Source organism: Arvicola amphibius, chromosome 6 (assembly GCF_903992535.2).
Source record: "Arvicola amphibius chromosome 6, mArvAmp1.2, whole genome shotgun sequence".
Taxonomy (NCBI): Eukaryota; Metazoa; Chordata; class Mammalia; order Rodentia; family Cricetidae; genus Arvicola; species Arvicola amphibius.
Genome location: NC_052052.2, coordinates 139,047,865 through 139,192,043, shown reverse-complemented (window position 1 = coordinate 139,192,043; position 144,179 = coordinate 139,047,865). Strand labels below are relative to the sequence as shown.

Below are 144,179 nucleotides of genomic sequence, written 5' to 3'. Positions count from 1 at the left end.
AGGTATGAGAATGGGTCACAGTCAAAAGGAAATGCCTGGAATTGTGGATTGAAAGTCTGAGACCAAGAATATGAGACCATGTCTCAAAAGACAGAGAGAGAGAGAGGGAGGAGAGAGACAGAGACACACAGAGAGAGACAAGCAGAAATGGAGAGACAGAGACACAGAAAGATGGAGAGACAGAAAAACAATTAGATACGCATACATAGAAAGACAGACACACAGGGAGACAGAGACACATAGAGATTGAAAGACAGAGGGACAGAAAGACAAAGAGACACACATGGAAAGACAGAGAGACAGAAAGACAGAGACAGAGAAACACACATGGAGAAAAAGACCTTCTTAATCTGTGAGTTGCAAGTTTGACCAGAAACCATCCCTTCGGTCTTCTAACATGACAGTAATGGGACTTAGAGCTCCGGGTGGAAACAAGATCAAAGGTAGTTCACGGATCTCGCTGCCATACTCTCAGGAAGAGGTGCACATTAAACAGACCTGTGAAACGGTGGCCACCGATATCAAATGGTTTTTGTTTTTGACATTTACATCTTTCATCCTAAGGGCTCATGAAAGACACTCTACTTCTGGTTCTTCCTTAGGCCGGTGACAAAGCTTTTCATGTATGTCAACCTAACAATCAGCCATTACACCCTAGGACTTAAAGCCGACCAGCTACAAAACAGCTATTACTGTGTTTGAACTAAAGCTCCGTCCCAGCGCAGCCCCCTCCCCAGCCCATGTGCCTGGGCTTGTCACTGCCACAGGAAGAAAACCCCTGCTCCCAGGGAGGTGTCATGTTTCTCTGCCTGTTTCAGCAGCAATAGGTAGAAGATCTTAGGTCAAACACCAATGCATTACAGCCTCACCCGTGAGGTCTAGTCGCCCCCTTATTGTACAGAAGAGCGAACCAAACCCAATGACTTGTGGTCAAGCCAGCCTGGTGTCTCATGGGGAGACTGGAATGGGGAGGTTCTTATGGAGAGCAGGAAGGAGGTGAAGCTTGCTAGACTGTTTGCAAGAGACTGGTCTTGACCTTGCTTGTTTCCAGCACCCAGTGTTGTGAATTGCCACTGCCCAGAGGCATTTTGGGGGCTCCTTAGTTTTGCAGTTTTTAACATTGCTTGGGAGGGAGATGCAGGCAAATCTCTTCAAGTGTGAGGCCAGCCTGGTCTACAGACCTAGTTCCCAGACAGTCAAGGTTACACAAAGATACCCTATCTTGAAAAACATCTTGAAAAACCAATGAATGAATGAATGAATGAATGAATGAAATAAAGGAAGAAAGAAAGGAAGGAGGGAAGGAAGGAAGGAGAAAGAAAGAAAGAAAGAAAGAAAGAAAGAAAGAAAGAAAGAAAGAGAGAAAGAGAGAGAGAGGAAGAAAGAAAGAGAGAAAGAGAGAGAGAGGAAGAAAGAAAGAAAGAGAAAGAGAGAGAGAGAAAGAAAGAAAGAAAGAAAGAAAGAAAGAAGGAAAGAAAGAAAGGGAATTTCCATATCAGGGGGCACCATAATATTTCAGTTTTTACGAATCTGGTCAGAGAGCTACAGGCAGCTAGAGAAACAATAGGAAACATGTCTTCTTTGTTTCTGCTTCCCTTTGGCTTTCATAGACATGTGCCCGATAAATAATACTGTTGGGATTTTAGCTTCTGTTCTCAGAAAAATTTGGACAATTAAAGTGAGCCCAAGTTGTCTTTCGTCTGTAGCGTACGTCTTCAGCTCCTCTAGTCTCTTCTAGGTACTCAGCCCCAGCTTTGTGGTAGTTCATCTGCGTTGTCAATTTCACTGGATAAGAATCACCTAGGAGACATGCATCTTGGTGTGTGTATGAGGGTGTTTTTAAAGCTGCTTCACTCGGGAGGGAAGCACCCTGAGTATGACTGTCACTTCCCCGTGGGCTAGAGTCCCAGAAGACAACGCTGGACAATAAGTGGTGATCAATTTCCTGACTGTGGACAGTCCTTTCCCTTAAGAAGGACTGTACCCTCAAACTGTGAGCCAAACAGCCCTCCAGCCTGCCTCTTGCTCAATCTCATAAGAACCCTTCATTTACTGCAAGTTCCCAGTGCTCTCTGCTCTGCTCAAAAACAGCTTTTTGATCCATTGTCTGTACTGATGTAGGATATGTTGTTTCGAAGTCAAAGGCCTTCTCTCTCCCAAAGTTAATGTCACATCAACATGGACAAAATTCTTACCTATAGAAGTGGTATATAATGACAGGATTTCAACTGTAAACAAGAGGACCAGAGGCAGGTTATCTCAGTGTGACTGTATTTTATATAGACTTTCACTGTCCAAAAGAGTAGCTATTAATCATACACCATGATTAGGATGTCATGAATTAAAATTACAAAAAAAATAAAACCCAGTTCTTCCATCAGAATGGCCATCATGGACAAAGTTGGTAGCCATATACCTAATGCCTACCAAACTGATAAGCATGCTTATTGAACATTTCTTATGTCAGAGAGAGTTCTGCTAGGCATTGTGTATGGAGATAATGACCTTCCTGGCCTAGGCAGAAACCAGCCATACATCTCAGTTTCGGTATACGGCTTCTTAGCTTCAGTTCTAGCTGAACTAGCTCTTTCTGTGCCATAGAAGGCTACCATGTGCACTGTAGGGCATTCAGAAGCAGGACTGGCATCTATCCCCTTGCAGGTCAGCCATGCACAATCCTCTCAGTTGCAGCAATGGGAAAATATCTCCATATCCCCTGGGGGGCAAAACTGACCCCAGCTGAGAAACTGTGCTAAGCTAGAAGAAGCAATGGAGGCCAGAGGGGGCTTCGCAAACACACTCATGAGCAAGATGAGTTCAGATTTGTGAGCACTGAGGTGGGGACATTGCAGGGGGCAGGTCAGGCACATTGTAAGTGCTCTTAGAATGTGACAGATGAGAGGAATTTAAGAGTGACATTTATGGAACACAGAAAGATAGTTTTGCCTTGACTTCGGGATTTTCTTGATGCCAAATGTCATGTATATCAAAGCCCCAAGAAAATGCAGGGAACATTGTAAATACAAAGAAAGGTAGTGAAGAAACAAAGACTCAAGGGACAGATTGCAGGGTGAGTCAACTTATTCCAGCCAAGGTGAAGGGTCTTGCTCTCTGCGTCGGTCTGAGATTTCCATCCCAGTGTGCTAAGCTCCCATATCCCCAAATGGCCATTTGCACACTAAATGGCCATTACTGCCTCATCGCGACATGAGGGCTATAAATTCTAATCCCAAGCTGCATCTCTCTTTCCAGGAACAGAGTCATAAAAATGTTTGCCCTTGCAGGGGTCTTTGACATGTGCTGGGCCGCGTTTGCGTATTTGTCCCGGGCCCTCTTGAGAGCTCAGTATTCCTCCCTGACCCAGGCAGGATTTTATGTGCTGTGCATTCCTTTCAATCATGATGTCATACGTGGATTTCACCATGGGATTCTGAAGCAAGGCTTTGGGAAGACTTAAAAGTCTTAAACAGGCAAATGGTTTTCATTACTTAAGATTTTAAGGAAATCAGGTTCTGAAATATTTATGGTCAGAGCCCCCTTTGTGGTTCCTTGCTGACCTCCTTTTTCAGAAGTTGTCTTGTAGAGGAGAGCCCTTGACCTGCCTCCCATGAGACCACTAACTCACAGCAGAACTGGGCCAAGCGTGGCGTGGGAAGACTGCAGAAAAGCTTACTTGCCTTATAGTCCAGGCTGAAATGAATGGAAGGGAAGCCAGAATAGGGTCAAGGCTAAAGAAAGCCGAAGGCCCACCCTGGCAGTAGCATGCCTGCATCATGGGTTTAACTCGTGTTCTTCTGCTTTGGGGGATGATGACAATGATCTCACAAGAAAAGAAAGACAATGATTCAGCAGTTGTGGTGACACTGAGATAAAAGAGAAGCCACCCCACAGCATGCTGTGTGGACTTGAGCATGCGGTAGAATGCGTTTCTGGATGACTTCTGTGATGTCGTCGACTTAGTCCCTTTATCGGGAGTGTGAGAACCAACGTGCTCCCATGTTTGATTGGTCCAGCATCGTATGGAATTGTCCAGTCCAATCCAAACCAGGGTAGAATGGCCAAATAGTTCTTTCTATAGAACAATTGAAAGCAATTCTAAAATTTTGCTTTCTCATAGAAGGTGCCTTTGACATTTTGATCAGGATACATCTCCATTATAAGGGTGTCACTGAGCAGAAGTTGCTAAGGGCTGTCCCTGTCACACTACCCCACACATACATTTCCCAACACGCTGGGTGGATAGCACATCACAAAGTTTATTGCCCTAGAAGCTAAGATGTTAACGCAAGTCATGGGGCATTTAGCAATAGGTGTGTCCTTTCCTTTTTCTGCTCTCTGTTTTCTGTTTTTCTCCATCTGTGGAGGTGCCCCTCCAGGCCGCTCATTCCTTGGCCCCCGAATGAGATCATATGGGTGGAAGAGAGGAGGCGAGAATGAGCAATAGCCCAGATAGTTCATTCCTGTTTTCTATTCATACCCTGATATGGATACACCCTAAGAATTTCCCCAGGGGTGGGGCAAGAAGCCTTATGTAGGAGGGAAATTACCCCCAAGGCAAACACCCTCTGCCTCCACAGGCACCTCATCCAGGTGCTTCTGCCTTTCAGGAGCTCGCTGGCTCCCTTTCATTTCCTAGCACCTCTCTATGTCTATATGTCACAGAGGGGGGCGGTGACGCTAGAGTTGTCAGCTGATCAGAGACATTAGAACTGGATCTGGATTAAAAAAAAAAGAAAAGCATCCATTAATGAGGTTTCAACCTCATGCCTCAGAGGTCCGTTTGTCGTAAATAGACTGGGAAGGATCCACAAACTGCCAACACCTTCCAAAGTAGTAGCAGAACTTTTAGATGTACTTTAATAAAAGATACCAGTTATACCAAATGCCAGGTTTTCTGTGTTGGTTTGGTTTAGAGGTAGTATTTTGTTTGTTTGTTTTGTTTTTCTCTGTTTTATAGCTCTGGCTATCATAGAACTCATTGTTTAGACTAGGCTGGCCTCAATCTTACAGAGATCTGCCTGCCTCTGCCTCTGCCTCCTGAGTGTTGGGATTAAAGGTATGTACCACCACAGGCCGGCTTTGGACTGGTTTATTGTACTTAAAATTATATCCGCATTGGGCAGTGCTGGTGATTGCATGGCGGCCAAAGGCTCTGATTAACAGAAATTCTACCTGCTGTGCCACCCAGCTTTAGTTGATGTGATTATTTTGAAATACAGAGACTATGTCAAGACATTAGAATGAGACCCTTGATGAGAAAAAATCTGGGGAAACTTCCGTTTTACTTCAGAAGAAGCTGAGACCCAGCAACACCAACTAGCTTGCTAGAGGTCATGCCAGCTATGCCCTGTGACTGCCATGATCATGCCATGGCCAGGATAGTCCCCATTAGACCCTATTGTCTTGGCATAATTATCAATACTAATCTTTGTCCTTCTAGAAGGAGTTCTAGTTTGGAGGAAATGTGTGATGTCACTCTGTCTAAAATAGACGTCTTCCTAACTATGGATTCGTCCCTTTTCCCATTACACAACTCTGTCTCTTCTCATTTTTTTTGTGGTTCTTGAAATGGTTCCTCCTCTCTGAATCCATCTGTTATGTGTTTGCAGATTAGTCACTCTCAAAGTTTGGGTGGCTGTTAGTGACACTCCAAACCCAGACTTCCCAAACTATGGGTCCTTTTGTTCCTGGGAGGATGAGGAAGCAAGATACCAGAGGAATGGGATCAGCCAGGCACCAGGCAAATCCACAGCTTTGACCACACCTTAGACAACCATCCCTGTGCTGCATAGTTCTCAGTGCCAAGGCTGTGACAAGCAGATGGTAGGGAAGATGGTGGATTCTTACCCTTTTTGTTTGTTGGTTGGTTGGTTTTTTTTAAATGCACACAGAATTGAAAAGAAATGCAATATAAAATCTCACCCATTAGGCTCTGAAAGTCCCCTGTGTCCAGATGACTCAATATGAAACTCAAAGGCTGGTAATACTTTGAGATCCTCTGTGAACAATAAAAGCTAAGCATGAGAAAGGAAGGGCTTCACACGTGTACACACAAGAAAAAGAAAGATAGGAAGGAAGGGGGAAAAGGTCCTTTTCTCATTTTCCTAATGGAGTGGAAGACACCAGGACCCTGAATCTGTCTATTAATACCACCCTCCTGAATTTCCTACGTGTAATGTAAATTGGTTCAGTTCCTGTAATCATGAACCGGGAGGAACCAGCTGTGAGTTGGGAGGACCCACAGCTGTGCACTTGACTCACACCAGGGCTAGAGCGTGTGAAGCAGACCTTTCCATAACAGGGTCCATAGGACTTGGGAGCAACTTGTTACAATGAAAACCCATCCTCTGTAGAATCGGGAGATACAAATGCATCCTTTGTAGCCTAAGGGACTTGGTAATGCTGCTTAATTAAAAGGGTGCTATACAGATGAGTCTCTCCCTAATGAGTGCTCTTCCTGACAGCCTTGGAAATAACTACTCAGCAAACGTTATTTAATCTAGGCTCAACAACACAGCCTCTGCTGCCAGCAAACCTGGGTTTGACTGGGTTCTACTAACAGGGAGGAGGTGAACTCTTGAGTGAACTTCTAAACCTCCTTTTGCTTTGTCGCTCTAATTGAACAATGAAAACACTGGACCCCGGTAGATACTACCAAGTTTTTAGGAAAGGGGAAGGCAAGAGATGGTGCATATAAGATGCTCAACATAGAGCCTAGCTCATGAACCACAGTGATTATTATTTAAATAACCTAACTCTTTTGAGAGCAAATGGCAAGTATTGCACAAGACAATGGGGCCTCCCCGATGAGTGAGGCCAAAGGTCTGTCCGGAGGATCCTACAGCCCAGGAGAGGCAGCTCATAAACATACAGATACTTATATGGGGATTCGAAAGTAGAACAAGGTAGAAAAGAATGATTTATTTAGCGATTTACTTAAAGCACTGCCCATTTGCCAAGCATGATTTCACTTACTACCTACAACAGAATGACCTGGAGAAATAGCTGAAAGAGTGGATCGTTGCTCATACCCTGCTGCCCTTAACCATAGACACGTCTGTAAACTCTCTCTTGCTTGCCCATCCCACCGTGTGTTGTAGACCTATCGAGTGAGAATGCAGGCTGGACCCAAGATGGAAGCCTTTCAGGAGCTGTCCTGGCTCCGTCCACTGGGGACGTCCCCTCTCTTCCACTCTCACTGATGTCACAGCAGTTAATCCAGAAAGATTCCCACAATTCTAGGCAGAAAAGGAAGAGAAAGAGAATTCAGATGACATAGTCTTTTCTTAGCGGTTGCTATTTATGTTGACTTTGAAGCACGGATAAAATCCTCTGCATACAGAGGATAATGGTCCTAAGGTCACTTCTGTTGAGTGACCTTTACCTAGGTGGGTGGAAAAAAATCATCAATGGCTTGACTCTGGGTCAGCTCTTGAGGAACAGATTATGACAATCTCTAAGAGGGAAAATAAAGCTTGCTATTGCTTAGCTTTATCCTCCACTCCTCTACCAAAACCAGCAGAGCCTGGGACATCATGGAATTAGGAAGCATGATTTCCTGAGGTCCAAGCCACCTGATCTGTGTCCACTTGGTCATTGGTGGTCAAAATCTGCCAAGAATATTACCAAAATTATTATCTGCCAAAAGGGCTGCTCAGAAGGGCTGCTCTCCAAACCCCTGTTTATCTGAGTAGGAAGATTATTGTATTGTAAGTTTCCTTACACACTCTAATCCCTGTCCTCTGTGTGTGTGTGTGTGTGTGTGTGTGTGTGTGTGTCTATGTCTGCCTGTTAATCTGTCTCTCAGTTTCTGTTTCTGTCTCTGTCTCTCTCTCTCACTCTTGGGGAGGGGGTTGGTACTAGAAAGTAAACCCTTGAGCATGCTCGGGAAGAGTTCTTCTACTGAGCTATAACTTGGCCCTTTTTGTATTTTACATTTCAAGACAAGGTCTCACTAAGTTAGCCAAGACCGCCTGGAACTTTCTCTGTAGGCGAAGCTGCCCCCTGTTTTGTGATCTGCCTGCCCTGGGCTCTTGAGTAGCTGGAGTGAGAGGTGTACACTAGGCTTTGGTAAAGCCCAGATTTCATGGACGTGTCTCTTCATGTGGAGGTTTCTGCCCCACAGCTTGCTCTTTATTTATACTGACTTCCTATAAGATACGACTCTTGGTTGAAGTGGGTCAGATAACTCCTCAGGACAATGAATTTGTACGGAGCCATCACTCTGGGCACTACACTAGCTGCAGCCAGAGTTCCGGACAGAGACAGGGATTCTGGGGTGGGCGAATCTAGTTGTTTAGGAAACACAAGTGAGGGATGAGGAATTGGGATCAGGCAGGAAGGAAGCTTGTGAAGAAGCACAGCAAGCAGTCAAAGAAGCAGTTTGGGGCCAATTCCACCGGAAACGTGAAGCCAATGCAGGCCACACCCCCATGCAGTCCTGATGAGAGTCACCAGAGCTGGAGTGCCTACGCCTGCCTCCACATCTGTTTCCCATTGGTTGAGCATTTCTCCCAGGGACCATCAGTTCTTAGGCACCTCCCAGGGCCCTAGGCAAGGTGGGCTCTTAGCCTGCCAACAAAGAAACAGGTTCACTCGATGTTTGTCACTAGTAGCTAACCATATCGATGGGACCAACACAAAATGAAAATATGCTGCCTTTTGCCAAGGGTACAAAAATATGACACACGAATAATAAAATTCAGAGAGAGAAATTGGGGTTCAGACTGAAGACTCGAAAAGCAAAACAGCCAGCCACTGGCTCTTACCCCCGCCTCAGTCCGAAATGGCGATCCTGCCTCCAGGAATCTCAGAATGAGACTGTGTGAGAGCTATCTCCTCCTGTTTTATAATTCTCTATAGGGCTGGGGTTAAAGGTGTGCATCACCATGATTAAAGGCATGTACCACCCGGTTTCTATGGCAACTAGTGTGGCTACTGGGATTAAAGGTGTGGGTTACCACTGCCTGGTCTGTAAGACTGATGCGGGGGGGGGGTGCTGTTTTATTCTCAGATCTTCAGACAGGCTTTATTTTTTAAAATACAATTGAAATACCACTACAAAAAAAGTTCCAATTAATATAAAAGTTTCTTCCTTTTGCTCACAGTCTTCTGACTTGCCATGTGTTTTTTTTTTTTTAAATCACTTGTGATTTAATGCCACTGTAAGTAAAAGAAAATTCAAACATTTCAGTTGCTAGCATGAACCTTCCCTTTCATTTCTACAGTACCAGCTCAAAGGCAAACAAAGGAGCATTGAACCCATATGCTAAGTGGCCAAAAGTACATGATTTGCATATTCCTTTCTAACTAGAACAATAGAAACTGCTCAGAACCAAGTCAACTGCTTTTATGTCACTTCTTTTGTTTTTAATTGAAAAGTCATACAATATATTCTGATCACAGTTTCCCCTCCCCCCATCTCCTTGCAGATCCTCCCGCTCACCGACCCTCCCCCTCCCCCATCTAGTTCCATGCCCCCCCCTTCTCAAAGAATAAAAGATTACTTCCTGATTAAACCAGCACCTCCAATATTCTCTGCCGCTGGCTTCTCAGTGAGAGAGGGAAAATTGGCAGCAATGTGGGGTGAGTTCCCCTTTGAGGCTCCACTTGCAACCTCTTGACCAAGGCCGGTAGTAAAGTGAGTGAGAATGAGCTTAGGCTCCTTATCTACCGGGATTCTTAGAAAGCCTCTGGCTTCCATGAAGGGGGCAGGTTTACATCGCATCACTGAAGGGAAAGTGTGGCTTCCCTTTCCCTCCACAGCTAATTGCGGTGTAGACAAAACACACTTTTCTTGAATTCCCCTGAAAGTCCACGAACTCTCACATGTGGTGGACACACAGAGAATGGATATTCATAGTAAATGTTCTCTGTAAATAGGGTAGCAAGGGCGTACAGGCATAAATATTGTGCACACTTTCTGTTCTTTCACATGTGCACTGGCTTTTTTCTAGTTTTTTTATTTACATGTGTGTGTGTGTGTGTGTGTGTGTGTGTGTTGTCCACATGTATGTCTATGTACCATTTACTTGCATGGTGCTCACAGGGGCCAGAGGAGGGTGACCCTGGAACTGGAATTACAGATGGTTATGACCCTGGAACTGGAATTACAGATGGTTATGAATTACCTTGCATGTGCTACGATATCAGACCTAGGTCCTCTGGAAGAGCAACCAGTGCTCTTAACTGCAGTGCCATTTTTTCTAACCCCTCCCCCCAAATCAGACTTTTAATCTGATGGCAGAAAATCCTCAAGCCTACTAAAGCCCACTGTGCAAGAGCACAGGTGGCCTGCCCTGAGGCAGGCTTTGCACACGTGAAGAAAAGATACAGGGAAATGGGAAAGAGATCCCGGGACGTGGAAGGTAGGCTTGTGAGGAACACTAGCAGTCAGACACCTTACACATGGAGGGGTGTGTACAACAGGAGTCGGGGCAGCCAATGGCACTGATTGCCAGAGGAACAGGCCATGCCAGTAGAAAGGACACACAGAGAGGTGGGGAGCACAGTGCATGAAGAGCTGGAGAAGTGCTTTAGTTCGTGCTCGATCCTGGAGATTCCAGGGGAAGGCGATGAAACGGAGATGAGGATCGTGAGGAAGAAAGACACAGGCAGGGGTGGAAATCCTCTTCATCAAAACCACTTGAGAGCCGGGCGGTGGTGGCGTAGGCCTCTGCCTCTGAGTGCTGGGATTAAAGGCCTATGCAAATCTCCTTGCTCTGGGCCCACACAAAGAAAGTTATGTCAGTGTCTAAAATCACTACACGCACACATGTGCGCACACACACACATACACACACGCCCATATGCATGTGTGCACATGTACACACACACATACACACATTTGAAGCCTACAAAGGTTTTGGTCAACATACCATCCCTTTTCTAGTCCTGTATCATTTAATTCTCACAGAGAAAAAAACTAACTCCAATTAAGTGGTCTGTCCATTTTCACAGATGGGAAATGAGATCAGGAATTAATGAGTAACTTGTCAAACACTGCCAAGGTATAAATGGATTTGAACTTGGATTTTTGCTCTTCTCAGTTTTATGTTGTATGTACGGGTATTCTATCTGCATGTATGTCTGTGTACCGCATGTATGTCTGTGTACCGCATGCATGTCTGGTACCCATGGAGGAAGAAGGTGTCAGAGTTCCTGAGCTGGAGTTAGTTGTGACCTGAGGGTTGAACCTGGGTCCTCTGGAAAAGAAGCCAGTAAACTTAATGGTTGAGCCCCCTCTTCAACCTCTTGATCTTGAATTATTTAGCTGCTAATCTAAGACCCTTTTCCTTCTACTGACACTTCTGAAGTTGAGTGCATGTGAGAGTCATTGAAGGTTTCATTTTGTGCACAGTGCACGTTCCCAGGTCTCACCCCCAGATACTGGGGTCAGCAAGTGTAGAACAACCCCTAAGAACCAGGACATCAGCACACCATCCCTTGACTGGTGCAGGTCATCTGTAGAAGTTATAGTAGCAGCCCTGAACTCCATTTCTCTACACAATATGGTGATTCTTGGAGAGCCACTGGCAAACAGGGATGGGGAAAGAGGAGATTGGAAGGGCCACAGACACTCCGGCCATGTGGAGTTGAAGGAGGTGGAAATCCCCTTCTTTCTCCATCCTGGCAGTCTCAGTAAAATGTCTGACAGTGCCGACACCATGTCCAAAATTCTCCTCGCACAGGGATGCCCCTAGATGTCTCCTGCTTTTGTGCAACCAAGCACATACGCTCAGCTGGCTGACTCTCCAGCAGGAACTCGGCTCTCGGACAGTTACTCCCAAGACTCTTTCTTTGGCATCATTTCATTACTGGACACAGCCCCACAGCAATGCATTTATCCAAAGATGCTTTAAGAAATACTTGGCCTTCCATAAAGACTTTCCCTAAAATCTTGACTCCTGTTTGGACTCCAAAAACCCTGGATGAGCCCCAAAGTTGGATGCCTGGTCTGGTTATTTTTGCTTTTAAGCAGAAAGGCAAAGCTAGAGGCATAAGACACCCTACAGCAATGTGCCTTCCAGTGAAGAACATTAGGACTCAATAGCAGTGCTTGGAGCTCATTAAAATTCAATAGATCATCCAGGTAGGGACTCTCTCTCAAGGTTTAGATCTAGCCAAAGGGAAAGAATATCCAAGGTAGGCTAATGTTTCAAAATCCAGCCCTCCCAAATCCCCCAAGAGACATAAAAGAAAACCTACAGATAAAACCCTTTGCTCATTGTACCCACGACTTGTTTGCAAGCAATTGTGTCTGCCCTGCAATGCTCCCCAGGGTCATGGCCCTTTTAAATAGATATCTGTAATGCGACACACCCAGCCATTCACCCACCCAGCTTACTGGGAGTTCAGTGTCTTTGACTGAAGATCTCATCGCTCTTCTTTCTCTAGCCCAGCCACTGCTGCTGGTGAGTCTGCCTCTCATTCCGTGAGGTGCAGCTTCCGGGACAGGTCTGTGGCCACTCCGGTGACCCAGATTTGAGCACAACTGCTGTCCTTAATTGTTCTTCCACAAGTTCACCATTTCCAGAAAACCAAATCTCGTTGACAGCTCTGCCACTCTCCAGGCCGAGCTGCTCAGATGAAAGACTGTTGAGTCACTCAGAGCTGGAGCCCTGGAGCCTGAGGTTCCAAAGAGACAAGCCCATCCTTTGTGGTGTCTGCATGTCTCCTCTGTCCCTGGGAGGCAGGGAGCGGGGAACCAAGGTCTTTGTCATTAAGCCACTGGTTGTTGAGTTATAACCAGAGTCTGCTATGTATGCAGTGTGGACTCCACTCAACTCGAGGGCTCACTTTCCAAGAAGTCCTCGCAGGTTTGAGATTTTCTTCCCTTCTCTTCCTGCTGCCCCTCTTCTTCTCTTCTGCCTTCCTCTCGTGGTGCAGATCAAACCCAGAGCCTCTCATGGGCTAGACAAGCAGTTTTCTTCTTCAACAGAGAGGAAAACCTGAGAAACTGCAGAACCATAACATGCATCTTAAACCTCTGTAGGACAAGCGAAGAGCTAGCTTCTGTGTGGCCTGGCTCACTCTCTTTGACTGGGTCACAGGTCATCTGTATGGGTCCCTTCATAGCCAGAGAGCTGGCTTCATCAGGCCCCTCTGTTCACTTGTCACATGACCATCTTGACAGCCCTCCAGATTCCCTGATGTCTGAGAGGGTCAGCAGGAGGCACGTTCTGCTTATTAGATTTGCTGACTTGGTGGAACACTATCGTTCTGCACTTGTGAGGCATGGGAACAGAAAGACCTGTTGATAAAATCTAGTGAGACAACTGCATATCCCCTGCTAGAAATGCAAGCCATTGTCCAATGATGACGACGTAAACCCAAATAGCATTTGTGTCCTATCTTGGGAGTTGGATACAGTGACTCATACCTACAATACTAGCACTCGGGAGGCTGATGCAGAGGGCTTGCTGAGAAATTGAGACCAGCCTGGGCTATAGTGACACCCATCCCTGGCCAGAGGAGTTTGAACAGCGGAGTTTCATGAATTTCTCAAGTTGAGAGGAGAGCCCCCATGGCTCTTTTATATCAACTAAGCACATGGGCGAGTCTTTGTAACACAGAAGGAAGAAGTCCCAGATGGCAGCTACATAGGTGATGAGGTTGCTTATCTTTGCTACTTTAGCAAGATGACAAGACGAGAATGATAAAAACAGCACAGACACAAACTGCGTCCTAACTTCCCCAAAGCTTGGCGGGGACATTGGTGTTCTGCTGCTGTGAAGCGATACCACGGCAACTCTTAGAAAGGGAAGGATGTCACTGGGGCCACCTTACGGTTTCAGAGGTTCAGTACATCATCATCACGGTGGAGAGCTTGGTGGCATGCAGACAGAATTATCTAAGAGTTCTACATCCAGATCTGCAGGCAGAAGGAAAAGAGACTCTGGGCTTGAAATGGGTTTCTTGAAACCTCAAAGCCCACACCAATGACACACTTCCACCAAGACTACACTTTCTAATCTTTTGAAATAATGCCACTCCCTGGTGACCAAATCTATGAACCAATGGGTCCCATTCTTATTTAAGGCAGTACACTGTTGTTTAAACTGCTCTGGTGATTTCTATTTTATCACGGCAGAAGTTAAGTTAGGTACCCACCGGACAGCTACTTACTTCTGCTGAGGCTTTTAGTTTTTCCAAGGCAGTTCCCTGTTGACCTGGTTTTCTGTCCCACCAGGTCCCACAGCTATTTAATCCCAAATAAACACACAGAGGTCTACTTTAATCATAAACTGGTTGGCCTAGTAGCTCAGGCTTCTTATTAACTCTTATAATTTATTGTCTGTGTTAGCCACATGGCTTGGTACCCTTTCTGGTGAGGCAGTCACATCTTGCTTGCTCTGTGTCTGGCTTCCTTTTCAGCTGGGTGATGACTGCAGACTGAACCTTTCCTTTTCCCAGAATTCTCCTGTTCTCATGGCCTCACCTCTACTTCCTGCCTGGTCACCCCACCTCTACATCCTGCCTGGCTACTGGCCAATCAGTGTTTATTTAAAATACAAGTGACAGGCTACAGACAATTGTCCCACAGCAGTTCCTTATAAACTAAGTCATCAGGAAAGCTCTTTAGTGAAAAACCAAGATTCACTATTTCTGTTTGTGGTTTTTGAGATGTCTCATTTGGCAGCCCAGGCTAGAACTCACTATATAACCCAGGCTTTCCTTAAACTCAACTGAATCCTTCTGCCTAAGTATCCTGATTATTGGGATTACAAGTGTGAACCACAGTAATGGGCAAGAGAATTCTTTTTTTAACATTAAAGAGGTAAAAATCTCTTTTTACAGTATCCAGAAAGCAAATCTCAGGTATGGTCTGGGGTGAGGGGGAGTGCGTATTTCGAAGTGATAGGTAATATCATTTTAGAAAAGTGGACTCTTCCTTTTCCCAACTTAAAGACAACATTGGCAGGGACGCAGCTGCCAAGAGTCTGGGTAATCTTACTAAGGGTTGTTTCTAAGTGTGACCTTATGCTAGCAACTGCCCCTGGGTAACGCGGAAATAAGCCGCACCAGGAACCTCAGCTTCTATAACCCCGAAAGACAATCCTAATTACGTAAGAGGTAAGAGCTGCCCTAGTCATCAGGTCACAAGCAGCTGAACAGCGGCCTGCCTTCTGCCTGCTTCCCAAATCCTGCGAGTGCCAACCTCACCCCACACTCTTCTTGCCATCCCTTCCTTCCCAGCAGCAACTTTTATTTTCTGTCCTATGCTGTGCTTGATGGAAGAAGAATCTATATTTCTCTTTTCTCTCTCACTGTACAACCCAGTGGCATCTGGTGTCTGTCCTCACTATCCCCTTAAAAGGATCCCCACCCCACTCCCCATCCGCCCCACCCCCCGAGTGGTGGTGGTAGTGCAGGCATTTAATCCCAGCACCTGAGGGGCAGAGGCAAGTGGATCTCTGAGTTGGAGGTGAGCCTGGTCTACAGAGCAAGTTCCAGGACAGGCTCCAAAGCTACAGAGAAACCCTGCCTTGAAAAACAAAAAACAAACAAACAAACAAACAAGCAAACAAAAAACTCCACTTAGAACACCCATAATCTAACTGTAAAATTTTCCCTTCTTGCAGTTTATGAGATACCATGCTACTCCGAATTTCCTGCTTCCCTTTCTATATTGTGCCTTCCTGGGACTGATTCAAACTTCTGCTAAATGTATCAGACTTTTAACTCCTTGGGAATCTTTAAGATAGAGAAAATGTTCTGCTGGGTGTTCATCAGCTAAAACGTAGGGGCCAAGGTCAATGTGGATAAAAGGGACACCCAAAGATCAGCCAGGGCCCAGAAAATTCCAGGGCCCCTCTGGACAAGCCCTGCAACTGCTGGCTCCCTTTATTCCTTTACAAGCCACGCTAGCCAGCATCATAAACACCCCTGCTTCCGAATCACTATCCCTAAACCGTACAGCTCCAAAGTCTCCATCTCTGTCAGTCACGTCTTTCCAGAGCCCAGATGTGTGTGCGCAGTGGCCTAGACTCTCCCCAGACGACACCCCCCACATGAAACCCAGAATGTCACATGTCTCATTAAATCGACCACTGTTTCGTAGGGTTGTTTCTTAATTTCCTTTCTCACGATGACACCAGACTTCACCCAGTCTCCTGAGCTTCCTCTTGGGAGCTATTTCCTTTCCTTCTAACACTCAGCCTCTGCTCCTTTCTCTTCTCCTTGTTAATACCTTCCTCCCTTTTCCTTCCATGTTTCTGTCAACTGCTTAATTAAAACCTTTCCTATTTCTCATCTGGATAAAAGCTGTCCCTATGGGGGAACATATCTCAAGACTCTTAGTAGATACCTGATACCACGGATGGTATCCAGCCTTATACATGCTTTGTTTATTTGTATATACACACACTTGCCTGTGATAACACTCAGTTCACAAGCTGGACACAGCAGGCGAGGAACAATAGTAACTAAAAATAAAATGATTATCCTGCGATAGAAGCTGTCTAAGACACATGAATGATCTATTTCTGGAACTTTCCATTTAACATTTTAGTACTTTAACTGACACCATGGGTAAGTAGGGGAGGGAGGAACTGTACTTGTATGGCTTTGTAATGGAGACCTTTCAACCTCCACTCCAGCAAGTTAAGGACTGGACGAGGCACACATCTGGAGCAGCTAGGACTTCAGGAAACCCGACGGTCTCGGCAAAGATGAGTCAGAGGGCTAGTAAAGAATATCTAAAAATTAATAGCAGATGGGACAAGGGAGGTGATAGTCGCCATCCAAGAAGTATCCTGGAGCAGAAGGTGCCATCATGCCTTCTCTTCTGCAAGGCTCCTAAGAAGGCCAGAAGAAAGCAGGTCTGGGACCCAACAGGACACCACCTCAATGACCTGCAACCTTCACCCTCCTGTAGTTAATGATCTTCATGAGATTCCTCTTACCCTGGCTTGGCTCCAGTTTGGAATGGCCTGCTATTTGCAGAGAATGTTAAAATGTGAAGTGTTGTGTGGCTGTGCCTCCAGGGTGCACACTCAGATGCCCAAGCGGAGCTCACTTCATTTTGCTTTCTTTCTTAAGTCTTCCCCCATGAAAACAAAGGAAACCCTTGTTTTGTGGACATTTAAAACATACCTGAGGATTTCCAATTCACTGAAAAGCCAAGCATCTCCAAGGACCCATCTGTAAGAGCTGAGATCATTTGAAGAGCTGGATACCAACAAAATCTCAGTTAAGTTGAGCCAAACCACCCATTTTGATGGCTTAGCCAAGTTCAAGTATGTCCAATGCATTAGAATTCCAAATCCTCAGCAAATGCTCCTTTGGCGTGACCCGACGAGATCACTGGTATTTATTTATTATTTTTATACAAATGGAAAAAATTACACTAGAACGAGGAAACTTTCACAGGTAACTTGGTTAGAGAGCTGAATGGGACCCAAGAGAACGCTAAACAAATCTTCCCTGCCAAAGAGCAGCAAAAGCTTTGACTTTCTGCTCTGCACGCAGGTGGCTGATGGACTGTTTTATGACAGGGATAATTATCTCTGTCTTTCTCTCTTAGTTACCTACCAAAATAAACTGTGCAAATCCCAACATATTAGAAGGACTCCATCATCAGCTGGCAGGCCAAACCTTAGCAGGGCTCCATAGCCCCGGGGAATGAAGTTGCTAAGGAAGATGAGTTGGTCAGTCCGTGGCTCCAAAGGCCCTGTGTGTGCTACAGTCAGGGGCTCAGGAAGTGTCCTTGTCCCGCTCTCCTAGGGAAACACAGCCGAGTCCTGGATGATGATCTTTTCTGACATCTTTGATATAAATCTGGCACAGGACAATCTTCATTCCCTCACAGTACCAATTCTTTAACGGCAGGTCAAGCTGAGAGCTGCACTCGATTTATGATGTTCAAATGGGTATGCCCCATGATACAAGAGGGTTGAAGAGAAAAAGGAGACAACACTCTTGGCTAAGGATGCTTTTCCTAGTGGTTCAGAAATTCTATTTCCAGATGCAGAATTGAGAATGAAGTTTTATCAGACTCCTTCATTTTACATATGACAAGACGGAGGCCCAGAAATGGTTGCGTTGCCCAAGTCCCATACTGGGACTTGATCCAGGGCCTCCCAACGTGCTGTGAGCAACCCCACACACTGCCATCTGCTTGTGGCAGAAAAGGGATCACGAAGGGTGGAGGACATGACCTACCTAGCAGCTACCTTTGATCCATCCCATCAAGGGCCTTCTATGTAAGGATCAGACATCAGGTGGATTAGACACGCAGGGAGAGATGGGGAAAATGTATCCTTGGTGTCTGAGAACAATGGAATAGGAAATATAAGCTACAGGAACCCAGGAGCTTAGACAGTCTGTGCTGAGGACAGCCAGGAGAGCCACCTTCTTCAGTCTTGCTATTCCAACCTATACAAGCTAACATCAGTCTTACTATCTTGCTTTGATAGTCCCAGCAAACTTTGTCAGCCAGGTATTATGGTCCATGTATTACCTGTTCCTTTATTTAATTTTCTCAAAGCTCCATTGTAGTTAGACTTTCCTTTCTACTGCCAGCCCCAAATAACTCAACTTATTATTAATTATGAAACTTATTATTAATTATGAAAGTTTGGCCTTGTTTGACTAGCTCTTATAACTTAACCCATTTATTTTAATCAACGTTCTGTCTCATGGCCCGTTACCTCATTTCTCTGTACACTTCATGCTATTGTCTCCTAGTCTGGCTGGCAACCTCGCCTTTCTTCTTCCCTAGTTCTCTCTATCTCCAAAAGTCCCACCTAACCTCTTCTTGCCTAGCTATTGGCCATTCAGCTCTTTATTAAACCAATCACAGTGACACATCCTCACACAGTGTGGTGTAAAGGAATATTCTGCAACACCCCACAAGGCAAATGTTTCTCTAAGCCCTTTTATGTATGAAGAGATTAAGGGTCTGAGTGGTCAATGAAGCCACCTGTGAGGGATGGCAGCTAATAAATGGAAAAGGTCACTGAGTAAAACACTAGCCCTTCCTAGGGAGGGTTTCCTAGCATGAAGAGAAACTGGGGGTGGGGCGTAACCCACAAAAATTCATCATCTCCCTCTTCTGGAGGCTGGAAGTTGGAGATCAAAGTCTGCCAGGGTTGGTTTCCTTCGAGGGCTGGGAGGGAAGGTGTTTTCCAGGCGTCCACGCTGGGCATTCAGGCAGACAGTCCTCTCCTCTCCTACCGAGTGTCCGTTCGTCTCCACTTCCTCTGTGAGTACGCACTGACACTCTCCTTTAGAACAGTGTGATCTCTTCATAACTAGTGAATCTGCAAGGATACTCTTTCCAAAAAACCAAATCCAAAAGTGCTATCCCTAGGGGTTAGGACATCAATATATGAATGGACCAGGTGCAGAAGTCAGGCCTCAGACTGCCTCCTTCCCTTTGCACAGAGAGGCCATGTGAGAAGGACCAGACAGCCCAGCGATCCCCGGCTGTGCTGTGAGCACAGTGAGATCAAGTCAGGAGAGAGAGAGAGGAAACAAATTGTAGAGATGTCCTGGAGAAGATGAGAGAGAGCGGCACTGGGTAACAGGTGGACGAGTAGTTTGTCGTGGAGCGGAGGGGCCGCTCCTTCATTACAAGGAGGTCTGGGAGGAATGGGTTCCTTTGTAGAGTGAATCCATGCGGAGGAGGGAAGTTGAGGAACTTTGCTTCCCATGACGCCTGCTGTTTTCTTTGTCTTTCCATTTATATATAATACTGGGTTACATGAGACTATTTTTGTGCAAGCATATAAATGTACTTTGATCATATCCTCCCCCATATTCCCTCTCCTTCCCTTTCTCATTTCCCCAATTATCTTGATCCCCTAAACAGTTTTCTTCTTCTTTTATGACATATGAATATACACGTTTTTTTTTATGTATCTATATGAAATCTAAGACCCACAAATAGTAGATGTGGGAGAGCCCAGTCCACTGGAGGGATGTCACCCCTGGGCCCTTGATCCTGGGTTGTATCGGAAATCATGGAGAGCCATGCATTCTTCCGTGGTTCCTGCCTCCAGGTTCCTGCCTTGAGTTCTTGCCCTGACTCCCCTCAGTGACACACTGTGACAAGGATGTCTAAACCAAATGGACCCTTTCCCCCTCAAGCTGCTTTAGGTCGTGGTGTTTTGTCACAGCAATAGGCACCTCCTTACTGATTTCCGAGGTGGCTACACTAGTGTATGTTCCTTTGTCTTTCTCCTTCCCGGTCCAGTGCAATCACAGTTATCAGAGGATGCTCTGGGATGCACACACTTCTACAGGGTACACCAGTCAGGTTCATGCTCCTCAGTGAAATGTGTGAGGCAGGCTACTTATGATGACAAGACAGTTTATTTAGCTCACAGTTTTTGAGAATTGGATCTAAGATAAAAAAAAAAATCCCCAATGACTCGGTGAGAGTCGCACATCACGGCAAGAATTGGGTTGGAGTAAGTGCTAACATCTCTGACCAGAAAGTAGCAAGGAAGGGTACCAAGTCCCTCTTGACAGCACCTCCAATAACTTAAGGACTTCCCACAACGCCCCCCCACCTCCCTAATGCTCCGCTCTTTCCCAGTAGCATAGCTCTGGGGAGCAAATCCTTTGACTTTCTTTCTCTCTCTCTCTCACTCTTCCTTTCTCTCTCTCTCTCTTTCTTTCTTTCTTTCTTTCTTTCTTTCTTTCTTTCTTCCTTCCTTCCTTCCTTCCTTCCTTTCTTTCTTTTTTCTTTCTTTCTTTCATTTAACCTCTCTCCCCCTACTTTTCTTTTCTCTCTCTCTCTCTCTCTCTCTCTCTTCTCCTCCTCCTCCTCCTCCTCCTCCTCCTCCTCCTCCTCCTCCTCCTCTTCCTCCTTTTCCTCGTAGAACTCGCTCTATAGACCAGGCTTGCCTTGAACTCACAAAGATCTGCCTGCCTCTGCCTCCTAAATCCTGGGATTAAAGGCATGCACCACCACTGCCCATTGGGACCAAGGCCTTTTATGCGGACCTTTGGGGAACATTTAACATCCAAGATGGCATCAATCACGTGCATAACTACATGGTGGTTTACCCCTTAGATCCGTGTGCCATGTATGCTCTGTAGCAACTTAAAAACACAGCCCCTCCTGAGTTCACTTAGAGATTAGACTTCATCACCTTGACCTTCTGACACTACAGATCTTGCCTTAGCTGCCACATTTCAAAGAACCATGGCCGCTAGCGTAAATATTCCCATTACTATTTCATATCACACTATATTAAAAGCAGTAACGTCATGTCTCCTAGTTACTCTAATCATCGTTGATCTCCTCATGTCCAGAGTGTGTCTGGAAATGGGGGGGCCCGGAAACTTTTCAGAAGAGTGATGGCATGCTAAAGTTATTCCTGGTACAAAATGCTTAAAACTAAAAGAAATATATGCATATCAATACTCTACCTTGCTTGTGGAGACATACGCTGCTCTGGAAAACCATAGGAAAGTCCCCATTAAAGTTAAACCATGCACACATATCACAATGCACCCATGCCTCAATTTATGTCAACAGAGATAGGGAACGGCCTTCATAGCAGTGCTATTCAAAAATGGCCTGGCACTAGAGAAAACTTCACTGTGCATTGGCAATAAAGCGGTGGGCGTGGCTGCTGTGACCACACACTAGAAGACCCACACAGGGCAGCTCCAAGCTCTAGGCAGCAGAAAGAGCATCAGTGAATCTCATCAATGCACTCGGTGTGGTGCCTGATCTGCTTCTGCCAATTTACACGTAAAGAAAACCAGGAAGAGAGACTGTAAGCTGTGATGTCACCTCTCAGCAGCCCACTGCTGAGAAGAAATTTAAACAGAAAATTGCTATGATCACTAAGTGGGGACCCAACAAAATATTTCTAATACTGTTTTGCTTTGCTTATGTAAAGATTAAAAAAATGGTGACAGGTATTACATGTAATTAATTTTCCTTTTACTTTCAGGGTGTGTGGTGTGTGTGTGTGTGTGTGTTTGTTTCTAACATTGTTGGGAGCTGTAAAATAAAAGGTTTACATTATGTCAGATAGTATATTTTTCCAATAATAAATTTGAAACATCCCCCCACCCCAATATGGGGTGTCGAAGGTAAGAGTGTACACTATAGTCCTACATACTTAAGAACTATAGCTTACACCAAAATCCTGGCAAGCAAAACTTCTATCTGGCTTTAGGACCATTGAGACATTCACGATTTCACACTGGAACATGTGACACCAGTAGAATTGGTCCCCAGGCCCAGCCTCCATACCATGTTTCAAGGGTCTTGATCCCCTGGGCATACACCTCTCAGCCTTCAAGTCTACGTTCATCCTATACCTACTGCTCAGGAAGGTGAGGCAGAGGGAAAGGAAGTGTCTAGAATCACTGGACTGGATTACTAATGTCCTCTAAGTTGCCACATAGTCTTGAAAATCAAGCATGGTCTCCATGTTCACACTAACTCTTGGCCCGAGATTCATTTAGAAGGCACATGGCTGGCTGGCAGGAATTCAGAATCCTAAGCCCATGGATCTACACAGAATCTTCCTTGCCTGGAGCTAAGGGCAGCACTGCTTTCTGTAGAGAAAGGGTGGTAGAGACCCCGGCGGCACAGGTCTACAGTCCCAGCTGCGGAGGAGTCTGGGGAGGCAGACCCCCAGCTCCAGGCCAGCCCGAGGAACTGAAGCCTGGCTCAGTAAGAAGAAGTCTGGAAATGCAGCTTATTAGTAAAGCATTCCCCTAGCAAGCATGAGCCCCAAGGTTTAATCCGCAGTACTGGACAGAAAATTTAAAAAGCATGTGTCGGGAGATTTCACTGAAACTTCCCAGGCTCCCAACACTGCTGCATGCCTTTTTCTGGGTGTCAAGTACATTACTCGCAACTCATTAAGGTCTACCTACCTTTGCTGTGTATCATCTTCTATATGTACGTTTTACACACACACACACACACACTTACACATACAAATATAATTATGTAATTCCTGATGCTGTACTCTCTGACTTCCACAAACAGAACTCAGTCCTAAGTGATTGCCTTGTAAACACAGACAGTTTGGCCGTTAGAATGTGTGCAGGTGTGAGGACCTTCAGGGACACGAACAGGATGCCGGGAATGGACCTGTAGCTCCCCGCTGGCTCTCTGCTCCGTTGGAGGTGGAGAAGCTTGGGTAACCATGCATGGGTTCAGCAGAGCAAATGAGTCATAGGCGCTCGTCCCCTTGCCATGCCACTGCAAATGTCTTAGAGGAAAATTCCTTGCCCCCCTGCTTGCCAAGAGGAGAAAACACTGTGTTTACGAAGCTAAAATTGCAGGAGGCTGTTACCATCCTTGTAGAAGGAGTGGAGACCAGCTACCATTGCCCTCTGCTCAGAATGCAGCCCTAGAAATGCTTGTCCTCCTCATGAGGACAGCTGAGAAGGTTCAGGAGAGAGTTAGCTTCGCAGTTACTGTGTGCCAGATCCATTCCTCAGGTTTGGGCTTCAACACCTACCTCATTTTGTTCTTGACAGGGGAACTCTTTACTCTTGCAATGATTCAGATTGCCAATTCTCAAACAGATTTCTACATAGTGTGTCTGGTTTAACTATCAGGGTTTTCCTAAAACTGTCTATTTTAATATGAGTCTGTACACACACACACACACACACACACACACACACACACACACACACACCACTTCAAAACTGACTCTCACAGCTGTGAGGAGCTGAAAATGAAGTAAAATATTGGCTGGCCAGCACTAGACTCTGAAAGCCAAGTTGGTTTTTCTTCCAAATTAAAAAAAATCAGAATCCAAGCTTTGTATCCAAACTGCTTAAAATTCATATTTCCAAATGTCCCTTTTCTCTCCTTGGGGGGAAATTTGAAAAACACATGGCTTGGGTGATCCTTACAAGCTACTGGTAACAGGTAAAGCAGGCCCTGGAGGTCACTTCAAACAGATTAATTAGGAACATGGTGAACTGGTTTAAATGGGGATTTGAAGTGAGGCAAAAGGTGCGGGAGAGCAGAAAGCAAGCCAAAGCCATGACTAAAGCTGTGGATTTTAGACAGTGAAGAACCCTTTGACCCCCATTCCTGTCACATCGCCCACCACTCCAGATGCGCCTAATGTTCATTTTCTCCCATCTTTGAGTTCTCTCTTGACGCACAAGGTGCTCGTCACTACATTTGTCCAGAGTGTGAGCTGCTTAAGGGTGGGACCATGTTTTAAGTGTCTTTGACATTTAAGTAGACGTAGCAGGAACTTTCTATGCTGACATGCATCCACGAACAAATGAATGGTGGATTCCATTCATGACACTGTAGAGGTGACTTTCCCAGCTACCATGATGTGACCCTGAAGTGACAGAAACGGCTTGACACTTTCCCAAGTTTTAAACACCTTTCCACTTCCAACTTGTGTCTTCAAGGTTGGTGAACTGTGAATCTCTGAGGGGAGACACTGGCAGAGAGGCACCCCAACATTCTTCAAGGGGAGCTATGACAAGGAGGAGACAGGCCGGCAGACTGCAGCCCTGGGACTATCCTGCAGCTCCAGCGCTCCAACACTCCTTAAGAGAAAATGTGGGCGAGGGTGAGTACTGGCAGAAAACATGTTTCGTGAGATTCTCTTTTCTCCAGTGTCAGGAGGACCTGATCCTCGCAAACAATGGGATGGTTGATGTTCCAAGCCTAGAACTGATATCTGAAGAGAAAACACTCATTATGGGCCTTCAAGTTTGGCTCTGTTTGGTGGGTTTTCACATGGATATGCCAATGTGCACAGGAAATCGACTTCCCACCTGAAGGCTCAGTTGTCATCACCTGGATACAGTGAGAGACTTAGAAGAGCAGGTGCCTGGGCAAACCGAGAAGAGTCACCAGGACTATGCAGAGTGAATGGCCTAGCAAGGAAGTAGCCTCTGTGTGTATGTGTGTGTGTGTGTGTGTGTGTGTGTGGTATCTTTTCTGTGTTGATCATGTTGAATTACTCCATTCATATTAAAGCACTCTATAAGAAAATTGACTTGTCCTTGGGTAGCAGTTCAGATTAAACTGTCCAGCTGTTTCTAATGGTTCAGACCAATGATACCAGCTCCTTGGGAGGCTGAGGCAGGAGGAGCAGAAGTTCAAGACCTACCCAGGTCATAGAATGAGCTCAAGGCCAGCTAAAGAAACTTAGCAAGACTGCTTCAAAGTAAAAAGAGGGCGGGGGGAGAGTTTGGTGGCAGAGTGCTTGCTGAGCCTGAGGGAAGCCGTGGATTCAGTCCCAAGCAGCACACACACACACACACACACACACACACACACACACACACACACAGAGAGAGAGAGAGAGAGAGAGAGGAAAATCAATGCATCTATCTAAATAGAGATTCCTAAAGGCTCTTAAAAATAAATAGATAAACTTGTATGCAATTATACCCATTGACTGACTCCTAAAAGTGGCAGGGATCATGGCATGGTATATTGTCCCTGCAGGTCATAAAGAGCTATATTTTGGACCTCACTCTCCTATTTAATAGTGTCAGCTGAGAGCCAGCTGCTCAGCTTCTTTAGATCCCTGCCCCAAAACTTATAAAATGGTGATGGGGTGGGGGCTATTTAGAGGCTGAGAAGAAAATTCTTAAAGTGATGTGCTCCAAAGGAAAAGCTAGTTCTTCTGACTGGACACCAGACAGCTGCTTTCTGTGTTACACAGAACAGCACCAACTGCAGACAAATAGAAAACCACCAAGCAGCCACAGCACTCAGAGAGATCTAAATTAACTATTAAAGTAAATAAAAAGTTTGCCCCGGAAGTCATTAAAAACCACTTGAATTTTCACAGTACCATGGTGTATTAAGATAAAGTAATGACTTCTTTAAAATCCCCATAGTTCTGCATAAGCCAACCTGGGGTACCTAGTGAGCCCCTGTCTTAAAAACAAACAAAATCCTTCCATAGTGATAGGATGTTAGGGCAAAAGTCTGTCAGAGAACCAAATACTTTAGAGGTTTTCATTCAGCTGAAACACTAATCCAAATAGGAATAATTTACTAAAAATTGGAATATTTGCTAAAAACTTCCAAATTAATATAATATCAACTTCTTTATTGATAGGGCACCAAACATTAGCTTGTCTGGCTTTTTAACAGCTACTCGGCCAGATCTACTAAAACAAAAACAGAGACCGAAAGTAGAAGAGACGGAAGCACTGTCTGCTGCAGCCAGTGCTTGGTTCCATTTGAGCCCTGGGATAAACATCAGCACTGGGCTGTTTCAAATGCATGTTGATCTTCAGCTTTGGCATGTGAGACCCCAAATCCAGACAAGTGCACTGCTGGGAATCTTCAGTGCGCTTTAGTCAAGTTGTCTTTTGAGAATCTATTCCAAGGCTTCTGGTAGATCTTTTTTCCTTACCATTGAATTTACTTCAACACCCCAAAACATATATATAAATAAACACACACACACACAACATTCACACACACAATATACACATTCACACACACAACATACACATTCACACACAACACACACATAGACACAACGCACACAGACACACACACAAACACACACACGTACACATGCACACCACTCCATACTTAGCAAAAGCAGAATATAATACTCAGGCTTTACTTCAAATTACGTAAACTTTCACCTTTCAGTCATCAGAATTTAAATATTTGGAATGGTTATCATTACCTGAAGAGGGCATGTGTTCATTGCTATGTCTACTTCTAAAGCAAATGTTTCTGTCACTTATGGGGAAGAAGGAGCATGCATCTCTCAGATCTGCCAGGCTGCTCTCGAATCCCAGCCCTGCTACTAGGAAGCAGCGGGGCTTCAGGAAGGTATTTAGCTGCTCTGGGCTTAACTGACTTCACTCACTAAAGGAGGATGAGAAGGGTACCCTCCCGGAAGAGCGGTTGTGATGATCAAGCAGGTAAAGTACTTCTAATACGATCACCATATTCTAGGCCCCAGATCCTCTTAAGACACAGAAGGCGCACACACCCAGGAGAGAGAGGAGAGGCGGGGTGTGAGGAAGCCACTACTGAGAGCTGGGCCTTGGGACCCTGTTTTAGACACATCTTGGTAGCCCTCCTGAGTTTCCCGGTTTCTGCTTCCAGCAGCCAGCAGCCAGCAGCCAGCAGCCAGCAGCCACAGTGAAGATTCCCAGACACTGCATAGTTTCAGTTTTAAGGCTTCATGCTGAAACTGAGAATCAACATGGGTTGAAAATCACTCAGGTGCTGGTTTGGCTAGGACCATCCTTTGGGAAAACCTGTGTGGATGTTATAAACATTCTCAAAACTAAGCCTCACTGGAAAAAAAAATCGGCAAAGAAAAACAGAGCCAGAGGCCACTGTTCAAATATGACGTCAGCAGGCAGTGGAGCGGTCACATCACACCTGCAGGGTCATCTGAGGGCTGTAGAAGGGCTAGGCACCCTTCGCAGAGTTGTTTGAATTTGACTTGTTTTCACAGAGCTGGGAGTTAAACATTTACCCAGGCGCACCTGGGGAGGACGAGGAGGCCGGCTCAGGGCACTGTCAACGTCTAAGTTCTCCCATTGGCATTCGGGCTCTGGCCCCACACAGGAAGGCAGGAAGCTGACCACTGGAGTGAAGAATAGTGGTTAAGTCTGAGGACAAAAAGCCAGCTCGTACTTCACAGAGACTGAAATAGTCCGTACACATTGCCCTTTCTTCCCAGTAATACAAGTTCAGTGCAGGGCCAAGGTCGACATTTATTTATTCTGTGTGCTTAAGTCTGCTTAAGAGGCAAAGGAGATGTTTGTCAGACCCAAAGGAAACTCAAGTTCCCCAGACTCCAAAGGGCAGTCCGTATACCCAGAAATGAGCTCAAGAGGGACTGTAAGATTTCTGGCATTAGAGAAATGCCAGTATTCCTCAGGAACTTGTGAAACCAGTCCCCATTTACCAAGAAGAGTCATTTCACTGCCCTCTGGCAGAAGGGACATAGGGCTACTTGTGGCAACTATAAGTATGTGCCGGGGCCAGACCCCCTCCGTATCACAAGTGCCCGTTATACATTTCAAAGTCCATGATTCTGGCCTCCTCCTTTACCCTAAAATTCCTCCAGCTATGGCAAACACTCTTCCTTATAACCCAGCTATTCTCTCTATACTTTCTATCTCTATCTATCTATCTGTCTGTCTGCTCTCTCTCTCTCTCTCTCTCTCTCTCTCTCTCTCTCTCTCTCTCACCTCCACTCTATTTTATATTTTTCCACCTCACGAGCCCTACTATCCTGACTGGTCACATGTTCTTCAATCATTCTTTAAACTATAACCCTACATCCTTTGAGGGATGTAGAAATTCTGTCTGGTGAGAACTGCCATCCTTGCTTCCTCTAGCCTTCCAGTTTCTCCTGTGCAAACTGAGGATCACCTTAATTCTATTGGACCCCTATAAGCTTAAATAAAAAAGTAGATGACACAAAAAGGCACCCAAGAAACATTCACGCATGCTCTTCCCTCTGTGTCAGATAGCTCTCTGGCTGCACTTGACTGCAGTTGAGGTAGAAATGGAGGCTTCATCTGACTTGAGGAAGAATGTTTAACAAAGTTTAGGTGCTCAGAATCACTGGTAAGGACAGCTGAGGCACAGACCCTACCCATTCTTGGTGACTTTCATTCATAGGTGGGGCCCTGGAAGGAACCATTTTATTAGCAGTTCAGGGCCACAAATCTGAAGGCTTCTGACTGAGACCATGGGTACTAATCTTGAGCACAACACTAAGCTCTACGCTCTGTTAGTTCCATGCTGACATGACACCTGCAGATGGTTCTGCTGCCCTTGATGTCCTGGATTCTATGCGTGCAGTAGATGTGCATCACGGCACATCTGGAAGACCTCTTCCTCTTGCACAAACGTCAAATCTTCCAAAACTAAAGCATGCACAGACCATGTTAGTTAAAGAAGGAAATCAATTCTCCATTTGGTCCTCTAGTCTTTCTGAGGTGTAAATCAGGCCCCCAAAACAATTTAGTACAAACAGGCATTTTATTTAAGGGTGTGGATCCCCTGGGCTTGTATGGGGAATAAGAGGAATTTTCGAGCATGGAGTGACTTGCAGGGGTGAATGTATCCAGCTGCTAAGCGCATCTGGACCATGGCTTCACCTTCTCCTCAGTTGGCATTGCTGAAAGGTTTCTGTATCTCGTTATAACTCACGAAGCCCAGGTCTACGATTTGCCCATCTGGAAGACGAACTAAGGTCTTGGGATGGCAGCAAGGTCCATGGTGCAACAAGCGACCCCAAAGTGTCAATGAACTTTTTTTTTCTCCTGAGCACCTCCCCTGATTGATCACCAGCTCACAAGGGGTTTACAGTGCCATCTGTGGCTTCCTTCCCCCACAAATAAGCCTCAGTTATTCTAAAATATGATGCTTTAGGGATTTTCCAAAGATGGTAGTTCTACTCAGTCAAAATAAGGGAAGATGGAAATTGGGTGAGAATCCATTAAAGGAAGAACAAACTTAAGGTGACGACTTTCCCCAACCTATCAGTTAGTCAGTCAGGCCTAAGTCACTTTCCACGTGATGAGAAATATCCTAAAGGGGCTCAGTAGTTGGGAACACCTTCTGCTCTTCCAGAGAACCAGGGTTCAGTTCTTAGCACCCATGTGATAATGCACAATGATCTTGAAACTACTGATTCAGTGGCTCTGATGCCCTCTTCTGGCCTCTGAGGGCACTGCACACCATACAGTGTACATACAGATATGCAGATAAAACACACACTTAAAACAGTAAGGAATAAACCTTAAAATAAAAATCCTAGAGGCAGCACAGTAAAAAATGGCATACTCACCGAGAATTCTACCATGGCCCAGTGTGCACCATCTCTAATGTCAGCCCCAGAAACTGGGGGAGAGTGACCCCTCTTTTCCTTAGATCCATATTTACGATAACGAGATTGGCTCTGAATCTCTCCTCATTGGTAACTAAAGTTTCCAGTATCATTTCCTCATATTTTGTCTTTACTGTCTTTTAAAACTGTCTTCCCATTTATCTCGTGTGTTGTAACACACATTGAGCCATCATCACATTGAAAAGGAGTGTGTACATCTCCCCATTTTGCCCGCAGACTGCTCGGGCTTTCACTGGCTGATTCAGAGAAGCATCTTTCCGTACACAGTTGACATATAGTGTTATCCACCCCCTTTCATATCTCTTTCTGTCTCTGCCCTCTGCGGTGCCATTCTTGAATTAAACAGAACTGGAAGGCACATTAGTCAGGATAGTGCCATAGTTAGCTGCGGTAACAAGCAGGCCCTACGAATCCTAGTGTCTCTGCACAATACCACTAAGCTCTTCCTGTGGAACAGCCTGCGACTCTCTCAGTCAGCTATCCCCAGAAAACTGGGCTTCTTCCACCATGTGGCTTTGGCCTCTCTGGGTCCCTAACTTCCTGCCATGTTGATGACATAGTGAGAAGATGAGGAGTAAGGTGGAACATGGAGAAAACAGCTCCCAGCAGCTTCCTGTTACAAGATAGAGCTAAACTCAACTCCGAGAAGGTGGAGAAATGGGCAGGCACACAGGTGACATGACTCAGCTCTGAATATTCCAGAGGGCTTCTCACCTGCCTGTAGCAGTCTTATCAAAATCTGTAAGTGCTCACAACTGCCAAATGCGTTGGCCCTTCGTTCCAGATCTTCGTCTCCAGAGCTCCCGTTGAGGAAGTCTAGGACCGCTCTACCCTGAAGCCGCAGTTCCCAGGCAGGGCCTGTGGGACCGAGAGCTGGTCAGAAGAAAGCTTTACAGCACAAATGCCAGCGGCAAACTGTAATTACAGGAAATGCATCCCGGTTCCTAAGGGAGGTACAATTGGCGCAGGGAGAGCTGAGAAAAATTGAAACAGAAGAGGCGCAATGCTGCTCTCTCAGAGGCCCTGCCCCCGAAGGCTTATGTTCTGGACCTGAATCTTTTGAGAGAGGCTTAAAGGGTGGAGATGGGGCTTAAAGGGAGTTTGGCTTGCAGCCACCAACTGGTTTGGGGGAAAATGAGTTTGGAAGGGCTGTCCTCCGGTCGAATAAACTGTGACAAGAAACAGGGGCTTCCGAAAAACACTGGATAAAAATGAGGAAATGGATTGTGGGCGACCTGGGTCTCGCTGACAAGTCTGGGAACGGCCTGGGGAGAGTGACATCTTGTCAGCAGAGAGCCTTCATTTGTGGTGAAGATTTACATGTCCACCCCTAGCCCTTGGCACCCTTGAGAGCCAGCAGTCAGCTGCACGCCTGCGCTTAAGGATATGTACACATCCTCACTTGACCATCAGAGTCTGTGTGTCTAGAGGATTGTTTTTGGTTTTGTTCTTGTGCTTATTTTGTTATTAGGCAGAATGGCTGCTAAAAAAAAAAAACCAGGAACCTTATTTCCCCAGATGACAGGGACAAAGAGTGCTTTGGAAACAAGGAACTTGGAGAGTTAATCTCATAAAATATTTGTACACTATGTAGAGGATCACCACTGATACAGTTATCCAGTTATGGAAGTAAGCCAAGAAGCGACCCATCTCTATGTAAAGGGGAAGTGTGTGGAGCCAGGCTTGGTGGCAGGAGGCAGACATCTGTAACTCTTGTGCTCAGGAGGCTGAGGCAGGAGGATCCTGACTTCAAGGCTATGCTTAAGCTGCATACTGAGGCCCTGTCAAGAAAGAGAGATGTAGGTACTTCACATTGTCATTATGGAAAAGAGTGAGGAGGACACGCATGTGGTTACAGTTAATGAGCAGAGAGTCAATTGACTGGATGAACAGGAGTTGATTAGCCGAGAAAACACTGTGAGCATCGGAGGATGGAGGTCCTCTGGATGCGGAGCCTGTGTACATGGAAATGCCTAGGGAGACGTGGTCCTGGCACTGTTGTTCCTTGATAACGCTGTCATATCTAGACTGCCTTCCATCACCGGCAGTCAGTTTTGAAGAACTAACTCTCTTCTGACTGCAGATATCCTAAGAGACCTGCACCAGAGCTGCAAAGCATGCTGGTCTACTTACCCACTCTATTTATCACCTTAAATGAATATCATCCTACTAATGCTAGGCGCTGCCTCCTTTATAAGCACGTTGACAGAAATCACTTTTACGAGCCTAACAAATTTCGGGCCATTGTGTACTCTTCAATATAACAGCTCAGTGAAGGATGGATCCACCTGAGCAGGAGCACTGTTGCTTAGCAACACCTCAGCTCTTCCTCTAAATGAGACATCGGCCATTGTGACAGCATCACATTCAAAGGTTGTTCTAATGCTTCAACTGACTTCAGTGGCCCTGACAAGACAATTGCTGTTTTGCAAGCCAGAAACAAACTATGGGCTAAAGGGATGGAAAAAGCCAAGATCATTTTAATAGGCCATTGCATCTGTGACTCTACCACAGACAGCTTCTTCCACAGCAGCAAAACCCTTGACAAAGTCATGCCTTCCAGGTTTTCCCATACCTTTTTCTCATGCAATAGTCGTTAGTTGGGTTACAGCTCATTACAAAATCCAACTTCCAAGGTAGGTTACATGGCCCTGTCCACCTGTCGGTTTGTAGGTGTGGCAAGTCTTACCCATGTGACTTCTCCACTCTGTCACCAACCCCAACTACCTCTGGAATCTTGGGCATGAAATCTCGGATTTTTACCTGAAACCTGTTAACCTGTTAAAGCAATAGAGATTACTATAGAGTCTCAGATAGGAATACATAAGACAGTACACAAAGATCAGGAGATGAGGGGGATGGAGAATACTATGTCTTGACTCGCAGAATGGAACCCTACCCTGCCACAGAAATGAATAAAATACCGTAATTTGCAGCCGTATGAATAGAACAAGATTGGGTGTGGAGGGAAACAAGCCAGGCTTGGGGTGGAAAGAGGCAGGCTGGAGACCCAGGCTACAGCTTTCACACTCATAAGGGAGTCAAGAACTCACAGATGTAGATGTAGAACACTGGCCACTAGACGCCTGGAAGAGCAAGGGTCTAAAAAGGAGAGATGGAACAGGGATGGTTGGGGGTGGGGGGCGGAAGAGGCAGTTGAAAGGAAGAGTAACTCGAGAGTCTACAGCACAGAAGGGAATTGTATCTCACAACTAATTTAGAAAAACTGGTAGAGATGATTTGAACATCCCTGGCACAATGATAAGTGTTTGAGGTAGGCAATCCCATTATGCTGAGCTGATTGTAACCTATTCACCTAAATCTCACACTACCCCCATAAATATGAACAAGTATATGTCAATTAAAATATCCCATAAGTCACATGAATTTGAGACAGGATATAGTAGGTAAATGGGAGGAATTGGAGTAGTGGAGGTGGGAATGGTGTAAATGCATTATACTCACCTACAAAATTCTCAAAAATACTTGATTACAAAGGAAACCTCAATAGATACAAAAATTAGAATAACCCCATGTATCTTATTGGATCACCATGCCTTAAAGTTAGAATTCAATAGCAACACTTATTCCAGAAAGCACACAAACAAATGGAAATTGAACAATGCTCACCTGAGTCACCAATGGGTCAAGGAAGAACTAAAGAAAGAAAATTAAAGACTTCCTAAAATTCAACAAAAATGGCCACACAACATACCCAAATTTATGGAGCACAATGGAAGCCATGTTAAGAGGAAAGTTCATAAGCACTAAACGCCTACAGAAAGAAGCTGAAAAATCCCACACTAGTGAGTTAACAGAACACCTACAAGCTCTAGAACAAAAAGAAGCAAATTCACCCACAAATTCACTAGACAACTGGAAATAATCAAATTGAGAGCTGAAATCAATAAAATAGAAACAAAGAAAAAATACAAAGAATCAGTGAAACAAAGAGTTGGTTCTTTGAGGAAATCAACAAAATAGACAAAACTTTATCCAAACTAACCAAAAGACAGAGAGAATATCCAAATTAACAAAATCATAAATGTAAAGGGGGACAAAGCAACAGACATGGAGGAAATCCAGAAAATCATCAGGTCATACTTCAAAAACCTGTACTCCACAAAACTGGAAAACTTAAAGAAAATGGACAATTTGAGGAAAATAGACAATTTTCTGGATAAATATCACTTACCAAAATTAAATCAAAACCAGATAAGAAAATTAAATAGACCTATAACCACTAAGGAAATAGAAGCAGTCATCAAAAGTCTCCCAACCAAAAAAAGCCCAGGACCAGATGGTTTCAGCACAGAATTCTACAAGATTTTCAAAGAAGAACCAACACCAGTACTCCTCAAATTGTACCACACAATAGAAACAGAAGAAACATTGCCAAACTCTTTTTACAAGGCTACAGTTACCCTGATACCCAAAACCACACAAAGACACTGCTAAGAAAGAGAATTACAGACCAATCTCACTCCTGAACACTGAGGCAAATATACTCAATAAAGTACTGGCAAACGGAATCCAAGAACACACCAGAAAAAGTCATCCACCATGACCAAGTAGACTTCATCCCAGAGATGCAGGGATAATTCAACATATGAAAATCTGTCAATGTAATTCACCATATAAACAAACTGGAAAAAAATCCACATGATCATTTAATTAGATGCCAAAAAAGCCTTTGACAAAATTTAACACCCCTTCATAATAAAAGTCTTGGAGAGAGCAGGGACACAAGGAACATACCTAAATGTAATAAAAACAATATACAGCAAGCCAACAGCCAACATCAAACTAAATGGACAGTGCCTGAATTTTTATGTGCATTCTTAGGGATTCATACTCAGGTGTCCAGGTGTGCACAGCAGACTTTATACTGACTAAGCCGTTTCCTCAACCCTGCTGACTTCTTTTCCTCAACATAATTGATTGGATTTTTATATCCATGTTTTTGCATATATCAGCAGTTCATTCTTTCTTATTGTTGCTAAGTAGTCATCCTTGTATGAGTGTACTGCTGTTTACCTGCTTATAATTGAAAGACACTTGGGTTGTTCCCATTTTAGGGCAGTTAGAAATTAAGTTTTCCAAACTTTTATGTTAAAATATTTGTAAGGAAATGCACCTTGCATGCATCTGATCCACTCCTGATTTTCTCAGAAACTGTCAAACTGCATCCTCATCAGCTATATGAGAATGCCCTGATTCCTCCACACCCTTGTCAACACTTGGTGTCGTCAGATTTTTCTTTTAATTTTAGCCATTCCCATAAAGAGGCGGAGTGATGTTTTCTGGATTTCACTTGTGACTAGTGAGTGATGTTAAAACATCTTTTTATGTGGTTCTTGGTCACCCCGTGTCCTCTTGTGTTGTCTCTGTATGTGTGTGTTTGTGTGCGTGTGTGTGCACGCACACATACACGCACATGACCGTGGAGGCCAGAGGCCAACACTGTGTGTCTTCCTCAATGATTCTCCATCTTCGTTTCTGAGACAGTGTCTCTCACTGACCTGGGGCTCACTGACCCAGCAGGTCAAGCTGATGAGACAGCATCCCCAAGTCTCTGCCTTCTCAGGTCTAGGATTACAGGCCCATGTCACTGTGCCCTGTATTTGAAGGGCTACTGGGGTGGGGTCTGAGCTCAGGTTCCCATGTTTGTAGAACAAGCACTTTACTATCTTTCTAAATTCCACCCCTTGCGTTCTCTCATAAAGTGTCTATTCAACTATTTTACCCACTGTAAGCAGATTGCTTTCTTATTATTGAGACTGAGTTTCTCATCTATTCGTGCTTGGTCAAACTGATATATGTGGTTCTTTTCTCCCATTGTCTGCCTTGTTGTTCATTTTGTTAGCAATGTCTTTAGAGCATTGGTTCTCAACCTTCCTAATGCTGTGACCCTTTAATACAGTTCCTCATGTTGTACTGACCCCAACCATAAGATTATTTTCATTGCTACTTCATAACTCTCATTTTGCTACTGTTATGAATCATAATGTAAACATTTGTGTCCTTCAGTCATGATGAGCGTGGTTTTGAGTCCTGACTCTGAGTCATTGTGTTCCTCTGAGCTTTTCTGTAGAGTGTCTTGCATTTAGCTTGTGGTTGTTTGGGTCATACACGTTTGCACATGAAGTAAAAACTAGTCTTTCAATTTCTGCCAAAAGACTGCATTTGGATTTTGCTTAGGAGGAGGACTGCCATTTTTACTGGTACTGAGTCTTCTGGTTCTTGAATACATGTCCTCATTTCTTTCTCTCTTGCATTTTTCTCACTGACATTTTCTGGTTTTTCAGTGTATAGAGAACTCAGAGAGTCCTCAGCCTGGGAATTGAGAGAAAATGATCAGTTTCTTCTTTCAGATGAGCTGAAGGCCCAGACCCTTGGGCTTCCTTCAGCAGCATACTATGGGGACAGAAGAGGGGGGCAGGTGTGCCCATGACCCAGAACTCTGAGTGCTAAGGAAAAGACAAGGCTGTGCAATCAGACACCTGGGTTAAAATCCCATCTCTTACACTTAGAGCTCATACCTGGAAGATTTAGTCTCTCTGAAACTCAAGTTTTCTAGTCAGAAAACTGCAGAGAATCCCAGCACCGCCCCCCTCCAGAAGGCCTCTATGAAGATAAAACTCAAGTGATTCTCAGATCTATTCCTGCCACCTCATAATCAACTAGTAAATATTAGCAATAGCAGTTGATTTTCTTATCAATAATAGTACTTCAGAGCAAGAAAGTAGATATTGTTGACTTACAAAAAAGACGGGGCCACTCAGTTAACAGCTTCAGGGAAGCCTCTCACCTGAGTTGACCATTACCAGTTGGCCAGAATTTTCCAGATGGAAATGTTCTGTGGACTATGTGGCTTAATCACCATGATGGGCAAGCCCCCATGTTTAGCTTTATTACTAAGTTTTTGGGTTTTTTTTGTTTGTTTATTCACTGCCCATCTTGGGGTCTGGGGGGTTTGGAGGAGGCTCCACTAATTATATCCCCTTATGACTCCTGAATCTAAAAGCCTGACTTCCCTAAAGGACGACTCAACCCCAGAGACTGTTTCCAGAGCCCCCACTTCCCACATCAAGCAGGAAGAAGCAGAGGCTACTTCTGGTGGCTGAGACCTTTGCTCGAATGACCTGGTCCCAGATATTCACAGACAATGTTAGAAACCAGCCTTAGCTGGACTGTCACTCAGAACCTTCCAGAAACCCTCCCCTAAGCTCCCTGGCACACCCAACTACTGTCTGTGTTCTCTGAGAGCTGATGCATTTTGGTATCAGCATTTGCTCCTTTGGTGTCCAACCAGGGAGTCGGCAGGAGTAAAGGAGCTTGCAGGGTTGGTTCTTCAAGGTGAAGGGGATGAGAGAGCATATTTGTTGGTCATGCACGGCTCAGGCATGATGACTGAAAAGAAAAGTTTCAGTTGGGGACCCCCCAAGACCAAGTTCTGAGCACAAAGGAGATGTACTTGCCCCAGAGAGACAGAGGGCAGAGAATAAGAGACAAAAAGAGGAGATAGAGGACAAGGGAGAAGGGGAAGGGAAAAAAAGAAAAGGGACAGGGTATTCATCCCGGAGGGACAAAGGACTGCCTCTGAGGAGAAAGGACATAGACTCGGCACATAGGAAAATGGCAGTTTATAAAGGTACAAGGGGAAACTCTGCGTTAGGATAGGGCGTTTAACTGGGCATGTTAAATAGGTGAGCCAAAAGGAGATTTTGATTACTGGACTTCAGTACTTCAATAGCTGGACCTTGGTAGTCAGGCTCAGGAGGAGGAAGTGGACAAATAAGGAACTAGACCTTGGGAGCGAGCTTTAGAAATATAACTTAATGGTTTTCAGCAAGGTAAGGGGAACCCAGGAGAAGGGCGAGAGCCATGCTTGCCATACTCTAGCTGGCCAGAGTCCCTTCAATGACTGTTGAATGTTCTGCCGCATGGCACCCTGTCTTCTGAGCTCACGGTAGAGGGAGTGGTAATCCAACCATCGGTGGCAGCTTGTCAGCCATTGTCACATCCCACCATCAGCTTGCTCAGCAAGCAGATATAAACAAGAGGCCTGGCCCAGAGAGAAACAAGAGAAAAAGAACGGTTGTTTGGTCTGCTGTCTGGAGCATACTGATGGAGCGGTCCAGCCTAGTCCAAAAGGAAGACCCCAGGATGGGAGTACCCATCCCACACTCACACGCATGATGCCTTCCTTCATTGGTGCTGTGGACTGCTTCCAAGACAGCAGGATGCTGGCTCATATTCTCCCAGTGCCACAACCTAGGAAGCTCACATCTGTCCAGAAAGCAGGCGAGGTCAACTGTGTCCGTGAATCAAAGGCAAAGAAACTTTAGTTCTGCTGAAGGACGATGGATACAATTGGTTTACAAACATCTGCAGTCATCTGGAACGCCATCATTTTATTTGGTACCCAGAAAACAGAGGTAGGAGGAATGGGCGTTCAAGGCCAGCCTGGGTTCCACAGCAAGACACTGTTTTTAAAAGGGCGGGTGTGGGGGATAACACAAATGATGTAACCTTCCAGGAAGAGCAAACTTTCTAAGGGGCATTCATTTCCTTTGCTTCAGTAAAACATATGGACCAGCCTTCTATTTATTTAGGTGACTCAGTAAATGGCTCTGATGTAATAATAAGTGGCAACACGTCCACAGACAAGTTTGCCCAAGCATTAGGCGATCGCTGATCAGGGCTGCTTTGTTTTGTGTGATTTTCAGATCTTGCATCCATTCGTCAAGCTCCTCTTTATTTTCCCCATGTACGGCCAGGATTCTGCTTACAGCCCCAGTCCTCTCCGTCTGTCATCTCTGCCGTCTAGCAATTGCCACTGTGGCGAGGGCAGTGGTTCTCAACCACTGCAGTAAACTGGAGTTCCCTAAGGGTCATATGTGCCTAGGTCACTTCCCCAGAGCTGTAGCTCTATCAGTCTGGGGTATTGCCCGAGCACGGAGAGGCCATAAACCTCCTCGGTTGTTTCTTTCGACCCCTGGAAATATGATAATAACCTGTTAGAAATGTGTAGAAAGTAGGTTAATACGATCTGAGACTCTCCTACAAATACGCTTAGAGTGTGAACCTCCCGGGCGTGTGCTTGGAGCTCTTGGGTCTTGCATTCTTCTCTCTGCTGCTCCAGCAACACGAGCAGAATGAGCCAGTAGTTAGAGGCTTCTGGGTGCAGAGCTCGGCCTAGCTTCAAACCTCAACTGTGCCACTTTCCGTGTGACTTTGGATGAGTGTCTTAACCTTTCTGTGCCCGAGCTTCATCAAGAAAGTGTGAAGTGCGAGAAGGCTGAGACGGGCCTGTGCAGGGCAGCATGAGACAAACGGTTAGTACTCAGGACCCTGCAGGGAACTGGATTTGCTCTGGGTGGTTAAGGTGGACAGACGGGTGTTGGAGTTTCAGGGTGTTATGGCTGTGGGGAGCCGTCTAATCTAGACAAGAAGGGGAAGAAAGAGGGTTGTCAGCACTCAGGGCAGGTGGAGGTTGTGCCGTTCACACGGGTGAAGCACAACCAGGCACAAACCTGTCATCACGGCCCTTGGGAGGCAGAAGTGAGAGGATGGTAATTTTGAGTCCGGCCTGGAGGACTGTATAATGAGACACTTTCAAAAAGGGGATATGTGGCCCAGGGTGTGCAAGGGGCTGAGTTCAATCTCCAACCAGCATCATACACGCACACACACACACGCACATGCACACACACACACTCACACTGCAAATGGAAAGACAGAAAGAGTACAAAGATCAGGAAAGGAATCCCCAGCCTCACTCTCCCAGTCTCTCTCTCTCTCTCTCTCTCTCTCTCTCTCTCTCTCTCTCTCTCTCTCTCTCTCTCTCTCTCTCTCTCTCTCTCTCTCTCTGGAAGCTGGCACTGGCTGGCCACCCACAGAAGCCAAAGAGAACAGAGAACCCACAAACAGAGGACAGAGGTGGATGGAGACACCGGTGCAATCAACAGTACAGTGAGCGACAGTCACGGTCCCTGGACCTGGGAAGTCATCAGGAGCCAGCAAGCTTACATAGCGTGAGTGGTGGCACCTGAGACAGACTGGCCGTCCGTCATCTGTACTCATTCTCAAAACTAAGATGGGCTGGCACCATGATGGCGGGAGTTCAATTGTTTTCCTAAATCACAAGTTCTTTGGGTATGGAAGACCCCAAGCATGTCCCGCCATCTCCATGGGCTAGTCCCTGTCCGTCCCATGCCTTCTTCACTTACTCCTCTCCCACCCTTGCACCTGCAGATCTAAACACAGACCCCTTCCTGCCCACAGCCTCACTAATGCATCCTGGAACCTGGCTGGCAATGTCCTCTGTCATTTCTTTCCTCATTACTTCCCTGTCCCCGAATGCCCCCTCTTTCCCCTCACTCATGAATGCTGAGTTTTAGTACAATGGAGACGCTAGTGGTCCACCCTCTCACTTTCTATGCGACTAACCATTCTGGGCTCTTCTCACACTGGCTCCACAAAACCTTCAGGTGTTTCCGCACCTGCCTAGGGCTGCGTGGTGTCAGGAGAGCAGAGGCTCTTCTGGGGGCAATGGAAGCTCATTGTGAGTGTCAGGGCGAGAGGTGGCTCTTGCAGTAGCGATCCCTGCTATCAGCTAGCTTCCTCTAGGCTTTGCCACGGTGCTAGTCTGCACACTAAAATAATTAACATTAAGTTCCTGCCAGGGTCTCAGGACTTCCTGTTCTGTGTGACGTGTGTGCTTGCTTAAGTCAGAGACCCCACAATGAGCCTGTCTTCATTTCCGACATTAGGTTTTTTCCAGATCCTACAATCACGTATTCCCTTACCAGATTTAATTAAACTATTCATCTTTGCTTCTTCCTGAGTTCCTCTCTAATCCCTCTGGCCCCTGCTTTCCGGCATATGCTCACTGTGCTTTGCCACTGGCAGCTAACCTGACCTGTTCTCCCTCAAAAGTTCAGCGACCATTGTAAGGACGCTTTCCCGGGGAAAGGATCGGAACCCATTCTTGATGCCTCCCAGGACCCCATGCTCAGTGCCTGAGCAGCATAATGAAAGACCTCCAGACAAAGCACAGTCGTGATGCTCAGTGAGGCTTGGTGAGCTTGTGTTTGGCAGGATTTTAACTAGAGATTGGGCTCTGGTTAGGTCCAAATCTTCAGTAGCTGTACCGGCAGTACCAACTAAGCAATCACACCCTGTGGTTCTTTATCCAAGCCTCAGGACTCAATGCATCCTTGTTCTCAAAGGTTTGTTTAGATTAGGAGAAGGTGACAGGGCAGGAGAGTGAAAGGGAGGGTCTATATTCAATATTACATTCTATATATTAATATAGAATCTATTCTACATTATACTACATGCTGTAAAATACATCAATGTATAATAATATGTACATGAATTATACATGAATAATATATACATTAATAACACATACATGAATTGTACATAAATGTATAATAATAATAATGTATAAATACACGAATGCTGTAAAAGGAACCTGCATGTGGAGGTTACCAATACCTTAGCACACCACCGTCAATGGTTTGACCCTTCCGAGTTAACTCTCCACCTGCAGAGTAGAGAGTGGTTCCAAGAAGTGCCCAAGCCCAGATACCCTGAGGGAATGGAAGAGCACAAGGGATGATGGGAGATGAACCGACATCACATATCTTGGGACTGGTTGGCCATCTAGCCAGTGGGGCAAGACCGAGGTCCAGAATGACTGACCTTCTTCATTTACCCATCCCTGTCTAATCAGCTATTTGGAGAGCTGGAGATGAGATGGGATGGGGTTTGTAGAGGGTGTTAGTTAATCCACTGCCTTCTCAGATAAAGCTCTCTGAATAACGCACACCTTAAAGACTCTATTCTACACTGGCATGTGTGGCAATAGACAGCTTAAGTGTCTGCATCCTAGTGACAAGAAGACACAGTGTGTTGTTGGGAGCAGTGAGACCCCAGATCCTGAATTTCTTGTAATCCCCTGATCTGACTGCCTACAGCTGCTCTGAGCACGAGACCTTCAGGAGTTCCTGATGGCAGGAGAGTGGTTTCTGGTGGGTTTGGCTGAGGCGTGGCTATCTCTATATAATCTGCCCCTGAACACAAGAAAGGGGGCATTCTTGGGGAATTCAAGGATGACCCGTGTTGTTGTCTCTCTGTCTGTATGTGTTTGTGTATTTTAACCTCCTGCCCCTTGTCCGAATCTCGCAAACTGGGTAAAAGTGCACCGAACGCAGACATGGGGGTGAGGTGCACGGCAGTGTGTGATAATTTCGGCCAGCACAGGATGAATGCTGCATAAGTGGAACATCAATAATGACATTAACTGCATAGTGTTTTTTAAAAAAAAGTCTGTGACATTAGCATTTTCATAAATGAAGACCCATTTCTTGCTCAAGTATGATGGAGTTCTTGCTGGATTTCATCATCTCTCTTTCATGTGCTTAATTTAGGTGGCTGAGAGATGTCTCCCACTTTCAGATCTCATGTGTTGATTGACAGTTTGAATTCATGACAGTATTGCATGTGTACAGAACTACCCTATCAGTAGCTAAAGATGGATTCAAGATGGCTTCTTAGGGCTAAAACATTGGAAATTGTGTGACCTTCGCTTCCTGTTGACGTAGGCGGAAGTGGAGTTTGCACTTCCTGTGTCAGTTCTCACTTTGTTCGGTGTGGTGTTATTCCAGCAGAACCAGTACTTTCCTCACTGGTCACCTGTGTCCCTAGACAAGGAAAAACAAGGCTTAATTCTGAGCAGCCTCTCAGCTCCCAGTTCATACAGATGAACTCAACTACAATAAACTCTTAGCTTGTCATAATAACACCTGTCATATTTACATCTGACTGCTGAGTTTGCCACCAATGTTCACATCCATCTTCCCAGTAAGAAAGAAATATAAAATGTATATTCATGGTATAATGTATGATGCTTTGAAATACATTGAAGAATGCTTCAATCAAGTTAATTAATATATCTACTGCCTTGAGTTAGCATACTGATCATTTTTTTGTTTTGTTTTAGGACTCATAACATCTACTATCTCAGCAGTTTCTAGTAAAAGTCCTTCAAAAGAGATCCCTTGAGCTCATTCGCCTTGTCTACAGTTTTGTGTCCTTTGAGACACAGCCCCTCCTCACTTATAAGGCCCGTCTACTCAGCTTCTTTATGTGCTACATATAAATGACATTGTGGGGCTATTTGTCTTATTGTCATTGGCTTAGATGACTTAGTGTAAGGTTCTCCAGTTTTGTCTATGTTGTCCCAGATGACTGAGGAACTATTACAGGTTGAGTAACAGCCTGTGCGAGCATGTATTAAGTGCAAATGTGTATGTGTATATTCATATCTTCTTTATCAGCTCATATATCAACAGATGTATAGGCTGTTTCCATATCTTATCTATTGCGTGCAGTGCTGTGATGATGATGAACATTCAAGTACTCTATAATATATCCAACTTCATTTTCCTTGGACAAACATCTAGTAGTAGCATTATTATATCATATGCTAGCTCTATTTATATTTTTTGAGGCATTTGCGTACAATTTTTCATGATGGCTACACCAGTTTCATTCCCTCTAACTGTGCACAAAGATCCCTTTGTCTTCATATTCTCGCCTGCATTTGGGGAGTTGGGGTTTAGCCATCTGCACAGATGTGCTGTGGTTCTCCCCCTGCTGCAGCGGGTCTTGCTCAGCTCAATACTACCTCGTTGGAGCATGGTTTCTTCTACCCAGTGGGCCCAAGGGGGCAGGTAGACTGAGGCATGGGTCAAGGAACTGATTGGTGAGAAATGCAAACTCAATTTGTTCTTCGGAGAGCAAGAAGCACCCGTGGAAGGGATCACAATACAGTGATAGAGCGAGGTTTATCTACAGTGCCACACCCTTGCCTGGTGGAAGGATCCAGAGTGCGTGACCTCTGCTGTAGTATCCTTGTGCCAAGAGCGGATGACTGACACATGACTGGGGCATCATTTCCACGACTGAGCAAGACTCTCAGGGCATGGTCTGAGTGACCCTTCAGAACAGATGCCAGGGACACTTCCTGTCCGTGGGGTTAGATGGAATGGAACCAGAACACTAGTCTTAAATCATGCCTGCAGTAATAAACCACGTTTATTAGTCCTGTAAAACTTATAGACAAGGATGCCCGTAAAGTTGAGCTGGTCAAGAGAAGCTGATCACGAACAGTAACTTCTGGTCTAACCTGGTCTCGCACTTGATTCAGAGTGGAATCTTGCAGCTTATTCTCAATAGAACAGTTTGGTTTTGCTCTAAAACAATTTTAGAAAAACAAGCAGGGAAAAAAGGCTCACGGTTGTTTTCTCTCTAGAGCCTTTGGCTGAGCTCCATCGCTAGAAAGAGGTAAGCAAATGTGGATTGGGAAGAGTTGTTCATGTGGGCGGCTTGGAAAGTTCTAGTGAGGAAAGACCCAGTCACACAGAAAAGCATAGAGCACTTCAGATTCCTAGCCACCCCCATGGGAGTGTTTGCTCATACCGGCACCTGTGGAGGGGGCGCTGCCTGGGTGTGTAGAGGTGTTTCCCAAAGGGCAAGCCCAGACCAGGTAATGCTCTAAGAATACGGGTCCCCAGCGAGTCACCCGGTATTCATTTCTGCCTTTGGTCATGCAAACAATGCCTTGGGCAATGTGTGCCCTGATAACATTGACTTAAAACCTTGAAATAAATGAAGTCATACTGAATCACTAGCAGGATGAGCTCTGCCAGCTGGACGGGGCGCACAGGGTTCATCCCAGGGTGGGGCAGTGTAAAGGGCACCATGAAGGAGTTGACACAGATACGTCACAAGGCTCAGCCTTCACGGCCACTGTGTGTGGTATTTGTCACGATCCAGGCTGCTCGCACTGTAAGCAAACTCAGCTCCTTTGTGTGCACTTGTTTCTGGAGAGGCGTTAGTCATCTGCAACTTGGTGTTTCAAGAACCCAGTCTTTCTAAGCTTGTTACTACAGTGTTTGATGTCTTCATTGTCGCTTGGGGAATTTTGAAACAAAGTTTTACTATGTAGTCCAGGCTGGGTTGGAGCTTACTATGTAGATCAAGGCAATGATCCTCCTGTCTCTGCCTCCTGGGATTACAGGTATGTGCCAAAAATACATATGTATATTATATATATGTACACACACACACACACATATAAATTTCACCTTAATCAAACATGTTCAAGAATGTATCTATTAGGGCTGGGCATAGTGGCTTTCACTTATCCCAGCATCATAAGTTCAAGGTCACCCTCAGCTACCTAACAAGTTTGAGGGTTGCCTAGGCCTACATAAGACTGTCTCGAAAATAATCCAAAATAAAAAAATTTAAACAAACAAAAATATATCTGTTAGGTTTAATTACACACCAAAATGGAGGTAGATAATCATATGCCTATATGATTCTCAATATCGTAAGCCTGTCAGCCTATCTCCACCTTATCTTACCTGTCCACCTTCAAGAAACCCAGTTACATTAGGCAACAGTTAAACAACAGATTCTTCTTCTTCCCATAGGCTGGCACAAAGCCCTTGTTCCTTTGAATATCCGCTATTAATCAATCTGCACAAGCAAATAGAGCATGTGACTGCCGCTCCCCAGACCCTGCTGCTGTGGGAGGCAGGGTCAGGCATGGGCAGGCCAACCGTCTCGGGGTCCAGAGTGGAGCAGTTAATGGGACGAGGAGAAACAGGAGAAGCAAGCAGGCACTTACACAGGACTCAAAGGGGTTAAAACAATCCGATATGGGTAGGGGATGAATAGTGCCCTCCTTTGCACAGTTGAGGGAGTGTGCAGTGAAGTCTAACTAGAATAAAGCTTGTGACAGGAAGGGGACCTCCCAGGGCAGCTCCCAGCTATTCTCTCTTGAACACAGAGATGCCTCTGTGGTCTCACTTGTTTGGCTCTGAACCTTGATTGTCTGTTTCTAGGGGCTGCGTAAGCCAAGGACAGTAGAAAGGGCAGCAAGAAACCAGTCGACCTGATGTTAGGGAGAAAAGAAAGAAATGCCAGCTGCTATTCATGAAAGATGGGACTTCCTCGTTTCCTAGTTAATGACTTTGAAGTAAATTCATCAGGCACAATTTGCTTAGTCTAATGAGAGAGAGAGAGAGAGAGAGAGAGAGAGAGAGAGAGAGAGAGAGAGAGAGAGAGAGAGAGGCTCACTGCAAATCTGAACCAACGCAACTATGCACACAGCAAGAAACCATAAAAGGAGGAGGCAATTGTTCTGTTATAGCTGAAGGTTTTGAAAACAGCATCTGTGCTATTGCGTCGTCTGCTCAGCCTCTCTTTTCCTGGAAGAAGCATTGGCATTGGCAGGTGAAGGAAGCTTGAAACTGAAGAGCAAGCAACCTGTGGGCGGGTAAATCAGGCTTGGTGGCACAGACCTCTAACCCTGTAAAGACTGGGAAGTGAAGGCTAGAGGGTCACGGTATACATAGTGTGTTTGAGGTCACCCTGGCTTGTATGAAACCCCATCTTTTAACAAGTAAAAAGACTTGTCAGTGGAGGAGAATAGGAAGATCAGTTTGTCTTCGTCACATAACAGGTGTTCTCCATTGAGGTACGGAAATCCAAGTTTTCAACTTAGAAAGGAATGGGTAAGGCAAGCCCCTGGGCTCAGGATCCAAGGGAGAAAGCAGAGGGAAAGGAGTTCCTGGCTTGGCAGACTAGCTCTGTGCTGGCCTGGCCTATGAAAGGACAGCTGCCTCCTGTGGTGGGCCTGCCTAAGGAGTGCATAGGAAAGTGTATCAATATTTAAGAACCAGGTGGAATATCAAGGGCAGAGATATGTCCTGTGTCTCATGGTAGTTTCTCAATACTCCAGCCCCATCTACATAGCACTGAACTGCGATTCGGTCATCCTTCAACTATGCTTGTGTTATTCCCCCCCCCCCCCAGACAGCTGGGGGGATGGCTGGGCGACATGGGGGAGAGAGCCGAGGAAACCAGGGAATCCAGACTCTAGGATAAAGGCTTACAACGTCCTTGAGGACCTGGGCTTCAGTCCAGCCACCTGGGACCGTCGTGACAGGACCATGACTCTGCTTGACAGAGAAAGGAGGGCTGGAATGAAAATGAACCAGAAGAGCCCAAGATCTCACTGTGAGGCCAGGCTGTCCTGACTTCAAGCACAGCACGGTGATTACAACCATTAACCTCCATGCCGAGGAAGGCTAAGGACTTTCTACTTTTATATTGTCAAGTCCTCCATGAAATTTAGTCCCTCTCAGGATGCCCCTGTTTCTGTGGATTCAGCTGTGAAATTCAGCTCAGAAGGAACCTTCTTCCCTTCTCTGGAAGTGAAAGGGCTCCGTCTAAACCCGTTCACTGCCGAGACCATCCCCAGGCACGGTAGGCCCCAAAGCCCTCTGGGACAGAGACCAGCCCACACCACGCAAGTGGGTTTCTCTGTCCCTTCTGAACCAGGGAAAGAACAAAAGTAAATGAGTCTGAGTTCTTAGGATTGGGCCAATGAAAGGCAATGCTCCTTGCCGTCCTTCATCCACCACTAGCCTTTGTGTTGCCCCTCCCCGGCCTGAGTTTGGAATGCTCTGCCTCCTTAGTGTGATGCCACTCGTTCCTTTCTCTGGTCTTCCAGTCCCTCTGCTTCTGAGCTAAGGCACTGCCCTCCTCCTTCGGGTTCTGAAGCATCTCTAGGGCTGTAAATGACAAATGAGGGCAACAACCTGAATGGGTGAATGGCCTCCATCCCAGTGCCGTGTTGATCAGGTGATTGTCCCTCATTGAAATGAATGACAACCCTGAAGACCTGTTCCCTGGAGTCCTGCCAGTTCCTGCGTGCAGAGTGACACTCAGGAAAAACTGTTCCTCATGGTCTTCTCCCACAGAAGTTAACTACTCCACAGTCTCCCTGCTTCAGAGCTCTGGAGGCCGATAAGACATTGAGTTTCCTCAAGGTCTCAGCTCTTCTGATGTATCTCCTTATTTGTTTTATGTAGTAAGGAGGAGGCTGCTTAGCCCCGAAATAACCACACAGATACTGTATTAATTAAATCACTATTGGCCCATTAGCTCTAGCTTCTTATTGGCTAACTCTTACATCTGAATTTAACCCATTTCTAGTAATCTCTGTATCGCCATATGGCTGTAGCTTATTGGGTAAAGTTCTGTCCGGCTCTAGCAGGGCTACATGGCTTCTCTCTGACCCCGCCTCCTTTCTCCCAGCATTCACTTTAGTTTTCCCCGCCTAGCTCTGTTTTTTTGCCCTATCACAGGCCAAGACAGTTTTTTTTATTATTCATTAACCAATAAAAGCAACACCTAGACAGAAGAACCTCTCACACCAGTTTTAGGTAGGTAGGTGTTGCTATCCTATCTGGGAAGGGAGGAAACACTGGGAGCTGGCGATCAGAGCTTTTTTTTAAAGCTGCTCTTTAAAAATTTAGAACAGTGCTGTACCTGGGAATTGAAGAGGGGATGGGAACTTGAAGATGATGGGATGCTGGCTTTCCTCTCAGTTACAGTCAGCTACTCCTTTCTATCTTGTAATCAAAGAGTAAAGAACGCTGCAGTCAGCTTGGCTTCCAGTTAAAGCTGGCAAGTTGCTAGAGACAGCTCCAGGCGAGCCTTTTTTCTTTTCGGTCAGGCACTGTTTCTGCTTTTGTTTATCAATAAAGGATGTTTATTTCTTAAGCCTTTTTCTAGATTAAACTCAGAGGAAGTCAAGTGATTATTCTTAGAAAGTCCCTGGGGGGAAAGACCAGTCACTGTGAGTGAGCCCTGTCTCAGAACATAAACTGGCAGAAGCCAGCTAGAAAGGATGCCATGCCACCATGACAGACTGGGCTTCTCTCAAAGGAAGGATATGAACGGAACAGACTAAGTGGGACAGCTCTGATTCTCTCGCTCCTCTCCCCAAAATTCCCAGCAGCTCTCTGGAGAGCCAGTGGCATCCAAAGTTAGAATGGAGTTGTTTACTTAGCTGCTAACATTAAGAAGGACCTGTTGCCTGCCTGACCGGAATCCAGAACAAAGCTGTGATAATACAAGCCCCATAGAAGGGCCATTTCAGAGATCAAGGGACAATCCTGTAACACTGCCACTGACATTCCAGCCCCAAACTTGCGTGTGTCTGTGTATGTGTGCATTCATATTTACATGTGTGTAGACGTATGTGTGCAGAGGCCAGAGCTCAACATTGAATGTTTTTCTTAATTACTCTCCAGCATGGTGTTTAAGTAGGGTCTCTCACTGGACCTGAAGCTCACTGATTCAGCTAGGCTTGCTGTCCAGCAAGCCCCAGGGATTCTCCTGTCCCTGTTGCCCCAGCATTGGTATTAGGGGTGTATACAGGCACACCCAGATTTTGTGTGGGTGCTTTGTGTCACACTGAAGAGCTCATGGCTATGTGGCAAGCTGTCTCCCTCAATCCCACCTTGAACACGTTGTCCTCACATTCACTGGTTAGAACTGAGGTGTCTGTCACTACGTATTTCAAAGCTAGACACAATAACCACTTTTGTACGGGAGCTGCATTCAGGAACTTCAGCCTGCTTTCTCAATCCAAATATCCCAATTTTTCAATCTTCAACTTGATGGAAATTTCTTAAAAACAAGTAAAAATTCCAAGATTAGGTTTGCTCTGGAACCACATTAAAAGCCCAAGACAAGATATAATGCTCCCTTTTCAGTCAGCTGAAATAAATATAATTTTAGCCCTTTTATTCAAACACTGGAAAATTCCCTATTGTCTTTAAGAGCCAATAACATGAACTCAGTATTATTTGAGCTTTTATTATTAATTGACTTTTTATAAGTATAGTGATTCTGTCTGGGAAGATGACTTGGAGGTTAAAGTGTTTACAGGACCAGAACTTGGATCCCGGAACCCATGTTAAATATAAACTGCAGGGTGGCAGCCTGCCTGTGATCTCAGCCTTAGAAAGCACAGAGGACCTGCAGACAAGCTGACTAGAGAGACTAGCTCGCTCTGAGTTTGACAGAGACACCCTATGCCAATAAGAAAGCTGGAAAAGCAATGGAAAACTATACTGCACATCAACCTGGGGCCTCCACATACATGTATAACTGTACATGTATGCCCACACACATGCACATCATACACACATGCTGAAAGGGAACAGGGGGAAAGTATATTGATCATATTGTTCATTTTGATTTTCATATTTACAATGTTATAATGGCTGCCAAATATTTTTTTAAAAATCAGGGAATTCTTCATTATAAATTAGCTGTGTTTGGTGGTTTGAAAAAGAATTATCTCCCATAGGCTTATATATTTGAATGTTAGGTCCCTAACTAAGAAAGCTTAGGAGGTACTGCTTTGTTAGAGGAAGTGTGTCATTGAGAGTGGGCTTTGAGGCTCCAAAACCCAATTTTATTTCTCTCTGCCTTGTGCTTGTTGGTCAGATGTGAGCTCTCAGCTAATGCTTTAGCAATATGTCTGCTGCCTTGCTGCCAATGCTCCCTACCATGATGATCGTGGGCTAACCCTCTGAAGCTTCAAGCCCCCATTAAATGCTTTCTTTTATAAGTTGTTTTGGCCATAGTATTTGGTCATGATAATAGAAAAGTGACCAAGACACTGTGATATAAATCATATTTCATATTAGGAAAAATAGCAACCACTTCTATTGCTGTCCACATTACAGATAATATATTTCACTTTTTTTCTATTTGTCACATGCTTAATTATAATCAAAGAAATAGAGAGGCCTTTTATTCCCAGGTTTAGTCATGAAATTTCAGGATATATCCCCAGAACTTCCCCCAATACCAAAAAAAAGAAAGAAATGAAATGAGATGAAATGAATGTTAACCTTTTCCCTAGAACTGACTCAGCCCAATCAAATCCATAAAAGATTTCTGGATAAGCCATAGAAACCAAATGAGAGAGATGGCCAGGAACTCGTGTAGAAGCTGGAACGCTTCTCCTTGAAGGCAGTTACATTCTAGAAACTACTGCTTTGCTTTGAAATCTCAGAAACATGGTCTTACCTGTGTCTTGGGAGGTTTCACCACCTTCTTATGAAAACATTTCTCACTACATAATAGCTAAGGCTAGCCTCAAATTCCTGATCCTCCTCTGTTAGCCTCCCAAGTGCTAAAATTACTGAAATGCCACAGCCAGCCAGAAAGGCTCTTTATGATGGGTGAGGTGTCTTTTCTCCAGGTGCATGGGGAAGCCTTAGGATGCTTTGACAACCTGTTCTGAGGGCAGATACTTTGCCTGATGACAAACACCAGGGCTGAGGGAGGCAACGCAGGGATCATTGTCCCTTCCCTCCTTGATGTCCTATAATACAAGGATCAGATCACAAGGAGGGATTTTGCATGACACTCCTTGCCAACAATAGAATGGTATTCAAGAGTGATATAATAAATGATAGCTGAGGTCATTGTTAATATTATAAAATAACCTGCTTCAAATATTATCAACATTTTGCATCCTCTGTATTAAGCTAATATTTCTGCTCATACTGAACAGTCCACGAGAATTTGGTAAAGGAATCCAAATTTGTGAAAATATGGAAAAGGGTTATCTTGCTAGAGTAACTGGTGGAAATCCACACCAGGTAGATGGATTCATTCATGTTCCAGTACATTTACCTTTGAGGGTCATAAATTGGTGCTAAGGAGACTTGGGGATCACCTGGGTTCCATCAATATTATTCTCAACTTTTTTTTTGTTTTGTTGTTGTTGTTTTTCAAGATAGGGTTTCTCTGTGGCTTCGGAGCCTGTCCTGGAACTAGCTCTTGTAGACCAGGCTGGTCTCGAACTCACAGAGATCCGCCTGCCTCTGCCTCCTGAGTGCTGGGATTAAAGGCGTGCGCCACCATCGCCCGGCTCAACTTTTTACAGTAATGGTCAACCCTCCATATTCATGAGGGTTTGGTTCCAGGGCCCAAGAGTACACCAACTCTGCATTGTCCAGAGTCCTGACCACCTTGCTGCTAACGCTCTCCCGCTAAGCTTATTCTCGTGCCAGATGTCCCTGTTGTCAGCCCTTTGGAGATGATGCTTACAAGTTTGTCTTTCTGATCCACACAAGCCCAAGGTGAACTAATATTGTATAAAGCTGAGCCCAATTTGGAATGGTCTGAGCTTTCTGTAGGGTGAAGCCTGGGAGGTCTTTGATTACCTTCTTAAATTGAATATACGCTTATGCAATATTCTTAGAATCGATTTTACTATAAGACTTACATGTATATATTTAAATACACTTATTTATGAAGAAGCAGAAGGAGGCCATTATTTGGTCCTCCCAGAGAAGACCCAGATGTGGACATTGATAATAGTGCCACAGTTTCCCTTTTCTTTATAGCTGATTAGCAACACATCTGCGGGATTACACATGCTCACCTCCTTGCTCCCATGGATCTTGGCTGCAAATTGGCAATATATACTACAATCAGCAAACTTAGTTGGAAAGCAAGGTTGTGCACACTCCTAGAACTCAACTTTCCCCTTCACTACTCAAGTATTCTGTATTACTCTACCATTCTTAAGTAATACAAATTATCTAAGATGTATTCAATAAGCCAGAGTATGATTCCTAAGGCATTATGGGATTGTATCTGAGAATTTCATTTATGTGCTCAAGGAAGTGATCACCCCTTAGATTTGCAAAGATTTGACCTTGTCAGGGAGTCAGACCAAGAATTCAGTTCATCTGCTCTTTAATATGCACAAGAGACACTTGTTCTTTACAGCACAGGAATGGGTGGTATGTCACAAACCATTTCCAGGGTTAGTTCTCTCTAAAAGACATGTTTGCAGGGAGATGGAACAGACAGGCTGTAGCTGAAATACATCCATAGCCATTTAGGGATGCTGATTATTTCAGAAAGAGCAACTGAAGGCGGCAGCAAGAAGTGCTGGCGTTTTCATATGGAGTCTGTTTGAAGTCATAAACCAGACAAGGAACGCCGCTATGTACAGGTTCTCACGGAGCAGAGGCTATAAAATGTGTTGGGCTGACAGCAAAATCTCTTCTTGCCTGCAGCCATTCTCCTTTTATATCTGGGCTTTCACTACTGAGTCGAAAGGGCTGTGTGGTCCCTAAAGTGAATGAAGATAAGAGCATCCCTGTGTATACTCTGAGCAGATCCAGTCTTGCTGCATTAACTTACTGACTAATGTAACTCTCAGTTTCCCAGGAACTTCTAATGGCATGGCTAGACATCCTTGGCCATCTGGAATTGAGATCAGAGACCTCTCAGCCAAGGTCACCCAAGTTACCACTGGAAACAACAGCTGCCCTTAGTTAGATTTGCACAGCTGGATACACTTTCCATTCTCCATCCTTACCTGAAACCCTGAGTTGATGAACAGGTTAGAGCCTATTTAGAGGCCAATATAGAACTTGTTTTTAATTTTCTCAATAAATATATTTGGGTAGGCACTCAAAAGGCTCTGAAGTTAGGGGGATTGCTGCAAATTTGAACCCAGCCCGGGTTACAAAGTAAGTTCAAGAACAGCCTGGTATACACAGCAAAGCCCTGTCTATATACAACCAAGCAACCACACATCTCCCTAATGGCCCAAATGCAAAACAAAACAAAACAAAACAAACTCTGAAAGAGCTTTCATATCCAAAATGGGATCTTCTCCTTTAGGCTCAAACTTATGAATAGAGTAATCCTTTATATAATGGCTTCTTCTTTAAGACTCTAGGGTGGAATGCTTTAACCTCACATGATTAACATTCAGTCCCTTGTCTCAAGCTAACCTGAAACTGAAGAAGGACTGATCTCTCTGCACAGCTCAGGACATGAGCATTTAAGTGGTCCCTCTACTAGATGCTTTTCTTACTCCTGTGATAGAACAACAGAAGGCAGGTAAGATGTATGTGGCTCATGGTTTCGGGGCTTTCATCTGTCCTAGAAGGGAGGATGTGTCAGAGCAGAGCGGCTCCATGACAGCCAGGAAGCAGAGAGAATGCCTGTATACAGGGGCCTCACTCAGAGCCCGTCTTCCAAATGCTGAAATAGAATATTCTCTTTGGCACACAAAGAAACACAAACAAAGGGAAAGCAACCTGGCAAGACACTTTCTTTTTAAGAAAAGGAATCGCCACTACCTGAACTAGGCTAGCAAGCAGCACACCTAGTCAAGATGGCCTCTGTCTTTTCTCTCTAACTCAAGATGGAGCTTGGCTGCTGCTCATTGGCTGGGGAGTCAACCTCACAGTTTATTTACTTCTGATTGGATAATTTGGAAAGAGCTAAAGAAAGGGGAGAAGGAGTTGGCTGCTCTGGGCTGTTAAGTTCAGAGAAGGCAGCCAGGTCTTTGCAAAAACAAAAGTGGTACCAGGTGGGAAAGATTAAAAGATTAAATAACTTTGTATAAAAGCTTTATAAAGCTGGGAAGATTTATGGAATATTGGTCCTCGGGCTAGTCACTTTTGATAGAAAAAAAAGAACATTCATCATTAATACTCATTAGAAACTCTTTGACAGACATACCCAGAGATGTACTAAAAAAAAATCCTTCCTAGTCTAACCCGTTGACAATATTAACTGTTCATATCCCTCCCCCCAAAGAGAAAATATTTATGCAAAACATAAAGTACTAAAGTTGTTGTTATTATTATTGATATTATTAATTTTACCTTTGGAACAGGGTCTTCCTCTATAGCCCAAGCTTGCCTCAAGCATGGGATCCTTATTCCAACCCAGTGCTGGGACCACAAGTACGTGTCACCAGTTCTTTAAGGTTTTTGTTTGTTTTGTTGTTGCTGTTGTTTTTGATTCAGTTTTATAAACTAAGATCTCACACTGTAGCTCAGACTGGCCCAGAACTCACTACAGGTCCTGGAAGAGATTACATTCATAGAAATCCTCCTGCCTCCACCTCTTGAGTAGTAGGATTATCGATCGGCATGAACCACCAAGCCTGGCCAGTTGTAACTTTTACATTGTAGTTTTTCAGTGTTTGTCTTAGCCATATTTTCTATTACTATGATAAGACACCATGACCTAGGCAACTTATATGAGAAAGAACCTAATTTGGGGCTCATGGTTCCAGAGGGCACTAAAGACCACAACCATTTTGGTGAAGAGCATAACATGGAAGAAGGCATGTAGGCATGGCTCTGGGACAGTAGCTGAGACCTTACATCTAATCCACAAGCATGAGGCAGAGAGAGAGAGAGAGAGGAGAGAAGAGAGAGAAGACTGAGATGACGAGGAGAGAGAGAGGAGACGAGAGAGGGAGAGAGAGAGAGAGAGAGAGGAGAGAGAGAGAGAGAGAGAGAGAGAGAGAACACTAATTGGGATTGGCATGAGCTTTGAAAATCACAAAGCCTACCTACCACCCACCCCCCTACCCACCCACCCCCCCAGTGATACACTTCCATCAACAGGCCACATCTCCTAATCCTTTCCAATTTGGGACCGAGTATTCAAATATATGGGGGGTCATTCTCATTCAAACTACCACAGTGTTAGAACTCTATTGGTGCCTTGATAGGAAGAATGAAGTCTTGTCACTGATGGGATTATATGCCTTCTGGTAGAGATATTAGCTCTCTTCCTTCCCAGTCTACCTACTGGAAACTGAAGATACCATGTTCAAAAATGTACCGACTGCTCCTTACCTATAGGTCATCAGAGCTGAGGTGCACATTGCACACAGGATGTCAGTCATTTCCTTTCCTCTTCTTGGTTGGTGTATTTTTTTAAAGACAGGATATCTCTATGCAAGCTGTCCTACCACTCACTATGTAGACCAGGCTGGTTTCAAACTCCTGAGTAGGGATTAAGGACCCAGCTTTGGTGGGTCCTTTTAAAAGATCTGCCTCTGCCTCTGGTGAGAATCACAAGAGAGGACAGGCCATCCAGGGGGAAAAACTTCGAAGTCAAGATTGGAAATACAGTTTTCTAGTGAATGTGTATCGATTTCATAGGACTGAAACTCAAGTCATCCTGCTTTGGCATCTGTCTATATTTACATGTGACCTTGCACTTTCTATTTAGCTGCATTTCCCACCTTTGTTTGGTGTCAATTCTATTTTAAAGTGAATTCTTCATTTTGACTCTTTGTTTTCAATCCACTTTAATTGGTTTTCAAGACACAGCATTGGCAATAAGACACACAGACACTGTTTCCTAAGCGGTTGAACTTCAACAATAACTGCCTATGCTTTCCTAACAACTCAGCAGGAGATCAAATTCCTGGTGACCATCTCTGTTTTGGGGCCTTATACACCAGTTCGGCTGTAGTCCTGAGTCCCTCCAGGTGACCTCAGAGTCTCAGTAGATGCTGGGCATTATGGCTCCTCACACTTCCCTGAGGTGACAGGATATATCTCTGGACCAGAGACTAGGCTATGCCACAGTCACCTCTCTGTCTCTATGAACAGTGGCAGAGAAGATCCTTTTCTTCCATGCCCAGGGGACTCTGCAGCCCTTCGTGCCCTTCCTCCCACTCTCTTTCCATCAGGAGGAGAAGACAAAGTACCCTCAATTCCTGCCTTTGCCCTGGGAAGCCACCATCTCCCCATTCCTATGTCCTTCCTGCCTTAGCGCTCTTCAGTTTCTCTCTTTTCTTTTTTTTTTTTTTTTTTTTTTTTTGGTTTTTCGAAACAGGGTTTCCCTGTAGTTTCTAGAGCCTGTCCTAGAACTAGCTCTTGTAGACCAGGCTGGCCTCGAACTCAGAGATCCACCTGCCTCTGCCTCCCGAGTGCTGGGATTAAAGGCGTGCGCCCCACCGCCGCCCGGCTAGTTTCTCTCTATTCTTGAGAGATCCCAAGGACCCTAATAGATACCAGAGAATTCTTTCTTTGTACTCTTAATATTCTCACTCATCCTGAAGATGCACTTGTGAAATAACTAGGATTTCATCGTCTCATGATTGGCTTGAACTCTGTGCTAGGGTTAGAGCACTTCCTGGGCACCGCCCTATTTACTCTCCCACGCTCTCATCTCCCTAAAGGTTGGATGAATTCTTAGTCAGCTTTGTGTGCAGCAGCACATGAGGAGGCCACCCTGCGTAGCAGCTGCCATCTTGTAGATTACGGCAAAAGAAAAGGCGCCTTACAGTAACCCCCTCTACGAGGAGGCATTCTATAATATTTAAATAAAGGGCATGGATCAAGAACTCTATTAATAAATTTCATGTCTCAAAGAGAAAATCTATAAAGAAACACCAAAAATAAGTGAAAGGAGAAGGTATATAAACTCTAACAGCAGTCATGGGGCATAGTGTAGGGGGGAGACATTCTAAGAAATACATCCCTGGGCAATCTCACCACCAGAGAACAGTGCAGAGGACACACGCACAAAGAACGTGTCTTTCGGATCACTAGTCCATATAATCCCACTCTCTTGGCCCATGTGAATGGCACTGGTTTTTAATAAATGGCTTTGTTCAATCACATGATGACCCTAGGAAGGTGGTACTATCTTGTGTCTGTTTTGAGGACACTGAGGCATCAATGGAGTTAAGGAATTTGCCCACAATCTTACCCCTAATGAGTGGGTACAGTTACAGTTTACATTGGACTCCAAGCCCAGAAGTTCCTCTGAGGGGAACATGGGACATCTCTAGGACACAGACTACATAAAATGAACCTCTCTATCTTGAGGGAGGTTTGAAGAGACACAAGCCTATGGAAGCATAATTTTAAACTGTGGGTTAGGAATAAGAACTGAGCTTGCTGCTTGCAAGGTATACGGTTGTATCCATCAAGAGAGGTTACAAGTTCCCTGGGTCAATGTCCCAGACAAAAATGGCAGCTATTGGAACAGACTTCCAGTCCAACCAAACCATGATCTCATGATGTCAAAGGCCAGGAATGTGAATTGGTGTGGGGAAAATAACAGCTTGCTTTCACTTTCCGAACCCAAGCCAGCCAGCCCAAGGCCAGCTCTCTGAGCTCAAAGGGACATGCGTGTGCCAGACGGATTATAACACTAAGGGAATCTGATACACACACTCCGCGGAGGGGTTTTTTCCACTACTCTCTAATCCAATGAAGCCTGGCCTGGCAAAGACACTTGGATTGAAGGGGGGACTAAGTATGGCAGAGTCCTTGGAGGGCAGAACACAGGACTGTCTACAAGGCAAAGGCATTTCGCCTTCAGTCTGTCTGGATTCCTAATATCTCCTGCAGACTATTAATCATGCGAGCCAGACTCTGGAACCCCTTTGAATCATTTTACATTCAAATCCTCCTTCCCAAAGCAAAGCTACAAAACCCAGCCAGTTTGTCTGAGTTAAATGACTTCAAATGATGGTTTGCAGGGAATGTGTAACCCTCACTAAATATCTACTTTAATAGCCTTCAAATGGATTTACAAAAAAAAACAAAACAAAACAGAACAAAATAAAAGAAAAGCCCACATTCACAATCATATCATGAAATCAGAATTAAGAATTAGCCAAGGACTTATTGTTCATTTCCTTTCAATTACCTATGAAAGCATCAGTCACTCCAAGCTTTTGCCATCAGGAATACTAATGGGAACAAAAGAATTGCTTTTCTAGAAGACAATTTCTATCAAATTTTATTAAGTGAGAATTTGACCCGGAGTTTACACTTGACTGTTACCATTTTGCATTTTAAGTGTTGTCTGATTTTATTTGTGACCCTCACCTGAAGCAGGTGTCAAGACTAAAAAGCCACAACCTGCCTGAAGCCCTAGTGGCCACGGCTCTTTGTTCATCTCTATGCTTCTTCTTGTGGACAGTAATCCCCAGCTTTCTCTAATTTCATTCTTTTAACGAATCTGTGCTATGCTGAACCCAAGTGTTCTCGCTTTGCTTCCTGAGATGTGTGGACGGAAATGTTGTCCTCCGAGAACTTTACCCCGGGCTGACAACTGACGCCAGACAGGCTGTGGGGCCCTGCTGGTATCTAGATTCCAGAACAGTTGTAATCCCCCACTCCAGCCGCATGTAAATTCCTAGGTTTGCTTCCAACAGAAAATTGGGAAGTGAACGAAGGTGGAGTTTTCCCCAGAAAGGGCAAGCTGTGTGTTTATACTCAGGGCAGGGAGGGACTTGAGAGCCATCAATGCTGGATTGCCCAAGCTGGAAGGCTGGGGCTGGTGTGAGAGATCAAATATTTAGCCAGGCAGGTGGAATGTGACCACCAGTCTGTCACCGTGGTAGCTGCCAACATTTCCAAGATGCTAAGGAAGTAAGATTGAAAGCAAACTTTTTTTTATTTTGCTGTTTGGTTGTATTGTTTTATTTCGTTGTGTTGTGACTTCTTAATTTTCCCCTGAGACTCCCAGGCAACCTGAGAGCTGGCGTTTACACATTCCAGGCTCATAGCAAATGGAATATGGACCAGCAACACAAAGGGCTTCACTACTATAGATATTTCCAGATCTGATCTGACACATAGTCTAACAGCCTACACTGGAGAATGTTCCGCAACATTTAGAGCTTTTATCTTGCCTGTTTCTTTAAGAAAAAAAAAGTTTGGAAGTTAGATGACGTTAGGGAATATGAGAGATGCTAAGGTAGAAATTTTCAGAAGGAACAATTCTTCAAAAATGAGTTTCAAATTTGAACACCTCAAGGTGACACGAACACCTTAACAACGCAGCAATAATGACTGCATGGTCCTCTGTGAACTCTGGCACTGGGCCAGGGTGATCTTTCCCTGCATGGATTGACAGGTCTGAAGATATCATAGACATTGAGGTAAAAATGAGGTGAGTGTTCCCAACGATGAGCACAGAGCCTGGCTCTCTAGAACTCAAACTCTTAGCATCTCTGCCTGTTGCCTTGGCCGTCAGACTGGCCAGGCTATGTGTCTCAACTCTAATTAGGGAAAACTAAACTTATAAAATAGGTATACTTTTCAAAAACAAGGTTCAAGTTTAATGTCCCTTGGCAACAATGTTTACCTTTGTATTTCTGATGCTTATGTGACGCATGGCAAATTAAAACGACCTCAGCATACGTGACCGTGGATAAACTGAGAAATGAGTCAGCTGATGTAAACCAAGCGCTAGGGGGGAGGTGACTATATATTGTATGGGGGTGTTATTATTTTACGTCTAGCATTGGATTTTATCATAACTAAACTGCAAAAGCCTGGGTTCAAGCCCACAGTCTTTAATCCCAGCACGTGGGTGGCAGAGGCGTGAGTCTCTGTGAACTGGAGGTGAGACGAGTCTACACAGTGGAGATCCAGTCTCAAGAAAATCAAAACAAAGTGAAAACAAACACCTGGGTGTGCATCCTAGCCATGCAGGGTCGTTGACAAAGCTCTTAAACCTCCCAAAGGCTTAGTTTTGCCGTCTGAAGAAATGGGGATAATAACTCCCCTGGCTTTGCTAATGCTGTGAGCTTTTTACATAAATCAAAGACAACAATGAGTCTGACAGTAGAGGGGGTAAACTGAGGAACCCCTGAAAATGTGACATTTCATTAGTGTCATAATCGTTAGTATTGCTAATCAGACGCCTAAGACTCTGGGAGCTCAGCCACCCGAATCTTGCCAACATGAAAACTATCACAAGCCACCACAAGTCGCATGCCACATCTGCACTTACTCTTCCAAGTGGCTTAGATTTTATAGTAATTATAAAATAATTCATAACATTTTGCATTTTGTCACCACAGTGAGCCAGCAAAGGCATGATCACAATTTGGAAATTAGAGAGCGCTAATCTCAGGGGAATGTTTTTTTTTTTTTTTTTTTTTTTGGTTTTTTCGAGACAGGGTTTCCCTGTAGTTTCTAGAGCCTGTCCTGGAACTAGCTCTTGTAGACAGGCTGGCCTCGAACCTCAGAGATCCGCCTGCCTCTGCCTCCCGAGTGCTGGGATTAAAGGCGTGCGCCACCACCGCCCGGCTCAGGGGAATTCTTTTACGAAGCATACATCCATGTGTGCACAGATACACACACACTCGTGCACACATGCACAACACCAGACACCCTTTTAGCAGTGAAAATGATTCTGGTAGGTGTGAAAACACCCTTAAAAACAAAAATGGTTTTTCTTCTGCAATTAGCAAGCTTTCTGTGTCTTCTCTACATCCTCCTCCTCCTCCTCCTCCTCGTCCTCCTTCTCCTCCTCTTCCTCCTCCTTCTCCTCCTCCTCCTCCTCGTCCTGCTTCTCCTCCTCTCCTTCTGCTTCAATATTGTTCTCAGCTAGAGTTGCCATTACCTGTCATCCATGACCTCCAAACGACTATCACTTCTGTTCAGGAAGTCAACCCCATTCGCCAAATTCTGGAACTGGGCTGACAATGGATTAAGCGAGAGAACTTCATTTTCTTTAGCATCACCTTTCCCCACCTCGTCTGGCAGTGTTTATTTACTATATCTTTATATTCATTGTCTCTTTCAGCCATGACAACACCCTACTAAATAAAGATCAACCCCAATTGACATAGGAGCACATTGAGAATTAGAACAATTAAGCCGTTTTCCCCAAGGCGCAAAGTTTCCTAGGTCAGTGTCTGGATTCAAAACCAAACCCCCCTGAATCTAAAATCTATGCTTTAAGCATTTTACTGTACTGCCTGCCCAGGTGATTTTATTACAGGAATTTTGGGAGCACTGGAGTAGAAACTACCCAGGGAGCAGAGGAGCGAATGAGAACTCCTCAACCCACATTTGGTACTCTGAATTACTGCCAATCTACTAACATATTTTTGAACCGATTTCTATACATGCCCCATTATACTAGACATCTTGGAATATAAAAATCTATATAGAGAATGTAAGTGATTAATGGTGATTTAGTTACCTTTTCTGGGATTGTCTGTATTTCAAAAGAAAAGTCGCACGCTATGAGCCAAATGAATGAAAGCCTAGTGGTATAACTTCAGCAGTGGGGCAGGCAGATGGAGAGCTGCTTACAGTGGGGTCTGTGTTAAGGTGGCATACATGTTAGGGTGTCAGTACTCTGCTGCCTACCCCAGTCCATTCCGGCACCATCCGAGCTAAGCTCTCCCCAGAGCTTTAACCTCATTACTGCTCCTCGTTTCTCCCTCACTCAGATGTAACTATTTATAACCATAGGTGGTTAGCATGAGAGGTGCACCTCCAGCCATAGCTACTCTGTTATGAAGGGAATCAAGGGTTATTCCTAAAAGGATGACTAGTTTTTCTGGTTCTAAGTAGGGTAAAGGGATATTTTTAAAACTACACATGGATCTCTCTCTCTCTCTCTCTCTCTCTCTCTCTCTCTCTGTGTGTGTGTGTGTGTGTGTGTGTGTGTATGTCCCTCTGTCTCTCACTGTGTCTGTGTGTGTTAAACTGCTGAGTTTTAGGGTATTTTGGCTCTTTGAAGTATGTGTATGCAAACAAAATTCCATTGTATATGCAGTCAGTTTTGTTAAATAATTATATGTGTCTGAAGATCTGAGACTAAATTACTATATCAATAAAATTATGATATCAATAAAATTATGCTCAACTCTTTTATAAGACTGATGGTAGGGGACCAAGCTCACCTTTGAAGTCCCCACTGTCACATCACATGTTCAAGCCCTATGTGATAACAAATGTCTATAATCCCAGCATCTGGCAGGCTGTGGCAGGTGGATGACCATGAGTTCAAGGGCAGTCTAGAATCTTTTTTTTTTTTTTTTTTTTTTTTTTTTTTTTTTTTTTTTTGGTTTTTCGAGACAGGGTTTCTCTGTGGCTTTAGAGCCTGTCCTGGAACTAGCTCTTGTAGACCAGGCTGGTCTCGAACTCACAGAAATCCGCCTGCCTCTGCCTCCTGAGTGCTGGGATTAAAGGCGTGCGCCACCACCGCCCGGCGGCAGTCTAGAATCTTAAGTGAGTTCCAGGCCAGCCAGGGTTATAGTAAGCCCTGTCTCAAACACACATACATGCACATACATATGTGTTTATGCATGCGCTCATGCACTGTTGTGTATGGCCCCATTGCTTTTACAGGCAGTATAAAGGATTCTGAAAAGACTTGCTTAAAGACTCTTGGGAGTAGCCATTTCTGCCAGTCGCCTCTGTGGGTATTGAGAGTGCAGGGTCTTCCAGAAATGGTGAGCTGCAGAGAGTGTCTGACTAAACCAACTTCAGGGGTCTTGCTCTTGCCAAACAACTCTTCCTTCCAGACTTTGAGATAAGAGACAGCAAAAGCAGACCTGCTGCTACCAGAGGCTCCTATTTCACAAGGCTTCTCAGCCTGCCTGGGGTCACTGGAGGGAGAAGAAGAACGGGGGCAATCTCGCTTGATAAGGATTCGGGCTGTGCCTCACCTTGAAGTTAACACCGCTCCTTAACAGCAATGACTCAGAATTGTTCACATGGCCTGCTAGGACCCTTCAGTTCAGCCCACAGCCATTCTACTCAACCTCAAAGAAAACCACAGGCAGCTTCTAAGAGTCACAGGAAAGCAATGAGATGTGCAGCTTTCTCCAGCTCCTTACTACAACATGAATAGCATGGGCCATATCTGAGACTTGCAAAATATAGCTTAACCGTCCCAGCCACTGATGAGCTTTGCCTCTGAGGAATTATGCTCTATGGCCTGCAACCTAATGGCCTGTGGGGGACAGTCACTGGGCTTACTCATCTCCCCCCGACCCCTTCACTGCCAAAAATACCCCTGCACAGCCACCATGTGTCGTGACCTACGTGACTGCTGGTCCTTCGGATCCTGCAGCCTTTAGTCCTGCTGACAAGAGAACGTGGCTGGGGAAATGCCCTCTGAATCAGGTCAAAGAAGGGAAAAAATTGTATGTAAAACCTTTTACGTGACGTGAAATTTCATGAAAAAAAAAAAGAAAGAAAAGAAAGAACCGCAAAAGCCACTTCCCTTCCAATTCTAGATACAGAACATGAGCACGGCAAGTGCAACTTATTCTAGGCAAAAGTTCAGAGAAGAGAATTCACACCTTCTCCAGAGGAGCCAGCTGAGGCACCAGGGCTCGGTTCTCACAATGCTCTTAAAAAAATGCTGACATTCAAGACATGTGGCCTGTGTAGCTCTGAACTTCCCTTCCTGGTAGATGCCACCTTCAGACATCGCATAGTCTGGTGCTCCAAAGCCTGTGAAGCTTTAGAAACTTCAAGACATCGGCTATGGTGTGTACAAAAAATGCTGGCATGGTATCTATCTGCCTTGACTGCTGTGTTGGGGTTTGTGTGGCTCGTTTAGGAAGGGGCCAAAGTGGTTTGCACATGCAGAGCTGTCACGGGGCCTCTGCCTTCTGTGCTTTTTCTCTTGTCCCGATAGCCTAGCTCCACAGATGGTTACTGTGTGGAACTGTGAGCTGCTTTGCATGGCTTGCTGTCAGTGAGGCGGTTGCTTATCAGACATCAGGTGCTGGTGTCAGATGGACACAAGGACACAAGTCGATGGCCAGGGGACAATAACTTAGAGGTAAGGTTTTTAGTCAAGATGACTTTTGATGTTCCACAAGCACAGAGCCAGAGAAAGTACAAAGCGGGTCCCTTGCTGTGGATTTATGCTGTCCACTCGGGGCTTTCTCTGAGTTTTGCACAAAAGATAGAATGTCACCCAAACAGATTCCTGTTTCCTGATACCAGAAGTCCAAGGCAAAGGCTCTGTTGCATCCTTGATCATAGTTAAGTCGCGATACATGATCTAAGACTTACTACCCAAAATACTCTGGAAGACGAGCTGAGGGATAGCTCAGTTGACCAAGTTTTGCTGAGCAGGGGGCATAGTCAACCTGAGTCCCAATACTCCAATCCACATTTTAAAAAGCCAGCAACAGCAGTGTGTGCATGTGCCTTGCGGTGCTGGGGAGGTGGAGACAGTGGATCCCTGGGGCTCACTAGGAAATTGGCAAGTTCCAGACCACTAATAGAGCCTGTCTCCAAAACTAAGATGGTTAGATAAAATAAGGTTCAACACCCAAGGTTGACTTCTGATGCCTACACCCATGAGCACACAGGTAAATGGGCAATCTCCTCACAAGCACCCGCCCCCAACACACACCAGAATGTAGACTTCTAAGCAATCCTTTTGTGAGTGTAGCCAGCCAGGGCAGAGGAGCCTCTGTGGAGTTAGCATGGGCAGGAGACTTGCTACAATTATGCCAAGAGTTATGAGCTGTGCTGCCCACCTGCTGGCAGAAAAGGGGCCAGCAGAGATCTCAACAGGAGCACTGCAGAGCCATCTGCTGAGCTGTTCTCTCAGGCTCTATCTCAGGGGCTTGGACTGTCCTGAAGAATGCAGGGCAACTAGCTTGTGAGTCAGCCTGCCTTCATCCCTTGGTCCTCTGAGACTGACATGGCCCTGTGGCTGTTGTGAGCTCAGGCTGCCTTATGCTCTGTGCCTTACTGCACTCCAGCCCAAACCCACAGAGTAGCTTGTGAAATCCTGCTGGATTCTGCTGAGCCAGTACCAAAGGTTCTTGATGGCCTGGTGAAGAGATGCAGGACAGCAGATTGTCTTACCAGGTAACTGCAGGTACTGTAACTCCCTACCTATTCTTCTCATGGACATCTGGCTTCTTGATCACAATGGGGATGCTGGTGGTTGTGTAAGATCAATAGGCTCATTCCTTGGCATGGACAAAGAACTGAACATCCAGAAAAGACAACAGAATTGAAAGTCTGGGAATGACAAAAGACTAAGCTGCAGAGAAAGGGAAAGTAACAGTTTTATCCCTTCTCAGGGATAGGGGCCCCAAGTCTGGAAGCTGGTTTGGATATTTTATAGGGCCCCTGGGTCCTCCCACTTCCCTTATTGTTCCTGTTAAATGTCCCCCGTGCCTTCCTGCCATGTCTCCTAACAATGTCTCCTGTCTACAAGAAGTCATCATCATGTCAGGGAGCTCTCCTCTTTCCTTGTCTATCTATGTCCCTCTAACCCTCTTACATTACAATCTCCCCTATCCACAGAGGATATTGTACCTCACCATTTAAACACAAAAGATAGCTCCATAGTGCCCTGAAAATTAAGATGAAGTCCTCAGCAGAGTTGAAAGGTTTCACAGCTCTCACAGCTCCCATGGCCACCCTCTGACCATGATCCCTGTTGCCAAGCACAACTGGTCTTGGCTGGTTCCTGGTTCCTGTCGGCACCAAGGTCTTCCCACATGAGGTTCATCTGCTCTATATTCTCATCCCATAAGGCCCTCACCACTTCCTCACCATCTGATTAATTCTGTTCTCCATCTACTGTATGACTTAATCATTGGTTTTCTCCACCCCCACTGCATCCCTCATACACTTTCATAGTACCATGAATCTCTTATTCATGGCTGTCTACACATTCACAAGTTTTAATTTATGCTCCAAAATTCAATATGTATCTCCTGAATACACAAATGAATGGATGATTCATTCCCTCCGATGCTGTAACGAAAATATTCTTGGACCACATATTCCTATTTCTGTCCCCTTCATGGTTCTGACTGTTCAACGTGAGAAGCTGTGGGCTAATATCTTTGTCCATAAGAACTTTTCTCATTAATCCATACTTGACACTCCCTCTGCTTCCTCTTTGCTTAGCTCCCAGCCCTCACAGAATCCTATAACATTTTGTTCTGTCCACTTGTGTTTCTGTAAGTTGTCGCCAGTTGAAGATACACAAGACTTCCCTGAACTCTGAACATTTTGCAAGCAGAGACTCAACCCACCATATTCTTTCATAGAGCAGCATGTGCTTAGTATCAGTTAAACCAGTTAAAGCTAATGGGATCTAACCTTGGGAGACAACTCGAAGGCCGTACCAGCATCCTGACATTCCACCAATTGAACGTCCTAGATGAAGTGGAATACTGATGGAGAGAAGCCAGACATACTGGGAAATTTTTATAAGTAAGTTCTTGCCATCTCTGGGAACGAATGGTACTTCTCTTGTTCGGCTAGTTATGGGGGTCACTATTAACATATAAAGTGGCTGTATTTAGCTAATAAAAAATAAGACTCCAGTTAAACCCAAATTTCAGAAAAAGAAAGAATGATTTTCTGCATAAATAAGTCCCAAATCTTTTTTGGAATATAATTACACTGAAAGTCACTTGTACTTTAATCTGAAATCCAAATGTAACAAGCTCTCCTGTGTTCTTACCTACACTTTAACTACCTGCTTTATGCCGTGTGTTTGATGTTAACTACTGGTGGTAAGTGGCAGATCTCAAAACCTACATATCATTGATCAGGATGTGGTGGTACATACCTATAATCTGAACACTCAAGAATCTGAGTCACTGTGGGTGTTCTGCGCCATAGCTTTGTCACCTACATCAACCTCCCACATTGAGAGCTCAGCAGAAGAAGGGACAAAGAGACTACAGCACATGGAGGAGCGCTGTGTAATGCCATCTTTTAGACATGGTATGGCATGTCCACAGCAACTCACAGCAGTTGGGGTTGCCTGCCCAAGACCAAGCCAGCCCACATTCCAGCATGGCTAGAAACCCTGTTTCTACCAAAGAAGGAATAAGTGACAATGGATGCTGAGGGAGAGCCATTTTTCTTTGAGAATATGGCTGCTGGTAAGTTTCCCTTGCTTGTTGTTGGGGTTTCTGTCTTCCCAGTTCCCCAGCCATTTAGTTCCAGAGAAAACCACACAGAGAGTCTACATCAGATATAAACTGGCCCATTAGCTCAACTTCTTATTAACTCTTATAACTTATATTAACCCATTTTTCTTATCTATGTTAGCCACATGACTCGGTACTGTTTTTGGCAGGGCAGGTCACATCTTCCTTCTTCTGTGTCTGGGCAGGACTGGGGAGGAATGGGCTTCCTCCTTCCCAGAATTCTCCTGTTCTCATTGACCCACCTCTACTTCCTGTCTGGTAGTCCTGCCTATACTTTCTGCCTAGCTACTGGCCAATCAGCATTTATTTAAAACATAATTGACAGAATACCGAATCGTCCTACACCACTTTCCCCTCTTTCTTTTTTTTAAACAAAGAAAAATATCCATAGTCCATTTTGGGGAATGTGGGCGTAGTATTCCAGGCTACTTCCTGCTATTTGGGGGTGCTGATAATCTTTGGGAAACATAAAGAAAATTTGGAATTATGATCAAGTCCTGACTGGAGTATTCTGTGAGTCTTGATCATCTCAGACAGCAGTGTTGAATCTGTTCTGGATGTAGAACTCTGACATCTGGGCTATCTGTTCCTATCAGAGATTTCTCAGGTGGTCTTCCTTGATCAAACCTGATGATTCTTAAATCAGAATGAATCCACAGCCTTTTATTTCCTATGAAAACAAAAGCAAAATCTCTTTTCCAAAGTAACATACCTTTAACTTCAATTTGAAGTCAAAGTATTTTCAAAATACCTATCTTTGATTAATTCAGTAGCATTTATAAGCAAATATCTCTTAGCAGCTGTTGCTCCTTTCTCAGCATTCAAACAATTCAAAGAGAGCATAATAGCATACAGTATCAAGATTCTCTGTGTATTTTTCATCTTTACGTGGCTTTTTTTTTAACCTCTATTTCTTTTATTTTTACTTTAACTTTTTGAGACAGGTTCTCTGTATATTGCCTGGAACTCACTCTGTAGCTCAGGCTGTCCTTGAACTCACAGAGATCTGCCTGTCTCTGCTTCCCAAGTGCTGGGATTAATGGTGTATGCCACCACACCTTGAACTTGCAGAGGTCTGTCTGCCTCTGTCTCCCAAGTGTTGGTATTAAAGGTATGTACCACCATACCCAACTACTCTCTCTCTCTTTTTCATTTTGAGGACTTTAACCTCTTTTGTTACTCTCCCAAGTAAATATAAAAATTTTTAATCACAGAAAAACCATTTAGAGGTTTTTTTTGTCTTTGAATCTATCTTTACTGTATCTCTCTCTCTTTTTCTGACCATATGAGTCTTTAATTTACTAAGCAATATGGGTAGGATTAAAGCCATGGCTTTGACGGTTGGATCCAGCCCATTCCTTGGCTTTCTGTGATTCCAGCCACATGGCAGAGGTACCAGCTGTAGCCATGTTTATTGACACAACTCTATGGCATTTCAAGGTCCATGCCAGCAAGCAACCTGCAGCAGTATGCTCACAAACCACATTCAAATGTTCTGTAGTCAGGACTGCCTGCCTGAAAGAGTCAGAGTTTGCCCTGGCAGGACAACCCAGACAGACAACATTTTAAAACAGAGCAACTTTTTTTCCTGCTATCGCTGAAAAACAACAAGCATGCAGTCAGCTTTTATCGACACCATTTAAGTGTTTCATGGCAGGAACTCTTTAAAGAGCTGCAGAGTTTGCAGCTAAAACTGAGTCAGGAAGCCTCTCTTAAGTGAGAGTGTTTGCCTCTAACAAGCAGAGCAGATCCAAGAAATTGCTGCTACCAAGAAGCCATGCTTTATTCTTTTCTGTCTAGAATTACTTACCAAGCTCTTTCAGGTTTTATGTGGATGCAGTTGTCCTTATGGGTGCCATTCTATAACATGAGGGCCTGCTTGTTGGGGTTTCAGTCCTGCCCAGTTCCCACAGTCATTTAGCCCCAAAGAAATCACACAGAGGCCTATACTAATGATAAACTGATTGGCTCATTAGCTCAGGCTTCATATTAGCTCTTATAACTTATATTTAACTTATATTAACCCATTATTCTTATATATATATGTTAGCCACATAACTTGGTACCTTTTTCAGCGGGGCAGGTCACATCCTGCTTCTTTGGTGTCTGGACAAGACTGCAGAGGAAGCTTCCTTCTTCCCAGAATACTCCTGTTCTCATTGCCCGATCTCTACTTCCTGTCTGGTTGTCCCGCCTATACTTCCTGCCTGGCTACTAGCCAATCAGCATTTATTTAAAACATAATTGACAGAATACAATTGTCCCACACCACATGCTCTATTGGATGAACCCACACTCATGCACATATGGGTAACAGTAACTGGGCTGGGCCATGATGGTTATAAGTGCCCGTGCCTACTTACCAGGCTCAAGTTACCTGATATGGCCTGTCAGTGAATTAAACCAGGCTCAGGTTGAAGGGATCACAGCAAGACTGAGGCTGCCACTTTTACAGAGAGCAATAAGACTTTTTATAACCTTATCAAAAATAGAATATGGTGATGATAGTCAGGATCAATACAGTTGTCATTGCCAGGATATAATGTTTGCAAGCTACACATGGTACACAGGATTAATGTCTAAGACCAATTGTCCTGTCGAGTTTGCATGTTTCCTTGACTTCTAAGGGAACATACAGAGAAACACAAAGCAGCCTGAATGCTTCATGGCCCAAGGGAATGCATCGGTTTCTCAGGAACTGAAAGGCACACAGTGTCCCAGGAGCCATGGACTCTAACCCGAAAAACCTATGATTCATGCTCTCAAGGCCACTAGACCAGGCCAACTCCATGACTTCCTACAGATGATGATGGTAAGACATCATGATGATGATGATAGCAGACTATGAAGCCAGGAAGGAAACATGTTAGGAGATCATGGGGGGACTCGGGGCAGGTAGTGCAGGTAGGTATAATCAAAATACATTGTCTATATACACAAATTTTCAGCCAGTAAATAAAAATGTTATTAATAAGTTGAAAGCCAGTTTGGGCTCCATAAGGAGACCCCATCTGAAAAACTAAAACACTAATTACCCCCACCCTGTATCACATGAATATACATGTGATATTACCCTTGGACAGTATTTACTCTTTTGTCTATATATTCCTCCTATCAGCACCTGAGTCATTATTGTCTTAGAGGGTGGTGCTGGATCTATTTTAGCCTTTTTCTAGATTCTGTGGAAGACTGGACTTAAAGCATATGCATGTCCTTGATTGGGCCCTCCAGGAAGGAGGAATAGACTTTGGTGGGGGCTTTTAGCATGCCCCCATGGAAGAATCACATTTCAAAACCATACCCTGGTTTCCCACACTTAAAATTTTGTATATTTAGTCAATAGCAAAAGTATTTTTTTAAAAAGCAGGAAATGGTCTTGAACCTCTAAAATCCTTTATTGAGGAAATTTGGAAATTTGGGCTTGGGTTCAGACCTAAAAGAAAAGGCATTACCCCCTACACACACACACACACACACACACACACACACACACACATATACATACATACATACATATATATATGTATATATATATGTATATATATGTATATATACGTATATATACGTATATATATGTATATATATATGTATATATACGTATATATACGTATATATGTATATATATATATACATATATATATATATATAGAGAGAGAGAGAGAGAGAGAGAGAGATTCAAAAAGAAGGAAGTAAGAATGAAAACGTGTCCCCTGGTAGGGTTTGGCTTTCAGAAAAAGCAGCCACTACAAGACACATCCTCTGTCTCACCTCCTGGGGGAGGCTGAATTCCTGAGAGTGGGAAGGCTTGTTGGACAGCCTTAAACATCTTCTTTCTCACTACCCTGCAAGGAGACACTCCCCCGACCCCTTTTTAGCTGAGAAGCATGAAAGTTTGGCTTGATTTGAAAGATTTGTGTAAGCTCAGGGGTTATGCACTTTCGTGAGTGAGCAAATGAGATGAGAACACATCACACTGATTTTTGCATATTTCCCATAACCTGGCATGGTCTGGAGGTTCTGTAAAGAACACACCCTGCTTCCCATGATGCAGACATTTACAAGACTCAGGTCATTACAATGAGCTTAAACATTCTCTTGTCCCTGCAGCTTCTCTAGATAATGTTTGGTTCCTAGGCGACCATAAGCAAAGAACTAAGAACACCTGGCACAGGCTCATTTTATTTTTCCAAAGGAAGGCTTTCTTGGTGAAGATGTAGGAGAAAAGAAAAGAGGGAGAAAGAGATATGTTCCTGACAGTTTTGTCTGTGCCCACTTTTTAAGGAGGGCAGACATTTACACCCATGGGCATGTGGTCCATAGTAATTACACTACGGGATGATGATGATGACAATAATTAATAATAATAATAATAATAATAATAATAATAATAATAATAATAATATAATAAATACAAGAAGTTAGGAAGGGAGACCGATTGGGAGGTTTCAGAGAAGTTGGACAATGCATGCTATTTCTTAGAATAGTTTGACTTTCGAATCAATTCACTCATAAAACAGACTTTATATTTAAAATGTGGTGTAGGACAATTAATAAAAACCCAGAGACAGAAATTGGAGTTCAACCTGAAGGCCAGAAAAACAAACAACCATCCACTGTCTCTTATTTCTACCGCAGATCCTGCCTCCAGTAGTCCTCAGAATGAGATTGAGCCTGAGAGCTGTCTCCCCCCATTTTATATTCCTCTCTAGTGCTGGGATTAAAGGCGAGCATCACTGCAACCTGATTTCTATGGCAAACCAGTGTGGCTACTGGGATTAAAGGTGTGTGTCACCACGAGGCTGACCAGGGCAGCTGTTTTACTCTCTGATCTTCAGGCAAGCTTTATTTACTAAAATACAAATAAAATATCACTACAATGTGGGCCACCTTTGTTCTTTTTTTTTTTTTTGAGAGAGAGAGAGAGAGGAGAGAGAGAGAGAGAGAGAGAGAGAGGAGAGAGAGAGAGAGAGAGATTGGTTTCACCACTTTGTCATTTTCAAGCTCACATATTAAGATAACAGCTCTTTGCTCAAGCCAGTAGCGGCAGGAACAAGCCCAGCTGCCTCCTGATAGCTTCCTTCTGATCTCCACAGTGCTTCTTTGACCATAGAATAGGGGCAAATCCAGAAGGCATGGGAAAAGGTCAACTAGAATGTCCAGGGTCTTTAACGCCCATTTGCAGTAATTCATGTTTTAGTTCCTATCTGTGAAGCGGGGGGTGGGGGGGGTGCTGCTGTGTGTGCTGTCAGTTTGCATGCCTCTTTAAAGGCAAGGAAGCAACCAGCCCGAGCCGCTGAGGGTTGTGGATGCAGGCCGTGGAAAGGCACTTAACGTAAGGAGAAATCAGAAATGTGTTGTTATGAAATGGGAACACAAACGCTGGCTCACATAGTACCAAGAATAGACGCTCTCCTTTGCTTGACTGGCACCCCCTTTGGGGCTGCCCAAAGCCCTGTTGGATTTTTGTGTTTTTCTGTATTCTTGGTGACCAGTGAACTGGAAAGTGTCTGAAATGCTCAGCAAGGGAGAAAGTGAGAATGTCTGTCATCTCCAGCCTAACCTCCCAGACCCTAGGCAGAGCCCTGGGACTCGTGAGAAGGCTCAGTGGGTAAAGGTGCTTTACCATCAAGTGTGAGGACCTAAGTTCGATCCCCAGGACCCACATAGAGGGAAGAGAGAACTACCACCTGTAAGCTAGTCCTGGCCTCCGTTTAGGAACAGTGGGCGAGATCTGAAGCCGTAAGATCTGTGAGATCTTCTGAGCTGGAAGAAGTGAGCTCCACACTTTTTGTTTGAGAGAACAAAATACAATCTGTGTTTGACAGGAGGCGAGTAACACTCAGCTTTAGACCCCGGGGCGGACACAGAAGCACACAGCTACATGTCTGTATTTAATGTGAAGAGCAAGCAGGGCCAGAGGGGATCACAAAGTCAAGCCAAGGTGTAAATCAGCACAAAATCCCCAGTGCCAAGCCATTGAGGGCAGTTAGAATACACAGGATCTATTTCTTCTAGACACCGAGGGGAAAGGTCGGCATTCATCAACTCAGCTTCGCCTGTGCTCCAGTTTGCCTGTCAGACTGTGTCTGTGCCCCCAGAGTAACCGTGCTTCAGTGCTTGGAGTCAGCAGACAGGAGCCTAGTGAATGGGAGGGGGTGGAATTTGATTGAGGAATCTATGTGAACTGACTCCTCTGTCTTTTGCTGTCCAAATAGAGTTCTGCCATGGGCCTTGCCCTCCTTCAAAGGAAAAGTAGGGGAAAAGAAAATAAATGTTTGAATCATCTAAAACAAAGGTGCTTCAGGACAGAATGGTTGCTTAGGGAGACTATGACTTTCCCTGAAATGTGATTGGCTATGTAGGCACTACTGACCCAACTTCCCCTGGATTCTAAAATCCCTTCTCTTTTAAAGCTCAGCACTTGGACTCCAACCTAGACATTCTATTAGCTAAGGCAAAAAGACAAAAGAAAGGGGAGTTAATGAATAGTAAGGACCACCACCACAGACTCATGTTTATGGTCCCTAAAACTACTGTCTTTCCTGAAATGTCAATGTGGAACCAACTCAATTATTCAGATTTAAATCAGTCTGTCCTGTTGACGAGAATGGCAATCAAGAGCACGTAATGAAAGCCACTACTTTTCGTGTGACTTTGTTTCTAAAGGATTGGACTAACTCTTTCCATCATAGGTTATATTTCTTTAAAATCCCAGATTAAATAACTGTGTGCCCCGTACCCCTTTGAGTCCTTAGTAGCCCCTCTAGCAAGGTGGCTAGTTTCTTTTACAACCTGGCGGTACAACCTGCCCCCTTTCTGTCTTTCATGAACAATTTGGCATCTCAGACTTCTAGAACATGAGAAGAGAATACCCATCGTCTTGCTTTTAAACCCAAGTCTTCTATAATTTTCCTGCCATCCAAGTCAAACCTAAATCTGCAGGACTCAGTAAGTGTTTGTTTTATTGAAGCCTTCAACTGTATGGATGAAGCCCACTATGACTATGGGAAGCAATCTGTGTGTTTAAAGTCTGCAGACTTGTAAAATTTCGAGAAGCAAACATTCAGATTAATATTTGATCAAATGTCTGGGGAACATGGCCCAGTCACACTGACATATAAATTAGCTCCAGGGCATGGTCACTGCTGTGTGGACAGTGAACTGTGGAAGCATCCTGGACTGGAGGAAAGAGCTTGAGGGGGGAACTGAGGATGGGGTAACTCGGGGGAGCATCAAAGCTTAAAGATCAACTAGAAGAGAGACAGGGAACTGGCTCAAGAGACTGGGCAAGTGCCCAGAGACCAGCATGCCAGGGAGATCCAGGTCCAGAAAAATGGGCCTCCCAGGACCACAATGGAACCTCAGAATCCCATCAAGGCATAAGAGAAGGTAAATCCAAGGGGTTCTGGCATCCAGAGAGGCTCAGTGTTCACTGTAGCCTGGCCATCAGCTCCTGGATAAGCCTGGACTGAGGGCTATGGCACGTCAAGGGCTTCTGTAGCTTCCATGGTGAAGAACAACAGACTGCCAAGACCATGAGTGGGCTAGCTGATCAGAACCTCCCACCACCAAAAGCATAAGTCAGTGCAAAGTCCTCAGTTCCAAGCCATTGAGGTCAGTTAGAATATACAGTGTCTTTTTCTTCTAGACACCAAATACTGTCCTGCACAATGCCTGTTGCTATTTTGCTGGTAACTGTCTATAGAATAGAAATTTCCTTACTGTACTTTTTTTCTTAACCAGTTTGAAGATGTATGGAAAAGCTAGAAATGTAGCTGATGGTAGAAGACTTCTGTAGTATGCATGAGGCCCTGGCTTCAAACCCCAACACTACACACACGCACACACACACACGCACGCACACACACACACACGCACACACAAAACATGCATGCAAGCACACACACATGCACGCACACACACAATCTGTTTGATCATCCAAAGTTCAAGGACAATGCCAAATTATTAAGCATGGAACTTCATGCCGGGCTAGCTTCATTGAAGTCCTTGCTACGTGGTCTCGGTCTAGGCCATCACTTCCTTCAGCGTTTGTGATGTAGTATAATTAACTCCTCTCTGATCAGTCCTAATGTAAGTTGGGGAACCACTTAGCCGCTTGTGGCACAGGGGCATCTCCTTGGTGAATTAGGAGGAGTCATCACCTTGTCTCTGCTGAACCTCTTTCCTCTTTTCTTTCTGAAAGCCTTTTAAAGCCCTACCCACACTGCCCACAAAGTTTGCTTTCCTCCTCTGTGTTGCACTGGCATGGTTGAGCTGTTTCACTTCATGTTCTTTATCAGGTGTTAGATGGCTACATGTGCCCATGCATCTGAAGTACAATTCTAAATATACAGAGAAAAATTAATAGCCAGTCTCACGATTGTGTTCGGCTTTGAAACTGGGCTGAATGCAAAATTGCAGCTGCTTCTAAACAGAAATTAGATGAGTTGCCAAGGGCTCGGGGGCATGGATGGGGAGGGGCTCAGCCGAGCAAGCACTCTCTTTCTACAGTAAAGGAAGTATGTATTCTGAAATTCTTTGATCCACCTCTGTGGATCATACCATAGAATGGCAGAGTTAATGCACGGGGATCATAGCTCATAAAAACAGTTTGCTATTGCCTGCAAACTGATTGTGTGTGCGTGTGCATGTGTGTGTGCGTGCAGGCATGTTGCGTGTGTGTGTAGTGTAGTGTTGGGGTTTGAAGCCAGGGCCTCATGCATACTACAGAAGTCTTCTACCATCAGCTACATTTCTAGCTTTTCCATACATCTTCAAGGGAATTTCCATACAATTCAAGGGAATTGACTGCTCTTTTGGTCAACTATTGTACAAAGAAGACCACACTGGCAGAGAGGCACAGATGGAGTTTACAATGGGACACTGTGGCTGTGCCCAAGTAGCATAGTAGGTGGGACTGAGGGTGAGCAGGGCACTCGTCAACAGAGGCTGTGACGTTTCCAGGGTGGAATTGGAACTGAGGGGTCAGGGAGGGCAGATGGACCTGAACAGCTGGTACAAAAGACAAGCATTCCAAAGAAGAATCCAGAAGGAAAAAGAGGTCATGGCTGCTCTTTTTCCATGGTTTTAAATTTTCATGTCTTATTACACTGTTTCCAGGGAAAGACAAAAAGAGTGATATCTTAAGCTGTTCTATATTGCCACAGCTGAATATCGGAGACCAAAGAATATATGTTTTAAAAGTAATAGGTTGAGTTGGGTTCATGGTTCTTAAAGTCCAAGAAAGAGTGGCTTTGCCCTCTCAGCTTCTGGCAGAAAACCAGAGGGGAGGCGGGCGTGAGCAGGGTGGAAAGGTGGTGGAAGTCCGACAAAGGCTAACCCAGTCCATTGAGGGCAAATGGGGGCAGACCTTGTGACGCCCCTTCCGGGGCCCCACCCCATCTGTCACTGACACACTGGGCCTGAGTTCTGATGGGACCAGACACATTCCAGCTGGAGAACAGGGCTGCATGGCAGGCACTCACAAGGCCTCCCTGCCGAGGTGGCGAAGCATCTACGGCCCGACTCCCAGCACAAGAGGCAGAGAGACTCCTGGAAAGACAACATCTTGACTTGCTGTGCCTTTGGGAACCTGGCATTGCCAAGAGCTGTCTGACATCTGCTTGAGAGAAATGAAACTCTTTGTTTGAAAGAGCCAGGTGGAGGGGGAGTTTCCTGGGCAGCCATATTGTTTTATGTGGGTGTGAAGTGAAAACCCACACTTCCTGCAGAGAACAGAAACAAAAGGAGCCCAGGGAGCACACTGGGCTTAAACGAGAGAATGGCTTCCTCAGCTGGACCACTGCAGGCCTGGGAGGCTTGTGCCAACGTGTTCCTCAAAGTTCTTGATTGTTCTGTACAGTGTCTCAAGGAGGTGAAGAGATGACCATGCTGAGTGCTGTGGCTGAACTTGAGACTAGAAGAACTCATAAAAATGGCCATTACTGCTGCAGACAGAGCTCAAGGGAAGAGTTCTGCCCAGCCTGTGCAAGGCCCTGGGTTCAAATCACCTGAAAAAGAATACATATTACATATGTGTGTATGTGTATGTACATGTATTTGTTATATGTATATATTATATGTGTGTGTTACAAGTGCAAATGAATGTATATTACATGTGTATATCATGTGTGTATATATTGAATGTTATGTGTGTATATCATATGTATATATGTGTGTTTGCATTTGTGTGTGGATGTAATTTCTTTATGGAAGGGCTAAGGATGTGACTCAGTGGTATAACTGTCTAACATATAGAAGGCCAGGGACTCAATCCCTACCATCACAAAATAAATAAGGGCATTTTATTCCTGGAGCCTGAGTGGGTCTGCCTTTGCCTCCCCCTGGAACACGTTAGATTACTGTGATGTATGACATGGAGGATAGGGATGTGTAAATTGCCTTGAGACCCCGTGAGCCTGAGTGATGCTCTGTGCTGACCTCTCCCTACCACGCGAGTGGTCCTAAGTCACAGACATCAACAGGACCCCTGAGATCTTCTGACGTTCATTCTGTTTATCTGGGATGTTCTTCAAGCTCCCTCTGTGGTGTAGAAGTCTGGATTGGTGCATGTCTAAAGCCATATGTGATGGCACTATTATTTGGTCAACAGTGTAGTCAGTTGTGGTGGCACACGCCAGTAGGATTTGCTGAAGGAGGCAGAGGCAGGAGGATCACGAGTTCAAAGCCAGCCTGGGCTACACATTTAAAAAGCCGGGCAGTGGTGGCACATGCCTTTAATCCCAACACTAGGGAGGTAGAGGCAGGTGGATCTCCATAAATTCGAGGCCAGCCTGGTCTCTTGTAGAGTTCCAGGACAGGCACCAAAGGAACACAGGAATCTCAAAAGACAAAAAAGGAAAGGTCAGTAGTGTAGCTTGGTGTGACCCTTATCTAAACATTCACCCTTGCTCTACACTCTCGCCCACCTCCCCCCCCCCCCCAAATACTGTCCTTCCATGAAAAGAATTGGTTTGGCGTAGTGAAAGTTTTCAAACATCCATTTTCCAGATAGATCGCTTTGTTAAATAATAAAAAAAAAAAAAAGTAAAATAAAGTTAAACCATGTGGAATGGGCCCTGAATAGTCCTGCTTGCTAGACTTTTTTTTTTATTCCATCTTATGGAATTTTATGATAAAATAGCAGCAAGCTCATAAAGAAGGCTGTTTTAAAGTCCATAATCCTCCTAACCATAACAAAAGGGTGGTAAATATATTGTACAAGAGTGCGATGGAAAAATGTGCTAAAGTATTTCCATAAATCAAACGTAGCACTCTGGCATCAGCTCGAAAGCATTAACTTTAGCAAATCAGAACCAGATGATTTTAAAATAGAAACTTACATAACTTGATGTGTGACTTTTCTTCCCCCAGCACAAGTTTATCTTCATGAAGTTACGTTGGCTGCAACTGTAATAGGTATTTAAGAAGTAAGGGCAGTGTCTGGCTATTACTCATCTCTGTGGCTCCCACAGTGCCTAGTGTGATGTCAAGCAATTAGCATTGGTGGTAGGGAGCATGAAATCTCCGCAGCTATTAACAAGGACAAAGCGATCAGCAAGGAAATGTGATACTGACATCTAAATGGATCGTTTACAGGTGCACAGACCCTGGTCCTCAGAACCTACCAGAAACGGATGCCTTGCTTTCCCTTTCATTGTTAAAGCTGTGTCCCGGTCAACCAATGAATCTGTGTCACCATGCTCTGAAGTGCTGCCACCCAGCAATTTCCTAATACCTGGCTCTCCTTTCTGTTTCTGTCATCTTAGTGGTCGCCTCTTCCTCTCCCATTGGACAATATTAGGATGTATCTGGTACCTCAAAGCCAAGCCAGGAGTTCAGTGCAACACACTGAGTGTCTTTGAACTTAGGACTTCTATGTAAAGGATATACAGAGTGCACATGAATGGGGAGATGCCCTTGCTCGCTGATAGAGGATTAACAAAGACACTTTAGTGTGATGGAAAGAAGCCAGGTTCAAATTAGGTTAGGGGACAATATTTTCATTACCTGCCTTAGGTTTCTGTTCCTGTGGTAAAATACCATGACCAAAGGCAGCTTGGGAGGGAAGTGTTTGTTTTAGCTTACAGCTCCACAGTCCACCATGGAAGGAAGTCGAAGCAAGAACTCAAGGCAGGAACCCAGAGGCAGGACCCGAAGCAGAAGTCACAGAAGAATGATGTTTACTGACTTGCTCTTCCTGACTTGTTGGCTTGCTTTCTAACACTCAGGACACCCTGCCCCAAGGTAGCACCTTCCCACACCAATCACTGATCAAGAAAATGCCTCACAGATGTGCCTACAGGTGAGTCTTATGGAGGCATTTCTCAATTAAGATTCCCTCATCCCAGATATACCTAGGTTTGTATCACATCGACAAAAGCCAACCAGCTTGTCATTTTATGGATTAGATTGTCTTAGCTCAGACTTCAGGCATGGCTGACTGGGGAGATGCAAACAGAGTCAGCATTCTCTCCATTCTTCTGCCCTTAATGTCTCTTTCACTTTGCTTGTGAGCTCATCATTTCTCCCTGTAGACACGTTACAAGGAGGAAAAGGCTTGTACTGCTAAGCATAGTTTAAGGTATATGATCCAAAGATGGAGAGGCCTTCCTTTCCTGGTGCACACACAACATCTTGAAGACCTCAGGCTGATTTCCTCTGAGTCATGGCCTAGTTCTTAGCTAAAACATTGTGGAGCCTCTGGCTGGCAGGCCTGTGTGATGATTGGGAAGGTCTACTAGTGGCTGGATGAGAGGAGGCAGTTCACACTCTTAACTGTTGGGGCTAGAGAATGGCGTGACTTGGACACTGACTGCACACAGGAAGTACAATCAGGGTGAGGGTTTGGCTGACAGTGACTGAGACAATGATAGTGTTTAAAGCACTACAGTAACAAAGACTAGCTTCAAGTAAACAATGTTCATTTGAAAGAGCTTCATATTTGTATTACTCTGAGAAACAGAACCTGTTGCTGCTGGCAGTGGTGGCAGTGGTGGTGGTGGCAGTGGCGATGGTGGTGGTGGCAGTAGTGGTGGTGGTGGTGGTGGTGGTGGCAGTGGCGATGGTGGTGGTGGCAGTAGTGGTGGTGGTGGTGGTGGTGGCAGTGGCGATGGTGGTGGTGGGAGCATGTGGCCTAGGAAATTACTCACCTCAGGGCTGGGTACCAAACAGAGAAAGACGAGACTGGTATCCCACAATTCCTTTCCAATGATTCAACTCCTTCCTGCTGTGGTCCACTTCCAAAAGATTCCTCTACCTCCCACTAGAGCAGTGGTTCTCAACCTTCCTAATGCTGAGACCCTTTTAATACAGTTCCTCATGCTGTGCTGACCCCACCACCACCACCACTGCCACCACAGGCTAAGAACTATTGCAACAGACATACGACCATAACACACAGGCGGCATTGGGAAGTACTTGTCTAAAGAAAATCTGTGTGGAGGAGAAGATGGCTAGAAACAGACAGATGACAGACATACATACAGACAGACAGACCGACAGAGACAAATGGGCAATTATGATGACTGTGCTTTAAGGAATGGCTCACACTTCAAAATGTGCAGGGTAGACTGATGAACTGAAGACTCAAGAACGATCTCTCAAGCTGATGAAGTAGCTGAGCCTGGGGTCAATGTAGACAGAATTTTATTTTCCTTGGAAGACCCTGACCTGTTTTCTATTAAGGTCTTCACCTGCTTGGATGAGGCCCACCTCTGTGATGAAGGGTCATCACTTTTATTCCTTTATTTATTAATGTTAATCTTATCTATAAAATTATCTTCATATTGGCCTCTAGTATGCAACTCTGGAGACCATGGCCTAGTCAGGTTGACACATAGAACTAATCACAACATGGAGGTCTTACGAGATGTCACTGTAATAGTTGGGCATAGTAGGAAATAAGTTCATGACTCAGAACCTACACCATGAGATGTGATCGTTTTGGGCGTAGAAGCAAGAGTCAAAGTCACAGGAAAGGATGTTCTGGAGAAACAGGGGGAGGCAGAGGGCAAAAGTGCTGAGGACGGAGCCTTGGGGAATGCCTGCCTGAAAAGAAAACACGAAACAATCGGGCGGAGGTGGGAGAGAATTAAAGGGCCCGCAGTCCATTTGGAAACCACTAGGTGCATCTAGCTTAAGCAAGAGGTGGGTGGGCATCGGGTCCAGGGAGAGGTAAAGGTTTTAGCAAACAGAGAAAGCCTCCAGCTTCAGCAGTGAATGTAACTCTCAGTGGAGCATGGCCCCTCAAACATGCCATGCAGGACTCACATTGGGCCGCATGCTAGACAGACCCACAGGAGGCAGGGGCAGAAATTAAGAATGCACTCATTCTTCTTTTTTTTTTTTTTTTTTTTTTTTTTTTTTTTTTTTTTTTTTGGTTTTTCGAGACAGGGTTTCTCTGCAGCTTTAGAGCCTGTCCTGGAGCTAGCTCTTGTAGACCAGGCTGGTCTCGAACTCACAGAGATCCGCCTGCCTCTGCCTCCCGAGTGCTGGGATTAAAGGCGTGCGCCACCACCGCCCGGCGAATGCACTCATTCTTAACTCGCTGTAGCACTGACAGCAATGCTACAAGGGCCACTTTTTATCGACGGAAGTAATTCATCGTCACTGTTGCGGTCAAAAGCTTTATATCGACGGAAGTAATTCATTGTCACTGTTGCGGTCAAAAGCTTGTGTTTCTTGAACCATTCTCATCTCCTTGTTCTAGTCATGTAAACACTAGCACCACACTAAATGTTGTTGCTTAGGACAGGTGTTGACGGTTGAGGCCGAGGCAGAGGCTTAGGGATACAGTTACAAGGCCAGCGTGTAAGGCCAGCGTGTAAGGCTACAGAGATTGGTTGGCACTGTGGAAGGTGGCTTGCAAATCTCTGGAGATCTGAGAAGGTATCCAGACTGCCACAAATAAAATATACAGGATTCTAGGACTTTTTACAAAGCTCACTTGGATGCAAAGCCCCCAATTGGATTGACCCAAGGTAGTGTCTTCTTTATTTCCTCTACAAATCCTCTGAAGGGTGAATGAATCTTCTCATGGGATTGGTCTCTGACCGCCAAGGGAGCCTGTCTAATCTGGGATGACAAGGAGCTGTGAATCTGTAAACATGGGAGGAGACCTGGCTTTATTCATAATAATATTATTATTCATAAATTCATAAATAATAATAATATTTATTTATTTAGGCTAGGGAACTGAGAACAAATAGGATGGCTGGCAGGTCCCTAGGTGGATTTAAGTGGGAAGAATTAAAGAGCTGTCTGGAGAGGGACTTTTATTCTGACAACAGGAAGTATATAGGTGATAGCTTTTGATTCATCTCTCCATATGGCGGGTTCCACATTCTCCATCCAGTTAACTGTGGATTAAAAATGCTTGGAAAAAATTTGCATGTCTGTTAAATGTGCAAAGATGTTTTTACTTGTTACTATTCCCTATATCACCTATTTATATAGCATTTACATTGCATTGGGTATAATTCAGTATAGTGTGAACTGTCTAGAGAAGATTTAAAGCATACAGGAAGATATGCACAGGTTCTTTGTAAACGATGGAGCGCTTTTATACAAGAGCATCCATAGATTCTGGTACCCATATGAAATCCTATAACCAATCACCCCCCACTCCCCCCAACACACACATATACTGAAAGAGGGATGTCTATTTAGGGTGATTTGGGGATGGCAAGTTGAGTGTTGTAGCTTTTGCCACCAAAGGTCAGCAGAAGCCCAGGTCTTGCTTCTAGTCACTACTTTCTGCCCTTCCTAAGACCAGAAGCTCGAGTTTAGAACATGAGTCACGGAACCGCCGGGCATCAACATTTGAGAAAACCCTTGTAACACCCACTGGTCTACCCATCAAGGATGAAACCACAGAGTGCCAAGACTGCAGCAAATTGAGGGATTTCATACTCCGTAAACCTCAGCTTTTGCAGCGTGCACATGAGTAAGACTGAAAAGCCTGTGCCCGCTCATTAGCGCAGTCTCCCTTCAGCTTTTCATATAAGGAAAGGAACTGCCCTTCTTTTCTCCGCTTCTGTGGGCAGAAAGGAATGTGCCATCCATGTTCCACTGGGCGAGCTGACGATGAACACTGGTGCCTCTGCCACCACCTAAGCCTTGGGCCCATGTTGCACAGGCATTTAAAATAAAAGGTTGCTGGTAGCTAGAATACTTAAAAAAAAATTAAACTCTTCTAAAGCTAGGCTGGACCTGGGCACAGTCTGCTGTGTCTCCATCCCACATTCTTCTCCTCCTCCCCCTCCACCAGGCCCTGCATGGCTGGGATTCCTTCTCCTGGCTCATCAGCACCAGCTGGCAATGCATTGGACTGGACAAACAGGCCTGAGGCCCTTAGGTCCGTGGATGTTTGCTGCTGATGTGGGGACACGGGACAGGCTTTCTCTGAGAATTGAAACAGCTGGGCTTCTTTAGGACTGCTGGGGGGAGGGTGTGCATCTCTAACCCATCAAGGAATAGCTGACTCCAGCAAAGTGGAGTACACTGAAAACAGAATACCCAAGCCTGCCCAGGAGCCAGGAGCCAGAGTTTAAAGTTTCTTCAGCTTAATCCACCAACACAGGTATTAGGCATGTAAAACAGGAGGGCTCCTGGGACTCTGTGGCCAGCCAGCATAGACTAAAACAGCAAGACTCACGTCCTATCAAGGGAATCTGTCTCAAATATTAAGTTGAACAGGGGCTGGAGAGAGAGCACAACATTTAAGAATGCATATTGATCTTTAAGAGAAGAGTTCCCAGTACCATTTTGAGGACTCACATCACCTATAACTCCAGGATCCAGCTGTAGGGGGCTGGGAATGATCCAGAGGGCTCTTCTATGCTCTGTGAACACCCGCACATGTAGCATATACATACATACACACATACATACTTATTGTCCTCTGACCTCTGCATACATCCATGCCCACACTCACACGAACATACACATACAAAGCACAAATACCCACACACATGCACAAATAAGTAAATTCAATTAAAAATAGGAAGAGTATTTAAAGCAAGTACTTTGCAGGTGGACATTGTAGGATGAGGATTAGCAAGGGGTAGAAACAAATGCCTTTGTCTTTTTCATTTAAAAAGATGTTCTGTAGCACTGTTGTTAGGTTGGGCAGTGCCTATAAAAAAAAACTCTGCTCTATCCAGTCATGGGCTTCCTGTTTGGTTGGTATTGACAGATCACCTTGACCTTTGTAAAAATCCACAATCTAAAGTTTCTACTTACCAGCAGAGGGGTCTCCATGGAAGTTTTGCATCACAAGTTGGACAAAGTAAAGCATGCAAGACCAGAACAACTCGAAGCAAGAGAAAACAGGCATGCATCCATGCCAGGCAGCCTGCACATTTTTGCCTTTAAGCCCCTTTTGTTCTGGTGAACACTTTGGTCTAACTGGGTACATATAAAGAATTGAAATGTGAACCTTCACATATTTGTAGAACCTAATAAATGTAAATCTTTATTGTTTGGTTCTATATTGTCCTTACAACTTCATGCCTTAGTTAATTCTTTAGCTGTTTCAAAGAAAGAAAAGGGTGCTGAGTGGAGGCCCACAATGCTTGTCATATTTCACTAGAGTTGAGTGAATTCACCTAATGTGTAATTTAAGCTGTCAAATGTTCCTTAGTTCTTTAGGAAGAGAAAGGGTGGTAATTAAGTACTCCCAAGTTAACAGCATTAAAAAATCAAAACTTCACAGTTGCACAGGTTTTCAATGCAAGTGCAGACACTGTCCAAGATCACTTACAACAGTGTACCAGGTTTACAGATGATTGGCAGGAACTAAGACACTTAAGTCTACCTCTGCATTCTCAGGACTGAAGCTAGAAAAGGGAGAAATGGTAGTTTTTTTTAGAAGACTGTACCACCTTTTATGTGGTGAAAGGTTGACTGAGGGTAAGACCCCATGAAGTCATTCCATTGTGGGACCCACCAGGCTATGTAATAAGAGGGATCATTTCCAGTTTATGTAATTTAGAGCTTCACCTGGCTCCAGGTGACCTGTCATGAGTTAAGGAGAAACCAAATCTAAAGTAACCCAGGGATCATTGATGTGGGATTTCCCTCTGTATGCTGTGAAAGCCATTGGTGAATAAAGAAACTGCCTTGGCCTGATGATAGGGCAGAACTTAGGTAGGGAAAAACTAAACTGAATGCTGGAAGAAAGGAGGCAGAGACAGAGAGAAGCCATGTGGCCCTACCAGAGACAGACGCTGGAACTTTACCCTGTAAGCCACAGCCACATGGAGATACACAGATTACTAGACATGGATTAAATTAATATGTAAGAGTTAGGCAATAAGAAGATAGAGCAGTGTTTTAATAATATAGTTTCTGTGTGATTATTTCGAGGCTGAGCTGCTGGGTGGCAGGGAAACAAACAAGCGGCTTCCTTACAACAGATCATAAACCAACAAGCCTTTTAAATATATGCTATCCTCACCTTCAAAGTCAAATTTTAAAGAAAAACCTCCTTACCAACTACTTTAGGAAATATAATTTATTCCTAGTTCATTATTGGTAATAGAGTGTTGTGGGGGAGTGGTTGAGTAGCCCATGCCCCTTGGCTAATGTTCTAGACTGCGATACATTAAAGGTGTTGTCAAGGGTAGGAGGGGGCTGTTGAATCTAACATGTACAGAGAAGAAGTCATGACTGTTTTTTAGGAGAAGTAGGATTTGGAAAGCTATGACCTTGACCTTAGATGATAGGAGGGTAGGACCCTGGGATGTGAGAGAAGATATAGAGAATTTTCTGGGGAAAGTTTCCTGTCAGAGATGGGCTGCAAGCTGGGACAAGATGAGATTTACGTAAGCCAAGGATGAAGAGGACAATGAATAATGAGAAGAATTGTTTGTGTGTGTGTGTGTGTGTGTGTGTGTGTGTGTGTGTATGTGTGTATGTGTGTATGTGTGTGTGTTTACACTATTTGACAGTACTGCCATCCGCTTCTCAGCTAGTTCTCCACTAAGCTGCAGACTTACCCTTAAAGAAACAATCAACTGGATTTAGATCATGGTACTGAGAGGAAGCCTGGTGGTCAGTGCAGCCTGTGGTTGAGGCCACACTGACTCAGGGAGGAGAAGTTCCTAATGCAAACGTGTCACTCATCTGCCCTGTAACTTTGTGTGAACTGTAAAACCTCCCAAAGTTTCCATGTTATAATATATGAACTAAGAGCTCTGCCTCCTAGATTTCATACCCAAGACAAATGCTAAGTGAAATGATATCTGTAAACTGATGTGGGATTCCGCTCTGTATGCTGTGAATACCATTGGTTAATAAAGAAACTGGCTTATCCTGATAAGGTAGAACAGAGCTAGGAGAGGAAAAGTAAGCTGAATGCTGGGAGAAGAAAGACGGAGTCAAGAGAGAAGCCATGTAGCCCCGCCAGAGACAGATGCCAGACCTTTATCTGCTAAGCCACAGCCATGTGGCAATACACAGATTACTAGAAATGGGTTAAATTAATATGTAAGAGCTAGCCAATAAGAAGTTAGAGCTAATAGGCCAAGCAGTGATTTAATTAATACGGTTTCTGTGTGGTTATTTTAGGAGACTGGGAAGCCAGGAAACAAACAAGCAGCCACATACAATGGTAAACATCTACCTTAGAGCCCAGCACCTGAGGGATCTCAGTCAAAGGTCACTCATTGGACTGAAAGAGAACACTCAATGGTGTAGTAATAGCAGCGAGCTGCATCCCGCCGCCCGGCTCCTGCACAGCTAGCTTTGTTGGGCGCCAAATGTAGAAGGAGCGGTGGGCCTGCTTTTCGTCCCATCCAGCTCCCACATGGCTAGCTTAGCCCCAGAAATAACAACACACAAATTGTATTCATTTAAACACTGTCTGGCCCATTAGTTTCAGCCTCTTATTGGCTAATTCTCACATCTTGATTAACCCATTTCTATTAATCTGTGTAGCACCACAATGTGGTGGCTTACCGGCAAAGATCTTAACCTGCTTCCATCTCCGAGAGGAGAGCTATGTGACTGCCTATCTCAGCTTTCTCTCTCCCACAATTCTGTTCTGTCTTCCCCGCCTACCTATGTTCTGACCTAGCAAAGGGCCAAGGCAGTTTCTTTATTAACCAATGAAATTAACACATAGACAGAAGACCCACCTACATACATCACAATGACTTGTCTTTAGCAGGTTTTATAGACTTAACATAGAACAGGAAAGCAGCATGGGCACTATTTTGGGGGCTGATTTAATATGTATAGAGAAAAAAACCTGATACCAAACTAAAAATAGTAACACATAGTCCTAGCATGCCTCTTAGCTTAGCCTGCTTCCTCTGGTCTGATCTTAATGCAGCTTCTGGGTTGCTTCCCATGTAGAAGAATCTGAACTCAAAGCCAAAAAGATCTTTATTTTCTTTTAGAATGTAAATAACATGTTTTCTGTGAAGGTCCAGATTGTACTATTTTATTTGTCTATTTTATCTTTGTGTGTTTTGATGTGGGGCAGCCAATTCTCATCTCACACATGCTGAAGTCACCAAGTGCTCTTCAGTGCTGAGATTATAGATACATACTAGCATTTTATTTATTATTTTATAATAATATTTTGTTATTATTTTATTATTTTATACTAGTTATTTTGGCTCTGTGGGATTTACTAGCTTAGGCACACCACTCAGCCCTACCTTTGTAGCTCAGCAGACAGTATGTAAATGAGCAGGGATGGCTGTGTGCCAATAAAACTTTACATATAGACACAGAAATTTGAATTACACGCAATTTTCACATCTCTCAAAATGTTATTCTTTAGCCTCCTCCCAAGTCACTTAGGAATTGTAAGTGCTATTTTTAGCTCACACAGACGGAACTGACAGCAGTCTGCCATTGGTTCCATGTTTATTCTAATAAATGTAAATTGCAGGATGTTCTCAGATATAAGTTTTCTCCTGTTCCCTTCCCGGGCACTACATCGAACTTGGAGGTAAACATGCGGTCTCTGAATTACTTCCTTATTCATATGGCAATGACTTGAATACCTATAAGGTATAAAGAGACAGAAAGGTCAGCCAGCTATTACCCTGTTCTTCCAAAACCCACCCCGAAGCTGGGGAAACAGACGTCAACACACCATCACCATGCAAACACGGAAAAGTATTTCAAGAGATCTGTGTTCTGAGTACAATGGAGGCACAGTCAGGAGAAGGAGGGATTTGTTCTGAAAAAGCGAGGTAGGCAGGGTGGGGGCTGTGGACAAGCACACACAAAGGCATTAGTGTGTTGAGCCAGCGCTGACAGCAGGCAACTAGTTAGTGTGTTCTTTGCAGAGGGACCTGTCTGCAAAGTTGGGAAGGAACAGGCATGGCCTGTGGAGGAGGAAACGGATAGGGGGAGGGATGAAGTCCTCATGATAGTGCACACCAAAGTGTCCCGATTCTGCTCCCTCAGGCATTAACCTATCACTAAGAGACTGTCAAACACAATCTCAATGTCATTTGCTCTGTCCTGTGGGAATTAAATAGGGGGTATACTCAGGAGAGAGACACACAGAGATATTTCACGTAAGGAAACTAAAAAGAAATCGGTCTAGTGAAGACTTAGGAAAGTGACTTAAGGCACATGTGACCGCAGGTCACTCTCTGGGTGTCCTCCTGGTTCTCTCTATGAGGCTTTTCCCCAGGCAGCTCACAGGCCCTAGTTCCAAGATTTTGCCCTTCGCTCTTACAGAACAGCACCAGGGTTCTGCCTGAGCTATGGGCAGTCCCAACATTTGCTTGATTTCCATCTATGTCCCTGCCGATGTCCAATGACTACTAATGAAATCTCTCAGATGGCATCGGGTGCTCTTTCCCTGACTCATGAATGCACCAGGGTCTAAGGAAGCATCATTTTAGCCGAAATGGCAGCTACTAAAATGAATGCTGGTGGGTGCAGGGTGGAGCTGAGCCCCAGGGTCCCAATCCATTCTGGGAGCAACCCAAAGGTTTCCTACGTAATTCAATTACATACTCCAGGTTTAACATTCTATTCACATCCAGCATCTCAGGCAATAGATACAGAAAGGGCTGTTTATTTATTCACTGAGAGAATTTGTGTTTCCTCAAAGGATTTAAAGGGAACATAACCAATAAAGCACCATTACCTGTGATACTCAAGCGGCACTGAGATCACAGCTTGATATTTTAAGGGTGAAAATTGGGGGGAAAATAGATATTTCTCTTCAGAACCCTCCAGTGTTTTCCTGACACACTCAGGGAAAACTCCTAGCTCCCTTCCACGCCCTCTGCGCCTATGTTCTGCCTCTGTCCTGTGTACTCTGTGCTAGCCACTGATTGCAGCCGCTAACACACGGAGCGCATGCCTCCTGCATTCTTGTCCATGTGTCGCTGCTGTCTGCAATGTCCCTCTCTCTCCGATCCGGGAGTGGGTTGCATCCCACATGTTATTCAGATTTTGTTTAAATATCACCTCCTTCAGGAGCTTCCCTGATGGCTCTATTGAAAGTAAGACTCCCACTCACCCTCCACACAGACGCTGGCCTGTTTTACTCTAGAAATTTCCACTGCTTAGTATGCTTTTCATAGAATTTGCCGCTGCAATTCATATATATTCCCTCAGTTATTTTCCTCCATGGGGGACAGGAACTTTGTCTAAGCTATTTTCATCTTCTCCTCCCGCCTAGAGAGGTACCTGGCCCATGAGAGACACTCAAGTGAGACTTGTAAATAGAAAGATGCTACTGCGTGTGAGAAGAGAAGACATAGAGGGAGGGGAGGCTGGAGAGACGGCTCAGTAGTGAAGAGCACTGGCTGCTCCTCCAGAGGACCTGAGTTCTATTCCTAACAACTACATGGCAGCTCAGCTAGTGGTTCCAATGCCCTGTCTGGGCTTCCATGGGCACCAGGCATGTCTACAGTACACAGACTCCAGACAGGCAAAATACTTATTCACATAAAATAAAAACATAAAATAAGACCCAAATGGAGGGATTTCTCCACCTATTTATGAGGGCCTACGGCTCTTATTATCAAGAGCAATGTAACAACAGTGGTAGTTGTCATTAACATACCAAACTACTTAATTCAAAACACTAATGACATGTAATAAAAATCAATAAAAGCAAAATGATATATAATAAAACTTACATGATGTTAAAATAATAATGCAGGAACAAGCAACCATATTTATAGACATTATTTCATTTAATCGTCACTGTAACCCCAGCAGGAGTGTATAATTATATTCTCTAGGTTATACTTAAGGAGACTAAAATTGCAAAGTTAAGAAATTTGTAGCGATTCCTAAACAAGAAGGTCACATGATAGGTATCAAGCCCTCTAGCTGGAGAATGCAATTTCACAAATACCTGAGGGCACAGGCTTCAGCAAACCCTTTTGCAACCCAGATGCAATGTTTTGCCTTGCTCACATTTATTAACGGAAAACTCAGCCTGGCTGCTGAAGAAGCCAATGGTAAAGCCATCTTCACCTCCTGGGGTCCAGAACACTTCACCAGAGAGAAAGACCTATGACTCATGGTCCTCCCATGGCTATGTAGTCCCAAGATAGGCTTCCTGTAATCTGATCTCACTGCTGTGCCTGCAGAGCTATCAGGATGACCCTTCTACTACTCTGTTTCATGCCTAATCTGGGTCCAAAAGACCTTGCAAATCACCCCAGGTCAATTCTGCTTTGAGGCCAAGGAGCAAAAGCCATGACTTGAAAGAGGCCTGATCAGCCGATACCAACTTCATCAAGGCTGCTGGAGCACAGTGACGAGGGCACCAGAACCACAGCCAACCATGGACTTCAAATGTAAAACCCTACACCCAGAAACCACTTTGTGGGGCACCTGCTCTCCTGTGCTTTTTGCTTCAATCGTTTTGTGTTCAAAAGTTTTAATCCATTGGGAATTTAGAGAGGGAGGTGGGAGGCAAAACGAATTCTGGTCCAGCTTAGTCAGGAAAAAAGTTAAGAGCTGAATTTTCCACCCGAATCGAGCAGTCTGGCTGGACTGCATCCCAACTAGGGGATAGTCATTGAATGCTCCAAGTCCTGAGGCCCAAGGAAAAGGAACTTCTGTCCTCTCCTGAGTGATTCTCTTTCTCTAGACAAATCTCAAAATGGAACAGCTACACAAATCATATTCCATGATTTGCCAGGGAGAATCTGTTCTCTTTTAACCAGGCTTATCAAACAGTGGGGTTCTTCTTTCTGGGTAGTAAGTGTGAGTGGGTTAATGGGTCATTCTGGGGAGAGAGGTCAGCAGGAAAAAGCCTCAGTGTTCAAAGCCCGACCTGGCAATGACAGCAAAGAGCAGAGTGCTGGACGAAGAGAGGTGATCTATAGCACGTGTTCTATAGGACCCTCATGGGTTCCCATCCAACCTTTATCCTCATCAAAGACTGCCGTGGTCTCTTAATGTGTCTGACACTCCTCTCTCTGAGGTCCTAGTGAGATAGTCCTGGAAAACCTTGTGCTTGTGAGTTCCTTTTCACCGAAGAGAAATGATTTCCAGTTCCTAGCAGGCTGACTTTGCAACACAAAAAGAAGAAAGAAAGAAAGAAAGAAAGAAAGAAAGAAAGAAAGAAAGAAAGAAAGAAAGAAAGAAAGAAGGAAGGAAGGAAGGAAGGAAGGAAGGAAGGAAAGAAAGAAAGAAAGAAAGAAAGAAAGAAAGAAAGAAAGAAAGAGCTAGCAAACGGCCACAGAAAAGGGAAGGGAAAAAGAAAGGGACATAGAGTTATCAGCAGGGGTGGTTAGTAAAAAAAAAAGGGGGGGGGGGTCTGGAGACAGAAAACCTTTTGTTTCCCCCGCTCGTTTCATGTAGAGATTGTGAGGTGAATGGCTTTGAAATGAAATGGGTGTATGAACTAGTTGCTAGGTCACAGGAAGCGAGATCGTCAAAACTGCTTTGTGAATTCGGACTCTTTAAATTTTCGGTTAATCTCAAAAGGAACGTATCTCCTTTGTCTGGTTTCTATTTCTTTCCTCTTTAAATTTTTATTTCTTTCGCGGGGTGGTTTGGGCCGCCTCCTCGCTTTCTGTTTTCTCCTCCGCCCTTTTGATAACGTGAAAAGAAATGATCATATTACCACGCTCTTTGTCGGAGCCTTTTAGAAGTTAGAGGTAGGCGGGGTGGAGGCAGTACCTTCCCCCGCACCAGCCAATGGTGGCGAAGTATGTAAATGAGGGCCGTGATCTGCAGGTCTTGGTCGAGCTGTGAGCTCAGAGGCTCCGCAGTGCGCGGGAGGCGAAGGTTCTCCTTTCCATCCAGCCCTGTGCTCAATGGAGGGGCGGGCACTGCAGTGCTTCACTGAGTGACTAGGATAGGACCAGGGCTCATCCGACCAGACCACCGCCGCGATGAAGTATAAGGTAAGAGCGCCTTTTGTACACGTCTCCTGGGAAGCTGGGGACAGCCGTGCCTGCGGGTTTCCCACCGTGACAATCGTGCGGGGATCCCTCGTGTGTCTGGTCTGGCTGAGCTGCGTCTGATCTCGTTTCCATGGTGCTCTGGGGTTCACCCGCAAGCAGACTTGCGCTTTTAGATCTGCTAGTTCGCGGTACAGGGCTCTGAAAGCTGCCCTCAGTAGGCTGCCCTGAGTAGGCTGCCCTGAGTAGGCTGTGGAGAAAAGTTAGCATAGAGGCGGGCAGAGGCGGCCTCTGGAGATTAGAGGTGTCTAACTCGCATCCCAGCAGGCAAGTCGCAGGTCTCTGCCTGACCAGAGCCGACCGGGGGAGCCTTAATAAGAGGAATGAGAACTACTGAGTCTTTAATGGACACTAAAAGCACGTTTTCAGAGTTTGCCTTAAATACTTGATCTGGGAAACTGTCTGCTCTAGGCACTTTCTTCGGTAGAAGCAAATTAAGAATCCAGGAACTCTGATAGGGCTGATGATGGAGAATTCCCGCATCCTTATATAGTTTGGCTCTATGAATAAATGAGTGTTAGTCATTTCTGGGTAACACTGTATTGGGCTTTAAAAGGGTCTGAAAGTAGGAAGGCTCCGGCTGGCTTCTTTTCCCTGACGCTTACAGAATGTCGTGCTCATATCTTGGCAGCATTAATTTCCACTGCGTTTTGCACCACGGTTTCTGGGGTTACTCTTGGCAAAATGATTATGACTTGCTCAGCACATCCCGTCTAAGGAGGCGGTTTCCAAGGGACTTGGCCCAGTAGCAGATCGCAATGACGTAGCCATGCCTCTTTTTTTTTGTTGTTTTTTTTAAATGATGAATAGGCCTCTGCTTTCAAAGGACAGTGCTATTATAAAAGTTCATTTTGGTAAAGTGGCTTAACAGATCCTGTTAACTGACTTAGAAGGGGCTAACTTTGCTTCCTTCTGAGGCATGTAGCTTCTGACCCTTCCTTTTGGATAGAAGGCTGTAAACACTCGCTGTAGCTAAAAAGCCACAGGTTAACATCAAGATCTTTTGTCCAGTGTCTGTAAATCTTGTTTGAAAACTGTGAACCAAAATGCCCAGTCTTTATTGTAAAGCATGGATAATGGCTCTTGGGAAAATTCCAGCAGTCTGGAGACAACACAGGTATCCGTTATCGCTCTACTATCAGCTTTCCGTTTTGGGCATCGGTGGGGAGGAGCAGAAGAAAGGATGGCTCCTTTCTACCTGGCAGGAACAGAATCTTTTTTGGAAATGTTTCTCCCCATTGCTGTCTCCTTGTTCACAGAACTTAGTGGGGCTCCATAATATTTCGCCTGGAATTTTTTTTCTCTCCTTTTCTCCCTGCTGTTGAAATCAGGACTGTATTGTAGAGAAAAGGGAAAGGATTTCCTCGGGCTGTTCCTGGAACATGAAATGGTTGATGTGAGCTGTGAGCGCTGCAGTCAAGAAAGTGACAGAGTCTAAAGTCACTTTGATTCAGTGACCTCATCATGTTTAGCTTTGCTCTTTATGGAAAGAAATGTCATGGGGATGGGTAATCTGCCCACTGCGGGTGAGAAGCTGCAACTGGGGAAAGCCTCCCACTTGGACGGGTCTACCCAGAGTTGAACACACTGCCAAGCAATAGAAATAACATGGCGGTGGTTGTTAGTGCTATTATTATTATCATCATAGGAAACTCCACCAGCAAAAAGGCTGAGCTCCCCAAGTACACAAATGACACATAGGCACCCTGTGTTGGCCAGAGCAGAAATGAGCCGCTTTCCTCCTGTCATGAAGCCTATTAGCTAATAAAAGGCAACTTTCTTTCAGGAGAGAATTAGTCATGGTGTGGAGGAGATGCTAAAGTAGGGGCATGCTGAATAGAGAGGAAAGGCAGCCATATTGAACTCTCCCTAAAGTGCTAGGGCACACACACTTGTTTCCAGAGGTAGTAATTGTGGCCCACAGAGGCCAAGTGATTTTTTCCAGTACCACCAGCTCATGAGCACGGGATTAGAAAGGACCTCAATTTAATACTGATGATTATTAGGGAAAAAAGGCAACGAAAACAGAAATCATCTGCAGCTCCCTGAAACAGCCATCCCTCTGACTGGTATGTTCTGGTTCCAGAAAGTTCAGAACTCTTTCATCCCAAGTGTTCCCTCGGGATAGTCGTCTTTTCCTTTTTTTCCAGTGGTAACTCTACAAAGTAAAATACAAAGTTGGCATTTATTTGTTGAATTTGAGCTACTTAAGTAGTAAAACCAGATAATTATTAGATTGTAAAACCAGGAGTCTGGAATTATCTCTTAAACACTATGTTGCGCCATCAACTATAAATCCAGCATGGACTTAAAAATGGATCATTGTAAGATGCATGTCAGAGTCAAAAGCTTTCTTTTTCCTTTCAAAAGGTTTCTTTTTTTTTCGTTTTCTTTCCTTTTTACCTCCTGTTGTTAACTGGATGGTCTTGTTTGGCTCCTTTAGAGTCCCTAACCAGGGACCAATCAAGTTCCACTTATTTTGTCCTTAAAATACACAGCTCCAGGCAGCCAGCAATTATGTACAATTATGAGGGCTACAGAATGCAAGCTGTTGCTCTAGGCAAATCTGCCTGCTTAGTATACATCGAGCTTGCTTTTATTTCACTTATGTTTTTATTTGTTCATGTGAAGACTGTCGTAGGTGTTTAATGTTCCATTTCTCTTAAAAGAGTTTGCCTGGGTGAGAGGTAGCTGTGGGGGTTTCCTCTGTTAAGATTCTACTTAAAGAAGCTAGGCATGATAGAGCACCCCTTTAATCCTGGGACTTCAGGAGGCAGAGGCAGGTGGATCCCTACGAGTTCCAGGTTACCTAGGGGTACATAGTGAGACACATTGTCTCAAAGACAATGACAATAACAAAAGGTTCTATATAGAAATCCCTTTAATGTATATCATATGTTTCTCGTGGCCTTGGCTTGCTTGTTCAAGGGTCTGGAGGTGGCTGGTAGGTGTTGCCCTTTATCCTGAAGCTCAGGGACCAGTTCCAGTCCCTGTTTTTTAACAGAAGCCCTGAGGGCCCTGCCCACGTAGTGGGGGCCAGGAATGAGGTCCTATCCATTTCATGCCCAGGCCTGGAAGATGTTCAGCAAGTCCAGCCTGTGAGGGAGTTCCCGTGGCTGAGCAGCTTTTGTGGCTTCGTCAAATTTCAGAACTCTTAAGTGTCTACTTTAGTCAAAATCTAATCTATTTTCTAGTCATTATAGAAGAAAAGGTCACTCTTAAGTGTTTTGACTTAAAAAAATAAAGTACGGTGAAGTATGGCAATACAGTTAAAAAAAATCTACAGTCTTGAATTCAGATTACTGTGGTCCAGCTGAATGGGGGCAAAGTAGTTCAAGGAAAAGAGAAGCATGCAACGAAAAGCTTCTGTGGTGGAACTTTGAAAATATTTTTATTTTCCAAAGTTGTTTTAAGGGAGAAGTTAGAGAAATTGATTTAGCTAACATGGCTATTTGTAACATACAGAAATATCAATTCTCTTTTTGCTTTGATGTTTCAGCTGTAAAATCTTTCTTGATAAATTGTTGTGTTCAATTCCAGTTTAGGATCGCGTCCATACCCACCTGCTTTTAAAATGCTGCATATTGTCTGTGGATTTAAAAGACCCAAAGGTGTTTCAAAAAAAAAAACGTAGCTTCATTATTTATTGTCTTATATTTATTTAGCAAACCCATTTCAGAACTAAAGGTCTTCCATACACAGAGACGAGGCTTTGTCAAAATGCAGGTGTCCTGATAATAGCAAGTTTAACACGTTGAGCAACACACTGTGATCCCTCCAGCATCCTCTCTGTTGGACCACATGCTACTCTTGTGCTCAGAACCTAGCAAGTGCCTTCCCATGTCTTCTGCCCTCAGTCTCTGACAAAATAAAACAAAGCTAGACAAAATCCTGCCTCGATGCCTTTCAAAGCCTTGGCAGATTCTCTCTCCCCTTTGTGCCTTTACAGCAATACCTATCTTGCCTTTTCAAATGAGCACTCCTTATGTGTCTCTAGTATCAGATCCTTGTGGGGCTCGCTCCCACCCAGCTACCTACATGGTCATAACAGTCTAGTGTGCAGCCTCTGCCCCCATGTTGGCTGCTCCTTGGACTCCCTGTCGGGGTTCTTACTCCTTTCATGGGCATGTGACACCAAGCCTATATGACTTGAGTAGCCAATCACTTCCCACTAGTAAAGTCTCCTCATCTATCCACTCCATAAAAGCAATCAAAGTCTAAACCTTTGTCTCCTCTAATCTCTTACGTTTTTCACCTCTGCCCTACGCTGTTAACACTGCCTTACTTATTAACCCCATTTAATCAAACCACTATCTAAACGATACCTGTGGTGGACTCCAGTTTTAAGGAAGCCTCATTGAACACAAGAGGCCCATCTTTTCCTGCTGTGTAAGGGCAGACTGACAGAAAAACCCTTGTTGAAAGTGTAATGTAGGCCCCATCAGTCTTGAGCAGGCAGGGACTTGGCTTTGTCTACTCTTGTAAGAGGAACAAGATGGCTTGTGGAGGAAGACATTTCCATTCCTCTGGGCTTAAGGCCCTATGATCTTGGGCAAATTAAACTCGCAGAGCTTTCAGGTTAGCTGCAAATTTGAGATGGTATTAACTGCTTTGTACTATTAGTTTAACGTCTAAGCCAATGTATAAAAAGTTCTTATCCTAGATCCTGGCATATAAAAAGTAGACAATGAATGCTAGCTGGCCCCAGCTCTCCTTGTAGTGTATGTACTCGCTAGATAGTAAAAGGTTGGAGTGGGTTTCGTGGCAAGATCATGTCCAAATCCCAAATACTAACTTAAGATGATTTAGTGTCACTGACAATTTTACAGCAAGAGTGGACAGGGTTGGAATGCAGACCCCAGGTCCAGGGACCCCGCAGCATGCCTACAGCACACAGCCCCCATGTGCCAATGACTCCTAGGTTTGGTTTCTTCATTGTTATTGACAAACTTGGAATTCCTGAAATTACAGGACTTTCTCCTAGTGGGTGCTTGGCAAATATTGTAGTCTAATGCTGGATTACAGAAAACACCAATGCCAACAGTCTTTTTCTGTATGACATAGAAGTATACATGTTTCAAATCTGACTTTTGCTTCTTTCTGACTATGTTTTTTTGGCAGCTACTTTAAACCTTTGTCTTACTAGGTAGCTGCAAGAATATAATATATGAAAGTCATTGGTTCCTAGAACATAGTAGGCATTTGATAACTAATAGCTATTTATGTCATTTTTGATATATGATTTTATATAGGTAGATAAAGAGATAGATAGATAGATAGACAGATAGATAGATAGACAGACAGACAGACAGACAGACAGACAGACAGACAGATAGATGATAGATAGATAGATAGATAGATAGACAGACAGACAGACAGACAGACAGATAGATAGATAGACACACAAATCTATGAGTAGCGACGGAATATGATGATGATAACTTCATCATGGATGAGGTACCATCGGGGCCCATGACCATGGAGAGAGATGTATACCTAAACAGACACAGATACATAGAGATATTAACCTTATACAGTAAAAGGTTTAAGAAGAAGTCTTCTCTACATTTGTTTCCTCTTGGAACAGGAGATGGCTCAGTAAAAAAAAACTACTCACTGTACAAGCATGAAGACCCAAGTTCAAATCCCCAGCATGGATAAAAAAACCTGTTGCTGCTGCTCATGCCTATAACCCTGGCGCTATGGGGGGGAGGGGGAGGCGGCACATGACCACAGAAGGATGGCTTGGACTTGCTGCCAAGTAGCCTAGTTTTATAATGGTGAGCACCAAGTTCACCGAGAAACCCTTTCTCAGGGAATGAGACAGAGAATGACAGAGCAGGATAGCCAGTGTCTTCTGTCAGCCACAGTACATACATTTATATCCTGCATGCACAGACATTTACCACATATACTTATATACATACCACACCGGGGGTAGGAGAGACTATTTACCCTTAACAAAGGCTGTGAGGAAAACAGAAAGCCATCCATTTAAATAGATGCAATCCATGGAAAGTCAGTTGGGGGTTATGTGGGACATTCATGATTAACTCATTCACGACCAGCTGCAGACCCAGTGACGTCAGTGTAACATCGTAAGAGGTATCTATTTTTAAATCATCTTAGGGTTAGAAAGGAGTGGACAAATTCTTTTGGAATGCTAGCCCCCAGGACCGTGACACTATCCTCAGAAACGTATAGACTTCATTACCAAGCCTCTCTGCCAAGACAAACGCAGCAGGGCCCTTGGGAACAAATACAATATTTCCAACTTAAAATGCCAGAACTGCTGGTTTCCTAGGCAATAACTGATTGCAAAAAGCCTGGGCATGGAAAGAAGACAAAAATCCCCAAAGCCCTGTTTAGACTTCGTCAACAGCACCCCCTCCATCTTATTTACTTTGAACATTCCAGTCATCTCCCTGCGGTAGTTCTTACTGGCTAATGAAGACTCTGCATGCCAGGGAGCTGCAGTCGACTGCCAGGACTCTTCCTGAAGGATCTCCATTGTAACATAAGTGGTCTTGTTGGAGACCTTTTTCACCCCTAACTGGAAAGGCTGAATCTTTGAGAGGGTGCTTTTAATAGACTGTGTGATCTGGGTAACTTGAGGGAGGCATATCATCTAGGGACCATGGAATATGGGTACTCCGGAGAGTATTGGTACTGATGGTGTGTGGCATCAGTTTGCCGTGGCTGAGGCGGGGCTTTGGGACAGCCGATTATGAATATAAGATTGTCAGTGGAAGGGCTGGGGAGATGGCTCAGTCGGTAAAGGGCTTGCTGTGCTGAGTTTGATACCTGTCAAAAACCTATGATCCCTGTGCTAGAGAAGCAGACACAAGAAGACCCCTGTAGTTTCGTTGGCCAGGCGAGCTAGATGAATAGGTGAGCTCCAGGGTCAGTGAGAGACCCTGTCCCAAAACCAATGTGGGGAGCAATTGAGGAAGACGGCTGCTGTTGCTCTCTGTGCACACATGCACTGGCACACACATGTGCATACACCCAATGAACAACTACATGCATACACACAGAATTGCTACTGGAATGTTTTCCTCATTTGCTTGGACTTTACCATATCCACTAAATTCTATGTATGCTACAAAGCTGGGGCCAGTTTGGAAGGTATCATATTTCTTGGCAGATCTTAGTGTTGCAAATTTGAATTCTTCCTGATATTCCGGTATGTCACAGTAAAGGTGCAAGATGTTACCCCCCCCCCAAAAAAAAGTTCCTGTATGAAATGCTGACGTGTGTGCTCACCAGAAATAAGGATGGAACAACCATGAATGTGTAAACATACAAGCCTGTCAACCACAAAAATGCTTGATGGCCCCCTTTGAAATCAAATCAATTTTAATTCTTTATGTATTCTCATGGGGAGCAATGAAGGGACGAGGTTCATCTGCGAGACTCAGTGGAAAGTTGCAGTAGTCAAAACACACGGTGTGCTCAGATTGGAGCCATGTCTTCTCCCCTCATGTTGAGGTTCTGTGTGTTTCAACAGTGTGATATGCCCTGTGTGTTTGTCCTCATCTCTTTCTGTTAGGCAGAAGTCTTTTGGTGGCTCCTGTACTTTAACGGTAAGCTCATTGGTAGTAGTTGGTGGTGTATTGTGCTTGATTTAACTTAGCATCCCATAGGCAATTCGGCTGGAACTCACTGAGGCTTCTTTGTCCTCCTAACTCTGCTCCCTTCTGATAAAGATAGATCTGGGCTTCTCTACCCTCCGAGGACCACCACCTCTTAGAATTAGCAGCAATATACAAAACCTTCACACTGGAAAGGCCAGGCACACAGATTTGTGCACACTCGACCTTTTTCGAGATCGCTGCCTTTAATGTTGGCCATCTGTCAATTCTGTTCCTGTTCCTGGTCACTTGTAACACAGCTCAGAGCTTGACAGGAAAGTGACCCCGGTGACTAACACAGACAGCAGAATCCTGAGGCCCCAGCTTTCTGGGCTAGAACTTCAATATTGGGCTATGATTCTCAGTCCCACTCCTCACCAAGTTCAAGGTGATATGAAAATGGGACCTGGGGACAGAAACAACAGAAAGACCAAGAGCCTTTTCCTCCTGGCTCCATCCACTGTGAAGTAGACTCCTAGACAATATCCCAGAGATGCAGAGGCCCCAGGGACATACCCCACTCCTTTATTCAGTGTCATCATGTCTATAAAAGGACATTCATTTTTCTCAATCACAGATTCTTACCAGTACACATTTTTCTCTTGAATTCTTAATTTAACCAAGATAGAGATCCCTTAGCAAGAAATATAGCTTCAAGGCTAAATATAGTTTCAAGTGTGTGTGTGTGTGTGTGTGTGTGTGTGTGTGTGTGTGTGTGTGTGTGTGTGGTGTGGTCTGTGGTTTTCATGGATGTATCCACATTTCACAAACCAAAGACTGGGACATATGGTCTGACAATGGGAAGGATATTTGAAACTGAGGCCTGCCACGGAAAGTTCAGGAACACGTGGGCACTCTACAGATGGCCAACACGAGCTGCCCCAGAGATCAATCAGTTGTTCCATTCCTGTCATGGCAGCGTTTTGCAGGAAGGTATATAAAAGCATATTTAAAGGGGATTTGGCTGGGTTCTTCATAGACAGTCATAGTCACATTTAGTCATAAATAATAAGGTTCTCTTTTATATCTTCGTACAGGGATCGGCATCTTTGGAAATGAAAGCAAGCTCAGTTTGAAATGTGGGCTTGTTTGGCACACCTGAGTAGGGGATTGTATTTCAATTGTTCCTGCTTTCAACCTGGTCAGGTAGCTCCTTGCCTCGTAGCCTGCAGCATCTGTAACCATCCTCCCACCCTCCTTATTAAGATCTTAATTACAGATGCAACTTAGTTCATGGCTGAAGGGGAGGAATTTCCTTCGGTGAGCTGTGCCTGCCTTTGGTGTGGCAGGTATAATCACGATGAGATCATTTCTGGTCTGGGCTCCTTTCCTGGAGGAGTTTTTCTTTTGGGGCGAGGACAAATACGGTTAAGACACGATTCCCTGCGCTCAGCACAGTATGATGGTAACTGCTCCCACCTCCTAGAGTCTCTTTCCCCTGGAGGAATTGGGGCGTTTGGCATATGCAATTCCATGGGCTCTCATAATACTTCCAAGAAGAACTTGTTTCTTTTCGTGACTTCGCAGATGGGGAAACAGAGGTGGTTGCCATTATTTTAAGTACAAGAATAGAGACTAGACTTTCCCAGGGAAGTTTAGCAGCTATTTCTCTAGCCAGTGGAGGGCTGGTCTGTGCACCCAGCAACACTCCAGGACTAGATTCCAGTAATGCAGACACGTATACACACACTGTTACAACCAAAACTGTCCTCAAACATCAAAGGTCCACTGGCTGGACAAGGTCTCTTCAACCCTAAGCTGCCATCCTCTTTTATTTGCTTCCTTCTGCTTAAAAATCACGGCCTCATTGGTTTTGTGAGACGGAAGTACAGAATTCCACTCCTGGAAGTGTTGGCCACAATTTAGTGATGACTTAATGTAACAGACCTTAACCCCAAACTAACATCCTCCTCTAGGATTAGCTCCTATTGGTTCATGGGAAGACTACAAAATACTTAGAAGCATAAGATCTCCCTCAGGCCAAGTGTGAAACCTCCACACCATCTCTAAGACAACCATCTTTCCCAAGTCTTTCCGAATCCCTCCCGAGTATGCCCGGAATCTTGCCCTATGCGTCTAGACTTCAGCAGTAGAGAATGCTATTTGTTCTCTGTAACGTAACAAGCTAAGATGTCATAGCTTCCAAAACAGCTTTGTGACCACTGCTAGGTGGCAATGCTCATGGTGTATGAGTGTACACACCTCTTAGCCAAGGGTGTGGATCCAAACTTTAAAACTCTTTGAAAAGCTCACAGGATAGGTAGATAAAAGCAGCAAGGCAACAAACAAAGATCTAGTGACTTTGGGGGGAAGGGTTTCGTAGTCACGTGGGTGTGTATGTGCCTGCAGAAGCTAGAGGGTCACATCAGGTGTCCTGTTCCTTTATGTATCATCAACCCTGCTTTTTTGAGTCAGGGTCTCTCATACCCTAGAGCTCACTAGTTAGGCTAGACTGACTAGCCAGCAAGCTCCAGGGACCTACCTGTCTTCACTTTTTCAGTACCGGGATTACAAGTAGCTACCACCATGTCTGGTGTTTCTTCACATGGGTTCTGGGGATTGAATTCAGGTCCTCATGCTTGCAAGGCAAGCAATATACAAACCGAGGTATTCCCCAACCCCCTTTCAAGTAACTTCTACAAGAGTCCCAGCAAAGGGCGACGTCACAGTTCATCGAATGGTTTCTGACAGGGATGATGGTATATTTGAGTTAATGTATTTCATTATAACCTCGCATTCAGACTTTGGTCTAGGAAGATAAAGACATGAGAATGTAAAAACAGAACCTTTTCATACTTTCATACACTTTATAGATGTTACAGCTGTGCATTCTGGTTTTGGAGAAATGATATCATATTTTGGAAATACATTATAATCGAATGGGTTGGACTCTTGTACTCCTGTTTAACTTCATTCTTATTTCTCTTCCCCTGAATGTTAGGGGATTTGTCTAGACAGGCAGTCAGATATGATCCAGTGCCAACATTGTAATGCTGGCTGGAATCCAAAAGGTTGTTTTATTGTTAATAAAACCTATCTTTTGGGTGAGTGGGTGTCAAGACTTCATCATTATATGGCGCCTGTAAGATTTATCTAGGGACAGAAACCTACAAAGAGTTCACGCTTGCCCCATGTTTTTGATCCTTTGCCAATACGCTATATTGAAAACTATCAAAACCAGGCAACTTGGGACAAATGTATAGAAATCCCATGGCTTACCAGCAGCATCACTAAATTCCTAGGTGGAGCAGAGTCTCAGGAGGGACATCCTCGTGGTGGGGGGGGGGGGTAAGAACGCTAGATGGAGAGATAACCAGTTGTGATCTCAGGCTCTGCCGTTAAGCTAATCTATGACCTTCTGGGCTGTGAAACAAAGGCAATGTTGAAAATGTAGAGGAAGCCCAGCGGTGGTGGCGCACGCCTTTAATCCCAGCACTTGGGAGGCAGAGGCGGGCGGATCTCTGTGAGTTCGAGGCCAGCCTGGTCTACAAGAGCTAGTTCCAGGACAGGCTCCAAAGCTACAGAGAAACCCTGTCTCGAAAAAACCAAAAAGAAAAAAAAAGAAAAAAGAAAATGTAGAGGAACCTATGTGTGCTCATCTTCGTTAAGATCCTTGGTACCACTTAAGCATAGCTCATAGGCTGTGGGCAAGTAGAAAATTGAACTCTTAAAGATGACTGATTGGTAGATTGCTATGATATGATATAATATGATAGACACAGAGGTAACAATATTAGCATCCTTATGAAAAAAATCTAATTTCTTTTTCCTGCAGTCAGATTCATCTTCCATCATGAGTTTAGACATTCTGAAGTCACACACATACTAGTGTATCTACCTACCTGCCCTTCTGGGATGTTTCTTATACAGAGCAAAGGTTTCTGCTCTGCTCATGGTTTGCATGGGAACAGGTCTCAGCCTATGTCCTCGGTTTTCTAAAATTAGTTCTTTAAAATTCTAGCTTTCTTTAGTGTGTGCATGTGTATAGAACATGCATGTGGAGATCAGAGGACAACTGTCAGGAGTGGGCTCTCTGCTTCCACTGTGGCTTCTAGGGACGAAGCTCAAGTTGCCGGTCTTGCTTGGCCCAGTGCGTTTACACTCTATGCTATCTTGCCATCCCTCCACCAATCTCATATAATAGGAGAATTATAATAGGAGAGTCATTCAGATACATGGAAGAAGTAGACCCAGCATCATAAGAAACACTCCAATATCCTAGGTATGCTGCCCAAATCATGTAGCACAAATCCTGGGAGGCTGAAATTTCTTTCTGGGACCCTTTTATTGAACGATGAAGTGTTAGATGTCCTCACCTCTTTCAAGCAGAGCCATCACTTTGGACTATAAATCATCAAAAGAACATTGGTTACAAACCACTCATCAAATAGGACTAGACCAGTGTACAGATTCATATGCCTGGGAGCCTTGTGGGCACACACACACACACACACACACACACACACACACACACACTGCTATGCTATACACAGGGAATATTAATGTTATCCTCTGCCTTGTCAAAGAATGCCTGTTGGAGCCTAGTATCTAATATCATGTACTAAAGCTTCTCTCAGTAAGAAATGCTTAAAACAGAATCGAATTATCACTCTGGATCACAATGCTGGGGACGAAGTGGCTGGTGAGACTATTCACAGAGGGTCTGAGTTATTTGCAGAAGTCTTAGGGCTTAATAAAAGCAGTTTCCAGAAACTGAAGCTCACTGGTGGAAATGTGGTCCACTGGCGAAGAATAGTCCTCACTGGGGAATGTCCGACAGGCTGGACCAGTGCTCAGGAGCTTGACCAGCGTTCCAAGGACCTAGCTGGAGCCTGCTGCTGCCTTCCTGGGGGCTGTTTCCAGTCACCGGTGGAGGTGAGCGGAAGGCAATGAACAGTTACTCAGAAAACATCCCTATCACAGGATACTGGATCTTCTAGCTCCTGTGCCCAGAGGTGTCCTGTCTCCTACTTAACAACATCTAGAAATTTCAAATTTCAAATTTGTTAGTGTTCCAGATCTTTACGTACAAGAACGGAAGTGTGAGCCAAGCTCCCAAGAATCAGATTCTTGATACTTGTAAGTAGCTATGCTTTTAGACTATTACTGCTTTCATCAGAGAAGGGCTGAGTACCCTCCCAACACACACACACACACACACACACACACACACACACACACACACACGCACGCACGCACGCACGCACGCACGCACGCACACCACATCAAAGGTGCCCGTGAGAGCCAGGAGGGTAAATGTATCCAAAATGGCAGAACTAGTCTCTGACCAGAGCTGATTTTTGTCAGTAGAAAAAAAGCACTTGAGCGAGCCTTTCTCTTCACCAGTGTGCCCTGAGGCTGACCTTGGCCGTGTTCTTCTCTAGGCAGCTTCCTTTAAGAACTGATTTCCTTGATGATGGCCATTTCCTCTAGTGGTCTGTTTCTCAGGATCTGGTCTCTGGGTACCTCTGCATGCATGCATGCGTGCATGTGCTGGAGTCCTCTAGAGACCTGGGCTAACGTTGGGAGCAGGGGGTTGGGCACAGGAAAGTCTTGTCATCAAGAATGAGGCGGCCCTGAGTCTTTGGCAGGTTCTCCTGCATAAATATAGAATGAAGTAAAAATAATAAAAGGACGCCAAGCCATTGATGATGCTATCAGTCACAGTGAGTGACACACCAGCCATTGTGTCTCTTCAAAGGATAGCGTGAGCGGCCGTGGAAATTCCACATCACGCCTCTCTATATTGGGAGAAGCAAATAATGGCCCTGGCAGTCGAAGTAATAAGCTTTCTTGACATTTTGATAGCACTGGGGAAAACAGGGCGGGGGAGGGAAGCGGGCAGAAGTTGTCATGTGACTGTGGCTCGCCCATACAGCCAGGTTTGTTTTGTTTTCTTACTTTCCCACTCCTCAGCCATGGTCTGGGGACCCAGAATAACAGAAGCAAGCTTTCTGGTGAAGTATGTGAATGGCTCTCTGTCACCTACCAGACTCAGACGGGAGGGAGGGCTCTTTAAAGGGACCATTGTATTCTCTGCTGCTGGGATGGTCAGTTCCTCTTGGCCTTCCTGTTTGCTCAGTAGTTGCGAACACACCAGCTTGGGGGGGGGGGGGAGCAGGCTCCAATCTGCGTCATTGTCCTGTTTAAATAGGGAGGGGCTGGCACTTTCCTGCTGCCTGTCTCCCTTATTCTCAGGCCCTAGGCTCCAGTGACCTGGACACACTGTTTATGCTTCTTCCTTCTTCACCTGCATCTGTTTTGTTTTGGGTTTTTTTTTTTTTAACTTAACATCTTTTTCTCGAGAAAAACAATTCCTCTCTCCAAGTAGAGAACCAGGGATACAGCGGTCAGAACCCACTTCAATTTGGTAGAGAATGGGTATGGACTCTGTTTCACACACTGCGCTCACATTCTGGATATGGAAATGGAGCCAGGCAGTGTCTCTGAGCTTATGTTCACAGCCTGGAATGGGGAGATGCAAAGCCTGCTGTGGAGAAACATGGAGAGGTGGCTCAGCGGGTCCCCAAAACCTAACAATGTCTGTCTGATCCCACATGGTAGAAGGAAAGAAACAACTCCTGGAAGCTATCCTCTGGCCTCTGCATACATGTGCACACATGTACTGGGGGACAGCATGTAATCTCTGCATGCATGTGCACACATGTACTGGACAGCATGTAACCTCTGCATGCATGTGCACACATGTACTGGACATCACCTGGCCTCTGCATGCATGTGCACACGTGTACTGGACAACACAGTAACAAAGAAACAGAATGATAGAAAACTAGATGGGAAATGATCAGATGGATTTTGGGAAGACCGTTATTCTATTTATATGGAAGATGGGTTCTAAGCTGGGAAGAGGTTTAATGAAGTAGAACCAGTTGGGAAATGTCACTTCAGGAAAATAAAAATAAAACAGCTAAAACAAACAAACTAAACTAAGCTAAAACAAAACAACCTAGTTATTGCTAAGATTCACACCTGGGGGGCCTGCGAGACAGGATATGGCATCTGACAACTGGGGCCAGGAAGTGAAGAGTGTGCCAACCTCAGGCTCCCAGCTTGGGCAGGCCACGGCTAAAGCAGCAGGAAAGGGGTTTCCTCATTCATTGGTCTTGAGAGAGAGAGAGGTGTCCCGTCAGTCAGAGAAGTGGGTAAGAACAGGAGTACGCAAGTGTATCCGTCTGTACTGTAGGCCTGGGTCGTACCTACGTGCCTATGTCATCACCTGGGTGGCAGATCATTTCGAAAGCAAAGAGATAGAGAAGGGGACAAGCGCAAAAGAGAGGTCCCCTGGGAACATGACTACTTAAGAGATGAAGGGGAAACGGTCTATTGATGGAGACAGAGAGGGTGTGGCCCAGAGAAGAGGAAGAACCAGGAAGCAAGGTCCTGGAAGAATAGAAACCAAGCTAAGTGAACTTCTAGAGACCGTGAGGTGGATTGACAGGCAAGGTCCCTTCAGATGGGATTTATAGACACTGATAGCCAATCTCCATTAAAGTAATTATTACTGGAATTTTAGGGTATAAGCCTGTGCCCTGGCAGCCTTAACAAGCTAGATTTCACCGCCTGTATCCCCTCCATCAATTAAAGAGCTAGATAATGGCTCTCAAGGAAACCCATTCTGCTCTCCCAGCAGAGAACCAGGAACTCAGAGCTCAGAACTCATCTCAATTTTATAGAGAGTGGGTGTGGATTTTATTTCCGACACCGGGCTCACATTCTGGAAATGGAAAAGGAGACAGGCAGAATAGTGAAAAGGGGAGAAAGGGGATTTATTCAACATGGCCACACTGGAGAAAAGAACAAATGAAAGGGTCCAGCAAGCCCCCAGCCCATGTTCTAGGACATTGGTATGGATTTAAATTGCAGCGGAGGGCAAGAGGTGCACGTAACTACGTAGTCTTGGTCCAAGCGCAGACCTGTCCCTCACAGTTCCATCGCTGTCTGCCTCCAGTCTCTTCTACAAGAGGGTCTGACTGTGTGGCAGAACCGTGTGAGATCTCTACCCAGGAGACAAGTTCCTCCCCTGACTGGCACCAGGCTCTTGCCTTTCCCTTCCCCCCAGCATGAGATTCCTGGGGAGATTTCAATTGCTTAGGGTCCACTATCTCAACAGTCTGCTAGACAAAAGGAGGGGACACAAGCATCACCTTAGCCTATCTCCCCTCCTCCCAGAAGCCAGGAAACAGGAGGTCTGGCTTCGTACCCAAGTCCTAAGGTCTTCTAGCCAGGTGACCTTACAAATCATTAACTTCCTGAACCTTCTTTTTTTTCTTAGCTGTCAAGTGGAAGAGCTGGACTCTTAACTCCTTGAAGAGCACTCTGTCTTCCAAGTTCTACTCCCTGCCCCAACAGTACTCTCTGCCTTTGGAATTGCCAATCTCTGGAAACTTGGCATCCAGCTGGGTATAGAATTACCCAGCTCTTATCTCTCCTTGATTTGTTTCTGTGTTGACATTCTCCCCCACACACACACCAGCCCTCAGTCCCCTCCCCCTCCCCCAGAGATAAATATCCAAGGGGCTGGGGGTTAAGAAAGAGTAGATCTCAACTAGAGGACTTCTGCCCTCTCTGGTGTTTTCTTAAGATGTTCAGATAAGAGCTTCTGACTTTGGGGCCTCCAGAATCACACCTTTCCTATAAAGAAGAGCACCCTCGCACTTCTAAAACAGGAATGAACTCTTTCTTGGCCCTCTCATGAGTCAGTATCCTCTGGAGTGAGGACCCCAGGTCCTAACTTTTATCATCGTCCTCTCACCAAGCAAACACACAGCAGCCATGCCTCTTACCCAAAACTTTCTAAATCACTTGTGTTTTCTCTGTGTAATGGGTATGTTGTCTGCAGGCTTCTCTGTGCATGGCTTGCACGCCTCGAGCCTTTGGAAGCCAGAAGAGGTCATTGGATGTTCTGGAACGGGAGTTACAGGGGGTTGTGAGCTGTCATGTGGGAGCTGGGAATTGAGCCCAGGTCTTCTGGGAGAGCAGCCTTAACCACTGAGGCATTCCCTCTAGCCCTAGGATGGTTTCTCGATTGAAAACTGAGAAGAGGGAAGTGACCAGGAAGCCTGAAGTGAAAGGAAAGGAAAGGAAAGCAAAGGAAATCAAAATCCACAGTGGCCTGCGAGTCTCCGGCAGTGCTGAAATGTTCATTTGAATTCACTTATTTCATTCTCGTGGCAAACTTGCAAGAGTACCCAGCCTCAGTCTAGGGATGAGAAGGATAGAGCACGCAAGCAGAAAGCCCTAGTAACACATTTAGGACCGAGAACCCCCAAAACTTCATTTATTCCATAAAATGGGGTGAAAGGGGGTTACCTTCAGAACCTTCTTGTCTAATGGAACAGAACCCAGCCAGGGCACTGAGAGGAAAGCTAATGCAGCTTCATAGAGAAGAGGGTCAACCTAGAAAACCCCAGTCCTATGTCCAGCTCTGCTACCCAAGTGTGGCCCTTGGGGAAACACCAAACCTGGGTCCTCATCTTTAAAACAGAGCAGCAGGCTCACAAACTCTCTACAGGGGTGTATAACTATAATGACCCATTTAGGAAAGTGACTAGCTATACACATTATCTTTAGGCTGCCGAGAGGTTGAAGAACTCGGTCTTGTTTTAACCAAGGCTGATATTTATGAGTTCCTTATGAATCCCATTATGTTGTGAGAAGACTGGAGAGATGTTGTGGGCAAATGGGGCAGGAGAATTCACCAGTAGTGCCCGCTTTTGCATGGCGGAGTGTGCTCTGGGATTCTCCTAGGAACATCCCTACATCCCATGTGCAGGCCTAAGTACGCAAGCTGCTTGCCAGGCAGTGGGAAGGTCACGGGGACAAGACAAAGCAATGGAGCAGACTCACAAGGGGATTTCTATCTGCCTCTAATCAAGTGTGGCCCAGCGCTGCACTCAGCACCTCGTGGTGCTCCAGGACCTGGAAGTGGCCCAACTGTGAATACCTCCAGCTGATTGTGGTTGACTGCGCTGCAGCCCTTTGCCTGCCTACTGTTTTCTCTCCCTTCTTTGAAGTCAGTATGACTGCACAGCTATCAGTGTTCAGCTCCCACATGGCTGCCCCAACTCTATTGCTTCTGATTTCATCTAGGGTCTTCCTCCCCAACCATTCCCAGTTTTTGAACAGGCCCAGGAGAACAAGACAGATCAGAGCCACCGGTTCCCTCCATGCTCTAAAATTATAATCCTGGTGTGGTTTTTTTCCCTGAGATATGAGACAAAGGACTAGAATCTTGTCCTCTGTAAACCTATGACTCTTCTTTGTAGGGACAGAACACTCACAAGATGGGAGAAGAGAAACACAGAGATCTTAGCATCCTAGCACATTCTTTAATGACTCTAAAAACTAGACAAGGTCACGGCCAGATATTATTATTTTATATATGAGCTTTTCACTGTTAGAAGGAACCCAGTGCTTCCTACAATACATCTGCTCAGGTGCCGCCACTGCTTCCCTGTGGAGGTCAGTGAATTCACATCTCGTAGTGATGATATTTGTGGCTCCATCTCTCCTCCTTAAATTGTGTGTTCACACTAAAAAGAAGATTGGTTAGCCACCTGCACTAATAGGAACCTGTGGTCCCAGCACTTGGGAGGTTGAGGCTGAGGCAGTATAGCAAGACGCCATGTTTAATGGAAAAGAAGGTTCAGAAGTAGTTGACCAACACAAAATGAAAACATACTCCATTTTTTTTTGGTCTGTGCTTTTTGTTGGTGTTATGGTTTAGTGGGTTTTGTCCTTCTGTTTTTGTTTGGTTTGGTTTTTGTGGGGGGAGAGAAAGAATCTGAAGTTAATTGGGTAGGGATATGGGAAGAATCTGAGAGACCTTGGGGGAAGGCAAAGTTATGACCAACGTACTTTGTATGAAAAACTTTAAAAATAATTAAAAATGTAGTGAAAGTAAAACAAACTTTATATCACATCAAAGATGGAAAGCAGTGGGAGTGGGCGTCTTCCATGCTCCTGAGCAGACGCAGACCCCTCCCATACACAGCCACTCCACCAAAGAGACCTACACACAGTGCGAGTCCTGTGGTTTCAGACAGAGTCCAGGAGAAGATGATTAATGCATGCCCAGCTGAAAGAAATGAAAAGCATGGGACTGGGAGATCAAGTCCACATTTCTGGAGAGGAAAACAGGGGCAAGAGTCCAAAGAAAAGCAGTCCCAAAGTCCACAGATACATTATGGTGTGAAATTAAGTCATAAGCATGCTTTAGCCAACCAGAATGAGCCCCACCACAGCGACACTAAGTGCATCCAAACGCTTAAATGACATATGAGAGGGGTCACGTTTAGTTTTTCCGATGCCCACGATGGGTTCCCTATGTCTCCCCCACTTCTCAGCACTCTGGGAAGGGGCAGGCATATGGGACTGGCTGCCAGTGTGCTGGGAATCTTCAGAGCCTTTGAAAGCCTTCCAGGAATGTCAGCACAGACTGCCTGCCCGCTCTCTGCTCAATGCCTACTTTAGCTGTCTGCTGAGGACTGGATGTGCCAGACAGGCCTTCATACAAAGACAGAGAGTGTTCTGAGCCCATGAAAAGAAGGCACAGCCTTTCAGATGTGAATGGCGAGATTTAAGAAGTAGGTGACTACGTGGCAGGGGAAAGAAGGGCTCTCAGAGAGGTAGGAGAGAGACCAAACCAATGTATGAATGCATTCCTGGGACCTCTCCACCTCCAGGTCTGGAAAGACAGACTGTGTCCCTGCTTGATTACCAGAGTACATCCCTATGCTTGCTTGTAGATTCCTCCTGCATCCAAGGGCCTCCTTAATCATGAAAGATATGGTGAGCCCTGCCAAGGCACAGTTATGTGTACCTCTATTTACATTTCAATGCCGAATAAAATTTCTGTTTGTAGTATATGTCATTTAGGATTTTCCTTGACTTATTTTTTGCTTGAAATATATGAAAACATCGAGAGCAGTCCGCTGCGGTGCACGAACAGCTTGGAACGTTCTTCCCTTTCATTTCGCTTTGAAACAGTTAAGAAGGATGCTTTGCCTGGTGACCTCTTCCTAACACTTTCAGCGATGCTAGCCCAACTCCTTGGCAAAGCACCCACCACTGGAGGGAAGATCTCTTCTGGGGCTTTGAGCTTTTCTGAAGAGTCTGTCTGATGTCACTGGTGGCAGACACAGTGTAGCTGTGTCTGTCTTTTGTCTGAACCATCTGCTTCCTTTCTTGCAGGCTATTGTTCATATTTCTTCTCTTTTTCCAGGAAGTGCGTCGGTCCCAAAACACGTAGGCTCTAGAAGTGCTAAGGAGACAGCCCTAACGTTCTAACACAACTTTTCTTGTTTTCCCTTCCTAGAATCTGATGGCAAGAGCCTTATATGACAATGTCCCCGAGTGCGCTGAGGAGCTGGCCTTCCGAAAGGGAGACATCTTAACTGTCATAGAGCAGAACACAGGAGGACTAGAGGGATGGTGGCTGTGTTCCCTACATGGTCGCCAAGGCATCGTCCCAGGCAACCGGGTGAAACTTCTGATTGGTCCAGTGCAGGAGACCTCCAGTCATGAGCAGCCTACTCCTGGACCCATGGCCTTTGGCCAACAGAAACTCTATCAAGTGCCGAATTCACAGGCGGCATCTCGTGATACCGTCTATCAAGTGCCACCCTCCTACCAGAATCAGGGAATTTACCAAGTCCCTACTGGCCATGGTACCCCAGAACAAGATGTGTATCAAGTGCCACCATCAGTTCAGAGAAACCCTGGAGGCACTAATGGGCCCCATCTAGGCAAAAAGGTAAGTGATTAACTAGAATCTTGTTCTTTCTTTTATGCCATTTAGAATAATGGAAGCAATCCACAAATAATAGTTGGAAATTGCCCCAAAGCAAACATACTAAATGGCTTACCCCAGATATCATTATTGCATCAAATTTCCATTGATGAGTCGAGACGATAAAAAAAAATTTTCCCCCAAGACAGAGTCTCACTATGTTCATCCCAGGTTGTCCTTGAACTTGAGATCCTCTTGCTTTAGACACCTGCATGCTGGGTTTGCAGGTATGTGATATCACATCCAGCAACAATACTTTGTTGAACTACTATGTGCCAAGTACTATTGACAGGCAGCCAGTTTAAATGGTATTTCATTCTGGACCAGACCTAAGCATACAATTGTATCTCTTCAGTTGTGGGATGGGTCTGTTAGACCTGGATTCTGTGTCTAAGTGGTTTGGAGTCTCTTCTACCCCTTCCTTGAGTAGTGTGGGTCCAGTTGTCACTCAAGCATACTGACACAGTGTGGATCCTTTGTCCTGGACCATGAGCTAAATCGTGAATTAGTCCGTCTGGACAAAAAAAAAAATCAATCAATCAAAAGTAGAAGTAAAAGAAGGCTGAAAGTACACCCTGTCTACCAACTCATTCTTTTGATTTTGGGTTTAAAGATTGATTTATTCAAAACTCATAGGTATTAGTGGACTTAGAATAAATTCATCCTTGTTTTCTTGAAATAATTCTTGTAACGATGTCCAAGGTAGAAGGCAAATGCTTGGATGTTTAGGAGATGTCATTTTAAAAAAATTACAAGAAAATGTGATGTACTCCTCAGATTCTCATCCCTATAACCAAATACTCGAGGCAGCTAACTTCATAAAGAGGGAACCTTTATGAACTAATCTCAGAGTTTTGCCTGTTCTAGGACCTGCCTTGGACATTAGCTCAGTTGTGGCAAAGCCTCTTCCAGCTGTCATCACGCCTCCCCTGGGGGCCACTCCCCCAGTGACCTCAGACCCTACCCAAGTCACGTGGCTAGGGAGCCCCACCTGTTGGAGTCTCAACCCAGAGCCACTAGGGATGAATAGAAATGCATTATTAGATCATGGATATTGGCCATGTTTTGTACTTTTGATACTTGCGATAAAGTGGTGAATTAAAGACTAAACAGAGCCTTCACAAAGCGTACAGTGCGCTGAGGGAAGCAATAAATACAAGGTCAGATGGGTGTGTGTGCTGGGAAGAAAATAATGGCACTGGGCTTGCAGGCCAACAGCCAAACCCACAATGATGTTTTTGTACCCATTAAAAGGGAGGGATTTCCTCTTTCCTTTGTCCGAAACTTCCAGTGGTTCCTTCAAGGTTTGCTATTAAAAGTAGACTAATTTCATACAATAAGAAAATATCTCCAGACTCCAAGAGGAAGGGTGAAGTTAGATACCAGAAGAAGCTTGTCACTGCGGACACAAAATGTAGATGAATTTACAAATCTGTGTAAGCGAGGTAATATTTGCTTACATGATGCTAGCATCTTTTCTCTAGGCAAACCTGTTTTTTAAAGATTGTTTTTATTTTATGGATATGAGTGGTTTGCTTGCATATGCCTGCACCACACGCATGCCTGAAGCATACCCAAGGAAGCCAGAAGAGGGAGTTGGAGTCCCTGGAAATGGAGTTAATAACAGTTGTAAGCCACCGTGTGAGTGCTTGGACCCAGACCTCCAGTCTTCTGCAAGAATGAGTGCACTTAACCAATAAGCCATCTCTCTAGTTACTGCAACTCCTCTTTTTTTTTTTTTAAAGGGGCCAGGGGAACAAAGATTTACTTTTGGATTCCTTACCAATGAATGCATTTCCTAATCACCTATTATACAAAATGTATGTTTAAAACAAAACACATCTCAAGGGCACCTGATCCGAGTTCTGTCTACTAGAAGGAATTCTCTGAGACGAGGTAGACTATGTAAAGTCCTCAGGACAGAGATCCTGGCTAGAGGCCATAGACAGCCACGTGACTTTCCGAAGTCCTTCTCACCCCAGTGATTTCAGCTCCAAAGGGAAGGAACGCCAAGCCTGGCCTCTGTCCCCAGAGGGGGAAAGAACAGTTGAAAGGTGTAACTATAAATAAGTCATTCTCTCATGCCTTGCCTCGGTGGCTTGCACCTTAAAAATAGCCCTCCCTCCTCTGAGCTGGTTCGAGGCAGACGGAGGAGGCCAGAACAGGAAATGCTTGGCTGAAAGGCAGAGAGACCCAACTTTCATCACAGTTTATTTTGGCAGCAAGGTGACATGTTTTCCTTTTCGGTTCTCAACCTTTTCGGTCCCATGTCTGGGAAGTCGGGAGCCTCAGCCCTCTTCCCATTGCCTGTGTTGTGGATGACGGGGGCAGCCTTCTCCTTGGCTCCTCTCCGGGTCTCCACTGATGTCAGGGGCTGAGGCCCTCAGGTGGCTCCGGGTCATTCCACGTTTTCTTTTGCTCTGTGACTTTTACACCCCAGAACCTTCTGTGTTCAGCAAAGGGCAGGCAAGCCCTGCGGCAGCGAACCAGCTCCTAAGAAACCCTGCAAACCCTCATGCAGTGGACACTAAGCAAGGTGCTCCTGGCACCTGCAGTGGGAGCTGGCGCAGTGCGGATCTGCCTGGTGTGGGCTAGGATGGAATGGTCAGGGGAGGTGATCCTAGACTTCCCTGCCACGTACCAGGGTCCTCCATAGGATACCCTGTGTACCTGGCTACCTAAGACTACAGGCTCCCTGCTTCAGTTCCCCTGAACCTCTGGCTCACACCTGCGGGGGAGTAATTTTGCCTCTTCTTTCCTTTTCTTTCCATCCCTCATTCTCTGCTGCTTCTCTTCCTCCTCCTTTGTCCTCTTTTCCCCTCCCTCCTCCTTTTCTCTCCCCTTCCTTTCATCCCTTCCCCCTTTCCCACTGTCCTCTCCCTCTAGCCCACTCTCTTCCTTCCCTTCCTTTCCCACTCTCGTTCCTGACTTCCCCCTTTCCTTTTCTCTTCCTTCCCCTCCACTCCACCTTCCTTTTTCTTATCCTTCCCCCACCTTCTTCACCCCTCCTTTCTTTCTTCTTACATTTTCTTTCCTAATGGAGATGGCTTAGCTGCTAGGAGGTAATTGCAACCTTCCAGGCAATAGTAACTGCTTTAAGACTCTGGGCTCCATCTCCCTTGCCGTGTAACTCCCAGTGGATGCAAATCCTAGTGACTTAAGTCAGACCCCGATCTCAGCATACGGTAGAGCAGATGTGGGTTTGCTTGTTAATTATTATTTTTCATTTTAGAAGTTTGACTGGGTAGCTAAACAACTCACTCATTTTCTCTTCTAATTTTCTGTCTGTAAATGGTGACAAACTAAGACCAAGGTGTTCCCAGTAGTTCTAGCTGTGGTGTTTAAAAGCCATTTAAGGAAAATGAGGAAGCAGTAGGAACTTGCTCTGAGCTTGTAGATTTAATGAGCAAGACTGACACCCAGAAAGGGAGGGACATCGAGTCAGATGCAGATTCCTAGGCCTGCCTCATGGCCCTTCTTTCAGGAAATCTTGGAGGGGAGGCCCAGAAACCTACATTTTCTCAAACTCTTTGCCTAGTCTAGCGGGAGTTGGCTAAGGACTGCACTTAGAAATGACTCTGAGGAGTGCCAATGACTGGCTTGGATGTGTTCCAGTCTGACTGTGATCGGGGCTTTCCACAGTTCAGAACCCTCCCGCGTTGGTACAGTGTGGGCTTTAGAAGGTTCATCTGCCACTGTGCCCTGATGAATCACTCCAAACAAAGGACACCGTGAATTCTGCCTTCTGCCTTGCTTCCCCCCAGCCTTCCTGCACACCATCCACGTAAACCCACAGCCAGAGTTTGCTACCTACTGAGTGCTAATGAGAACCACACACACCTTCTGTGAACCAGGGAGACCAGGAGCTCTATGGATCTCAGTCTGGCTCCTGCCAGCATTCCCGGGCTTTGTGTGTTCAGCAAATTACAGGTGTTCTCTCAGACACTGCTCCTCCATTTGTGAAGTGGGAATAAACCTGCTCACCACATGCTGGGAAAGTTAATGGCAACAGTAGGCGCAAAGCTGCGTGATGCTTACCATCGTGGGAGCTTCAGGTCCTGTCTCCTGCCTTTCTTTCTCCTTTCTCAGACTTCTGTTTGGGTTTGGGCTTTGTTTGTTTTAGACGAAGTCCCCAAGTGACCCCAGGCTGGCCTCAAACTCGATAAGTGACTAAGCATGACTTTGAACTTCTGATCCCCCCCAGTTCTGGGATAACAGGTGTCTGAGCCCACACCCAGTTTTCAGCATTCATGTTGAATGTATGGAACATGTGTGTTTCTCAGTATGTCCCAAGTATGTCCACACTCTATTCCTAGCAAATGTGCTGAACCCTTTGAGCATGCAGGTCTCTCCTGGTTTCTGGAGAGGGTGGTAAGGGATCAAAGTCATCTGGAACCCTCATACGCTGACACTTTGCTTGGCTGCATGGCTCTTCTCTCTGGGTTTTATGTGCGGGGCTGCTTTATTCATCAGGCATCATGGGCAGAGTGCCCAGGGCCTGTGCAAAAGTTTGAAAGCTGAATAGAAAAAGAGAAAACTCCAAGCTGTAGAGTGTGGAGCTTAATAAGTGCAAAACAGAAATTAATCAACCCCAAGACAAGCGCTTAGGAAAGATCATCACGCAAGCCTCATTAATTCTATGTGGGACTCGTGACACTTCCATTACATTTGGAAAACAATTTGTAAGTTAGGGCTTTCTCACTCTGCAAAGACTTCTAAACATGTGTTGACGGTGCCAAGAACTCACAGACAATTCTAAATTAAATGAGTTACTCATAGTCAAATAATTTGAAAAGTTGAATTTTCTATAAAAAATTTCAGCCTTTAGAAAGGGAAAATTCTACTCAAAATATGGGAGTTGGATTCAGGTTGGAGAACCCAAATGCCCTCAAGTCAAAGGCCACCAAAGGTGGGAAAACCAGCTCACTTCTCTGCTTCGGAGAGCAAGTGCCACGGGGCACACCCGGTTCACACTCAAGCTGCGTGAGGAACGATGTCAGTTATTCTTTTCTTGAAGCAACTCTTTACGTAGCTAAGTTTTCATAAGCATATATATCTTCATTTTCCATGGATGTGTGTGGGTGCAACATACATGTGGAAGTCGGTGAACAGCTCATGGCAGTTGGTTCTCTCCTTCCACCGTGTGGGTTTCTGGGATTGAAATAAGGCCGTCAGGCTTAACCGCAGGTGCCTTTACCCACAGAGCCATCCCCCCAGCTCTCGACGGTAGCTCTGTAAGACTTGGTATTTTAACTCTAACTAGCAGAATTATTTACGTTCTGCCCTCTTTGGAAGACTGGTTCGGAGCTACCTTCTGACTCGCGGAGGCCGAGACATGCGGCGGCCAAATAGCAGCACACAGATCAACATGACAAATGGATGAGCCAAGTGGGAGCAAGGAACGCGATTACTAAAGTTCTGCTAACCTCAAAACTAACTAACCCCCGAAAGGTGATTCCGAGCATCTCACTCACACAGTCTCCCCCTTTCACACCTTCCCCAACAGCTCACAGCCACATGATGTGGCAGAGAGCACAGAGTTTCCCACCAGAGGGTCCTTACAGGATACACAACTCATCTTCCATAATCATAGCTGTCCTTAAATAAGAAATGTAATACCAAAGCAAAAACTAATGACATAAATTTGGGCTTTAGGGATGGAGATTTAGCTCCGTAAAAGAGCACTTGTCCAGCATGTGTGAGGCTCCAGACATCATTTAAGCCAGGTGTGGTGGAACATGCTTGTCATCTCAGCACTCCGGAGGCAGAGGCAATCATATCAGGGGTTCAAGGCCATCTTTGGCCACATTTTGAGTTAAAGATCAGTCTGGACTCCATGAGACCCTGTCTCAAAAAAAATCAAATCAAATAGGAAAAAAAAAATTACGTTGGGCTTGTCTGAGGCCTAGCTTTTTTCCTAGTGTTGTCAACAAGCCTAGTAAACTCTTTCATAGTCTACCGGAGGGAAAACTTAGACTTTGTATACTGTCAGAGCAGTGGGTACCACGATGTCTAGGATACCTTCCCTCCTATATTGTATTTTCAAACTGCTCACACCTTAAAACTCATCTGTAGCCTAAAACTTTCCCTTGGAAACCCTGTATACTCTTCCCATTTTCTGACCCCACAATATGTGCACACCTCACGGATACTGTGGAGCTCATGGGAAATGGGATGGGCTGCCACCATTGTCGAGGCTGGGTCAAGCACTAGTTTGTGGTGGCTTCTTAGAAAACTCAAGTACTGTCAAGATTTACCAAGCCCAATGACATCATCTCTAAGATGGCCAATTCCAAAATAGGGCACAACAAGTGCTGTCAGGAAATGACTCAAAGACTTTAGGCAGGTCTTCCAGACTGGTTCCTGAAAGGTAATACAGGATCCTGAAATGCATTAGTTATGGTGTCTGTGCCTTCTTAGACACTGAATCATCACAACACACACACACATATGCAGACAGACAGACACCCATGAGTGTTGGCTTAGGAACCAAAGACTTCCCTTGTTGGCATTTAGGAATTTTGAAATCAGTCAGCTAACTGCTATGTATATTAAGCAATATTATTTGAATACTAACAAGTAAAAAAAATAGATTTAGAGAAAACTTAAGTTTCTGGAGAGGACAACCTCTGACTTTTTTACCTCCCTTTCTTTTGTTCCCTGTTGTCTGTCATCTGTCTATTCGTCTGTCTCTGCCTCTCTGCCTCCTACTCTCCCTCTCTCTCTCTCTCTCTCTCTCACACACACACACACACACACACACACACACACAGAGAGAGAGAGAGAGAGAGAGAGAGAGAGAGAGAGAGCTACAAAAGTTCATCCTAGAGCATAAGATACTCCCAGATTTTCTCTTATATAAAGTCAGTAAAGTGCAATTATGTCCCGGAATTGTACATTTTTATATAAAGATAAACCTAATAAATATTCCTAGGGGTCTAGCTTGTGAAACTGCCCAGAGTACTGGACTGTTACCTACCATGTCTCCCCTGAGCGAGGAAGGTGCATTTTACATCTCACAGAGCCTTGGAGGTCCTCAACGGTGTGGGGTGGGGCTGGTTGAGCTCACCCTGAACTGAAAGGCTGTGTTCCCAGACGGTCACCCACGCCAAGGGAATGAGCAAACCCTAACACCTCCTTCACTGAACAAAGGTCCTTTTTGTTTGGTCAAGGCCAAAGTCTTCAGATTCAGCAACAGTCTGTCACAAAGCTCACAGATAATACATATTTCTGAGGGCACATTAGTAACTTTGCACACACCCACACCGAGACAACAGAGGCTAACCTTCCCTGTCCACCGATGGCTTGTTAAGTGACTGCTTATCTGAGTAAGATGTCGCCTGTCACAGGAGGTCTCACTGCATGGATAATGAATGCTCTCTGAGGGAGGGAGGGCAGGCAGAAAACTGCTTATTTTATTATTGAATGATAAAATCTAGATGATCTTGTTGGAATGCTTCTTTAAGAAACAAACAAAAAGAAGAAATCAGTTCACCAGAATTTATTGCACAAAATGCGGGGCTAGAAAATGTCATGATCTAAACACTCTGTTCTAAGTAGTCATACCTGAACCATTGTGTCGGGTAGCAGCCAGCAGGTTCGCCCAACTCCTTTGACACTGTGCCATCTACAAATGTCTTGGGTGACACTCGTAGCTATCCTGGGATACATACAACTCACGGATTGCAGGGTGCGCATGGTCACTATGAGAGGTCTGCCCACCGGTGCCAGAGGTACAGGTGATTCACTCACAGGACAGTGTGTGTGAACACTCAGCAGGTGCTGTTAGTTTCTGGAGAGACCCGAGAGGTCCACTCTTTGAAAGAACCTTGTGGAACATCAGAGTCTGAAATATGGTGGTGCCTGGTCTTATCCTGCAATGTGGCTTCAAATCTGAAGTACAGAAATGACCTTAAAATGCCTCCCAGCCTCTGCTCCATTGCGAGGACATTTTATCTTCTGCGTCATCTAACCCTCCTGGCAGCTTCCAACGTGCATAGTGTAGCTTTCCTTCCCTCCATCCTGCAAAGGAAACAGCTGAGGTCTGAGAAGTCAATCTGCCGGAGTTAACTCACGGCCTCTCTCAAGAGGCCGACCCGGTTTGAGCTCATGTCTGTCTGCCTCCAGCGTTAATGGTTTCTACATCCCAGCTCACAGGTGGCATTGCCAGGCCTAAAGCAGGAGGGCACATTTGCTTCATTCGCAATCCCAGCTCACCAGAACCCTGGGTGCTAAGAGACGTTGTGTTGGCCAGGAATTAATGTTGCCTGCAGAGGGCTCGCACCGCACAGCCACACAGTAGCCAAAGAGCCAAGAGAGCCGGGCCATAGAGATTCCAGCCACCCAGCTTTATGTCCAAAGCGCCCATCTGGGAGAAGTCAGATCTGCAGTACCACTGAGCATATGGCCATGTGGACATCTTCTCACATGACATCACTGCTCCGAATGGATACAGTCCTATAATCAAATGGAGTTGTCTGCCAGACTGAATTAGCTGTAGACGGGGAACTCCCAAAGTAATACAACCGTTGTCAAGTTGTATCTCTCGTATATGGAAGTCACTTCCTTGAGAACACTTCCTTCTATGTTTCTAGAAAATCTGTGGTGTGTGTCACTAATATAGGCAATAGGACACTGAGAAAGGATTGGAGGCACCAGCTGAAGTTCCACTTTCTTCCGACTTAATCCTCTGCTGATTAGCCGAGTGACCTCCCACACTTTAGTTCCCTCGACCGCCAAGTGGCCACTGCAGCTGGGTTCTCTCTAACGGCCTTTGACAAAATGCTCTGATCCAGATAGCCTTATCACATTCTTTCCCAGAACCACTTGCAAGATTTCATTAAATAACCTACCCTCAAAAATCACTTTTTAAAAAATTCAGCTCGACCCCTAAACTTTGGCAGTTTGTTCCTTCCCTTCCTTAGGGCAGGTCCCACCTTCCCATCCACAGCCACTGTGCCCATTAGATGAACTCCTCCTTTTAGAAGCTTGCAAGGGCAGATGGAGGCACGGGGGACAAGAGTTGTGCTGTCTTAGACAGCAGAAACTCAGCTTTTAACGGACACAGGTCTTGTACACACACAAAAAAAAAGTTCCTCATTTGGAGAGCTGTTTTCTATGCTTTATTATGAGACAGGGAAGCACTTCCTCTTTGTTCTTGCTATTTTCTACCATTTTTCCCTATATAGTCTTGGCAAAGAAAGAGACCTGGTACCTCTCAGCATGGCAGCCGTCTACAGAACTGGCACCAAATTCTGCCATATGTGCCATTTGTCCCATCAGCCGTCACATCCTTCCTCCCACTGAGCTGTGAGAGGCTCCTACTCAAGGAGAAATAATAGCCACAGTGGTGCCATACATGTAACCCCAGCACTCTGGAGACAGAGGCAGATGGATCTCTGTGTGTTAAGGCCACCCTGGGCTACACGAGATTGACTCAGTCTAAAAGAGAAACAGAGCCAGGTTATGGTGGGCCACACCTTTAATCCCAGCACTAGGGAGGTGGAGACAGGAAGTAATATGGCTGGGTAGAGAGAGGAATAGAAAGCGGGAGGAGACAGGAGCTCAGGATTCAGTCTGAGGATTCCTAAAGACAGGGTCTTGTCCGTGCAGTCTGAGGATTCAGAGAGGTAAGAACTAGTGTCTGGCTGCTCTGCTTCTCTGATCTTCCAGCTTTCACCCCCTACTATCTGACTCCGGGTTTTTATTTAATAAGACTAATTAGGACTGAGTTACACCCACTGGCATCTGGGTCACAAAGTTCTCTTCCATTGCCTCCTACCCCTGGTCCAACAGGGCAGTCTATGGCATCTTTCTAAATCCTGATGTAATAATGCATATTGTTCTGCTGAATTTATTCAGATAACAAAAGAGTCCAAATGCCTGTCCTTTGGGGTTTCATTCAAAAGAACATTTCAGCCAACTAAAAGGGATATAAAAATTGGCTTCCAATGCCTAATTGTCACCAACTCTATTCAGCTTTGTCCCATAAAAGACCTTGGTCACTTGGGAACCCAGATGTCACTTCCCACCACGGTTTTGATGTTCAATGCTTCTCGCTGCTCTCTGCTGCTTGGTCAGCCCATAACTAAATATTGCTTTAGTGTTCGCTATACACAGGACTTCCTGGCAGCACCAGGGGAGACATGTTAGGGGCTTAACAATCAGGGTACTGTTTCCCGTGAGTGCTTTGACATACAAGGCTGTGGCAAACGCAAGTGACCCAAGAGCGCCGTTTCACTGCTGAGCCTTCCTTCTCTTTGCCTTTTCCTCAAGTGGAGAGGGAGGCTGGCTGTGACTTAGATGGCTTACAGAATGTTTAGTCCCAGCATAAAATCAAATCTCAAATGTCCTTAAAGGAAAGTAAGTCATGTCCCCAAAATAGAGAGAAAAAGGACTCCAAGAAAGCAAGAGAAGCCAGCAGTTGGGTGGGTTAGGCCTGGCTGTGGCCCTGGGAGGGCGTGTTTGTAAGGTCAGACTGAGTTTTCATTATGTTGTTGCTATGCAAGTAAACAAATGAGCTCACTGCTGCAGCCAAGCTGGGCAGAGAGAATTTATAGAGAATTAATAAATCCAGCATAGACAACGTGTGGCTTTTCCTCTCCCCGCAGAAGTTTAAGACGTAATCTTGGACTTCAAACAGGCAGCTCACTATGGCTCTCAGTTGCTGAAAACTGAGCCCTGGTCCTAGTGGGAAGGCAATGGCGGTGGTGACATTTCTTTTCCTAGGATTTTCTTGAGGAAGAAAGAGGACAAATTGCTCACTTAAGACAAAGGGTTATTCTAAAGCCCAATAAAGGCTCTGGTGTCTCTGTTAGTGCTTCTTTATTTCATTTGAGTGGAAGAGTTCCTACCTAACAGTCAGTTTTAGAAATCAACCTAGTCTTGTTAATGCATGAAACCCAAAGAGTGGTAGGCAAGTATAAATAAATCAAGGGGGTTAAGTAGGCAGAAAGCAGTGTAATTACAATTCCCACTTCTGCCGAGACAAAGCAACAGATGCTAGTCACGTGACACCTTGTTCATTAGACCATCTCAGGGTTAATTGATGGCCAGGCTGTGGGGTCATTGCAGTGGCACGCTCAAACCTCTCGCCGGCACTGGTTATGCTTTCTGAGTGGCTTATTTCCTGAGTTGCCTAGTTCTGGTGAAGACTTTAGGGCAGAACACCAGAGCCTGGTTCTTCGCCTTCCTGCTCTGTCCCATCCTGGTCGTGTGTGTGTGTGTATGTGTGCGTGTGCGTGTGCGCGTGTGCACATGTGTGTGTGCACGTCCATGTGGTGTGTCAGAGTACAACTTGCAGGAGCTGATTCTCTCCTTCTAGCGTGTGAGTCCCAGGGATTGAACTGAAGTGGTCAGGTTCTACCAGAATGTACTTTAATTACTGAGCCATCTGACCTGCCTGTCTCCCTTTGCGCTCCATAGACAAGCACCCACCACTGGGCTACATCCCCAACCCTAGCTTAGTTACATACAGAGGTCGAGAGGTAAGGGGAGTGGATGGGTGGTAAATACATAGATAGATAATAGAGTAGATTTCAGAATGATAGCAACTAGAATCTGAGCAACGCTTTTGAAGTTTCCTGTGCTCTTCCCAGCCCATCTCCACATCTCTCCTCTCCTCTACTCAACTCTTTCTTACTCAAATAGTTTTTTGTTCCGTGGTGTGTGTGTGTGTGTGTGTGTGATTTTAAAATAGCACTTATAGGGTGTTTCAGTACTTGATCAGTTAAGGTGAGTTAACCTGTTCATCAGCTCAAACATTCATCATTTTCTGATGTTGGGATCTTTGAAATCCTCTCTACTAGCTATTTTGGAAATACGCAATTAATGCTTGTCAACTACAGTTACATTTCTGTGCTATAGAACTTCAGAATGTTTTTCTCCTATTCAACTGAATGCCCGTGTACATCCACTGTGCTCTCTGCACGCCCCTACCCCCCTACCCCTCCCCTTTCCCAGCCTTTCTTTAGCCGTCGTTCAATTCATTCTACTCTCTGCTCCTATGAGATCAACTTTTCAGCTTCCGGTCCTCTTTCTCATAGCTGCTGGTAGCATAGGAAATAGGGAAGAGTGAGATGTTGCATTGAAGGAAGAGTAGAGAGACATGGGAGTGCCTGAGGATCTGAGGGGATAAGGGAAGCTTGCCTTCATGGATGGTAGATGGCTGCTTCTTTCCTGCTTCTCGTGGTGTTCCAGTGAGCTAGCAGCTGGCAGCTGGGAGGCTGAAGTTGCCCTGATCCCAGCTCTTCATTCATGAGGTGCGACAGATACCCAAGGGAAGCTAAAGCCCAGGTAGACTTGCTGAGGCCTTGGCCCCATTGACATCATGTGAGAAGTTATCTCTAGGGCAATGCTTTGCTTATACACACCGCAGAGGGCAGGCTCCGTGCCCTGCTTCTTGGTGAGATGCCCTTGACATGCATTAGCTTGTGGTCTCCCAGTGATGAGAATTTTCATCACTGGTCCTGAGCACAGGACCTCGTCACCCTTCTCTTCAGAAAAGGCCTTCATCTCTAAAGCCCAGGGAAACACTGCAACCCCCGGGCTTTCCACTGGAGCACCTTGACCCGTGTTGATGATAATCAGGACACTGGCGATACTGATAAAATCATAACCTGAGTAAACCTGCTGATGACTATTAAGGAGCAAAGTCCTCGTCATTTGTGACTTTGCTTTGTCTCTCCCAGTACCTCCTGGGCCTCACTTTCAAGGCTTCACACATGTATCATCAAAGATGACTTTCTTTTCATCTAACTTAAACATAGGAGTTAGTGATTTTTGTGTTATCTTCATGTTTACTCATGAAACAGTTTGAAGGCAAACTGTCTTGAGATCTTTGTACAGACTACATCCCCACCAGCGAGCAAGCAAGAACTGGCCCTCCTCCTGTTGGTATTGTCTTACCTCCTGTGGTACTGGTTCTCTGGGTATCTTGGATGCTGACACTTATATAATTTTTGTAAGCATAATTTAAGGTCTATGACATAGTCTCTACCTCTAGAGAGGATTTGGTTTTCACCTGCTAGCCTCAAGGGCACAGACATATCTAAGCTCGTGCTTTTGTATGTCCCCCATGTGATGGCCACAGCCTGGCCATAGCCTTGCTTGTGCTCTCGTGACTTCTAGGTGGTAGAACCACAGCTGTCCCCACCCCAAGCTTATGCCACCAACCATTTCCCTCTGCAGAGCCACTGCACTTTTCAACCTTTGGTACAGAGCTCTTATGACAGGAGGGGCAGTCACATGCCCTGGGAACTGAAGCACAGTGCTTACTCCTGTAAATTATGTTCTCTTTCTGGAGCCAAAGGACGTAGCAGAGAATGATATCTTCTTTCTCCCAGCACAACTGCTGGTACATTCGTTAGTGGTTGCTGACCCCACTTGAATGTTCACTTTTTCTTGGCTCTCTCGCTTGCTCACCATCACCAGGGCTGATGTGAGCTCACCATCACCAGGGCTAATGTGAATCCTGCCTGTTGGCCTTGGGGTGGGGCACTCACGCCAGAAATGGCTGACCTGGAAATCGGCTTCTTCTATGTAGGCAGCTATGGTTAGCCATCCTTATAGCACCGTCTCTCTTCGAGCCTGCTGTATCCAAGGCACAACCTGCTGCTCATACATAAGTGGATATGAAAAAGCCCCAGCATACTAAGAAAAGTCATGAAGCCACCCGGAGAGTCAAACCGTAAATCCTATGCAGCATCCGAAGTGAGGAGAAAGTACTTGGAGTGTTACAAGGACAGAGGACATTTGTCTGTCCAGAGAAGGCTTTCTGGGAGAGAGGCATTCTGCTTGGCTCTGAAAACAATGACATCTGAAGATAAGAAAGGGGAAAGAGTTGCCTAGACAAAGCCGGTGCAGAGGTGTGAGTGTTTGGGGCATTCTGGGAAACCAGAGGCTTTCGGTCTTGATAGAAATGGGATTGGTCAGAACTTGGGGCTTTCAAGGACCCAAAAAGAGGAAGGGGAAAGAGCAGATAAACAAAAAACCATATAGATGAAAGTAAGCCAGGCAGCCTGGGGACCAGAGATGCGCTTTATTCAGCTAACACGCTGCTGTGAAATTTTGAGCCACTTTTGAAAACCAGATTTCTATACTCTGGCTTCCAAGTACATGCAAGACCTGAAAACACAGCCCAGTACTGGAACGCAGGCATGGCTGCCTACTTTTCAATAGGATGTGCACTGTCTCCCAAGCACAGGCACCTGGCTGTCTCTCCTCTGCACCCATTTGCCAGGCATTCAAGCGTCTGGATGCTGGATCCTTGCTCTGCTATGATGAACTCAATGTGAACCAAGGTGAACTGAATGTGGAACCATCAAGAAAGAGCCCCACAAGTCTCTCCTCCAATCCCCAGACTCTAGCCTTCTGCTATCCGAATGGACCTTTCTTTAACTCCAGTGAGCATGACTCCCCAGAGTAGGAATCATGAAAGTGGAAGGACCCCTCTGTCATCTCTGGGAATTCACTCCAGGACTTCCAAAGACCCTTTCAAATCCTTCCCCAAAATGGCGTGATGCTTGTCTAACCTACACACACCTGCACACAGACGTTGAATCATCATCTCTAGGTAACTTGCAAAACCTGATGCAGTTAAATGCTGGGCACGTACTTGTTAGGCTGTATCATTTAGGAACGTATAGCGAAGACGTGGGAGTCGGCATCTGCTCGGTGCAGGTGCGAGTTGCTCTCATGCTTTTCCCACCTGAGTTTGGGTGAATCGTGGTCTCAGAATCTGCCGCTACAAAGGACAGACTGTGTCAGACACATCTTCAAAAGCTGTCCCTATGGTCAGGATCTAAGGCTCAGTGCGGAGAGAAGCAAATGCCACTGACGTGCAGGGCAGAACCACTGAGGTTGTTTCCTTTTACCCATGTAAACACATCAATTAAAGGGTAACGTACCCTAGGTCTTTGGTCTTCTCACTCTACCTGCCGGGGCCCAGCCCTAGAGATTGATTCCACAGACTCTTCGCTTGTAAATGCTTACAGTCAGTGTGTGTGTGTGTGTGTGTGTGTGTGTGTGTGTGTGAAACTAGCACACTGACCCCCATGAACACATATAATGAATAACCAGTGAGATGGCTGAGTGGGTGAAGTGCCTGTCATGCCAGCAGGAGGACTCGAACTGGGATCCGTGGCATCCATGTAAACCAAACATGAACATGCGTATCTATAATCCTAGCACTGGGAAGGTGGAAACAGATGGACCTCAAGCTCCTTGGCCAGCCAGTGTAACCAAATCGATGAGCACCAGGTTCAGTGAGGGACCCAACCTCAAAGAATAAGATGAGGGCCGGAAAGATGACTCAAGGCTTAACATCACTGACTGCTCTTACAAAGGAACCAGGTTTAGTTCCCGGCACCTACATGTTGGCTCACAGCTATCCACCACTCCAGTTCCTAGGGAGCTGACACCCTCTTCCAACCTCTGAGGCTACCAAATGCCCATGGTCTACATACATAAAAAATATTAAATATTTTTAAATCCTGTTTTGGTAGAGAACTTTAATGTGAAACATTATTCAACAGTTTCATAGCCTTCATAAGTAAGAGTTTAATTGAAGTCTTCCAGCTTCTTACACACAACTGTAACATACTGAAGAGGGAAAAATGCTTTATTTAAGGGTGTTCACTTGTTTGTTTTTGTGTTTGTGTATTTGTTTTTGAGAGAGCATTGCTATGTGCCTAGGTTTGCTTCAAACTCACAATCCCCCTGCCTCAGTCTCTTGGGTACTAAGGTTATAGTTGTATAACTATGGCACACAGCAATAGTGGTATCTAGACATCTAATACAAACAGATTCTGAGCATCTGTTCTTAGATCTTTGTAAAAATTAAAGTTGGAAGAGGTCGACACTTGACATCAGCTTTCCCCCGCTCACATGTACACACACTTACTTACAAGTGTGTACACACACATACCAAACACACTCACATCTACATGCTCACATGTGTATACACACAATCACACACTCACAAGCATGTACACACTCACCACGCACACATCCACATGCTCACTAGCCTGCACACCCATATCACACACATCCATGCACTCAAAAGTGTGAACTTACATACATCTACACACTCACAAATGTGCACACACACACACACACAAACAACTAATGAGAGTTGATTTAAAAAATGTTTTTAAGAAAGGAGGAAAAAAGCCCATTGACTGCAATCTGTTCTCTGAAGAGCTTCATAGCTCTTCTTAGTGGGCAAGAACAGGATTCCTCAGCAGGACAGAGACAGAGCCACATGTGAGTGGGCAGGGCCTTTGCAGGGTAATCATAATCAGGGAATCAGCCTCCCTAGCCCCGGACCTCCAGGGCCCCAGCCCACCTCACAGTTTAGCTCCCTGGGAGGCAGTAATGAATTAAGAGGTCAGCTTGGTAATTCTTAGGGCGAAGCCTTTGTAACTATAAATAAATACGTAGAATAAAAGGAATGCACCAAAGAAAAACAGAGAGAAAAGGAAAATAAAAAACCTGACTTGATTTCATTGAGAAATTAGTTTGAAAATGCTCTTAGGGAGTGATTTTATGCCCATGAGAATTCTTCCAAACACTTGGTCTTAGTCAGCTCTTGGTGTGCCTCTTGAACTGAAAATCAGTAGTCCTAGGCAGATAAATGGGGAGATAATATAGAGGGGTTTTTTGTGTGCTCCTGTCAAGCAGGAAGAAAGAGCTGGAAGGTCAGGCCAGCCAAGTACTTCTTCCTGAGGAGGGAACACACCATTGGCAGGGAAAGGGTCCTAGCAAGGGTGGAGACAAAGGTGGCGCTGAAGAAAGCCCCAGCAGTCTTTCCTAAGTGACCACGTGGATCATTGAATGCTCTGGGCATGTCACACCAGAAGCAAATCTTTGGTCCTACTTAAATGTCATCCGTGCATCCATGTGAGTTAGGATGTCCCGCCGGGAACGCTGGGACAGGGAAAGCTGTATTTTATTGGCTTTTTCCTCCCGTGGTTTTCCCCATCTGTTTCTTTAACTGCATAAACAAGGGAAAATGACTGGTTTGGAATGCGAAGTTTTAAACACCAGATGACCACAGGAATCCTCTAAATGAGAAAGCGAGAGCAAGTTGGGGTTCCGTGACATTTGTCAGGAAGTGGAATGGTAAATACCAAGAAGCCTGAGTGTGCCCTGCCAGGGAAGGGCCACAAAGGCCAGGGATGGCTTGGTCCCTAGTCCTTTCTAAGGGTCATGCCCTGCCCCCTCTACCTCCCTAGCCCCCTGTTTTCAAAACAGAAGTTGAAGAGCGATGCAGGACTTGAGCTCAATTGACTTCAGTTCACGAGCATCCCGAAGTTGGCAGCTTGGCATGGAACCCCCTCTTAGAAGATTACATGCTCAACAAAAGCTGGGTTGTGAACAGGTTCTATTACAAGCTAAATAGCATGCTATAAACAGAAAGTCTACAAGATCTTCATATCATTGTTGCACAATGCCAAGTGCAAAAAATAAAAAAAAAAACCATACAAGGGCATTAAAAGACTTTAGCAAACAACCCCCTTCTTTATGAAGGACTATTTGCTGCGCACAATACAATGGCTGCTTCCTAAAATGGTTCTGTCTCTCTATGCCAACAAACTTAAAGCGCTGTTTTTCTTTTCTAAACCCGAGACAATGGAGAGACTGCATGGAAATGTTTGCTGCATACTAATCTCTTTTACCTTCAGTGCAAGAAGTAATCAGTGGTAAGCATCAGGCGTTTTAAACAAAATTGAACAGGGAGGTTTTGGAGCCCCTGGGGTACAGACACTGGTACACTTGGCTGTGTTCCACTCGCTTCAGCTTAAGATGGACTCGGGACATTTCTCACATAGTTTTGTAGGCAGCCCGACGCCAGAGTTTTCGCGTTAAAGGGTGAAAGATGAGGGCCTCCCGGGAACAGGCAGCTCCTCCTGATTTTCAGTGTCGCTTCTCAAAGACATGGTGGGCAGTCTTTGGCATGGACACTGTTAATGGCTTGGTAGTAGGGGGTCAGGCAAAAATAAGACTGTGGCAATTTGCAAGCCCTGAGACGATTAAATCAGTTAAGTTGAAATAGTGTTTCTCTCCTGTTTAGAATTACCAGCGCAGTGCATAGCAGGACATAGGAGCCAGCAGTGGGTAACGTGTTTGCGGTACAAATGTGAGGACCTAGCCTGGCGGTGGTGGCGCACACCTTTAATCCCAGCACTTGGGAGGCAGAGATAGGCGGATCTCTGTGAGTTCGAGGCCAACCTGGTCTATAAGAGCTAGTTCCAGGACAGTCTTCAAAACTACAGAGAAACCCTGTCTCAAACAACAACAACAAAAAATGTGAAGACCTGATTTCAAACGCCCCAACATACCTAGAAAAGCCAGGTGTGGTGTCATGTGCCTATAACCCCAGTGAGCACTGGGAAAGGCAAATGGTGAGCTCTAGGTCAGTGAAGAGATGCTGTCTCAAGATAGATAGATAGATAGACAGACAGATAGATAGATAGACAGACAGACAGACAGGAGAGAAGTAGAGAAAGATACATGAAGTTGGTTAACTGCTGCTCTCCATGTATGTACATATAGAGTGCATTGACATAGACACACAGAAGAGAAAGTGAAGGAGGGAGGGAGGAAGGGAGGGAGGTTGGGAGGGAGGGAGGGAGGGAGGGAGAAAGGGAGGGAGGGAGGAAAAGAGGAAGGGAGGGGCAATGGATAGTAAGTAGACTAACCCACTAGGTGAGTTGGCTCCAGATGCCAGAGTCCATGGTGAGTGTATGTGAGTTCTGATACCTGCTGGATGTAGATGTTGTTGGGGACACTTGCTTCCCTGGTGGAAATGGGGAAATGATTAGAGACCACAGGTCAGGACACTTCAAAGCTGTGAGCTCCTGAGAGCCTCCACACCAGGACCGTTTATCCTCTGCAGCGTGGGTTCCACACCAGAGGAGACAACCAGCTGCAAGTCAAACGTATTTAGAAAGTAATTGCATCTGCACTGAACGTGTGCAGACTTGTGTCATTGTTCCCTAAACAATACGGTATGCCATCTCTTGATTTAGTCTTTGTAAAGCACTGTAGACCATAAAGTAATTTGGAGAGGGTTTTAAGTGTGCCCAGGGATGTATGGAGGTTACATGCAACACACCACACCCCGTATACTTGAGCAGCCAAGGATCTTGGAACCAATCTCCTATAGACACTGATGTGAACTGTGTTTCCCTTGTTTCGTAAGTTAGAGCGAATGCTCCCAGGCAGTTATAAGAACAGGGCTGTTCATCAGCGGCTCTGTGAAAGGACTAGAGCAGTGGCCCGTGGAATGTCAGCTATAATCACAGTAATCATATCAGATGAAGAAGCATACTGGGGAAGGTATGAGAGGAATTTTAAGTGGCCAAACTATTTGTATTGTGTACTTTACAAAAGGCCCGGAGCCCTTTCCAGACTCCAGTGTTGTGCATTGGCTACTCTAAAAGGCTCAGCTAAAACGTTCATTATTTTATTTTACTGGGACTTACTGATTTTTGTGTGTGTGCATAAATATGTATGTATACACCATTCATGTTCCTGGTGCTACTGGATGCCAGAAGAGGGGATCAGTGCCCCAGGACTGGGAATGCAGCATGGTGGGTGCTGGGAACCAATCCCAGGTCCTCTGTAAGAGCAGCAAGTGCCCTGAACTGCTGAGCCTTCTCTCCAGCCTGACTTTCATAATTTATATGATGTAAGACAATTTCATATCTCCTTGAATATAGGGAATTGAGACTCTATTGATGACCTTTAATGGGATTTTTGGAAAATTCTTAGCAAAGGCAATGATGATATTTCAGACACTTCCTTCATGTTCTGAGCTTGTATCTTCATGTCTTCTTTTCTCTCTCCCTCTCATCCTCTTTTCTTCCTTGTCTGCCTTCCATTTCTTCCTTCCTTCCTTTTCTCTCCTTTCTATGGGGGATTGATTAGGGATGTGTGCCTGACTACAGGCTAAGAGGTGCTGAGGACTCGGGGCTGTCATTTGACATCTCTGTGTATTTTCACCCACAGGTGATCACTCCAGTGAGAACTGGCCATGGCTATGTGTACGAGTACCCAGCCAGATACCAAAAGGATGTCTACGATGTCCCTCCTTCCCACACTACTCAAGGGGTAGGCAATGGGAACACTACCAGGGGAGCTGGCTTTCGGGGTAGCATGTCTTCAGGACCACACAGGAAAAGGTCACCATTCACAATCTCATCATATGGAGCTCTGAGCTGCCTGTCCAGGGACCAATCCAGTGTTATTTAGATCATGTTCTCTGGGTTTGCCCCAGCAGAAAGTCTAATCTTCCATCTGAGAAATATCTTGTTGCTTTATCACTTTGCCATTTTATTTCTGGAAATTGCAATTTAGTGGTATAAATTATAGAGTAGATAGTTTATGGAAGATCATTTTCATATTCAATCCAAATCAAAGAACGCATAATTCATAAAGGACACTTTCATAAACCCCTGATGTGTCCTGATGGTATGGGATGCTGTTAAAGACCCAGTCTGTATATGACCTGATAGATCAATCCACAGGGAAACAGCAGCAAGAGAAGTGAGAGATGGCATTTCCATCCTGGGTAACTCAAATGTTTCTCTTTAGGTATATGACATCCCTCCTTCATCAGTGAAAGGCCCCGTGCTTTCATTTCCAGTGGGAGAGATAAAGCCTCAAGGGGTGTATGACATCCCCCCTACTCAAGGGGTAAGTGAGCTGGTAAAGAACTGGGTGCGGATGAGGATCTCTGTGTGTATGGAGCGGGCTGATGTGTGTTCATTCATTGGGATAGGACGAGAGAATGGCATACTCCAAAAGGGAGGTGTCATCTTCATGAGGGAGGGGGTGAGAAAAGAGAAAGAGGGAAGGAAGCAAGTGAGAGAAGACAGCAATTCATCAAAAATTCATAATTATAATTACAAATTTAGAGCATCCCCTAGAATACAGAGGCGTTGATAATGAGAGACAATTAGAAGGGAAGAGAGTGAGTTCAGTTTTCAGTATCTAATACATCTCATCTTTCTAGAAGGGTCTACAGCAGTGGTTCTCAACCCTCCTAGTGCTGTAACCTTAATAAAGTTCCTCATGTTGTGGTGGCCCCCAGCCATAAAACTGTTTCTATTACTACTTCATACCTGTAACTTTGCTACTGTTGTGAATTGTAATATGCAGGATATCTGATGTGTGAGCCCCTCTACAAGGGTCGTTTGACTGCCCAAAGGGGTCTCAATCCATAGGTTGAGAACTGTTCATCTACATCTTCCTCAGTTCACACATACGAGGTAGCTCATTTTGTCTTCTGTTGATCTCCGAGAGTACCCACCCTTTGAATACAGTTAGATAGGGAACCGTGCCTCTGAATAGTAAGGAGACTCGGGCACCTCCACAAATGATCTGATGGTTAAGAAGAGAACTCAGATTCTTCAGTGCTATGTATCATGTCCTCTGTCTCTCACCATGGGTCAACTTGGGTGGGACAGTCAGTAAATGGTTGGAAACCTGAGACCGCAACCCAGCAGTGAGAACTTAGGGCTCTACACTGAAGCCAGTCACCACTGAGAATGGTAATGGTTGCCATGTGCAAGGATGTGGGCACACATCCTCTCAGGATCACGCTGCACCCTGGGAAACCTCTGAAATTAGTGAAGGGTGAGAGGGAGGAGGCAGACGATCTAGAGAAGAGGTCTATGGACTCCGGATCACACCTTCATGGACTGTTCATTTTCTGCCTCCATCTAAGATCCAACTGAACAAATGAATTGGCCTTTTCCTTGCTTTCTAGGTCTATACCGTTCCACCATCAGCCTATCGGGATGAAGCAGGGCTTAGGGAAAAGGAATATGATTTCCCTTCTCCAATGAAACAAGATGGAAGGCCAGACACGAGACCGGAGGGGGTTTATGACATCCCTCCAACCAGCACCAAGACAGCGGGGAAGGACCTTCACACCAAATTCACCTGTGACGCCCCAGGAGCCGCCGAACCAATGGCACGAAGACACCAGACTCTCTCTGTGCATCATCCACCCTCTCACCCGGGACAGTCCGGGGCCACTCAGAGTGATGCATATGATGTCCCCCGAGGAGTTCAGTTTCTGGAGGTACCAACAGAAACCAGTGAAAAGGCAAATCTAGAGGAAAGAGATGGTGTTTACGATGTCCCTCTGCACAACCCAGCAGACGCCAAAGGCTCTCGGGATGTGGTAGATGGGATCAATCGACTCTCCTTCTCCAGCACTGGCAGTACCAGGAGTAACATGTCCACATCTTCCACCTCCTCAAAGGAGTCCTCATTGTCAGCCTCCCCATCTCAGGACAAACGGCTCCTACTGGACCCAGACACGGCCATTGAGAAGCTCTATCGCCTCCAGCAGACCCTGGAGATGGGTGTCTGTGGCCTCATGTCCCTGGTCACTACGGACTGGAGGTGTTATGGGTACATGGAAAGACACATCAATGAGATCCGCACCGCAGTGGACAAGGTGGAGCTGTTTCTACGAGAATACCTCCATTTTGCCAAGGGAGCTCTAGCCAATGCCTCCTGCCTCCCAGAACTGGTCCTTCACAACAAAATGAAGCGGGAACTCCAGAGGGTAGAAGATTCCCACCAGATTCTCAGTCAAACCAGCCACGATTTGAATGAATGCAGCTGGTCCCTGAATGTCCTAGCTATCAATAAGCCCCAAAATAAATGTGATGATCTGGACCGGTTTGTGATGGTAGCCAAGACGGTGCCAGATGATGCTAAGCAACTCACCACCACCATCAGCACCTATGCAGAGACTCTCTTTAGAGCAGCTCCAGGCAGTTCCCACCTGAAAAATGGGCCCGACAGCATCATGAACTCAAGCGAGTACACACATACGGGGTCCCAGATGCAGCCACTGCGCCCCGGTGACTACAAGGCCCAGGTCGATGATAAGCCGTTGCCTCCCACTCTAGGCAAGGACCAGCCACCAGACTGTAGTAGCAGTGATGGTTCCGAAAGGAGCTGGATGGATGACTATGATTATGTCCACCTACAGGTAAGGCAACCAGAAGTATAAACAACACACACACATTCAGGGAGCCCAGGACAAATGTCTATGGGCTTGGCAGCCAAAGGGCAGAACATGCTGAGTGCTAGTCCAAGTGTTGTGAAAATTAAGGGTGAGGTTGTACAGAAATTGTACAGCCACTTCATTTAACCTCCCTGGGCCTGAATTTTGTTTCGAGAATGCACTAACTCTAAAGGGCTGTATACACCCCAGGCAAACTGGAGGGGACTCATCAATGGGGAACAGTGGGTCTGCTAGTCATGGCATCAATTCTTCCCCTACTGGTGTATGGCACAATTCCATGGGACAGTCCATCACAAAGAAATGTTTTAAAACATGTCATTGTTAAGAAAAATAACTACTGGAAATATCTGTATATAGAGAGTTTCTAAGGAACTCTTGAAGCCTATTGTGTGTGTGTTTGTGTGTGTGTGTGTGTGTGTGTGTGTGTTGCTGCTTACAAAGACACACAGCCCCATCAGATTTAGAGGGTCTGTGATCATTTGCCAATTGGCCAACAGCTTGGCCGACATATGTTAAACTCTGCAAACTGCTTCCTAGAAGTGTAAACTGTGCTAGTTCCCAATTGCCCTGGGGACCTGAAAATTTCCCTGTCTGCTTTGAAGAATTCAAACCCTCTATCATAATCTAGCACCTAGTATTTAACGTAGTGTCTTATTCTACCATTCTTTCCCATTTGATTGAGAACCATGGATTATGCTGAAAACTTAAATACTGAAAGCCCCCAGGCACAAGAGAGTAGAAGAGATCAACTGAGCCTCATCTCATGCTGAGGAATGGCCTAGGTTACATGAAGGCATTTAACATTCTTCTCACTGGGTTTCTGATGGTGTGCACTGGTGGATACTAAGTACAGGTAGAGAGATACAGGAGAGTTAAAGACATTGGAAGTGAAATAGGCACCCATTTTTTTAACCTTGGTTTGAAAGTGCATGGGTTCACATATAACCCATTAAAAAAGAACCATGGAAAAATAATGCTTCTGAAGAGAGTGCAGAGAGGATCCTGGGAAGGTCTCCAGCTAGAAGGAGTAACAACAAAGGCGGCCTACTTGGAAACAGGCTTTCCTTTTCAAGCTTGTCTCCACAGTAACTCTGGAAGTCCCTGTCAGTGTTTATAATGTCTAGCGGGACATGAGGGAAATGGCCGGTGGCTAACGAGAGTCTAAATGCCCTTGTCAATGAAGCTGTTCACATAAGTGACTCCAGGTGGTGAAGTAATGCAGTATTTGTCTTGAAAACAATAGGGCAAGGAGGAGTTTGAGAGACAGCAGAAGGAGCTCTTGGAGAAAGAGAACATCATCAAGCAGAACAAGGCCCAGCTGGAGCATCATCAGGTAAGTTCAAACAAAACAGTGGGCTCTTCCATGGAGGAAAGAGCTCCACTTAGTAGGGAATGGAGAACTCAAAAGGTTGGGGGCCTGCCCATCCACCGGCATGAAGTCCCAGGGGTATAATAGGACATAAGAACCAAGTGAAGGCTTGTGGTCTGTGACTCCAGTCAAGTATCTCTGGATTGCATCCAAATGATGGGGTTTGTTCGGGCTCTGCCTGTTAATACGTGGCACATTAGGACTATTTGAGTTAAAGCCTTTGGTCTCAAGATACAAGTCCTAGTCAAGCTGGCCCAAGCTAATTGGTTTTCTGTTAAGGCCACAGTGAGGAAGTTCAGGAGGATAAAGATGCAGCCAGGACCGACAGGAACAGGGCTATGGTTTCTCCTTGGTTTTCTCTTGGTTCTCTTCCAATATCTGCTTCGCTCTCCTCTACTCTTCAACACTGTCTGTAGTCACCTCCTCACACAGGTCCCGTCTGACTTTATAAACCTCACAAATGGACTCTCAAAGCCCTTTCTATGGGGGCTCTGCTTTGTTATGTTATACTTCAGGTAAGGTCTCCCTATGTAGCTCACGCTGGCCTCAAACTTGATATTCTCGTTTCTCAACCTCTTGAGTGGCGGGATTGTGATGTGTGCCATTGTGCCTCGCTCCGAAGCTTTTTCTGTAGATGGCATTTCATGTGGAATTCCTTAGCTAATGGTCAACACCCTTCTGTGGTTCTCAAATTCCTTAAAAGAGTTGGATTCTAACTCTCTCCTCAACCCCATCCCTCTACCTGTATTTTTCTTGTTAGTGAGACAGGTCCAAGTCCATTTACCAAGGGCTCTTCACAGGGCAGTTCACGCAAAAGTTTAATGAGCACAGCACGCAAGGACAGATATGAATGCCAAGGACATGAAAGCAGAGAGAGATGGACTAAGGATACACACTCTTTAGGATGGAATGAAATAACAGATGAGCTATTTCACGACATCACAACATGAAGTGACAAGATGTCTTTGGAAAACCTGAGTTCAACCCCTTGTTTCTAGGCAACAGGTGTGTCGACTTGAACATCACATAATGGGCCAAAATTTCAGTTCCTTCTCTACAAAACGGGAAAGTGCTGCCCTCCACGAACAAATAATTTGAAATTAAATTTGTTATTATCAAATAATGTTGGAACACCACCCTGTATCTGCTCTGCTTACATCGGCAATTGGCCCCCTTAGACAGCAGAGTTGGAGGGAACTAGCACACACTAAAGTAATTCCTAAGGAGAAAGTAAATTCTGTGGAATACAAAACTGACTGTGCCCTTCTCAGGGTTGGGGAGAGCAGGATGGAGCTGTCCCTGTTCTGACTCAGCTCCGAATCAGGGTGAGAGATTAACTGAGTCCTGATCTCAGGATTCTTAGGAAAATAACTAGAAATTATCACTTCAGCTTAAAACCACAGTCCAGTTAGGGATGCAAAGGAGAGCATCAAAAAAGCGGATACCCAAGCCATTGAAATGGCCCAGTGTCGGGAACTTTCTACCTGATGACCTGAGCTTGATCCCTAGAAACCACCTGTCAGAAATTGTCCTCTGCCCAACACACGCATGCCATAAAGTACGATAAACAATTAATGCTTGGATTTCCTTGTATCCTTTCCCTAAGTAGGTGTACATTTATATTACTTTGCTGCAGTAAAGTGTCATAATGACAGAGAGGACAGGAGAAATAGAGAATCTTCATGAATTTTCCATCTTGAAGAGAGAGACAGGACCTACCCCCAGAAGTAGCAAAGTGTCAATGATGCCTCTGACAGAAAGGTCACTGCATCTGCTTTTCCCTTGCCTTCTCTCAACATTTAAGAAATATTTACACAGAGCCTGCAATTCACCAAACACTATTTCAAGCACTTTGTGAATAACAGTAATTCACTGAACCCTCATAATGGCATAGAAGGTGAGGCTGGGCTTTAAACCCAACATCGCCTTCCAATTCGAAGGAGAAAAAGACAGATGGTGTTATCCCAGGTCAGGGTTGGAGGATCCCTTAGGGGTCATCTTCCCAGGGTCTGTGTTGTACGATTTAGGAAGCAAGCCTGGCTAAGTACACAGCTCCTGAGGAGCTGGCATCTATTAAAGATGAAACTGACATCTTTTTGACTCCACAGCCATATTTCTTTCCCTTTACAATGCATGTTTTGCCCCTAACGAAGCCTCTTATCTTCCTTCCAGCTGAGTCAGTTCCAGCTGTTGGAACAAGAAATCACCAAGCCCGTGGAGAACGACATGTCCAAGTGGAAGCCCTCCCAGACCCTCCCAACCACAAACAACAGCGTGGGTGCTCAGGATAGGCAGTTGCTTTGCTTCTACTACGACCAATGCGAGACCCACTTCATATCCCTCCTCAACGCCATCGACGCCCTCTTCAGCTGCGTCAGCTCGGCCCAACCCCCACGGATCTTTGTGGCACACAGCAAGTTTGTCATTCTCAGCGCACACAAACTGGTATTCATTGGAGACACTCTGACGAGGCAGGTGGCGGCCCCGGACATTCGGAATAAAGTCAGGAACTCCAGCAACCAGCTCTGTGAACAGCTCAAGACGATAGTGACGGCAACCAAGATGGCCGCCCTCCACTACCCCAGCACTACGGCCCTGCAGGAGATGGTGCACCAGGTAACTGATCTGTCCAGAAACGCGCAGCTGTTCAAGCGTTCCTTGCTGGAGATGGCCACCTTCTGAGAAGCAAAAGAGGCAGAAAGGACCGAGGGAATAATTACTAAGGAAAACTGGAAATACAATCTGGTTTTTGTAAAGGTTATCTATTTTTGTAGATATTTTATATGAAAATGAAATGTTTTAACGTTTTGTGTGAGTTAGTCGAGTTTCATCAATTCAGGGAGCTGAAGTGGGAAATCTCTTTTTTTCCCCCCTGTGTGGTTCTTATATATACATATAAGTATCCAAGGCATAAGCTGTACAGAAATGTGTCCGTGTTTGTCTATGCCTATGTATCCATATTTGTTTGTAGATGTGTGTCTGATACATTCCATTAAAAACATGAATTAAGAAGCACCTTAGTAAGCACCTCCTAATGCTGCATTGTTTGGGGTTTGTAGAAAATTATACCCGTTGGATGTAATATTACTCGGCATGTGTCAGTGGTGAGCTGAGCCCAGCACACTCCATCTGAAGCTCATAGTGTTCACCTCCCACATAGCAAGTCATGGTATGACTTGTTGTTATCTAAAACACTTTTCAAACTTGACTCTCTTTAACACAATGGTAAATTACCCCAATCTGGTTGAAAAGGCTAAGGGGGGAGGGGAGGGACAGAGAGAGGCTCAAAAAGTATACATTAATCTAAGTTACCTAAGGCGCAATGTTTCGAGAGCTAGAGAGAAGCAAGGCACACGTGCTGGTCTGAGACTGTCCACAGCTGTGACTATGCTCTTTCAACTCAGCAAGAAAGCTACAATAAAGAGAGAACAATTGTTTCCACGGGGCTGCATGTGTGAGCGATTAAGCCACTAGGTTTTCTAACAGGTGCTTTTAGAGTTGAATTTTTTAAAAAACTGACAGTGGGAATTCATAAAGATAACGTCAGACTGGGATTGTAGACAAAAGGGGATGTTTCCAACTGCCAGTCACTGAATAAAGGGCTCTCTGAGGGGTTTCTACCTTCATTATCCAGAGGAAAATGGCAGCTCCTGAGCCACTGGACTGTGGAGCCACCAGGCCCTTTCCTGTTCTCTCATTGCTTGATGTACCCTACACCCTTCTGAAAACTTCCCTATGCATACCCAACACTCAGAACAGCTGCAGGTATCTGATCGTCACACCCCCTGTGGCCGTGGACCTTGTGGATATGGCATGTCACCATGTGACAGCTAGTCACAGCACCGATCCTGCAGTCTGTCTCTTCACACATCCTGTGTGGACACAGCACAGGCACCAGCGCCACCAGACTCACCATGGGCAGACGAACTATTCCCCTATTTCTTTGTGACCAAGCCGAGAAGTATGATTCTTGTAGTCTCTGTCTGTGAAAATTATTCCATTCCGGCCTATTTGGAGATGTGTTTTTGTTTGTTATAAAAGTTTCTTTGATGCTGTTTTTGTTTTGGTTTTCATGTGTGTTTTTGTTTGTTTCTTTGGTTGGTTGGTTGGTTGGTTGGTTGGTTGGGTTTTTGAGACAGAGTTTCTTTGTGTAACAGCCCTAGCTCTCTTGGAACTAGCTCTTGTAGACCAGGCTGGCCTCGAAGTCACAGAGATCTGCCTGCCTCTGCCTTCCAAAGCTGGGATTAAAGGCATGCGCCACCACCACCCAGCAGGTGTTATGTATGTCTTGACTTATTTGTTTTAAACAACCAAATTACAAACACAGGGAGGGGCTTGGGAAGAACGTGGGACCTCAGTGTAATTTTTTTTTAAATCAGAGGAAGTTTTTAAAGAGATGGTGCTTTTTAAAACAAACTACAACTGCAGTTCTTAAAGCTCTGAGATGCCAGAAGATGAACAGCTGAGCTGTGGGACCACAATTCACTGTGTGCGGATGGAGGAAGTGGTTCATGGCGCATCGGAACCACTGGATAAAGTCGGGAAGGGTTTGCTTGGACTTCTTACTGTACGATGTGTATTCTCTGGGAGAGGGCTGCCTTGTCTTACCCTGAGCGGTGACATTCCACATTGTCAAAACCAAACTCTCCGGTTTGTATTTCCTGTTGTCATCTTGTATATACCAGCTATTAAATTTTTAGATCATTCTCTTCAGAGTCGTTGGGTTTCTTTTCCATGTGTCTGTCTTTATCATGGGATTAAGTATCGACCCATCTGGGCTCACTGAGTATAGAAAGTCAAATTGGTCTACATAGACTTTATGTAGATGAGGCTGGCTTTGAAGTCACCGAGATCTGCCTGTCTCTGCCTCCAGAGTTCTGGGATTCAAGGTGTGCGCCACCACATCTGGCTACAGCACCCGCACACCTAGCGAGGAAGGGGTGGTTTCTGTTTCTACTCTGTAGGTGTGACTGCTCGAGTAGTTTCAGCAGTGGGCTTTGTTTTTTTCATTCTGGGGTAGGCACAAAGAAAATGATTCCAAGCAAACTAGAAGGAAAATAGATTCCTAACCGCATGAATTCCTAACCACTGAGGCATAGAAAGTATTTGAATACACCTGTGTATTAATTACTTCTCTTGTGATTGCCACAAAAAATATCTTATAGAAACAATGGAGTAGAGTTTTCTTTGGACTCCCAGTTTAGAGGGTGAAGTCAGTCTGTCCATCTGGGAAGATCGGGATGTTGCCTTGGTTACTGGCAGTGGAGGCTTGCTTGCATCATGGCTTGCTCACATCTTGTTGGCTCAAGAAGCAAACAGGCTGCACGTGAGGCTAGGATGGCACCTAGATGGCCCAATCTACTCCAGGATCTGTCTCAAAGTATCCCCAACCTATAAAATCGGGCTGCTCGCTGAAGATCAAGTGTTCAAACAAGCACACCTGTGGATGGAATTTCAAAATCCAACCATAACACCTGTATATTTTTGTCCATACGTAAAGGAAATAAGTGATTTTTGACAAAAAAGTAAGGTATTCCAATGGGGTAGATGGAACGCCTTTGGGGAGAAAATAGTGCCAAATCAACCAAATCTCTCTATGGAGAAAAATGTTATACTCTGCACAAAAATTAACTTGCATGGAATAGAGACATAAATGTAAAACTTTCAGACTTCTAGGGAAAATGTAAGAAAAACTTTTATGAACTTTTGCGGATAACAATTTCATAAATAGAAAAAGCCTCATAAATATAATTGCACAAATTTAAACTCAAAAATATTTACTCTCGAGGCTGGAGCAATGGCTCAGCAGTTAAGAGCACTAAATGATTTTCCAGAGGACCTGGGTTCAATTCCCAGCACCCATATGGCAGCTCACACCTGTCTATAACTCCAGTTCTAAAGGATCCAGCACCCACTTTTGTCCTCTGTGTATACTGTGCATTGTATAATCATGGTGCACAGATACACATGTAGGAAAAATACCCAATACATAAATAAAGGTAAATAAATCCTTTTTAATGTTTCCTAAAGAGGCTCTTAAAAGAGAAAATTAATTCTGGACACGATGAGCTCACTGCAGCCACGGTGATCTCCACAAGAACAGGCCAGTAAGACCAGCTGACATCACAACAGGCAGCAGTAATCAGACCCTGATGGGTTAACAAAAACAAAACAGGAGAGAGTGTCAAGTGAGTAAGACATGTTAGGGGTACCTGAGACGTGGGAGTTTGGGGATATGATCAAAATATATTGTTTCCATGTATAAAGTTGTGAAGTAGTAAATAAAATACATTCTGCTTCAAAGAAAAAAAGGTTGGTTGGTTGCTTGGCCGGTCAGTTGGGGCCAGCAACATGGGTAGTTAAAGATGCTTGCCATAAAAACCTACCGATCTGACTTTGATACCTAGAACCCACTGTAAAAGGAAAGAACAGACTCCAGAAAGCTATCCCCCAACCTCCACACATTAATCTACCCTCGCTCACACACACGCACACACACTCACTCACACTCACTCACACACACTCACACACATACACACTTACACACGCTCACACATACTCATACACACTCACACACACTCTCTCACACACTCATACACACATTCACACAACATACATACACACATGCTCA

The 144,179-nt window shown here is 45.0% G+C and overlaps 1 protein-coding gene and 1 long non-coding RNA gene across 3 annotated transcripts; one reads left to right on the top strand and one right to left on the bottom strand.

Annotated features, from left to right (window-relative positions):
- The first annotated feature begins 24,403 nt into the window (after positions 1-24,403).
- Positions 24,404-141,601, top strand: Nedd9 (neural precursor cell expressed, developmentally down-regulated 9). 2 transcript variants are annotated; one of them, XM_038334873.1, is made up of 7 exons: positions 24,404-24,533; positions 112,653-113,090; positions 133,140-133,241; positions 133,725-133,826; positions 134,902-136,143; positions 137,423-137,512; positions 139,721-141,601. In XM_038334873.1, the coding sequence occupies exons 1-7, from the start codon at positions 24,522-24,524 to the stop codon at positions 140,228-140,230; spliced, it is 2,496 nt and encodes an 831-aa protein (XP_038190801.1). In that variant the 5' UTR covers positions 24,404-24,521; the 3' UTR covers positions 140,231-141,601. The 2 variants fall into 2 exon arrangements, with proteins under 2 accessions (XP_038190801.1, XP_038190799.1); XM_038334871.1 differs by lacking the exon at positions 24,404-24,533 and adding an exon at positions 92,489-92,624.
- On the bottom strand, positions 117,965-120,227 carry LOC119817556. Its single transcript, XR_005285915.1, has 3 exons — positions 120,106-120,227; positions 119,268-119,489; positions 117,965-118,277 (listed from the first exon to the last, which is right to left on the bottom strand). It is a non-coding gene; the product is annotated as an uncharacterized LOC119817556 (long non-coding RNA).
- Positions 141,602-144,179: the final 2,578 nt, after the last annotated feature.

Coding starts and splice junctions, on each gene's coding strand:
- Nedd9 (XM_038334873.1), top strand. Junction 113,091..133,139: donor GGCCCCATCTAGGCAAAAAG/GTAAGTGATTAA, acceptor TTTCACCCACAG/GTGATCACTCCAGTGAGAAC. Junction 136,144..137,422: donor ATGATTATGTCCACCTACAG/GTAAGGCAACCA, acceptor TGAAAACAATAG/GGCAAGGAGGAGTTTGAGAG.